This window comes from Leptosomus discolor, chromosome 28, assembly GCF_034619465.1.
Source record: "Leptosomus discolor isolate bLepDis1 chromosome 28, bLepDis1.hap2, whole genome shotgun sequence".
NCBI lineage: Eukaryota > Metazoa > Chordata > Aves > Leptosomiformes > Leptosomidae > Leptosomus > Leptosomus discolor.
Window position 1 is genome coordinate 1 of NC_141418.1, and position 130,000 is coordinate 130,000.

At 63.5% G+C, this 130,000-nt stretch overlaps 11 protein-coding genes across 14 annotated transcripts in view; 5 read left to right on the forward strand and 6 right to left on the reverse strand.

The window, feature by feature from the left end:
* Nucleotides 1-2,417: 2,417 nt before the first annotated feature.
* EVI5L (ecotropic viral integration site 5 like) lies at nt 2,418-19,285 on the reverse strand (the record flags this gene model as incomplete). Its single annotated transcript, XM_086478846.1, has 18 exons — nt 19,137-19,285; nt 17,714-17,903; nt 17,358-17,582; nt 16,862-16,936; nt 16,437-16,562; nt 15,669-15,812; nt 15,462-15,551; nt 14,082-14,179; nt 13,894-13,954; nt 12,824-12,877; nt 11,290-11,322; nt 8,914-9,054; nt 7,531-7,659; nt 6,408-6,548; nt 5,059-5,211; nt 4,240-4,386; nt 2,685-2,780; nt 2,418-2,513 (listed from the first exon to the last, which is right to left on the reverse strand). Coding segments are annotated over exons 1-18 (2,148 nt in total), but the record flags the coding sequence as incomplete, so codon positions are not given.
* Nucleotides 19,286-26,043: 6,758 nt separating this feature from the next.
* On the forward strand, nt 26,044-30,138 carry LOC147413379 (uncharacterized). The gene is made up of 9 exons (XM_086478811.1): nt 26,044-26,143; nt 26,419-26,538; nt 26,706-26,804; nt 26,982-27,032; nt 27,140-27,229; nt 27,609-27,722; nt 27,853-28,004; nt 29,121-29,230; nt 29,991-30,138. Exons 1-9 carry the CDS (start codon nt 26,044-26,046, stop codon nt 30,121-30,123), a joined length of 969 nt encoding a protein of 322 aa, XP_086334937.1. The 3' UTR covers nt 30,124-30,138.
* Nucleotides 30,139-31,232: 1,094 nt separating this feature from the next.
* LOC104352770 (C-type lectin domain family 17, member A) lies at nt 31,233-35,463 on the forward strand. Its single transcript, XM_086478865.1, has 10 exons — nt 31,233-31,308; nt 31,642-31,692; nt 32,285-32,404; nt 32,513-32,563; nt 32,672-32,797; nt 33,253-33,315; nt 33,977-34,066; nt 34,283-34,452; nt 34,900-35,009; nt 35,320-35,463. Exons 1-10 carry the CDS (start codon nt 31,233-31,235, stop codon nt 35,453-35,455), a joined length of 993 nt encoding a protein of 330 aa, XP_086334991.1. The 3' UTR covers nt 35,456-35,463.
* Nucleotides 35,464-51,013: 15,550 nt separating this feature from the next.
* VAV1 (vav guanine nucleotide exchange factor 1) lies at nt 51,014-66,501 on the reverse strand. 3 transcript variants are annotated; one of them, XM_086478873.1, is made up of 27 exons: nt 66,298-66,501; nt 65,086-65,202; nt 64,926-64,984; nt 64,754-64,819; nt 63,724-63,832; nt 63,510-63,596; nt 62,168-62,236; nt 61,675-61,781; nt 60,975-61,071; nt 60,487-60,582; nt 59,809-59,877; nt 59,142-59,228; nt 58,819-58,904; nt 58,191-58,323; nt 57,743-57,852; nt 57,530-57,631; nt 56,839-56,927; nt 55,834-55,856; nt 55,667-55,712; nt 55,412-55,548; nt 54,372-54,437; nt 54,158-54,189; nt 53,318-53,434; nt 53,137-53,224; nt 52,898-53,012; nt 51,793-51,941; nt 51,014-51,165 (listed from the first exon to the last, which is right to left on the reverse strand). In XM_086478873.1, the coding sequence occupies exons 1-27, from the start codon at nt 66,499-66,501 to the stop codon at nt 51,112-51,114; spliced, it is 2,514 nt and encodes an 837-aa protein (XP_086334999.1). In that variant the 3' UTR covers nt 51,014-51,111. The 3 variants fall into 3 exon arrangements, with proteins under 3 accessions (XP_086334999.1, XP_086334997.1, XP_086334998.1); XM_086478871.1 differs by having other exon boundaries at nt 56,830-56,927; nt 63,510-63,599; XM_086478872.1 differs by lacking the exon at nt 55,834-55,856 and having other exon boundaries at nt 55,667-55,728; nt 56,823-56,927.
* Nucleotides 66,502-68,579: 2,078 nt separating this feature from the next.
* Nucleotides 68,580-84,938, forward strand: C3 (complement C3). Of its 2 annotated transcripts, none has more exons than XM_086478867.1 (40): nt 68,580-68,659; nt 69,349-69,541; nt 70,028-70,187; nt 70,447-70,517; nt 70,598-70,692; nt 70,774-70,856; nt 70,942-71,032; nt 71,426-71,528; nt 71,723-71,843; nt 72,095-72,210; nt 72,483-72,629; nt 73,457-73,669; nt 73,768-73,968; nt 74,385-74,546; nt 74,624-74,753; nt 74,987-75,058; nt 75,555-75,755; nt 75,922-76,081; nt 76,380-76,465; nt 76,880-77,019; nt 77,114-77,326; nt 77,630-77,696; nt 78,112-78,198; nt 78,288-78,491; nt 78,798-78,873; nt 78,951-79,110; nt 79,294-79,389; nt 79,508-79,658; nt 79,782-79,945; nt 80,484-80,642; nt 81,130-81,280; nt 81,405-81,456; nt 81,688-81,775; nt 82,190-82,279; nt 82,764-82,869; nt 83,181-83,270; nt 83,500-83,586; nt 83,891-83,974; nt 84,427-84,562; nt 84,797-84,938. In XM_086478867.1, the coding sequence occupies exons 1-40, from the start codon at nt 68,589-68,591 to the stop codon at nt 84,936-84,938; spliced, it is 5,019 nt and encodes a 1,672-aa protein (XP_086334993.1). In that variant the 5' UTR covers nt 68,580-68,588. The 2 variants fall into 2 exon arrangements, with proteins under 2 accessions (XP_086334993.1, XP_086334992.1); XM_086478866.1 differs by having other exon boundaries at nt 68,589-68,659; nt 73,768-73,962.
* Nucleotides 84,939-87,996: 3,058 nt separating this feature from the next.
* Nucleotides 87,997-91,141, reverse strand: LOC147413381 (uncharacterized). The gene is made up of 3 exons (XM_086478896.1): nt 90,947-91,141; nt 89,533-89,566; nt 87,997-88,421 (listed from the first exon to the last, which is right to left on the reverse strand). The coding sequence occupies exons 1-3, from the start codon at nt 91,139-91,141 to the stop codon at nt 87,997-87,999; spliced, it is 654 nt and encodes a 217-aa protein (XP_086335022.1).
* A 4,345-nt stretch (nt 91,142-95,486) lies between these two features.
* HACL2 (2-hydroxyacyl-CoA lyase 2) lies at nt 95,487-102,465 on the forward strand. Its single transcript, XM_086478880.1, is given in 17 exon segments — nt 95,487-95,591; nt 95,716-95,917; nt 96,398-96,423; nt 96,425-96,526; nt 97,518-97,637; nt 97,639-97,657; nt 97,879-97,990; nt 98,092-98,191; nt 98,768-98,865; nt 99,673-99,809; nt 99,894-100,028; nt 100,138-100,252; nt 101,154-101,323; nt 101,425-101,495; nt 101,582-101,653; nt 101,758-101,863; nt 102,287-102,465. Coding segments are annotated over 17 exon segments (1,869 nt in total).
* A 1,335-nt stretch (nt 102,466-103,800) lies between these two features.
* Nucleotides 103,801-112,634, reverse strand: SYDE1 (synapse defective Rho GTPase activating protein 1). The gene is made up of 8 exons (XM_086478870.1): nt 112,547-112,634; nt 109,390-110,064; nt 107,923-108,666; nt 107,634-107,848; nt 107,427-107,553; nt 107,187-107,344; nt 105,707-105,962; nt 103,801-104,228 (listed from the first exon to the last, which is right to left on the reverse strand). Exons 1-8 carry the CDS (start codon nt 112,632-112,634, stop codon nt 103,801-103,803), a joined length of 2,691 nt encoding a protein of 896 aa, XP_086334996.1.
* A 1,647-nt stretch (nt 112,635-114,281) lies between these two features.
* Nucleotides 114,282-119,471, reverse strand: LOC147413384 (macrophage mannose receptor 1-like). The gene is made up of 7 exons (XM_086478890.1): nt 119,416-119,471; nt 118,303-118,611; nt 118,051-118,107; nt 117,550-117,942; nt 115,991-116,136; nt 114,742-114,851; nt 114,282-114,628 (listed from the first exon to the last, which is right to left on the reverse strand). The coding sequence occupies exons 1-7, from the start codon at nt 119,441-119,443 to the stop codon at nt 114,481-114,483; spliced, it is 1,191 nt and encodes a 396-aa protein (XP_086335016.1). The 5' UTR covers nt 119,444-119,471; the 3' UTR covers nt 114,282-114,480.
* Nucleotides 119,472-123,183: 3,712 nt separating this feature from the next.
* LOC147413385 (uncharacterized) lies at nt 123,184-124,743 on the forward strand. Its single transcript, XM_086478812.1, has 2 exons — nt 123,184-124,316; nt 124,404-124,743. The coding sequence occupies exons 1-2, from the start codon at nt 123,184-123,186 to the stop codon at nt 124,741-124,743; spliced, it is 1,473 nt and encodes a 490-aa protein (XP_086334938.1).
* A 623-nt stretch (nt 124,744-125,366) lies between these two features.
* Nucleotides 125,367-130,000, reverse strand: part of PNPLA6 (patatin like domain 6, lysophospholipase) — a 17,374-nt gene continuing 12,740 nt past the window's right edge. Inside the window, exons 30-35 of the mRNA XM_086478813.1 lie at nt 128,710-128,858; nt 128,492-128,644; nt 127,642-127,758; nt 126,580-126,676; nt 126,383-126,486; nt 125,367-125,432 (exon numbers count right to left, since the gene is read on the reverse strand). Of these exons, the coding sequence (XP_086334939.1) occupies nt 125,367-125,432; nt 126,383-126,486; nt 126,580-126,676; nt 127,642-127,758; nt 128,492-128,644; nt 128,710-128,858 (686 nt within the window). The remainder of the gene's footprint in view (nt 125,433-126,382; nt 126,487-126,579; nt 126,677-127,641; nt 127,759-128,491; nt 128,645-128,709; nt 128,859-130,000) is intronic.

Below are 130,000 nucleotides of genomic sequence, written 5' to 3' on the forward strand. Positions count from 1 at the left end.
TGGGGACAGGGGGACACGGCGGGTGGGGGGACAAGGGGGTGGGGGACAAGGGGACAGGGGGCAAGAGGGTAGGGATGGGGACAAGGGGAGAGGGACAGGGAACGGGGGACAAAGGACACAGGAACGTGATGGGACAAGGGGATGGGGGACAAGGGGACAGGAGGGGGACAAGGGGACGGGGACAAGTGGACACAGGACAAGGGGACAAGGAGCAAGAGGGTAGGGATGGGGACAAGGGGACAGGAGGGGGACAAAGGGACGGGGACAAGGGGACATGGGATAAGGTGACAAAGGGTTAGGGATGGGGACAGGGACAAGGGGACAGGGAGCAAGAGGGTAGAGATGGGGACAAGGGGACAGGAAGGGGACAAGGGGATGGGGACAAGGGGACAGGGAGCAAGAGGGTAGGGATGGGGACAAGGGGACAAGAGGGGGACAAGGGGACATGGGATAAGGTGACAAAGGGTTAGGGATGGGGTCAAGGTGACAGGGACAAGGGGACAGCGACAAGGGGAGGGGGACGAGGGGAGGGGGACAAGGGGAGGGGGACAAGGGGACAGGATGGGACAGGAGACAAGGAGATAGGGACAAAGTGACAGGGACAAGGGCACATGGACACAAGGGGATGGGGACAAGGGGAGGGGAGGGGGACAAGGGGACAGGGACAAGGGGAGGGGGATAAGGGGACAAGGGATGGGATAGGAGGCAAGGACATGGGGTCAAGGGGACAGGGACGAGGGGACAGGGACACAAGGGGATGGGGACAAGGGGACAGGGACACAAGGGGATGGGGACAAGGGGACAGGGGACAAGGACACGGGGGGAAGGGGACAGGGAGCAGGGGACATGGATGGGGACAAGGGGATGGGGACAGCGATGAAGACAAGGGGACGGGGACAAGGGGACAAGGGGACAGGGAAGGACAAGACAGGCAGGGGGTGGGGGAGAGCAGGGGACACAGGGACAGGAGAGGGGACAGGAGGGGACAAGGGCCAGCAGAGAAGGGGAGGAGGGAGGAGAGAGACAGTGTCACCAGCTGTCCCGGGGCCGGGCGGCTCCGCGGGGACATCGGCGACGGGGACATCGGCGACGGCACCGAGGGGACGAGGGCACCCGGACTGTCCCCAGCGCGGCCTGGCCTTGGGGACACCGGGGACCCTGCCCGGGGGGGGGGGGGGGGACACGACACCCCCCTTCCCCCGAGGAAGGGGACCCCGCGGCACGGCACGGGGCGGGACGTGGGGGTCCCAGCACCCGCGGGGGCGGGATGTGGGTCCTGGGGCACCCGTGGGTGCCGGGGTACAGGTCCTGGGGCACCCATGGGTGCAGGATATGGGTCCTGGAGCACCCATGGGTGCAGGATACGGGTCCCTGCAGCACCCGTGGGTGCCGGGTGTGGGTGCTGGGGCACCCATGGGTGCAGGGTACAGGTCCCCCAGCACCCATAAGTGCAGGATATGGGTCCTGGAGCACCCATGGGTGCAGGGACAGGTCCCCCAGCACCCATAAGTGCAGGATATGGGTCCTGGAGCACCCATGGGTGCAGGGTACATGTCCCCCAGCACCCATAAGTGCAGGACACGCGTCCTGCAGCACCCATGGGTGCAGGGTACGTGTCCCCCAGCACCCATAAGTGCAGGACACGCGTCCTGCAGCACCCGTGGGCGCCGGGTACGGGTCCCCCAGCACCCATGGGTGCATGATGCAGGTCCTGCAGCACCCATGGGTGCAGGGTACGTGTCCCCCAGCACCCATAAGTGCAGGACACGCGTCCTGCAGCACCCATGGGTGCAGGGTACAGGTCCCCCAGCACCCATAAGTGCAGGACACGCATCCTGCAGCACCCATGGGTGCAGGGTACGTGTCCCCCAGCACCCATAAGTGCAGGACACGCGTCCCCCAGCACCCGTGGGCGCCGGTACGGGTCCCCCAGCACCCATAAGTGCAGGACACGCGTCCTGCAGCACCCATGGGTGCAGGGTACGTGTCCCCCCAGCACCCATAAGTGCAGGACACGCATCCTGCAGCACCCATGGGTGCAGGGTACATGTCCCCCAGCACCTGTGGGTGCAGGTTATGTGTCCCCCAGCACCCATAAGTGCAGGACACGCATCCTGCAGCACCCATGGGTGCAGGGTACGGGTCCCCCAGCACCCATAAGTGCAGGGTACATGTCCTGCAGCACCCGTGAGTGCAGGACACGCGTCCTGCAGCACCCATGGGTGCAGGGTACGTGTCCCCCAGCACCCATAAGTGCAGGACACGCGTCCTGCAGCACCCATGGGTGCAGGGTACGTGTCCCCCAGCACCCATAAGTGCAGGACACGCGTCCTGCAGCACCCGTGGGCGCCAGGTACGGGTCCCCCAGCACCCGCGGGCGCCGTCCGTGGGCGCCGCAGCACCCATGGGTGCCTTACCTCGGCCTTGAGCTCGTCGATGTGGTCCTTGAGCTGGCGGATGTACTGGGCGGCGTCCGAGTGGTTGAGCTGCCCCTGGATCATGCCCTCCTCCCTCTGCGGGGGCGCGCGGGTCAGCGGGTGCCTGTCCCCCCTCCCCCCGCTCCCGGGCACCCCAGGTCACATCCTCCCCCCCCCAACCCCTCCTTGCCCGTGTCGTGTCCCCAGGGGGTTCCCCCCTCACCCCCGCCAGCCCCCCGGGTCCCCCCCCCCCCGTTCCCCGCTCACCTGGATCTCCAGCTCGGCGACGCGCTGCCGCATCTCGGCCAGGGCCGCCATGCTGTCGGCCTCGCGCAGCCGCACCGCCATCACCTCCTCCTTGCTCTGGGGACAGCCCGCTGTCACCCCCCGGGGTCACACCCCACACCCCACACCCCCCCCCCCGCCCCGTGTCACCCGCACGCCCCCCCCCCGGGGAGGCTGCAGCCCCCCCGCTGTCCCCGGGGATAAGGGAAAGGTGGAGGAGGGGAGGCTGGGGGTGATGGGAGGCGGGTGGAGGGGACATGGGGACAACACGGGAGGGGACACTGGGGTCCCAGGAGAAGGGATGAGGGGACTCTGAGGGAGGGGACATGGGAACCCCATGGGAGGGGACATGGGGACCCCAAGGGAGGGGACACTGGGCCCCCATGAGAAGGGACATGGGGACCCTGAGGGAGGGGACATGGGAACCCCATGGGAGGGGACACGGGGACCCCAAGGGAGGGGACATTGGAACCCCATGGGAGGGGACATGGGGACAATACGGGAGGGGACACTGGGACCCCATGAGAAGGGATGTGGGGACCCCATGGGAGGGGACACGGGGACCCCAAGGGAGGGGACACTGGGGTCCCATGAGAAAGGACGTGGGGACCCTGAGGGAGGGGACATGGGAACCCCATGGGAAGGGACACGGGGACCCCAAGGGAGGGGACACTGGGGTCCCATGAGAAGGGACATGGGGACCCTGAAGGTGGGGACATGGGGACAATACAGGAGGGGACACTGAGGTCCCATGAGAAGGGACATGGGGACCCTGAAGGTGGGGACATTGGAGCCCCATGGGAGGGGACATGGGGACAATATGGGAGGGGACACTGGGGTCCCATGAGAAGGGACGAGGGGACCCTGAGGGAGGGGACATTGGGACCCCAAGGGAGGGGACACTGGGGTCCCAGGAGAAGGGACATGGGGACCCCAAAGGTGGGGACATTGGAACCCCATGGGAGGGGACACTGGGGTCCCATGAGAAGGGATGTGGGGACCCTGCTGGAGGGCACATGGGGACACTACAGGAGGGGACACAGAGTCCCCAGGGGAGGGGACACGGGGACCCCATGAGAAGGGACTTGGTGACCCCAAGGGAGGGGACATTGGAACCCCACTGGAGGGGACACAGGGACCCTCTCAGAGGTGACACACTGACCCCTTTTGAGGGGACATGGGGACACCATTGGAGGGGGTGACAGGACACTGTTGGAGGGGACACAGGGACCCCATGAGAGGGGACAAGGGGACCCTCTCAGAGGGGACACACTGACCCCCCCTTGGAAGGGACACGGTGACCCCACGGGAAGGGCCATTGGTGTCCCTGGGGAGGGGACAGAGGTGTCCCCAGGGAGGGTCTGGGGTGTCCCCAGGGAGGGTCTGGGGTGTCCCCGGGGAGGGTTTGGGGGTGTCCCTGGGGGAGGGGACAGCAGTCTCCTGGGGCGGGGGGGAGGGGAGTGGATGGTGACCCCCCCCCCCCCCCCCCGGGTGTCCCCAAGGGGTGTCCCCAAGGGGTGTCCCCGAGTGTCCCCACCTTGCACTGGGCCTCGGCGTGTTTGCGGTGGCTCTCGCTGAGCTGCGCCTGCAGCCCCTTGCTCTGCGCCGCCGCCAGCCGCAGCTGCTCCCGCAGCCCCGCGCACGTCTGCTCCGCCCGGCCCAGCACCGTGCGCTGGATCTGGCCCTGCCACGGGGACACCCCTGTCACCCCCCCGGCCTGTCACCCCCCCGGCCCCAGCACCCCCAGTTCAGCCCCCAGTCAGTATATGCCCAAGCTCTGACCTGCATCTCCAGCCCCAGCACCCCCAGTTCAGCCCCCACGACCCCAGTACCCCCCAGTTCAGCCCCCAGCCCCCAGTCAGGGCTCTGACCTGCGTCTCCAGCCCCAGCACCCCCAGTTCAGCCCCCAGCCCCCAGTCAGAGCTCTGACCTGCGTCTCCAGCTGCAGCACCCCCAGCCCCAGCACCCCCAGCACCCCCAGTTCAGCCCCCCCAGCCCCCAGTACCCCCTAGTTCAGCCCCCAGTATCCCCCAGTCAGTATATGCCCAAGCTCTGACTTGCATCTGCAGCCCCAGCACCCCCAGTTCAGCAGCCACGACCCCAGTACCCCCCAGTTCAGCCCCCAGTACCCCCCAGTTCAGCCCCCAGTCAGGATGTGCCCAAGCTCTGACCTGCATCTCCAGCCCCAGCACCCCCAGTTCAGCCTCCCAGCCCCCAGTACCCCCCAGTTCAGCCCCCAGTCAGTATATGCCCAAGCTCTGACCTGCATCTCCAGCCCCAGCACCCCCAGTTCAGCCCCCACAACCCCAGTACCCCCCCAGTTCAGCCCCCAGTAGCCCCCAGTCAGGGCTCTGACCTGCGTCTCCAGCTGCAGCACCCGCTGCCGCAGCGCCCGCAGCTCGGCCTGGGCCTGGGCCTCCCGCAGCCTGGCGGCCACCACGGCCTCCTGCAGCGCGTTGGCGTTGCTCCGCCGCGGGGACTCCTTCCAGCGCCCGCCGGCCCGCCCCGCCTGGCCCCCGCACCCGTCAGGATGTGGCCCGGCAGCCGAGGGGCACCCGGGTGGCGGGGCGAGGGAGCCAGGCGGGTGGGAGGGGACAGAGGCGTCGGGATGGGGGACCCAGGGGGCAGGGAGGGGACCCAAGGGGCCAAGAGGGGACCCAGGTGTTGGAACGAGGGGCCTGGGTGGCCAGGAGGACACATGGCCGTCAGGACAAGGGACTCAGGTGGCAGGGAGGGGACCCAAGTGGATGGGAGGGGACCTGGTGTCAGGACAAGAGACCCAGGTGGGCAGGAGGGGACACAGCTTAAGAAGGGACCTGGGGGGCCAGGAGGGGACCCAGATGTTGGAACGAGGGACCTGGGGGGCCAGGAGGGGACACAGCTGTCGGGACGAGGGACCTTGAGGGCCAGGATGGGACATGGCCACCAGAACAAGGGACTCGGGTGGCAGGGAGGGGACACAGGTGCCAGGACAAGGGACCCATGTGTCCAGGAGGGGACCCAGATGTTGGAACAAGGGACCTGGGTGGCCAGAAGGACACATGGTCGTCAGGACAAGGGACTCGGGTGGCAGGGAGGGGACCTGGTGTCAGGACGAGAGACCCAGGTGGCCAGGAGAGGACCCAGATGTTGGAACAAGGGACCTGGGTGGCACAGTGAGGGACCCAGGCGGCTGGGAGGGGACAGAGGTGCCAGGATGAGGGACCTGAGTGGCCAGGAGGGGGACATGGCCATCAGGACAAGGGACTCAGGTGGCTGGGAGGGGACACAGCTGTTGGAACGAGGGACCTGGGTGGCCAGGAGGGGGACATGGCCACCAGGACAAGGGACTCAGGTGGCTGGCAGCAGATGAGGTGGCCAGGAGGGGACACAGGTGGCTGGGAGGTGACACAGCTGTTGGAACGAGGGACCTGGGTGGCCAGGAAGGGACCTGGACGTTGGAACGAGGGACCTGGGTGGCCAGGAGGACACATGGCCATCAGGACAAAGGACTCAGGTGGCAGGGAGGGGACCCAGCTGTTGGAACAAGGGACCTGGGTGGCCAGGAGGGGACCTGGACGTTGGAACGAGGGACCTGGGTGGCCAGGAGGGGACTTGAGTGCCAGGCCAAGGGACCGAGGCGGCTGGGAGGTGACCCAGGCCTTGGGAGGAAGGACCCAGGCGTCTGGGGGGGACACCGGGGTGCCCGAGGGGACGCGTCCTCACCTGCCAGCTGTCGCTGAGGTCCTTCACCTGCTGCTGCAGCTCCGTCAGCGACTTGACGGCCTCGGCCTCGCGCAGCGCCAGCGCCTGCAGCTCCTCCTGCAGCCGCACCACGTTGTCCTCGTCCGGCAGGAGGCTGTTCCGCTGCGGGGACACGGCGGGGACACCGCTGGGGACGCCGCCCGGGGCGGCGGCACCCCCGGGGCAGGGGCGCTGGGTATCGGTGGGGACACCCTGGGGCGAGGGACAAGGCAGGGCGGTGGCACCGGGCCGGGGCAGGGGCGCTGGGTGTCGTGGGGACACCTCAGGGTGGTGGCACCGGTCCCTGGAAGGGACACCGCAGAGCGGTGGCACTGGGAGGGCTCGCCCCCCCGCTGCCAGGTGGAGGTGGGGGCGCTCATGGAGCATTCGGGGACACCGGGGACGGAGGATCCCCCAGGGACACGTGGCACCATGGGCCACCCTGGGGACCCTTGCATGGCACCGGGGATCCCCAGGGAGAGGGGACACCAGGTCCATGACACCCCCCCCCGGGCCCCTGGTGTGACACTCCCTGTCCCCAAGGTCACTGCGTGGCACCCTCCATCCCCAGGGCCACTCGTGGGACCGTCCCCAGGGCCACCCACACGACTGTCCCCATCCCCAGGGCCACTCGTGGGACTGTCCCTATCCCCAGGGCCACCCACATGATTGTCCCCATCCCCAGGGCTGCTCGTGGGACCGTCCCCAGGGCCACCCACATGACTGTCCCCATCCCTAGGGCCACCCACATGACTGTCCCCACCCCAGGGCCACCCACACGACTGTCCCCATCCCCAGGGCCACTTGTGGGACTGTCCCTATCCCCAAGGCCACCCACATGATTGTCCCCATCCCCAGGGCTGCTCGTGGGACCGTCCCCAGGGCCACCCACATGACTGTCCCCATCCCTAGGGCCACCCACATGACTGTCCCCATCCCCAGGGCCACTCGTGGGACTGTCCCTATCCCCAGGGCCACCCACATGACTGTCCCCACCCCAGGGCCACCCACATAACTGTCCCCATCCCCAGGGCCACCCATGTAACTGTCCCCACCCCAGGGCCACCCACACGACTGTCCCCAACCCCAGGGCCGCCCCTGTCACCTTCTCCATGTCGAGGACTTTATCCTGCATCTCCTTGAGGGCGCCCAGGGTCTCGCTCTCCCGCAGCCGCGACTGCTCCAGCTCCGTCTCCAGGTGGGTGACAAACTCCTCGCTGAACCGGGGGTTCCCCTGCCACCGTCCCCCCCGTCTGTCACCCACGGGGCACAGCACCCATGTGCGTCCCCCCCCCGGCCTCTGCCTTGCCTGCAGCGGTGGCACCCACCCCCCCCCCACCCCCCCCAAACCCTGATCTGGGGCACAGCAGGGCCTGAACTGGAAGGGGGAAGGTGTGGGGGGCGATGGGGACACTTGGGGACATCAACCTGGGTCGCAGCAGGTCACGAATTGAAAGGGGGAAGGCGTGGGGGGGCGATGGGGACACTTGGGGACAATTTGGGGACACCGACCTAGGTCGCAGCAGGGCAGGAATTGAAAGGGGGAAGGCGTGGGGGGGCGATGGGGACACTTGGGGACACTTGGGGACACCGACCTGGGGCGCAGCAGGGCAGGAATTGGAAGGGGGAAGGCGTGGGGGGCGATGGGGACACTTGGGGACAATTTGGGGACACCGACCTGGGGCACAGCAGGGCAGAAATTGAAAGGGGGAAGGCGTGGGGGGCGATGGGGACACTTGGGGACAATTTGGGGACACCGACCTAGGTCGCAGCAGGGCAGGAATTGAAAGGGGGAAGGCGTGGGGGGGCGATGGGGACACTTGGGGACACTTGGGGACACCGACCTGGGGCGCAGCAGGGCAGGAATTGGAAGGGGGAAGGCGTGGGGGGCGATGGGGACACTTGGGGACAATTTGGGGACACCGACCTGGGGCACAGCAGGGCAGAAATTGAAAGGGGGAAGGCGTGGGGGGCAATGGGGACACTTGGGGACACCGATGTGGGGCGCAGCAGGTCATGAATTGAAAGGAGGAAGGCGTGGGGGGGCGATGGGGACACTTGGGGACAATTTGGGGACACCGACCTGGGGCAGAGCTGGGCAGGAATTGAAAGGGGGAAGGCGTGGGGGGGCGATGGGGACACTTGGGGACATCAACCTGGGTCGCAGCAGGTCATGAACTGAAAGGGGGAAGGTGTGGGGGGACAATGGGGACACTTGGGGACACCAATGTGGGGTGCAGCAGGTCATGAATTGAAAGGGGGAAGGCGTGGGGGGGCGATGGGGACACTTGGGGACACTTGGGGACATCAACCTGGGTCGCAGCAGGTCATGAACTGAAAGGGGGAAGGTGTGGGGGGGCAATGGGGACACTTGGGGACACTTGGGGACATCAACCTGGGTCGCAGCAGGTCATGAACTGAAAGGGGGAAGGCGTGGGGGGGCGATGGGGACCCTTGGGGACCCTTGGGGACCCCCGGGGCCACCGACCTGCTGGTCCTGCAGCTGGCGGATGGTGCTCTGGGCGCGCTGCAGGTTCTCGGTGGCCGAGGTGCAGCGCTGCTTCACCACCGCCAGCTCCCGCTTGATGATGTAGTTCTCCTCCGCCTCCTGCGCCCGTGTCACCTGGCCCTGGGGACACCGGGGACCCGTCACCGCCGTGCCGCTGGGACGGGGGGCGGTGGGGATGCTGGGGGTGACGCTCGGGGACGGGGAACGACGCCGCGGGACAAGGGGGTGGCGCTGGGGACAAGGGGGTGACGCCAGCCCTGCGGCGGGTGACACCGGGGACAAGGCGGGGTGACACTGGGGATGAGGGGGTGATGCCAGGCCCGGAGGGTGACGCCAGCCCCACAGCCAGGGGATGACAGGGGGGAGGGGGGTGACACCAGCCCTGCGGTGGGTGACACCGGGGACAAGGCGGGGTGACACCGGGGATGAGGGGGTGACACCAGCCCCACAGCAGGTCACACTGGGGACAAGGTGGGGTGACACCAGGGATGAGGGGGTGATGCCAGCCCCCCATCAGGTGACAGCACAGAGAAGGGGGGGGGGGTGTGACACCAGCCCTGCGGCAGGTGACACCGGGGACAAGGCGGGGTGACACCGGGGATGAGGGGGTGACGCCAGCCCCCCATCGGGTGACAGCACAGGGAAGGTGGGGGGAGTGTGACACCTGCCATGCGGTGGGTGACACTGGGGACAAGGCAGGGTGACACCGGGGATGAGGGGGTGACACCAGCCCGCCATCAGGTGACAGCACAGAGAAGGGGGGGGGGTGACACCAGCCCTGCGGCGGGTGACACTGGGGACAAGGCGGGGTGACACCGGGGATGAGGGGGTGACACCAGCCCCCCATCAGGTGACAGCACAGAGAAGGGGGGGGGGGTGACACCAGCCCTGTGGCGGGTGACACCGGGGACAAGGCGGGGTGACACCGGGGATGAGGGGGTGACGCCAGCCCCCCCACCGGGTGACAGCACAGAGAAGGGGGGGCGTGTGACACCAGCCCTCCAGCAGGTCACACCGGGGACAAAGCGGGTGACACTGGGGATGAGGGGGTGACGCCAGCCCCCCATCGGGTGACAGCGCAGGGAAGGGGGGGGGGGTGTGACACCAGCCCCCCAGCAGGTCACACTGGGGACAAGGCGGGGTGACACCGGGATGAGGGGGTGACGCCAGCCCCCCCACCGGGTGACAGCGCAGAGAAGGGGGGGGGGGTGACACCAGCCCTGCGGTGGGTGACACCAGGGACAAGGTTCGGTGACACCGGGGATGAGGGGGTGACGCCAGCCCCACAGCAGGTCACACTGAGGACCAGGAGGTGACACCAGCCCTGCGGTGGGTGACACCGGGGACAAGGTTGGGTGACACCGGGGATGAGGGGGTGACGCCAGCCCCCCATCGGGTGACAGCGCAGGGAAGGGGGGGGGGTGTGACACCAGCCCCACAGCAGGTCACACTGGGGACAAGGTGGGGTGACACCGGGGATGAGGGGGTGACACCAGCCCCCCATCAGGTGACAGCACAGAGAAGGGGGGGGGGTGACACCAGCCCTGTGGCGGGTGACACCGGGGACAAGGCGGGGGTGACACCGGGGATGAGGGGGTGACGCCAGCCCCCCCACCGGGTGACAGCGCAGAGAAGGGGGGGGGGGTGACACCAGCCCTGCGGTGGGTGACACCAGGGACAAGGCGGGGTGACACCGGGGATGAGGGGGTGACGCCAGCCCCACAGCAGGTCACACTGAGGACCAGGAGGTGACACCAGCCCTGCGGTGGGTGACACCAGGGACAAGGTTGGGTGACACCGGGGATGAGGGGCTGACGCCAGCCCCCCCACTGGGTGACAGCGCAGGGGAAGGGGGCGGGGGGGGGGGGGTGACACCAGCCCCCCCAGCAGGTCACGCTGAGGACCAGGAGGTGACACCAGCCCTGCGGGGACCTCCAGGGTCGTTCTGTCCCCTTCCACCCGCTCTCACCCCACGACCTCCCACCCGAAAGCCACGCGTTTCGGTCAAACGCAGCAAAACGGCGGCTTTTACCCCATCTGGGCCGCCCCCCGCCCCCAAGTGCCACCACCCCCTCCCCACCCAGCCCCACAAAAGGGCCCCCAACCCCCTCTACCCCCCCCCCATATTTCTCACCAACCCCCCCCCCCTCCCCCAAATCCTCCTTCTTCCCACCAACCCCCCCCCCCCCCCGAAGCGGCGAAGGTGCGCGGGAGCCTCCGGAAAAGGCAGGAAGAAAAAAAGGACAAATCTCCCCGAAGGAGCCAGCTGCAGGGGGGAGAAAGGGGGGGGGGGGGGGGGGGGAAGAAAAGGATTAAAAGCAGAAAAAAGGGGAAAATAGCTATTTTTGACGCTACCTGGATGAGCCTGTCGGCGAGAGCCGCGCTCTCCTGCGGCCGCCGGCGAGAGGAGAGAGAAAAGAGAGGAGAGACGTAACGAGACAAGCGCGGGGGGACGGGGGCAGCGAGAGAAGCCACGAGGCGGAGGCACCCGGCACCGCTTCCCGTTTCGGGGTAATTTCCAAGGATTTTAGCTCTTTCCCCCCCCCCCCACGTCGAGGGGTTAAAAAAAAAACCCCCAAAACCGGCGACGTTTTGCCCTAAACCGGGGCGTTTCCCACCTCCTGGAGGGAGACTTGGGTGTGGAAAAGCCACGAAGCAGCTGCTCGCTGGGCTTCAAAGTCCAATTTTTTCGCACCGAAAGGGTGCCGGGAGGGGAGATTTTGGGGGTGCGGCCCCTAAAAGGGGTGCTGGAGGTGGCGGGGGTGCACCCACGGCTGCCGGGATCTCTTGGGGGGGGGGGGTGGCGTGGGGGCCTCGAGGGAGTTTGGGGACTTTTGTGGGTGCTCCCAGGAGGGTTTTGGGTGCCCCCAGAAGGGTTTGGGTGCTCCCAGGGGGGGTTTGGGTGCCCTCAGGGGGTTTGGGTGCCCCCAGGGGGGATTTGGGTGTCCTCAGGGGGTTTGGGTGCCCCCAGGGGGGTTTTGAGTGCCCCCAGGGGGGATTTGGGTGTCCCCAGAGGGATTTTTGGGTGCTCCCAGAGAGGTTTGGGTGCCCCCAGGTGGGTTTTGAGTGCCCCCAGAGAGGTTTGGGTGCCCCCAGGGGGGTTTTGGGTGCCCCCAGAGGGGATTTGGGTGCCCTCAGAGAGGTTTGGATGCCCCCAGGGGGGTTTTGGGTGCCCCCAGGGGTGTTTGGGTGCGCCCAGAGGGGTTTTGAGTGTCCCCAGAGGGGGGTTGGATGCCCCAAGGGGGGTTTTGGATGCTCCCAGAGGGGTTTGGGTGCCCCCAGAGGGGATTTGGGTGTCCCCAGAGGGGTTTGGGTGCCCCCAGGTGGGTTTTGGGTGCCCTCAGGGGGTTTGGGTGCCCCCAGAGGGGATTTGGGTGCCCTCAGAGAGGTTTGGATGCCCCCAGGGGGGTTTTGGGTGCCCCCAGGGGTGTTTGGGTGCGCCCAGAGGGGTTTTGAGTGTCCCCAGAGGGGGTCTGGGTGCCCCAAGGGGGGTTTTGGGTGCTCCCAGGGGGGTTTGGGTGCTCCTGGAGGGGTTTGGATGCCCCCGGAGGGGTTTTGGGTGCTCCCAGAGAGGTTTGGGTGCCCCCAGGGGGGTTTTGGGTGCACCCAGAGGGGTTTGGGTGCCCCCAGGGAGGGTTTGGATGCGTTCAGAGGGGATTTGGGTGCCCCCAGAGGGGTTTTGGGTGCCCCCAGGGGGGGTTGGGTGCTCCTGGAGGGGTTTGGATGCCCCCACAGGGGTTTTGAGTGCTCCCAGAGAGGTTTGGGTGCCCCCAGGGGGGTTTTGGGTGCCCCCAGAAGGGTTTGGGTGCCCCCAGGGGGGGTTTGGGTGCCCCCAGAGGGGTTTTGGGGTGCCCCCGGGGGGGGTTGGGGTGCCGGCCATGGGGCTCACCTTCTCCAGGGTTTCGATGCGCTGTTTCAGCAGGCGGTTCTCGGTGCGGAGGCGCTGGGGGGGGGGAAATGGGGAGGAATTAGCCCCCAGGGGAGCTTTGATGTCCCCAAGGGGGGGGTCGCTGAGCCTGGGGACAGGGGGATGTGGGGGTAAAGTGGCCCTGGGGAGGGGCTAAGCCCCCCCTGGATGGCTCCAGTGGCCCCAGTGCTGGGTCAAGTGGCCCCGGGGTGGCTCGAATCACCCTGAAGATGGGGAAAAAACGGCCCTGGGGGGGCTTAGATGGCCATGGGGACAGGCTAAATAGCTTAAAAGGTCCTGGGATGGGTCGTGGTGGCCCCAGGATGGATTAGATGGTCCCAGAGATGGCTCAAATGGCCCCAGGGATGGGCTAAGTGTCCCAAAGGATGGGTGAAAGCAGCCCCGGGATGGCTCAAACCACTCTGCAGCAGGCCAAGCGCCCCTGGGATTGCTTAAGCGGCCCTTGGGGACACCTTAAATGGCCCTGGGATGGGTGAAGGTGGTGCCAGGATGGGTCAAAGTGGCCCCAGGGAAGGGCTAAGCTGCCCCAGGAGTCTCAAGTGGCCCCGGGGATGGCTCAAAAGGTGCTGGGGACAGGCAAAATCGTAGCCAGGCTGGGCTGAGTGGCCACGGGGACAGCTTAAATGGCCGTGGGACGGGTCAAAGAGGCCCCACGATGGCTTAGATGGCCTCAGGGGTGGGTAAAGTTGTCCCACGATGGCTCAAGTGACCCTAGGGATGGGTCAGGTGGCCCCAGGAATGGGCTACACGGCCTCGGTATGGCTCAAAGTGACCCCAGGGATGAAGCAAAGTGGCCCTGGGATGGCTTAAGCCTCCCCGAGGATGGGCTAAGCCATCCCAGGATGGCTCAGGCGGCCCTGGGAACGGATGAAATGACCCTGGGATGGGCCAAAGCGGCTGCAGGATGGCTTAGATGGCCCTGGGGATGGGCAATGCCACGCCAGGAGGGCTCAGCCAGCCCCAGGGATGGGCCAAGTGGCCACGAGGATGGCTCAGGCGGCCCCAGGAGGCCAACGCTTGACCTGTTTCACCTTGATCTCGATCTGCTCCTCCATCTCTTTGTTCTTGATGGCGGCATACTCCTTCTCCAGCCTGCTCGGGACACGGGGACAGGCTGGGACACGAGGACAAGGAGCAGACCCGCCCCCCCCCCTGTCCCTGTGCCCCGCGGTGGCCGCAGGGACCCTACCCAAGCACCCAAGACGTCTCCCCATCTCACCTCTTCATCTTCTTGGGGTTGTACTTGACCTGGAAGGCCCTGAGGATGAGCTTGTCGGGACAACTGTCAAACTGGTGCGGGATCACCTTCTGGAAGTACTGGGGGCGCGGAAACCGGCCGTGAAACACGGCCCCAGAACAAAGGCCATCGCGTCAACCAGCCCCAAAGCGGGGCCCGTTGGGTAAAACCAGCCCCAAAATAGGGTCTGTTGGATAAATCTGGCCCCAAACAGCCCCTTCCCGTTGCATAAATCCACCCCAAAACACAACTTAGTGCATAAACCAGCCCCAAAATACGACCCATCACGTAAACTACAAATACAGCCCGTTGCATAAATCCACCCCAAAATACGGCCCGTTGCGTAAACCGGGCCTCAAACCCATCCAGTTGGGAGAAACCTGCCCGAAAATACCAAATGTGGGGCTCAATCTGCCCCAAACTATGGCCCCTCAGACAAATCTGCCCCAAAGCACGTCCCGTTGGGCAAATCTACCCCAAAACACGTCCCGTTGGGCAAATCCACCCCAAAGCATGTCCCGTTGGGCAAATCCAACCCAAAACACGTCCCGTTGGGCAAATCTACGCCAAAACACATCCCGTTGGGCAAATCCGCCCCAAAACACGTCCCGTTGGGCAAATCCGCCCCAAAACACGTCCCGTTGGACAAATCTACCCCAAAGCACGTCCCGTTGGGCAAATCCAACCCAAAACATGTCCAGTTGGGCAAATCCAACCCAAAACATGTCCAGTTGGGCAAATCTACCCCAAAACACGTCCCGTTGGGCAAATCTACCCCAAAACACGTCCCGTTGGGCAAATCCACCCCAAAACACGTCCCGTTGGGCAAATCCACCCCAAAACACGTCCCGTTGCATAAATCCAACCCAAAACACGTCCCGTTGGGCAAATCTACCCCAAAACACGTCCCGTTGGGCAAATCTACCCCAAAGCACGTCCCGTTGGGCAAATCCACCCCAAAACACGTCCCGTTGGGCAAATCCAACCCAAAACACGTCCCGTTGGGCAAATCCAACCCAAAACACGTCCCGTTGGGCAAATCCACCCCAAAAACACGTCCCGTTGGGCAAATCTACCCCAAAACACGTCCCGTTGGACAAATCTACCCCAAAACACGTCCCGTTGGGCAAATCCACCCCAAAACACGTCCAGTTGGGCAAATCCACCCCAAAAACACGTCCCGTTGGGGAAATCCGCCCCAAAACACGTCCCGTTGGGCAAATCTACCCCAAAACACGTTCTGTTGGACAAATTTACCCCAAAGCACGTCCCGTTGGGCACATCCACCCCAAAAGATGTCCTATTGGGCAAATCCACCCCCAAAGCCACCCCGTGGGCTCACCGCCCGCCGGAAGCGCGTACCTGGGACATGCCCTCCATGTCGAGCTGGACGAGCTCAGCCTGGTTGAACTGCAGCAGGGCCATCCCCACGCGGAAGACGATCTCCAGCCCCTGCGGGAAGACTCCACGCTTGACCCCCGCGCCGAGGTTCTGGGGTTTTTCTCCCCCAAACCAGGACCAGTTGGTTTTTCCAAGTGGAGAAGGGGGTTGCGGCCGCGGCGCCGTTACCTCGTACATGAAGATGTCGAAGACGCGCGTGGCCACGGGAAGAGGGAAGGTGGTGAGGAAGAGGGTGAGGAACCAGGACGAGGCGTACATGGAGGTGAGGAAGCTCTGCGAGCGGAAGTGGATGTTCAGCTCCGGCAGCTGCTCCTGGACGTGAGAGACGGGGGGAACGAAGAGAAAGGGGGAAGGGTGGATGTTTTTAGGGGGCCTTCAGGGCTGTTGAGGTTTGAACAGGTCCACGAGGTCTTGGGGAGGTCCCTGAGAGGTCTTGTGGAAGGTCTCTTGGGCAGGGGGTGGCTCGTGGATGGTCCCCAGGGTCTCGTGGATGGTCCCCAGGGTCTCGTGGATGGTCCCCAGGGTCTCAGATGTCCCTCAGGGCATCTTGTAGATGGTCCCTGGGGTGTCTCATGGATGGTCCCTGGGGTGTCTCATGGAGGTGCCCTTTGTGTGTCCCACAGATGGTCCCCAAGGTCTCACGGATGGTCCCTGGGGCATCTCATGGAGGTGCCCTGGGGTCTCATGGATGCCCTGAGGGTATCTCATGGACGTCCTTGGGGTCTCACTGATGTCCCCCTTGAGGGATCACGGATGCCCTCAGAGCAGAGACGCCCCCAGGACCTGTGCTGCTGGACACGACCTCCACCGGAGGAATCCCTTTCTCCCAAGAGCTGCCACCTCACTCCCGTCTCTCCCTGTCCCGTGTCCCCCCCTGGCTCTACCCGCTGGCTCCCACCACCCCGAGGCTCTCGTGGGGCGCGGGGTGGTGCCTACCTGCAGCATGTACTCGAACTGGTAGATGCAGAGCCCCAGCTCGGCCATGCTGGGTTTGAAGAGCTCCCGCAGGCGATACTCCTGCATCAGCCTCACGAACACGCAGAAGGCCTCTTCCTCAGGCATCTGCAGACCCAAAGGGACAGGAATTCCCCCCGCTAAAACCCTGCTGGCAGCTCCGGGTGGGGAAGCTCTTTCCATCAGGTGATGGGATGGGACGTGCCGGGAGCCGCCGCTGGGGGAAGGGGAATGTGAACGGGGGAATTGAAACCCACCAGGAGGGAGTGGGATGGCGGGAACGAGGCCGCTGCGGTCCTGAGGATCAAGAAAAAGGCTCCTATTCCCCCACCCCGTTCTAGCACGTCTCCGGAGGGCGTCAAACCCCCGTCGGGGCGGCTCCTCCTCGCCCCGGCGTCGCCACGAACCTGCATGAGCAGCAGTCCCACGATGAAGGCGCTGCCCTGGCAGTACCCGACCTCCCGGTCCACCAGCGAATAGGCCTGGAAGGAGGAAAACCAAAAAATCGAAAGAAATTTGTGTGTGAGCAGGGGGACGGGCCAGGCCACCGCCCTGCCTGCGGAGGGAGGCCGGCAGCGGAGCGAAGCCTTGACCACGGCATCAAAAATGGCTTTTCTCTTGGCCGACAACACCTCGGAGCACGAAGTCGCTGCGAACTTGAATTTCGACCCCAAAATACTCGTTTTGTAAGTCAGAGTAAAGCTCAACAGGAAGAAGGAGGTCTGGGACGGGCCGGGAACGAGGTCCCCTGGCGAGGAAAGGGCCGTCACGCTGGGAGAAGCGATGGTTCCAGGAGTTTGTGGTGGAAACCAACCCCATGAAAAATTCATACCCGCTTAAAAACAGCTTCCCAAACCCGAAGCGGCGCCTGGGCTGCGGCCAAGAGCTGCGGGAAGGCGTTACCTTCATGACGTTGAAGAGCACCTCCTGGCCCAGGCTGTCCTGGCCCTTGAAGAACTCGTGCTCCGGGTAGGTGCGGGCGATGTCCCGTCGGATGAGCTTCTCGCAGGGAGAGGACATCTTGAGCAGCTCCGAGTACTGGTTTTTGACGGGCATGTCGGTGGCACTGCAGAGCAGCTGCCAGACGATGGCGCGGAAGTGGTGGGGGATGCCTTTGCGGATGAGCTCCTGCGGAAAAACGGGGCAGGAAACCTGAGGAAACGGGTTTCAGGAAGACGAGGAAGCTCCTCGCGGGTGGGGAGACGTCGGGTTTTGCCGCGGGGGTTGAAACACCGTGAGAAACAAAGCAGCGTCCTCACCTTCAGCAGCTTCTCCTTCTTCTTCCGCCACTCGTCCCACTCGTTGACGATGCGGCCCCAGAGGATCCACGTGTCCTCCTCGAGGTGGCTGAGGTTGGAGGAGGCCGAGGAGCTGGAGACCAAGGAGGAGCCGCTGTTCCGGCGCGAGCCGTTCATGGAGCGCATCGACTTGGAGTCGGCCTCCAGTAGCCTGCGAGAGACGGAGGAAACCCTCAAAAAGAGCCCCAAAGGAGGAGAGAGCCCCCAAAACCGCCCGAAAGGAGGAGATATTCCCCCCCAACGGCCCCAAAGGGGGAGAGATTCCCACAAAACCAGCCCAAAAAAGGAGGCGTTCCGCCCAAAACAGCCTCCAAGGAGGAGAGATTCCCCCAAAGGGGTCCCGAAAAAGGAGATGCTCCCCCCAAACCAGCCCCAAAGAAGGAGGGATTTCCCCAAAACTGGGCTAAAAGAGGAGAGATTGCCCCCAAACAGCAGATATTCCCCCAAAATGCCCCAAAGCAGGAGATATTTCCTGAAAACTGCCCCAAAAGAGGAGCGATTCCCCGAAAACTGCCCCAAGGGAGGAGATACTCCCCTAAAACCACTCCAAAAGAAGAGATATTTCCCCCCAAATGCCCCAAAGAACGCAATAATCCCTGAAAACCGCCCCAAAGGTGGAGATATTCCCCCAAAACCACTCCAAAAGAGGAGATATTCCCCCAAAACCACTCCAAAAGAGGAGATATTCCCCCAAAACCACCCCAAAGGAGGAGATATTCTCCCAAACAGCCACAAAGGAGAAGAGAGTCCCCCAAAACGGTCCCAAAAAGGAGAGATTCCCCCCAAAACCGGCAGATATCCCCCCCAAAACCACCCCAAAGGAGCAGATATTCCCCCAAAATGCCCCAAACCAGCACCCGGAGGGGTTAGCTGCCCCAGCCCGCTGCCAACAGCTGCCCAGGGATGGTCTCTTTAAATGAATTTGCTTAAAACCCAGCTTTCCCATGGGGTTTTTTCCCCAATAAATTTGCTTAAAAACAGCTTTGCAAGGAAATTGGCATTTCAGGGCTCGATTTTAACACGGGTTTCACGCCAGGGACGGAGCTTTTCGCCCGGTACTGCGGCGCGGTGAGCCTCGGGGCTCGCTTCCCACCCAGAGCAGCTTTAACCCCCCCGCAAGGGGTTGGTGGTTTTTTTTTCATTATTTCCAAAAATCCCCTTCGCCCGCCCGAACGAGCAAACCTGCTGCTTTCCAAGAGGGGAAAAAAAAAAAAACCCTGGAAAACAACAAACCGGAGCGTTTTCCCCCTGGCTGGAGCAACGCTGGGGGGAAACCGGCTCGTTGTGGTGCAGCGCCTGTGATTTTAAGGGAAATCTTGGGGGGGGAAAAAAGAATAAAGGACAAAAAAGGGGCAGAGCGGGGCGGCCGCGCGCCGGCACTCACCGATTTTGCTCCTCCAGCTTCGCCAGCAGCTCCAGCTCGTCGGGGCTGAGGTTTTCCGAGTCGGAGGTGGGCGAACAGGCCGGGGCCGAGTTGACGGAGGAGAGGGCTTCGTGGGAGGACGAGTCGGGGCTGACGGCCGGCGACGCCATGGCGGCGGGGAGCGGCGCCGCGCCGAGCCCGCGGGGACGCCGGGGTCTCACCTGGGAAGTCGAGCGGGACGTGACCTCCCCCCCCTCATCTTTCCCTCCTCCCCGCATCGCTTCAGATCTCTTGAAAACCCCCCCCGTTTCAGCCAGTCTTCAGCCCGCCGAGGTGGTCACGGAATTCCCCCAAAACCCGAAGTTTAAGCCCAGTTTTCAGGCCAAGCCAGGTCCAAAGCGCGTTTTCCCCTCTTTACCCTAAATCGGTTGGATTAAATCAGCCTCAAACCCGGAATTAAGCCCAACACCCCCTCATTTGGGGCAGGAACGGGCCAAGGTGGGCTGCCCTCGCTGCGGGTTTGCCTTGGGGAGTGCTGTCCGCACGCAGTTTGCCCGTTTCCGTGGTGTTTTAGGGGGAAAAAAAAATATATATAACGCCTCCCTGGGGAGGAACGAGTCCTGGTTTGGGATCTGCAGAAATGGGGTAGAAAACGGCGGGTTGCAAAGCAGCGGGGTTCAAGCGAGGATTTGCTGGCGGATCGGTGGGGACTGGGATCCCTCAAGGAAGCTCCAGCCTTCTTTTGAGCTGAAAAACTCTCCTTTTGGTGAAAAAAAACCCGCTGCAAAACGAACCCTCGGTGGCCAAAGGGGATGAAGAAAGCGGAGGGAAGGAAGAAAAAGCAGCAGCGCCCGAAGGACGCGCTGCGAACGCGTGATTTACCTGATTCGGGCTTAATTTGCAGATCAAGCTAGAAATCGGGGAGCTTTTCACCAAAAAGCCGCAGTTCCGACCCCTTTTTTGAGGGAAAAAAACCATCCAGGGGAGCAAAATAAGGAATGAATGGGCGCTGGGCAAGCGCAGCCATACTGCAAACGGGGACAATCCCTCGCTGTTTGGTTAAATTGCCCAAACCCAGCAAAATTTAACAGAGCGGCGTCGGGGCGAGCGCGGAGAATCGGGTCAATCGTTAACGGGACCACGAGGATTTGCTTATTTCGCAGGAAATTTTATAAAGGGGGGAGGAATAAAAGCCCCGATTATACTTAATTTGGCCCCACGGAGCTCGACAGGGCTCGTCCGGCAGCGCCTCCGTCCCAGAGCTGTTAATTTATTTTTTATAATTAATATTTTCCTGCAGGTCTTTGGCTGATGCCGCCCAAAACGCCGCTTTAACGAAAAATGGCGAGCGCCACGGGGGGGGTTTTGCCGCAAAACGACAAGTTATCGATCAACCCGCGGCCGCGGCGCAACTTGTCAGGGTTCGATGGGCTGCGAGAATGTCCTGAAATGGCTTTTTTAGGAAAAATCTTCATTTCCACCAGGACGGGGCGGGGGAATAAAAGCAACAACCGCAACGTGGTTGAGCATGGGATGGCCGAAAGCCATGATTTCAACCCAAAAATGAGGTAGGCAGGTGGGAATAGTTTATTAGACCATCAAAAAAGAGGTGAAAATGGGAAAAGAGGAGGGGAACGTGGGGGTTTGGGGTGAAATCCTGTTGATTTTCCAGCAGGGGGGGGAAGGAAGCGACGGTCGCCGTCCTTCAGGGGTTCCCGTTGGGCTGTGAACTCATTCTGGGTATTCAAATTTCCTGAAAACGCTTGAATTTGGAGGGAAAAAACCATCCAAGGGGTTCTCAAAAGCGCTGTGAAAATTGGGGGAGGAAACGGTGGAAATGGTCCTGGAAACGCCACCACAGCGCGCAGGCTGTTTTGAGGAAATTGGCCCCCAAAAAGGCCAGATTTCAGCCCGTTTGTGACGGTGGGTTCATAAAAAATAACTTTCCGGGTCGCCGAGGAGTCCTCGAGGTCCCCACGTGGCCCCAAGTGCCCACGCGTCGCCGTCACATCCGCTCGTTTTCCCCCCCAAAATACCAAAACGCTGCAAAAAAAGCCCAATTGCAGCAGGATGTCAAGACGCCGCCCTCGAGCCGGAGCATTTTGGGGGGCAAATGTTAAAATCTCCCCCCTTGTGCTTAAAATATGCCCATTTGTAGCTTTTTTGACCCATTTTTGCTGTTTTTTGGTGGAGTTTCATACCGTTTCTGCGGCGTTTTGTGCCTTTTCTGCCCCCTTCTATGCATTTCCTGCCCCTTTCGTCCCTTTTCTGCCCCTTTTTATGCCTTTTCTGCCCATTTTTGTGGCGTCTCTCAGCGCCGTTCTGCTCTTTTTCCACCCCGTTTTCACAGTATTTTCTACGCCGTTTTTCTCAGCGTCTCTCGGTGCCGTTTTCTGCCTTTTTCGCACCATTTTTGCCGTGTTTCCGAGCTGTTTCCACATTTTTTTCTACGTTGCTTTCGCCGCCGCTTCAAAGTTCATCCAAGCAGGGATTCACCCCCAGTTTCAGCAGCGATTTTTGGAAGCACTGCGTAGCGACGCCGACTTCCCATCAAACACAAACCATCCAAAATCCACCAATTTGCCAGAAACCCCAATTATTAACGTGCAAAACCAGCCAGATAAGGGGAAAAAAAAAATGGATTAAACCACAAATATTTCAGCGGGACGTTCTCGAGCTTCACCAACACCCGCGGTTGGTGGAAAAAGGAGGAAAATGGATAAAACCAGGTTTAAACATCGCGGGTTTTGCCACCGCTGAGGATGAAACAGCTGCAAATTTTAAGCTAAAATCCCCCCTCAATGCCACCAGGTCTAAACCCACCCAAAACCGGGCGAAAATTGAATTCAGCACCAAAACGGAGCGAGGAAACCACCAACACCCCCCCCGCCCCCGGCACCGGCCACCAAACTGCATTTCCAAACGTGGCTTTTTTGGGGGAAAAAACTACCCAAAATGCCGCTCGGGTGGTGATTTTTGTGGTTTTCACAGTCCTAAATTGGTTGAAATGAACCCAAACCAGGGAGGGTTTGGTGGTTTTGAGGATTTTTCACCAAAAGAGGGTGTTTCCCCCCCCCCCCCTTCCTCCATCCAGGCTGCTGGTGGCGGCAGGTATTAAACGCCGCCGGCAAAGCCCCGATTGATGGAAAACCAGCAGAAATAGGGGGGAAAAAATCGAAAAAGGAGGAGGAATTTTGGGGAAAAAAAAACCCTGTAATTTGATGGGAAACCTGAGCGTCCCAGCGCAGCTGAAAATCCCCGGGTTTGAACCCAAAAGCAGACGCACCGGGGACGGCACAAAGCCACGGCGCCGGGGGCTGCGGCCGCGGGTGCTCCATCTTCTGGGTGGCTGGGGGGGGGTGGGGGTGTGTGTGTGTTTTGGGGGGCACCCAGGGACCCCCCCCCCCCCCCCCAACCCCCAACGGATGGGGGGGGGAGGGTACAGGGATGGTGGTGGAGAGGGTGGGTGTGCACTGGGTGGAGGGGGGGGGGGTGATAAAAGCCACCCCCCCCCCCAAATAAATGACATTTGGGGGACCGCGGCTGCGACAGGGGGGGCCCAGCTGCCTGTCGCAGACCCCCCCCCTCCTCTTTTTCTTTTTAACCAAAACCTCATTATTTTAAGGGGAAAAGAGGCGAGGGACAACACCCTCTTTGCACACAGCAGCCCCCGGCAGGCTGCAATGGGGGGGGGGGGCAATAAAGGAGGGGAACAGGGGGAGGCCCCCGCCACCCCTAATGACCCCCTCTATGGGGGGGGCACCCCAATGCCTCCCCATGGCGTAGTGGGGGCACCCCCAATGCCCCCCCCCCCATATAGCCCTGAATTACCCCTCAGAGCATGGGGGGGGTGGGCACCCCAGGGTTTCCTCTGGGGCAGGGGGGGTTCAACCCCCAATTACTCCGCAAAAAGGGGGGGAGGGGAACCCCATTTACCCCCTTAGTCTGGGGGGGGGATCCTCTAGTTACCCTATGGTCCTGGGCGGGGGAGGGGGGTGTTTCCCCCCCCCCCCCAGCCGCCCCCATAGCTAGGGGGAGGATTGTCCCAATGCCCCCCCCCCCATGTGGGGGTACCCCCAGAAGCATGGGGGATACCCCTAATTACCCCTCAGCAAGGAGGGGGTGGTGGCAACCCCAATTACTCCTCCCCACATAGACGGGGGGGGGGAATATTTATATTAATTACCCCCCCCCCCCCCAGGATGACCCCCATAGACACCCCCTCCTCATTGCCTCGAGGGGGGCTTTACCCCCCCTAGTGGGGTCACCCCTAAACACCCTCGCACCGCGGGGAAGGCGGGGTACCCCCAATTCCCCCCCTCCAACATTGGGGGGGTAATTACCCCTCATAGCCCCCACCCCAGGGGGGGGCACCCCCCCATTCCTGAGGGATTGAGCCCCCCCCACCCCCCAACCGAGGGGGCGGGGCGCCCCTCCCGGCCCCTCCTACCTGCGAGGCGCTGCCATGGCGACCGCCGGCTGCCTCCGAGGGGGGGGCCCGCGGCGCCCCCCCGCCGCCACCGCCGCTTGGAGTCGAGCGGGAGCCGCGGCCGCCGCGGGCCCCGCCGCTGCCATGGGGGGGGAACCCGCCGCCGCCGCCGCCGCCGCCGCCCTGACTGACACTGACTGACAGGCGGCTCCGCCCCTCGGCCAATCAGCGCGCCGCCTCCGCGCCTCCGCCCGCCCTCACGCGGCGCCTCCGCCAATCACCGTGGTCCGCTAGGGAATGAGCCGCCTCGGGGGACCCGGCTAGAAACCGCGCCTGCTGTGCGGTGAGCCAATGAGCTGGCGCGCCGGTGATTGATGGTCAAGCAGGCGTTCCAATGAGATTCAAGGAGATGCTTTGCCCCCCCGCCCCCGGGGGGGTGGGCACCGCCTTGCCGAGAGGCGAATGGCAGGCTCAGGCAGTGATGATGGATAGGTAGAGAGACCAATCGGCTGCCACATCTCGCTTGGAGTGGCAGCTGGCTGACAGGAGAGGACAACAAGCCCCGCCTCTTCAGCTGAAGGATTTGGATTTAATTGACAGGAGACTCTACCAATCTCTAGCGCATGAGAAGCTGAGGCAGCCTATGGGGGCGCGGAGCCTAGGCGGCATTCGCCCCTCTGGCACAGGCCTCTGATCCTGCCTTCCTGGGGAGATTTGCGGCTCTTATTGGCTGAAGGGGAACGATAGGCAGACGCCTCCACCTATGGGGCGTCGAGTAGCTGATCGCCGCTCTGGGGTGAGGGGTCCAGGGTGGAGCCGTTACCTCAGGGAGGGCTCCCGGGTGGGGGGACCCGGAATGGGGGTCCCCAGTTCCCCAGGGATGAGGGTGTCGGAGGTCCCTGGTTACCCAAAGATGCGGATATTGGGGTGATGGAGGGTCCCTCCTTCCCACAGGGGCCTGGGTGCGGGGCCACGGGGTCCCCAGTTCCCAGGAATGGGGTGTCCGGGGTCCCACAACCCCCAGGGGTCCAGGGATGGGGAGATCGGCGGTTCATGGGGGGAAACGGGGACCCCAGCTCCCCAGAAAGGGGTGACAGGGGTCCCACACTCCTCACCCATCCAGGTCTGGGCATCCCCAGCGATCCCAGGGGTGCAGGGACACGGGAGGCCCCAGTTCCCCAGGGACAGGGGTTTGGGGGACACTGGGGATGTCCCCAAGGACAACAGTGGGAGGGGAACACCCAGGGATGGGGACACCGAGAGTCCCGCTGTCCCCAGGGACGGGGGTGTGGGACACTGCGGGCATCGAGGTGACACAGGGGAGATCTTTTACAGTGTTGAGAAGTGGCTTTTTTTAAAAAAAAAAAACCTTTTTGGGGGGCTTAAAGGGGTTTTTGACCACTCCGGCTTCAGTATTTAAAAAATAAGACAATAAAAAAAACCTGGAAAAGGTAAAGAGAGAAGGACATGGGAGGTTTAGGGGTGAGACCTGCTGGTTTTGGTCCTCCCTTAACTTTTACCCCGGTTTTCAATTCTTTCAGCTTAAAAAGCGCCATCCTTGATTTATTTGTCAAACCTCTCCCCCACTCCCAGGACAAGCCGCACGCTGGCAGCAGAGGGCGGAGCGGCCGCGAGAGCGCATGGGCCGAATTCGCAGCATTTCGACCTAAAAATTGACTCTATTTCTTCTTGGAAAGTGTTGGAGCCCCAAGAACGTGAGTCGCCGCCCCGGGGAGAAGTTAAGCCTCGAAATCAAAAAAAAAAAGGGGAAATGGGACAAAAGGAGGAAGCTTCTTGCCCCGAAAGTAGGGGAACCGGAGAGAGGGATGTACAACTTTCGGCTGTGTTTGCTTTTCCCAGGGTGCGCCTGTGAAATTCAGCTGAAATTAGTCAAGGGTGAAGTTATTCGTAAGTTCTAACTTCTGTTTTCCACGATAGCCAGCCCGGGGGACGCCTGGCTCGAAGCCCTGAGGGAGTTCAGGCAACGAAAAGAATTTTAGGGGGAAGGGATGAAGGAAACGGTGCCCCCCCCCCAAAAATGAGGATTTTCACAACACTACGTCTCTTGCGTTAAAAACACAAGAAATGATCACAAAAATGCTGTGCAAAACCGCTGCAGGATTCCCACCAAACCAAAAAAAAAAAAAACAAAACCCCAAAGCCAAATTTAGGCGCTCACCTCGGAGAACGCCGGTCGCCGTTTTGGCGTGAAGCCTCCAAAAACCACCTCCTTGGGCAGGCGTCGGCCTTGTTCGAGGAAAGCAGAGTCGGGTTTTGAACCGATTCTTCTAAAAATCAAGAGGGAAGGGGCTGCGGCCCCTGGTGAGGGGCAGCCCGGGCGCGTCAGCGCCTGAGTGAGCAGTTTGGTTTATGGTTTGTTTTTTTTTTTCCTAGGAAATACCATTTCGAAACGCGAGCGTTTCCTCCTCCCTGGGAGGAGATGACGCGTCTCCTCCACCGCATAAATAGGGGCGATACCAGAAGAAAAGGGGATCGGAGATGTCCCGAGGCGAAGGTGCCGTCGGCACCTACGAGAAGTGGGATTTCGACGAGGAGACGAAGATGGAGAAGCAAAAGCCGAGGAAAACACCTAAAGGAGGTATCGGGGCAAGGGAGCGGCTCGGGGGATCCAGAGACGTGAAACTGGAGGGTTTCAGCGCTTTAAACTGGTCTTGCTGCGAAGTTATAGCCAAATTTTGATGCCTGGTTGCTCCGTTGGGTCCCAGTCTAGGACAAAAAAGAGGTTTGAGCGCGGAGAACAGGGTGGTGGAGCCACTCGAGGGGCTGTTTTGGGGGGGTATCTCCTCTCTGTGCTCTTCCTTAAGAAAATATCACTTGAGGGGGATTCTTTGGAGCTGCCCCGCCTCGTTTCAGGCTCGGCAGCGCTGTCGGTCCTCGCCTCGGCTCTGGAGAGACCCGTCATGCTGCTGTACGTGCTGCTGGCCTTCACCTTCCTCCTCTTCACCGTTCTCACCATCATCAGCCTCCAGAGAGGTGAGTCTGCTGCGCCCCCCCCATCCTTGGATGGCCGAGCGGCCAGATTTGGGGGAAAACACCAAGAAAACGCCGCTCTGCGTTAGGACCCAAGGCCCTTTCGCAGCCCGTGGGCTCTCCGGGGCCGGACCTGGCGCGAAGGCCACCGCTGTCTTCCTCTCCCCCAGTATCTGCGGCGTGGGAGGCGTTGGAGCAAGCTCGGACGCGGAGCGAGAACAGCCACACCACGGCCTGGCGCAACCTCTCGGAGGTCCAGAGCACCCTCGGTACGACGTCTCGCCCCAAAATGCCTCCCCGGCACCTCGATATCCGCACGGATTTCCCCCCCCCTGCGCTTCCCGGGGTGCTTCTTCCAGCACAAAAAGACGAACCAAAGCCACTTGCCATCAGGATGGAGATGGGCAGGGCTTGGTTTGAGCTTTCTCCTCTCGTTTTCCCCCCAGATAAGCAGCTCTCTGGCGGGCTCAAGGCGATCAACGGCCGGCTTGCGAACGGTACGCCCAGGAGGAGGCAGTTTTGGGGCAATTCCACCAGAATCCCGAGCCCTGAGCGCAGGCAGCGGCGGGACGGGGTCAAAAAGCAGCGTTTGTCCTCCTTCCAGTGTCACAAGAAGTGGAGAGCGTGCGGTGGAAGGTGACGCAGTGCAAAGCGGAGTGGGAGAGGGAGCTGTCGGAGCGCCTCCGCGTCCTGGGTGAGAGGCTGATTTTGGTGGAAATCCGTTAAGTTCCAGCGTTCTCCTCGATTCCCAAATCACGCGGTGTTGGGTAGGTGCCCCAAAGGTTCCTAAAATGTGCCCCAGGAGCGCACGAAGCCGATCTTAACGAGTTTGGGAGATCACTGAGGAATTATTAACGGAAAGAAGCCGTTCTCAGCCTGTTGAAAAAGGCAACAAAAAGCTCGTTTAACGAAAGGGCTCTGAGGTTTTCCCGCCTGAAGTTTAGCACCCGGCGACTCACGCGCCCAGCGGAAGCCGTGGTGGGAACGGGGACAGAAAGGACCAACAAAACGAGGGTTTTTTTCCCAGGTCTCTGCGGCGGCAGCTGAACCGCCTTTTCCCCCTCTCCCCGCAGAGGAAAGGGAACCGCTGGAGCCGGTGCTGCGGCAGCTGGCGGAGGTGAAGCAGGAGCAGAGCCGGGTCTCGGCGCTCCTCAACACGGCGCTGGAGCAGACGCGCAACCTCTCCGGTGAGCGGCAGCGCCCGCGCCGAGCCCGCCGGCCTCCCCCTGCGCTCGCCCACGCATTCTCCTTTTTTTTTTTCTTTTTCTTTTTTTTTTTTTTTTTTTGGTCGGTTTTGTTCATTTTTTTTCCCCCCAGGAATTCTCTGCACGACGTGTCCCGACGGCTGGCAGCAGTTCGCCAAAACCTGCTACTTCTTCTCCACCACCACCAAACCCTGGCTGGCTGCTAAAGACTTCTGCATCCAGTTCGGCGCCCACCTGGCCATCGTCAACACCAAGCAGGAAAACGTGAGTGGAGAAATCCCGTAAAAAGCAAAAAAAAAAAAAACCCCAGATTTCGTGAGTTTAGAGGAACAGAGTCTCCAGTTCCACAGATGGTGAGCTGGGGGTCAAGCACGGGCGACTCACGGGGACAACGCATCCGGCTGAGGTTCCTGCCGAGTCCTCAAGGGATTTGGCCAAATTGCATGAATCTGTCCTCAAAATGACTGACACGATTTAAAGGGTTTTTTTTTTGCGGGGGGGGGGGGAAGCTGCAGGGGAGCAGCTGCATCTGCGTGACCCCGAGGGGCTCCCGGGGTACGAGAGGTGCTCACCTGAGTTTGGGGGGAGTGCGCTGTGGCTCCGCGGGGATCCCTCCTCGCGATCATCTGGGAATTACAAGATTTATGTAGAAATTACGGGAATAATTCGGAAATTATGGGACTTATTTGGAGATTACAGGGGTTACTGAAAAATTACAGGAATCATTTAGGAATGACAGGAATTATTTAGGAATTATTTAGAAATGACAGGAATTATTTAGAAATGACAGGAATTATTTAGGAATCATTTAGAAATGACAGGAATTATTTAGAAATGACAGGAATTATTTAGGAATCATTTAGAAATGACAGGAATTATTTAGGAATCATTTAGGAATGACAGGAATCATTTAGGAATTATTTAGAAATGACAGGAATCATTTAGGAATTATTTAGGAATGACAGGATTTATTTAGAAATTATTTAGAAATAACAGGAATTATTTAGAAATGACAGGAATTATTTAGAAATGACAGGAATTACAGAATGAATCACAGAAATATAACCCAAACTCTGCACAAATTAGCATTTCTCCCCCAGTTTAGCCAAACCCTGCCTCCCGAGGGGAGCCTTCACCAACCCTTTGAAAAACCACATTAGGTCCCAAAAAACCCTTCTTCCTCCAGATATCGGAGATTTCAACCCTTTTTTTTCCCCATTTCCAGTGGGTTTTTGGTCACGCTCGTGGCCTGTCATGCTTGTCCCCTGCGAGGGACGGGCTCCCCGGTGTCACCGACTGCCGGCGCCGCCGAAGCCCTTCGCTGTCGCTTTCGACTTCCCCTCCTGACGCCTCTTGCTTTGTTTCCCTCCTCATCCGCAGAAATTTCTGGCAAGCCAGATCATGCAGAACGAGGTGGCCTGGCTGGGCCTGACCGACCGGCACCAGGAAGGCAACTGGCAGTGGGTGGACGGCAGCTCCCTCACTCGCGCGTACGTTTTAGCCCCATCGGAGGGTAAATCGCCCCAAAACTCACCTCTTCTCCCTTGGCCCCTTTTTTTCCCCAAAGAAAGCGGTGCTGCGCCCTCACGAGCGCACCCTCCACTCCGATTTAGCCCTTAAAACCCCCCAAAATAAGTTCCGTGCTGCTGCGGCACTTGAGGGCGCCGGGTGGAGGGCAAGCTGAGGGGAGCCGCCCTGCTGCGGGTAGATTTTTGGCTTTTCCCGCCAAAATTCACTTTGGTTTTGAGGCGGGAACACACAAGGCACCGGGTGGAGGGCAAGCTGAGGGGAGCCGCCCTGCTGCGGGTAGATTTTTGGCTTTTCCCGCCAAAATTCACTTTGGTTTTGAGGCGGGAACACTCAAGGCGCCGGGTGGAGGGCAAGCTGAGGGGAGCCGCCCTCCTGTGGGCGAGAGTTTTGGCTTTTCCCGCCAAAATTCACTTTGGTTTTGAGGCGGGAACACACAAGGCGCCGGGTGGAGGGAAAGCTGAGGGGAGCCGCCCTGCTGCGGGCGAGAGTTTTGGCTTTTCCCGCCAAAATTCACTTTGGTTTTGAGGCGGGAACACACAAGGCGCCGCGGCGCCCTCGTGGCTCCCCCGCAGCTCGGTCGGTCCCACCCTCGTTCGCATCGACAGATTATCGCTCCTGGGAGACGAGCGGCTCTCCTCGCTCTTGGGACTGACCCCCAGACCCAACAAACGCCCAAAAGGCAAGTTTTCCACCCAAACCGGTGTGCTCCCCCCCCCGCAGGTTCTGGGGCAATGGCGAGCCCAACAACGTGGGCCAGGACGGCGAGGACTGCGCCACCCTCCACCCCAATGGCTTCTGGAACGACGCGCTCTGCTCCAACGCCGAGACCTGGGTCTGCGAGCGCAGCTGCTGATGGCTCCCCCCACCCCCCCCCCCGCTCGCCGGGGCTTCAAAACGGGGGAAAACCGCTCAAAACCCGGCAAAACCGAGCGCAGGGTGAAAACGCCAGGCTCGGGGGCAAAGGGGTGTCTGAAAACGGGCCCCCCCTCGCACCCAAAAGCAGGGTGCGCTGCCCGAGGTGGGCACAGCGCTGGCACGGGGGGGGGGGGGGGGTTAAAGACTTTGAGGGGGCCATTCCTTGGCGGAGGGGGGGGTTGGAGCTTTTTGGGGGTGTTTGGGGATTTTTGTGGGTGTTTAAGGATTATTGGGGGTGTTTGGTAACATTTTGGGAGCCTGTTGCGCTGAGGCTCGACGCGGCGCTTGCTGGTTAATCAGGGGAAAAAAATAAACAACAACGTCATAACGAATAAACGAACCACTTCTTGGTTACGACGCGAACCAAAACTCACCGAAGTCGAGGCGACGCGGCGCCGGCGCACACCTATTTTCCCAGGGTTGAGGTTAAAAAAAAAACCCCCACCAAAAAAAGAGAAGAGAGAGGGGCGAAGAGGAGGCGTGAGCGTGTTTTCGGGGCGCGTATGCAAATCCCCAGCTCGCGGGTGCTGAAGCGCGACGCCTGTTTTGCCGTAAGGCCGCGTCGCCGGATTCCCCTCCCGGCGCGGGCACAGCGGCTCCGGGGGAAGATTTGGAATTTCACCGGCGCGGCGTTGGAAACCCGGGGATGCCGCCGTGGTGGTTTTATCCATAATCCCTGAAAAAGAAAAAATACCCCAAATCCATGCGGGAGCTGCTGCCTTCAAATTCCCGCTGGCAGCAGAGCTCCGGCGGCGCCACCGTTTCTCTCCCCCCCCCCCCCCCCCAACAAACCCCGCGCCCCCAAATTCGCCGAATCCCACCGAAAAGGTGCGTTTTCCTGTAGCGCAGGGAAAAGCGCCGTCTCGCCCATCTTTCGCCGCCCATTTGCATGTCACCGCCGCCCCGGCGCGGAAAAGGAACCGAAACCTCGGGGCCGAACCGCTGGCCAAAATGGGGGGCTGGAGGCGGCGAGGGGTGTGCCGGGACGCGTGCCGAGGGGTTTAGCTCCCCGGCGAGCGCCTGCGCGGCTGCTCTCCCCGGCAAAGCATGGCCCGGCAGGAGACTTACGGCAACTGGTTGGGTCCCCCGGCTGCGCCCGCCAAGCGGCTGGTGAGGCAAGCAGGTAACGGCGGGGCGACCCCCCTCCCCGTGCCCTCGGCGGGTGGTTTCGGGGCCGGCGGGCGTCCCGGTGAAGCCGAAAACGCCGGCAGGGCTCTGCTGCCGTAGGGAGGGGGGCGAAACGCCTTTGGGAGGGGCCGGGAGTCGCGCCGGTCCCGCTTTGCACTCAACGGCTCCGAAACCTCCAGGTTTGGCCCCAGTTTCTCCGCGCCGGGCCTTCAAAAAGCGTCGCCAACTTCCCCGCCGGCCGGCGGCGCCGGGGTTAGAAGAGGCGCTAGTGGTGGCTTTGAGGATCCGCCCCTTGTCTTCAACACCTCGCCTTTCCTTGTTTTGGCAGGAATTTACTCCGTCGCAGGGAAGATGACGCCCGTGGGTGACTTCAGGCCCGGTAAGTCCTCGTTTTTTCACCTTTTCAGGCTTTTTTGGACGGCGGATGGAAAGCAGAACTCCCCGGGGTGCCTCCCTCAGGCCGAACCGGGCTTTGGTTTCAGCTCGGTTGGTCAAACGTGTTTTGCTTTTCTCTCTGAATTTGGTTCCTTCGGTCAAATGGTCCCAAAACCACCCTCAAAATCCACGCTGGGGGGGGGGATCAGGGGGAATTTCTCGCTCCTTTCCCCCTCTCGGAGCCGACGTTTGCGCCTTCGCAGGCCCAAATTCCCCCCCGCTCCCACCACGGAGAGCTTCAGGCTTCAGCAGAATCGCTTGGATTTGCAGCCAAGGGGGGGACCCAGCTCCGAAAGAGGGGAGTGAGGATATAAAACTCTATAAAAATGATAAAATCAATAGACATTGAGAAAAAGGTATAAAAACCTTGCCGGAGGTGCCGAGGATCTACCGAAGGGGAAGGGAAATGGCATCTTTCACGAATGAGAATTGGATTTCGTGATCCGGTTGAAGGATTGAGCCGATCGTTAACAGCCGGAGTTCCCCGTTGGTGTAAACCCCTGATTTTTCACCCATTTTTTTCCCCCCTCACGTAGCATCCCCGGACAGCTTCGAGGACGATTACGACGACGTGTCCCTGTCGGAGTCGGATCGCGGCCACAAGCTGCCGGCGCCCGATGAAGACCAGCAGAGCCAGAGGAGCAAAGGAGGCACAGGTAGCGCCCGCCTCCTCTCCCCGCATCGCCCGCACCTCCGCGGGGCGGGATTTCGCCCTAAACCGCCCCAAAACCACCCCCCAGCGCCTCTTTCCTTCCTCCCAACAGGGGTTTACATCCTGGCGGGGAAACCGGCGTCTTCAAATCCTTCCCAAAAGGGTGAGACGCTCTCGACCGGCGCCGCCATCCCGCTCCGGTGGCCTCGGCCGGATCCAGACCTGGGAAGTCGGGATTTTTCCCCGATTTCTCCCGCGCTGCTCTCCGCAGGTGACGTGGCACCCGGAGGTGGCCGGGGACGGAGCCGCAGGGTGATGTCGGTCGCCGTCCTCTACGTCCTGGTGGCGCTGAGCTTCGTCGCGTGGGTCCTGCTCTTCGCGCTGGCCGTGGTGAAGCGTGAGTGTCCCCGGAAGGGTCCCAGCCAGGCGGGGAAGCAGCCGGTTTGGGTAAAACACCCCCAAAAAAAGGCATTTTCTCTGTTAAAAGCAACACGCGGCTCGTGCCCGCCGCGCTTTGAGCATCTCTCACCGCGGTTGGGTTTTAGTGCCACCCTGGTGTGTGGATTTTAGGGGTTTCTCACCAAAATGACCTCCGGCGCGCTGCAGCCGGGTGCTGCCTCCTGCTCTGGCACCCCCCCCCCCGTTTGCGACGGGGTGTCGATCCAGAGTAAATCCACGCTGGGATTCTCCGCTCGGCCCCTCAAAAAAAGCCAGAAATCAGGCAAATTTGCAGTCTCTGCTCAGGAATTCCCCACTCGGCCCAAAAAAACCCATGAATTGGGCAAATTTAGGCGCTGCTCGCGATTCCTCGGTGTGATCCCGCCGTGGTTTTTCCTTTCATTTTCCTTCCAGAGATGGAAATCATGGCGGAGATAAAGCTCTTGCGGGCAAACTACTCGGAGAATCAAGCCAACGGTAGGTCCTCGGACTCGCATCCCCGCGGTGAAATTTTAACGGTGGGTGGGAGACGCTGATTTTTTCCGGTGTTTGGCTCTTTTTCCGGCACCGATTTTGCCCTTTTGGTGCCAATTAAGGAAAAAAAATCAAATGTTTTTTTCGAGCAGCTCCTGGTTCTGCTCCGTCTCTTAGTGAGGCAACGCCGGCTTTGCCCGATTTCCACCAGGGATTCCACCGGGGTGACGGTGTAGATCGGACGCCGACTGAGCTCGCGCCCCAATCCCGGGGGAATTAGCCCCAAAAAGGGTGTGAAGGGGAGAAAAATCAGCCCTTGGGATATCGCGGGGTTTATTTTATTAGGGGAGATCCACCCCTTTGCCTCTCTTCAAGGAAGGGAAAGACGTAAATCCTACAGAAAATTCCGCAAAAGTCAAACATAACGAGCCAAATCCTCGAACGCTGCCAAACGAGCGATTAATTAAATTCTATTACGGGCGATATCGGGGCAAAATGTCACCCAAAGAGGGGAAAAATCCCGCAGCAAAGCTGGCGGCCGGTGACGTAAGAGCTTTCGTAGCCCTGATTGAGCTTTCTACGGACAAGTGCCAAATCCCGGGGGAAAAAAGCCTCAAGATTTGGGTAAACTGAAGCGGGGGGGGGGGGGCCGTGCTCTCGGCAGTGCTGCAGGAGCTGTTGGAGACGCGACGGGAGCAGACGCGGATGCGGAGCGGGATGCACAAGTACTACGAGGAACTGCAGGACATCACAGGTAAAACCACCGCCGTCTCCCCGCTGGGCCTCCCCCACCGGGAGAGGAACCTCCGGGTTTAGCCCCAAAAAGAGCACGGAGGTCCCAGGGATGCAAAATTCGGGTGATTTACGCCCGACTTCTAGACGTCGCCCCACCGAGGAAGCCGCGGAGGTTTCCCCAGCAGAAAACCAACCAGGTTTTTGCTGGGATTTGGGGGATTTCTTGTCATTCCAGCGCTGATCTGCAGATCCGTCCTGGACAGCAAGAAGTGCTCGGCCGGGTGGAAGATCTTTGAGAAGAGCTGCTACTCCTTCTCGACGGAGACCTTGAGCTGGCCGGACGCGAAGGAGATCTGCGCCGACCAGGGCGCTCACCTCGTCATCGTCAGCTCGGAGCAGGAGCAGGTCGGTCGGCCTGAAAAACAACCAGTTCCTTGCCTCACGCGGCGCCCAAAATACCCCTTTTCTTGGAAAGTTCCTCCTCTGGCAGATGCAGGAACTCAACCCCCTTTTTTTTTTTGGGGGGGGGGGGGGGCCTCAAATTAACCAACAATCGGCCGTCGGGCTCCGTGATTTGGCGGCGGAGAGAAGCGCCGACGGCCAAGCCGAGCTCCGTTGACTATAACTTCCCGTTTTTAGGGAAAAGTGCTAAAAATTGAACAAAAAAGGTCAACATCTGCTTTCCCGAGCGCTGCGTACGCGCTCGGCTTCGCCGTACCCAAATTATCGACGCCTCACCGCGGCTCGGCTACGGCCGTGACCTCGCCTCGGTGGCCAAAAGCCTCGAGGTGCCCCGCAGTCCGCCGGAATGAGTGGGTTTTGGGGCTGTTTTGACCAATTCTGCTTTTCTAGAAGTTCCTGAAGGACAACATCAGCAGCAACAGGACCTACTGGCTGGGGGTGACGGATCAGCTGGAGGAAGGCACCTGGGTCTGGACTAACGGCGAACGTGCGAGCATCAGGTAAAGATTCCCCCCTGGAATTCCCCCAAACCCAGAAAATAAGTGGAAAAAGGTGAAGCTGACCCGACGAAACTTTGGGTTTTGGTAGTTTTCCGTAAATCAAAGGGTTTAGGTTGGAAAAACGGTATTATCGGGGCGTTCTCTGGTTAAAAAAAAACCCCATAATATGGAGATTTTTGGTAGTTTTCTTCCCTCAAACCACAAGTTTTACCTCGTCCTGAGAGCGCTCCGCTGCCGTGGGGCTTGGTTTTGTTTCGGAATGATTTCACTTTTGTCCCTTTTCTCCTTCTTTTCCTCCTCCTTTCTCCAGCTACTGGAACACGTGGAAGGAGAACAAAGACAAGGACCAGAAGGACTGCGGCAGCATCGGCCCCGGCGGCATCTGGAACGACGACAGGTGCTCCCGCGCCAACCACTGGATTTGCGAAAAGTCTTGGAATTGTTGATTTCTGCATTTTTTTTTCCCCGTTTCCAGACAGTTTTCCAAAAGGAATGTACATTCCAAACTTCCCGCTCGGGAGCTGGATGAACTCCTGCAGCGCCGGGGGGATCGGGAGGCTCCACATTCCCACTTTTTTGCCTGTGAATGACTTGAAAATCCCTGAAATAAAATCCCTAAAATCCCCGTGACCCCCAACCTTCCAAGCCTGCCCTCCAAACCGTGAGAAAAAAGGGATTTTCACTGAAAATTACAACCATAAGGAGGTCAAATCCCCCCTCCCCCGCGCAAAACCAGTCTCATTTACCAGAATCGCTGAATTTCTCCTTTTTCCCCCCGGCTCTGCCGCCAAGGCGTCGTTTCTGCTTAACTCTCAGAACAGACAATTTCAGTAAAATCCAGATTTTTATTTTTTTTCCCCCCATTTTCCAACCTTTTTCCCCTATTTATCCTTCCCCTCCCCCGGGCAGCTCTGCCCAGCCGCGGCCCCGCAGCCAAAACCCCCCAAATTCTGCTCATTTGTACATCTCTTAATTTGCCACATTATCACCCAATAAAACTTACTATTTTTTTTTTCCCTAAGGAACGCAGCACACGCCATTTGGTTGGTTTTTACCCCAAATAAATAAAAACGACCCCGTCAGACCCACCCCAGCGGGTGAAAACCCCTGAAACAGAAGGAATTCTGTTAAAACCGTAGGGTGGCGTTAATGCTTATTTTTTTTAAAAAGGGTTTAAGCTAAAAATCGATATTTTGGGGGAGTTTATACGTTATCGATCAGCGGAAACGCAACGACCCATTACGGGTAACGACGTTCCCTCTCCGGGTTGAAAATTAACCGTGGGGGCTCCCCCTCCCCCCCCCCCCAAAAATTAGGAAATTCGAGCCGGACTTGAGAAATTTACTGTAAAAAGCCACAAAAAAAGGACCCGTGGCAGAAAGCGAAACTGGTTTGGGCTGGTTTTGGCTGGTTTTCAACAGGAAAAAAAATGACCCGTGGTGGAGCTGGCACAAAAAGGCGCTTCTGCCCTCGCTCAAAATTTGTTAATTTAACCAAAATCCCCGTTTCTAGCAGGGAAATGGGCTGGGAGGGGGCAGGTCCCTGCTTATGTGGGGCTCGTCAGGTCTGCAGGCTGTGGTGGTGGGGACTGGGGGTTACTGGGAGCACTGGGGAATGAGGCTGTGGGGGGTGCTGGAAGCATGGACTGGGGGTTACTGGGAGCACTGGGGAATGAGGCTGTGGGGGGTGCTGGAAGCATGGACTGGGGGTTACTGGGAGCACTGGGGAATGAGGCTGTGGGGGGTGCTGGAAGCATGGACTGGGGGTTACTGGGAAGGCACTGGGAGCTCTGGGGCTGAGGAGGGTACTGGGAACGCTGGAAGCACTAGGCTGGGAGGTACTGGGAGAACTGGGCAAACACTGAGAGGGCACTGGGGCAGGGAGACGGCCCAGTCCCAGCACTGGGCGGGTACTGGGAGGGCACTGGGGCAGGGAGACAGCTGGAAATGCTGGAAACTGGTCGTTGCGTGGAAAAACGCTGGAAACGGGTCAAGCGTTGGGGTAAAAATGCTGAAAATTAGTCAGTCCTCGGAGAAAATGCTGGGAATGGGTCAAATCCGCAGGAAAAAGGCTGGAAATGGGGCGTTCCGTGGGAAAAATGATGGAAATTGGTCGTTTCTGGGGAAAAAAGCTTGAAATGGGTCAAAACCACAGGAGAAAGGCTGGAAATAGGATCTTCCACGGAAAAGTGCCTCGGTCTTGGGGGGAGATGCTAGAAATCGGTCGTTTCTTGGAGAAAATGCTGGAAATGGGTGGGATCAACAGGAAGAAGGCTGAAAATGGGTCGTTTCCCAGGAAAACCCAGGAAATCGCTTGATCCTAGAGGGAAGCAGCTCGATATGGATTGATTCCAGGGGAAAACGCTGGAATTTATTCGTTTATTGGGGAAAATTCTGGAAAATGGGTCAGATAGGCGGGAAAACCGCTGCAAATGGGTTGTTCCGCTGGAAACGGGTCAGACCTGTGGGGGGGAAAAAGCTAAACCCAGGTTGTTCTGCAGGAAAAAAAGTGCTGGAAATGGGTCAAATCGGCAGGAAAACTGGGACAACAGGCCGGATCTGCAGGAAATACGCCGGGAATGGGTCGGATCCGCAGGAGATGGGTCGATCCTGGGGGCACCCGCGGTCACTTCTCCCACGTGCAGCCCTCGGTGCTGTGGCTGTGCGGCCTCTCCCCTTCCTGGGCGGGAAAAGGGGCCACACCAGCGTGAAATGGGGCAGAAATGGGGCAGAAACGGGGCAGAAACGGGGGCGAAATGAGGCAGAAATGGGGCAGAAATGGGGCAGGAATGGGGCAGAAATGGGGCAGAAACGGGGCAGAAACGGGGCAGGAATGGGGCAGAAACGGGGCAGAAACGGGGCAGAAACGGGGCAGAAACGGGGCAGAAACGGGGCAGAAACGGGGCAGAAATGGAGGCGAAATGGGGCAGAAATGGGGCAGAAATGGGGCAGAAATGGGGCAGAAATGGGGCAGAAATGGGGCAGAAATGGGGCAGAAATGGGGCAGAAATGGGGCAGAAATGGGGCAGAAATGGGGCAGAAATGGGGCAGAAATGGGGCAGAGGTTCCGGTGGTTTCTTGCCAGACCCCCAAGCCCCCTGAGGGGGGACCCAGGGGTCCAGGCAGCCTCCCACGGTGCCACCCCTGGCCCCCACCTCCTTTCGGTGGCCACCAGAGGGCTCAGGTGTTCGGGTGCCCACCCAGCCCCCCAAGGAAACCCAAATATTTGGGTGCCCACCCAGCCCCCCAAGGAGACCCAGATGTTTGGGTGCCCACCCAGCCCCCCAAGGAGACCCGGGTGCCCACCCAGCCCCCCAAGGAAACCCAAATATTTGGGTGCCCACCCAGCCCCCCAAGGAGACCCAGATGTTTGGGTGCCCACCCAGCCCCCCAAGGAGACCCGGGTGCCCACTCAGCCCCCCAAGGAAACCCAAATATTTGGGTGCCCACCCAGCCCCCCCCAAGGAGACCCAGATGTTTGGGTGCCCACCCAGCCCCCCAAGGAGACCCGGGTGCCCACCCAGCCCCCCAAGGAAACCCAAATATTTGGGTGCCCACCCAGCCCCCCAAGGAGACCCAGATGTTTGGGTGCCCACCCAGCCCCCCGCAGGGACCCGGGCATCGGGCCCTTACCGTGACGTAGGTGACGTGTATCTCGCTGGTGGGCATCTCGGGGGGGTGCGCTTGTCGCCCCAGCACCCTAACCCAGCGCCGGTACTGCTCCGTCACCTGCCGGCGGGACCCACAGCCCCCTCCTGAGCCTCCCCTGAGCCTCCCCCGCACCCCCCCCCCAGGTCCCCTGGCTGTCCCTGTCCGTGTCCGTGTCCCCCCCCCCCGCCCCCCCCCCAGCCCTGTACCTGCCGGTTGAGGACGCAGTGCACGAGGAAGATGAAGGCTCCCTGCAGGCTGTTGACGACGGTGAAGAGGAAGGCCACCGCGAGGTTGTCCCCCTGCGCCTGCAGCAAGCCCAGACCCCACGTGCAGCCCAGGATGCAGATGTGCGCCAGCGCCTTGAACGTCATCGTCCTGACGGAACGCCCCGTTTGCTCCTTTCTCCACCCAAACCCCAGCCCAGATCCTCCTCCTCCTCCTCCTCCTCCTCCTCCTCCTCCTCCTCCTCCTCCTCCTCCTCCTCCTCCTCCTCCCTCCCCGAAAAAAAATCCCAACGCGCTCCGTGCCGACGCGAAAACCCACCGGGTGTTTTTTATGGCCGTGACGTCGGTGTTGAGGGAGGCCAGTTTGTCCCGCAGCGTCCAGAGGGTGGTGAGAAAAAACAGCAAATTAACCTGGGCGGAAAGCGGGGAAAAAAAAAAACCAACAAACCCCATCGTTGTGCAAGACGGGGTCCACGGGGGGTAAATTTGGGGTGGAAAAGGGTCAACGGAGCAAAACCGCGTGCCGCGGCGTGAGCGCCCCCAGCCCGGGGTTGTTCGCTTAACACTGTCCTTAAATGTACATGTGAATTTGCTCTTTTTAGGCAAATCTCTAAAAATCCTCAATTTGGGGTCTACGGGAGCCGTGATTATAAATTTGGGGTGGAAAAGGGGCCAATGGTGCAAAAAACCATCGTCAACGCACCGTGGTGCGACCTCTGCCGAGCGTGCCCGGCCCGTGGGGCGTTTGCTTAATACTGTAAGTCTCAATTTGCTCTTTTTCCTCCCAATTTCCCCCCTCACCCCGCCTCCTTTCAGCAGCCAGACACCCACCAGGATGATGGCGGAGACGGGACCGAGGAAACTCCAGATGAAACCTCCCTCCAAGCTCAGCCAGCAGCTAAAAAAAGAGGCAAAAAAGGGGAAGAACACCCCAAAAATCCTTTGGTGACGTGAAAATACCCACAGCCGGATGATGGGGCAGGTTTTTTCGGGGGGTGGTTTAGGCGAAACGCCCAACGTTCTCCATCGGTGATCCCACCCCGCTTGGTGGACCCCCCGCCCGGGTGCTGGTGGGACTCACTAGTGCTGGGTGCCGTAGCCGCCGGGATGGACGGCAGCAGAGACGGCCACCACGATGGCCGGCACGCCGTAGCCCACGGGGTAGATGTATCTTTTCCTGAAGCGGCTGGCGCTGGTGTAGTTGAGGACGCGCAGGTTCCTGACGGTGAGGAAGAGATGCAAACCCTCCAGGAACATCCAGGCGAAGCAGGCGAGGAAGAGGAAGTGGAGGAAGCCCGCCGTGATGGCGCACACCAGCTGGATGGGGGACACCGAGGCCGTGCTGGGCTCCTCAGTGTCACCACAGTACGGCCCGGTGAGGTGGTGGCATCTCCGGCACTTGGAGATGTTCCGCAGACCCCGACGTGGCCTCAAGGAGCCTCAAGGAGGTGGAGATGCTTCGGGCTGGGGGCAGACTGGAGACGTCCGAACGTCTCTTCCAAGCCGAGCTATCCCGTGATTCAGTTGGCTCCACCCACCCAGAGGAAGAAGGGACCCAAGAGCCTTGAGGAACCTCAACCGGGAGGACCTGCTTTGAGTTGGGGTTGGTCGGGAGACCTCCAGAAATCCTGTTCAGCCTCATTGATCCAGGGGCTTTCACTCACCCAGACAGAGATGGCACCCAACCATCCTGAGGAACCTCAACTTGCTGGACCCACCTTGAGTAGAGATTGGTCTGGAAACCTCCAAACATCCCGTTCCACCTCATCGATCCCGTAATTGAGGTGCCGACACCCACCCAGAGCAACAAGGGAACCAGCAACCTTGAAGAACCTCAACTGGTTGGACCTGCTTTGAGTTGGGGTTGGACCAAACCTTCCAACCTGTTGTCCCGTAATCTGGGTGCTCGCACCCACCCTGCATGAGGTGGGACCCCCGGCAGAAGGTCTGCTGGAGCTGTTGGGGTAGAGGCTACAGCCAAGAGCCGTGACCCTGGGTTCTTTTTCCCACCAGCTCCCCAAGGACCTTGAGGAGGTTCTGGGGAGCTTGAGGAGGTGCCAAAGACCTTGTGGAGACGCAGAGGAGCAAAATAAGATGCTGAGGAGCCCCCAAAGGCCCCCAAATACTCAAGGAGATCCTAAGGAACCTGTGCAGACCCCAAGGAAGCTCAAGGAGGCCCCGAGGAGCCCCTGAAGGTCCCAAGATGCTAAAGGAGACCCTGAGGAGCCCATGGAGACCCCAAGGAAGCTCCAGCAGCCCCTGAAGGTTCCAAGATGCTGAAGGAGACCCTGAGGAGCCTGTGGAGACCCCAGGGAAGTTCAAGGAGCCCCTGAGGAGCCCCTGAAGATTCCAAGATGCTGAAGGAGACCCTGAGGAGCCCTTGGAGAGCCAAGGAAGCTCCGGGAGGCCCTGAAGGTCCCAAGATGCTGAAGGAGACCCTGAAGAGCCCATGGAGACTCCAAGGAAGCTCCAGGAGACCCTGAAGGTCCCAAGATGCTAAAGGAGACCCTGAGGAACCCATGGAGACCCCAAGGAAGCTCCAGGAGTCCCTGAAGGTTCCAAGACGCTGAAGGAGACTCTGAGAAGCCCATGGAGACCCCGAGGAAGCTCCAGGAGTCCCTGAAGGTTCCAAGACGCTGAAGGAGACCCTAAGGAGCCAATGGAGACCCCAAGGAAGCTCCAGGAGTCCCTGAAGGTTCCAAGATGCTGAAGGAGAATCTGAGGAGCCCATGGAGGCTCCAAGGAAGCTCCAGCAGCCCCTGAAGGTTCCAAGATGCTGAAGGAGACCCTGAGGAGCCCATGGAGACCCCAAGGAAGCTCCAGGAGCCCCCGAAGATCCCCAGATGCCGAAGGAGACCCTGAGGAGCCCATGGAGACCCCAGGGAAGTTCAAGGAGCCCCTGAGGAGCCCCTGAAGGTCCCAAGACGCTAAAGGAGACCATGAGGAGCCCTTGGAGACCCCAAGGAAGCTCCAGGAGTCCCTGAAGGTCCCAAGATGCTAAAGGAGACCCTGAGGAGCCCATGGAGACCCCAAGGAAGCTCCAGGAGCCCCTGAAGGTTCCAAGACACTGAAGGAGACTCTGAGGAGCCCATGGAGACCCCAAGGAAGCTCCAGGAGCCCCTGAAGGTTCCAAGACGCTAAAGGAGACCCTGAGGAGCCCATGGAGACCCCAAGGAAGCTCCAGGAGCCCCTGAAGGTTCCAAGACACTGAAGGAGACTCTGAGGAGCCCATGGAGACCCCAAGGAAGCTCCAGGAGTCCCTGAAGGTTCCAAGATGCTGAAGGAGACCCTGAGGAGCCCATGGAGACCCCAAGGAAGCTCCAGGAGCCCCCGAAGATCCCCAGATGCCGAAGGAGACCCTGAGGAGCCCATGGAGACCCCAGGGAAGTTCAAGGAGCCCCTGAGGAGCCCCTGAAGGTCCCAAGACGCTAAAGGAGACCATGAGGAGCCCTTGGAGACCCCAAGGAAGCTCCAGGAGTCCCTGAAGGTCCCAAGATGCTAAAGGAGACCCTGAGGAGCCCATGGAGACCCCAAGGAAGCTCCACGAGCCCCTGAAGGTTCCAAGACACTGAAGGAGACTCTGAGGAGCCCATGGAGACCCCAAGGAAGCTCCAGGAGCCCCTGAAGGTTCCAAGACGCTAAAGGAGACCCTGAGGAGCCCATGGAGACCCCAAGGAAGCTCCAGGAGCCCCTGAAGGTTCCAAGACACTGAAGGAGACTCTGAGGAGCCCATGGAGACCCCAAGGAAGCTCCAGGAGTCCCTGAAGGTTCCAAGATGCTGAAGGAGACCCTGAGGAGCCCATGGAGACCCCAAGGAAGCTCCAGGAGCCCCCGAAGATCCCCAGATGCCGAAGGAGACCCTGAGGAGCCCATGGAGACCCCAGGGAAGTTCAAGGAGCCCCTGAGGAGCCCCTGAAGGTTCCAAGACACTGAAGGAGACTCTGAGGAGCCCATGGAGACCCCAAGGAAGCTCCAGGAGCCCCCGAAGATCCCCAGACGCCGAAGGAGACCCTGAGGAGCCCGTACCTGGTTGGCAGCGCGGTGCACGGCCACGAGGAAGAGGAGGTCGGCGGCGAAGAGGCAGATGCTGAGCTGCAGGTGGAGGCTGACGCTGACGCTCCAGAGCGAGCGGCACAGGAGGAAGGTGCCGATGGCGAGGAGGAGGCACACCAGCGACACCGACATCCCCACGTAGGTCACCACCGTCAGCGCGAAGCTCTCCTGCGGGCGACCGTCACGCGAGGCCTCCTCCGTTTGGGGAAGAGGAAAACGCCCCCAAACGGGGTACCTGACGGGGGCGAGGGGGCTCTCACCCTGAGGGGCCGGGGGGCCATGAGGATGGCGAAGGTGGAGAAGTGGTTGCAGGCGCAGACGGAGCTGAGGGCGTCACCCCCGAGGCGGGCGCAGCCCGAGGGCGTCCAGCGGCCGTCGGCGCCCGCCGTCTGCCAGGACACGCAGCGCGGCTCCTCGGTCGCCTCGAGCGCCTGCCGAGCACAGGCCCGCTGGAGGCACGTCCCGCGGCGGGGGGTGGGGGGGTGGAAGGGGACGGGGGGCGCTGAGCTTGGGATTGCACCGGGATGGGGAGGCAGCGACCCCGAATTTGCGCGGGATCCCGATTTGCACCAGGACAGGGATGCGCTGAATCCGGATTTGCACCAGGACGGGGATGCAGCGACCCCAAGTTTGCAGAGGATCCGGATTTGCACCAGGATGGGGGATGCAGCAACACCCCCACCCCCCAAATTTGCACGGGATCCCGATTTGCAGCAGGATGAGGGGTGCGCTGAATCCAGATTTGCACCGGGGTAAGGACACACCGACCCCGGATTTGCAGGGGATCCGGATTTGCACCAGGATGGGGGACGCACCGAAACCAAATTTGCACCAGGACAGGGGTGCACCAGCCCCAAATTTGCACGGGATCTGAATTTGCACCAGGACGGGGATGCGCTGAATCCGGATTTGCACCAGGACAGGGATGCAGTGACCCCAGGTTTGCAGAGGATCCGGATTTGCACCGGGATGGGGATGCAGCAACCCCCCACCCCCCAAATTTGCACAGGATCCCGATTTGCACCGGGGTAAGGACACACCGCCCCTGGATTTGCAGGGGATCCGGATTTGCACCAGGATGGGGATGCAGCAAACCCCCCCCCCCCCCCCCAAATTTGCACGGGATCCTGATTTGCACCGGGATGGGGATGCAGCAACCCCCCACCCCCCAAATTTGCACGGGATCCCGATTTGCACCAGGGTAAGGACACACCGACCCCGGATTTGCAGGGGATCCGGATTTGCACCAGGATGGGGGACGCACCGAAACCAAATTTGCACCAGGACAGGGGTGCACCAGCCCCAAATTTGCACGGGATCTGAATTTGCACCAGGACGGGGATGCGCTGAATCCGGATTTGCACCAGGACAGGGATGCACCGAAACCAGATCTGCGCAAAGGTGGGGGTGCACCAGCCCCGGATTCACACAGGGTCAAAATTTGCACCGGGATGGGGATGAGCTGAATCTTGCACCAGATTCGAATCGGCACCAGGACGGGGAGGCACCAAAACCAAATTCGCATCGGGGCGGGGATGCATCGAACCCGAATTTGCACAGGATCCAGATTTACCCCGGGAGGGGCATGCACCGAATCCGAATTTGCGTCAAGATGGAGACGCACCAAGTCCGGATTGACCCTGGATCCAGATTTGTGCCGAGACAGGGATGCACCAAAGCCAAACCCGCACCGGAACAGGGACGCACCGGCCCTAAATTTACCCTGGGACGAGGATCCACCGCCGCCACGCTCCCAATTCGCACCGCCGCGGCTCGTTGCCAACCCCGCCACGATTTGGTCCGACACGCCTGACGCTCGTGCCAATCCCCACCCCGAGCGTGCCCCCCACCCCACCACCACCCCCCGAACCCCAGGGCCCCCCCCGGCCCCCACCGTGAGGTGCTGCAGGGTGAGGTTGAAGGTGACGTTGAAGGTGACGCCGGGTTTCCCCACGGTGCCGCTGACCACGCGGGAGTTGATCTTTCCCTGGGGCGTCTCCGTGATGCTGCTCAGCAACTCGTCTGCTGCCTTGTAGACGATGAAGGCCACAACACCCGTGCCTGCCCGGAGAACCGAGTCAAAAACCACCCCAAAAATACCCAATTTAGGGGTTATTTAAATTTTTTCGGGGTTTTTTTTTTTTTTTGGCACTAGCAGCGTGGTGGCCGTACCTGCCTGGGCGTTGCCCACCACCTCGTGGCAGCTGATGGTCAGGTTCTGCTCGCTCACCGTCAGCACCAGCGTGGGCTGGGGACAGTCCTCAGGTACCACCTCCACCGCGGCCTCTGATTTGGGGTGAAAAAAAGGCCTTTTTGGGGTCTTCTGCCTGCCCCGGGCACCACCGTGCTCCGGCAGAGCCCAGGGAAGGGCTGCAGCGATGCCCCCCCCCCCAGCTGGGTCCTGGGGGCGCTGCGAGGCTTTTGGGGGCGCTGCAAGGATCCCGGGGGGCCTTGGGGGGCACCCACGGGTGCCGGCGTACCCATGGTGGAGGTGGTGAAGTTTCGGAGCCCGGAGCCGGGGTCGTTGAGGGCCGTCCGCAGCACGAGGGCTTCGGTGCTCTGCAGCAGCAGCGCGGCGGCTTCGGTGGCGTTGGGGCGGCTGCCCCCGAGCGTCCCCTGCAGCTGGCGCAGCGTGGCCTGGCGGGGGCACACGCGTGGGTCAGGGGTGCGCGGGGACGGGGGGGTGCCCGTGGGATGGGCGCGTGGGCGGGGGGGCACACGGGATGGACGGGTGCAGACAGGACGGACGTATGTGGGGATGGACGTGGGGATACACACGTGTAGGGGTGGGCACGGTGTGAACACGTGTAGGGGTGGACACGGGATGGACCTATATGGGGATGGACATGGGGATACACACGTGTAGGGGTGCACATAGGGTGAACACGTGTAGGGGTGCACACGGGGTGGACATATATGGGGATGCACATGGGGATACACACGTGTAGGGGTGCACACGGGGTGAACATGTGTGGGGTGGACACGGGGTGAACATATATGGGGATGCACGTGGGGATACACACGTGTAGGGGATGGACACGGAAACGGACACGTGTAGGGGATGGACACGTGTAGGGGATGGACACAGAAACGCACACGTGTAGGGGATGGACACGTGTAGGGGATGGACACGTGCAGGGGAAGGACACGTGTAGGGGATGGACACGTGCAGGGGATGGACACAGAAACACACATGTGTAGGGGATGGACACGTGCAGGGGATGGACACAGAAACACACACGTGTAGGGGATGGACACAGAAACACACACGTGCAGGGGATGGACACGTGCAGGGGATGGACACAGAAACACACACGTGTAGGGGATGGACACAGAAACACACACGTGTAGGGGATGGACACAGAAACGCACACGTGTAGGGGATGGACACGTGTAGGGGATGGACACGTGTAGGGGATGGACACAGAAACGCACACGTGTAGGGGATGGACACAGAAATGCACACGTGTAGGGGATGGACACAGAAACACACACGTGCAGGGGATGGACACGTGCAGGGGATGGACACAGAAACACACACGTGTAGGGGATGGACACAGAAATGCACACGTGTAGGGGATGGACACGTGTAGGGGATGGACACAGAAACACACAGATGTAGGGGATGGACACAGAAACACACACGTGTAGGGGATGGACACAGAAACACACATGTAGGGGATGGACACAGAAACACACACGTGTAGGGGACACGTACGGGACAGACACAGGCCATGCACACGTGTAGGGGATGCACGGGAGCACGCACGTGGGATGCACACGTGTCGGGGCCGAACACAGGGCTGCACACGGGAAGGCACACGCATGGAGGCGATGGACACGGCCTGCACGCGTGTAGGGGACGGGCAGGGGGCTGTACGCGGGAACGCGCACACGCAGGGGACGCCCACGGGGACACACAGGGTGCACGTGGACACGCGGACACGCCCGGCCCCGGCACACGCGGACACGCCCGGCCCCGGCACACGCGTGTGCTCCCGTGTCACCTCCAGGTTGCTCTCCGTGGGCCAGGTGCAGGCGTCCTCCAGGAGCCTCCGGGTGTCCGACAGGCGGGCGCAGGCGGCGTCCTTTGGCGGGGTCTGGGGTGGGGGGGTGTCACCATTGACCCGCACCCCGCGGGCGTCTGTCTGTCTGTCTGTCCCGCCCTCCCTGCCTCCCGCCATCCTCCCTCCCTCTGTCCCTCCAAGCCCCCGTCTGTCCCTCCAGGCCTCCCTCCGTCTGGCCCTTTGTCTGTCTGTCCCTCCAACCCTCCCTCAGACCATCTCTCTCTTCCTCTGTCCATCCGTCTGTCCCTCCACCCATCCGTCCATCCGTCTGTCCCTCCACCCATCCGTCCATCCTTCTGTCTGTCCCTCTCTCCATCCCTCCTTCCATCCACTCATTCATCTGTCTGTCCGTCTGTCCATCCCTCCACATCTCCTTCTGTCCATCCCTCCTTCCCTCCCTCCCCATCTCCTCCTGTCCATCCCTCCCTCCATCCACCCATTCATCTGTCCGTCCGTCTGTCCATCCCTCCCCTCCCTCCATCCACCCATTCATCTGTCCGTCCGTCTGTCCATCCCTCCCCTCCCTCCATCCACCCATTCATCTGTCCGTCCGTCTGTCCATCCCTCCCTCCATCCACCCATTCATCTGTCCGTCCGTCTGTCCATCCCTCCCTCCCTCCCTCCCCATCTCCTCCTGTCCACACCTCCATCCCCCCCACTTTTTCTCCCCCCCCCCCCTTGCCCCCCTCAACCCCCACCTTGGGGTCCCTGCACTTCTTCCAGGCCTCCTCCAGGATGGGGACGTTACAGGTGGGCTCCGATTTGGGGTCAAACCCTGTGGATTTGGGTCAGTTTGGGGCTTTTTAGGAAGGTTGGGGGGGGGGGGTGTTGCCTGTGTGGCTTAGGGGGCGCTTCGCACCCCTAGAACGGGGCAAAAAGAGGGGGAAAGGGTTAAAGGGGGGGACGGGGGGATAGTGACAGTGGGGTGTCTGCCCCCTTACCCTGGCAGGAGATGGTGGAGTTGAGGTGGACGAGGACCGTCCCGGGGGGGCACCCGCAGGCCCAGTGTCCCCTCTGGACGCCCCCCGCCCGCTGCCCCAGGCAGCAGCTGGTGGCGGAGCAGAAGTGGGGACCGCAGGAGTCTGGGGGGTGGGGGACACACACACACGGGGGGAGGGGGGCAGGACCCACCTCTGAGCCTGACCCCTCCCCCCCACCCCCGCCCATTGATCTCCCGCTGGGACCCCCAGATTCCCCCCCTAACCCCCCCCCCTCCCCAGACCCCCCCCACTCACCTAATTCGTCACCCTCAGTGGGGGGGAGGTGGCTCAGGAGGTGGCACAGCGCTGGGGGGGGGGAGGGGACACAGGGGGACATCAGCACATCAGGACCCCCTTCCCTCAAGGGGTGACCCCCCCCCCCCCCAGGATCTCCTCCTCCATAGGGCTCAACCCCCACTTCTGGGGGTTAAACCCCAATTTTGGGGGGTATCAAACCTTAATTGGGGGCCTCAGCCGCCCCTTTTGGGGCTCCTTCTTCCCCCAGCAGGGCTCAACCCTCCCCTTTTTGGGGCTAAACACCCCGGTTTTGGGCTCCATGCCCCCATGAAAACCTCCTTTGGTGGGGCCAAATCCCCCCTTTTTGGGTCATCCCCCTCCCCTTTTGGGGTTCCTCCTACCCACATGAGGGCTCAGAACCCCCTTTTTGGGTCTCTCCGTAGCCCCAAAGCTCAAATCCTTCTCTTGGGGGCTCAACACCCCCCTCCCCCCCCCCCCCATGTGTCAAAGCCCCATTTTGGGGCTCACACCCCCCCCCCACCAGGTGTCCAAACCCCATTTTGGGGCTCAAATCCCCCTTTTGGGGGCTCAACCCTCCCCAATCAGGCCTCAAACCCTTCTTTTTGGGGCTCGAGACCTCATTTGGGGAGGTTCAGTCTCCACACCCAAGCTCAACCCCCCCATTTCAGGGCTTGACACCCCCCCCCCCAGCTCCAGAAGCTCCTTTTTTGGGGTGATTTCAAGCCATTTTGGGCTGCTTTGCACAGCAGCTCTGAGAACCCTGACCTACTTCCGTCCCTGCCTCAGTTTCCCTTTTCCCATTTCCCTCCATTTCACCCCAAAATACCCTCTGGGGGGGGGGGGGGGTAGGGGTGGGGGAGGAGGGGACACTACTCACCCCAGAGACAAGCAGCGAGAGGGACCCACCCCATGACAGGAGACAGGGCAGGGGACGCGGTGGCCCCTCGGCGCCGGTGGCAGAGAGGAAGTGGCACCGGACAGCCCCGAAACCACCGAATGGCCCCACAAACCGCTTCCCCCCCCGCATTCCTCCCCCACCCCACCCCACCCCCGGCGTGGGCTGAGGCCTGAGGCTGCTCATGGCACGTAACGGCGGGGATGGGGCTCCCCCGCCCGGACGCCCGGGGCTGTTCTGAGAAGGACCAAGCCCACGGCCTCGTCATCGTCCCCCAGCCCGGACACGGGGTCCCTTCTTGGAGATGGTGGCTCCATGGCCTCACCCCCACCTGGGCGAGCTGGTCCCTTTCTGCTCAAGGTGACCCTGTAACCTTGTCCACGGCCCCTCTCTGGAGAACCAGGTCCCTTCTTGGAGGTATTGACCCCGTGGTCTCATCCCTGCCTGGACATCTGGGTCCCTTCCTGGGGACATCAGCCCCATGGTCTCATCCATTCCTGGTCATCTGGGTCCCTTCCTGGGGACATCAACCCCGTGGTCTCATCCATTCCTGGTCATCTGGGTCCCTTCCTGGGGACATCAACCCCGTGGTCTCATCCATTCCTGGTCATCTGGGTCCCTTCCTGGGGACATCAACCCCGTGGTCTCATCCATTCCTGGTCATCTGGGTCCCTTCCTGGGGACATCAACCCCGTGGTCTCATCCCTGCCTGGACATCTGGGTCCGTTCCTGGGGACATCAACCCCGTGGTCTCATCCCTGCCTGGACACCTGGGTCCCTTCCTGGGGACATCAACCCCGTGGTCTCATCCCCTGCCTGGACATCTGGGTCCCTTCCTGGAGACATCAACCCCGTGGTCTCATCCCCGCCTGGTCATCCAGGTCCTCTCCTGGAGACATCAGCCCCATGGTCTCATCCATTCCTGGTCATCTGGGTCCCTTCCTGGGGACATCAACCCCGTGGTCTCATCCGCTTCTGGTCATCTGGGTCCCTTCCTGGAGACATCAACCCCGTGGTCTCATCCCTGCCTGGACATCTGGGTCCCTTCCTGGGGACATCAACCCCATGGTCTCATCCATTCCTGATCATCTGGGTCCCTTCCTGGAGACATCAACCCCATGGTCTCATCCATTCCTGGACATCCGGGTCCCTTCCTGAAGACATCAGCCCCATGGTCTCATCCCTGCCTGGACATCCAGGTCCTCTCCTGGAGACATCAGCCCCATGGTCTCATCCATTCCTGGTCATCTGGGTCCCTTCCTGGGGACATCAACTCCGTGGTCTCATCCGCTTCTGGTCATCTGGGTCCCTTCCTGGAGACATCAACCCCGTGGTCTCATCCATTCCTGGTCATCTGGGTCCCTTCCTGGAGACATCAACCCCGTGGTCTCATCCCTGCCTGGACATCTGGGTCCCTTCCTGGGGACATCAACCCCATGGTCTCATCCATTCCTGGTCATCTGGGTCCCTTCCTGGAGACATCAACCCCATGGTCTCATCCCCTGCCTGGACATCTGGGTCCCTTCCTGGAGACATCAGCCCCATGGTCTCATCCCCTGCCTGGACATCTGGGCCCCTTCCTGGGGACATCAACCCCATGGTCTCATCCATTCCTGGACATCCAGGTCCTCTCCTGGAGACATCAGCCCCATGGTCTCATCCCTGCCTGGACATCTGAGTCCCTTCCTGGAGACATCAACCCCGTGGTCTCATCCATTCCTGGACATCTGGGGCCATTCCCAGAGGAACCAACTGCACCACCTTGACCTCATCCCCCCACCCCACCGCCTGGGTCCCTTCCCAGACAATCCGACCCTGCAGCTCATCCTCATCCTCATTTATTGTCCCTCCTGGGCAGGAAGAGGCATAAATTAATGGCGAGGGGGAAGGGTGGGGTGGGACGGTGTGGCCTCTGGGAGCAGGGGACACAGGTGGTGGGACACAAGATGGTGGATGGGATGGGGGTCCGCCGCGGTCAGCAATACTCCGAGTAATCCTCCTCCACGTAGTTTGCCGGGAACCATCCAACCTGGGAGAAGGAAGACACGTTGGGAGAAGGAAGACACGTTGGGAGAAGGAAGACACGTTGGGAGAAGGAAGACACGTTGGGAGAAGGAAGACACGTTGGGAGAAGGAAGACACGTTGGGAGAAGGAAGACACGTTGGGAGAAGGAAGACACGTTGGGAGAAGGAAGACACGTTGGGAGAAGGAAGACACGTTGGGAGAAGGAAGACACGTTGGGAGAAGGAAGACACGTTGGGAGAAGGAAGACACGTTGGGAGAAGGAAGACACGTTGGGAGAAGGAAGACACGTTGGGAGAAGGAAGACACGTTGGGAGAAGGAAGACACGTTGGGAGAAGGAAGACACGTTGGGAGAAGGAAGACACGTTGGGAGAAGGAAGACACGTTGGGAGAAGGAAGACACGTTGGGAGAAGGAAGACACGTTGGGAGAAGGAAGACACGTTGGGAGAAGGTAGACACGTTGGGAGAAGGTAGACACGTTGGGAGAAGGTAGACACGTTGGGAGAAGGTAGACACGTTGGGAGAAGGAAGACACGTTGGGAGAAGGTAGACACGTTGGGAGAAGGTAGACACGTTGGGAGAAGGTGTGAGGAGCCTGGGAGGGGACCCCGGGGGTGGGAAGGGGCCGTACCCGCCCGTAGATCTCTCCTTTCCACCAGCCGGGGTGGCCCTTCTTGCTGAGGACACGGATGATGTCGCCCTCCCGCAGCGTCAGCTCCGTCCGGTCCCGGGCGCAGAAGTCATAGCGGGCTTTGGCCGACCCGAAGCTGCGCACGGCTCCTGGGGAGGGCCGGGGGCCGGGGTACACGTGGACAAGTCCCCGTGGCCACCCAAGTCTCCTCCACCTGGTCCTCGTGGCCATTTGTGCCCCCTTGACTGCCCCATGGCCCTGCCCTCCGCCCATCCCTTGGCCGTCTCCATTGACGTGGCCCCCGCACCCGGCCGTCCCTCTTGGCCGCTTGACCCTCCTCGGCTCATCCCATCGCTGGTCCCTCACCCCGTCTCTTGGCCATCATCAACGACTTGACCCCCGTGCCTCAGCCCCCCCCCTCACCCCCATCCCTTCAACTTGTCCCCCTGGGCCGTTTGTCCCCCTCGATCCGTCCCGTGGCTGCTCCTCTCCCTTGGCCTCCACCATTCCCTTGACTCACCCCTCGGCCTGTCCCCGTGACTCAGTTGTCCCCCCTCAGCCCATCCTCTCAACCATCGCTCAAGTAGGAAGACCCCACCACATCCATCTCACCACTGCTGAGTCCACCCCACCACTGCCACCCACAACAAGGACCCCACCTCCTCCGCCCCACGGTCACACCTCCTCCGCCCCACGGTCACACCTCCTCCGCCCCACGGTCACCTCCTCCTCCGCCCCACGGTCACCTCCTCCTCCGCCCCACGGTCACCTCCTCCTCCGCCCCACGGTCACCTCCTCCTCCGCCCCACGGTCACCTCCTCCTCCGCCCCACGGTCACACCTCCTCCGCCCCACGGTCACACCTCCTCCGCCCCACGGTCACACCTCCTCCGCCCCACGGTCACACCTCCTCCGCCCCACGGTCACACCTCCTCCGCCCCACGGTCACACCTCCTCCGCCCCACGGTCACACCTCCTCCGCCCCACGGTCACCTCCTCCATCCCACGGTCACCTCCTCCACCCCACGGTCACCTCCTCCATCCCACCCTCACCCAGTGGCGCATCCCGCCTCCTCCATTCCCACCCCATCCCCCGGAGGTCCTACCAGGTGGCCGGGGACCAGCCCGGCTCTCGGGCTCCTTGAAGGGCACCACAAGCGCCGTGTCAAGGGCCTTGAAGCAATCCTTGAGCGAGCTGCGCTGGTAGAACTCCACCAGCTCCTGGAGATGACGTGGGCGAGCCCTGGGGTCACCGCCAGCCCCCAACCCCAAAATGGGGGACCCAGAGGTGTGGGTTGGGGGGAAGGGGGGGGGGGGGGGCAGAGAAGGGGGCTCCCGTGCTCACCACCAGCCCCTTGAACGCCTTCTTCTCGGTGACGCGGTAGAGCCCCTCCGCCGTCATCACCTTGATGTGCTTCACCTCCCCGCGATACCTGGGCAGGGGAACATGGGGGGGCTGAGCCAGGGACCGCGCCCCCCCACCCCCCACCTTGTTCCCCCACCCTGGAGGCGCCCCCAGGCCCTACTTGATGCTGATGGCGAACTCGCCGGCGTCCTTCACCCGCTGCCTCACCAGGAAGGCGCCGTCGGAGCGGGGCATCAGGAGCTGCTCGGCTTCCCCCCGCTCCATGGGACCAGCGTACCTGGGGATTTTGGGATGGGGGTCCTGAGCCCCCAGACTGCTGTCCCCTGCCCCTCCCTGGGGTAATTTGAGGGGATTTGGGGCAACCCGGATGAGGGATCAGGGGGGAGGGGGCACCAGGAGGGCTGCGTGTCCCTGGGGAAGGATTTGGGGAGGGCCCTGGGAGCTGTGGGGTGATCGCAGGAAGGATAGGGGAGCTCGGAAGATTTTTGGGGACCCTGAGGAAGGATTTGGGGGGGTGGGGGTGGGAAGGATGGAGAGCTCAGCAGAGGATTTGGGGTGATTCCAGGAGGGACAGGGGACCCAGAGAAAGGGTTTGTGGGGCCCTGGGGAAGGATTTGAGGAGACCCAGGAAGGATGAGGGGCTTGGAGAGGATTGGGGGGGGGGGGGGGGCATGGAGGTTATGGGGTGACTCTGAAGGAGGATTTGGGGTGAACCAGGAGTGATCTGGGTACCCCTGGGAGCTATGGGGTGACTTCAGGAAGGGTGAAGGACACCAGGAAGCGATCTGGGAGCTCCTAGAGGCTATAGGGTGACCCCAGGAAGGATGGGGTGACCCTGAGGGGAGATTTGGGGTGACCCTCGGAAAGGATGGGGCCTCAGAGGATGATTCAGGGGGTCCTGGGGGCTACAAGGTGAGCCTGGAGGAGGTGCCCAGGGGCTACGAGAGCCCAGAGGAGGGTTTGGGGTGTCCCAGGGGCAACGGGGGGCTCCAACACTGACCAGGGGTAGACAGAGAGATCCGGCAGTGGCACCTGGGGGAGAGAAGCAGAGTTGGGGATCAAGGGGGGCCAGAAGGTACCTCCTGTAGGACCCCCCCATATCCCACAGACACTCCCCCCCCCTCCCCCTCAAATCCCAGGACACTCCCAACCTCTTGGGGACATCAGGGTGGGTGCAGGGGCTCCTGGGGACTTTTTGGGGTCCCCGTACTCACGCAGATGAAAGGTCTCACGGCGGCACAGGGGAACCAGCCCAGGTCACCGTTGGCCACGTTCCTGCCCTGGGGATGAAGGACCGTGGGGTCAGGAGGACCATGGGGTGAGCCCCCTGCACCCCAGGAGGCTGGAAGGACCACAGGGGTCCAGCCTGGCTGTGGGGGTCTGGCCCAGGCCCATCATGGGGGTCCAGCCCAACCATGGCTCCCCAGCTCATCGTGGGGGTCTAGCTTGGCCTATCGTGGCCGTTGTGGTCTGAGCTCACCATGGGGGTCCAGCATGGACTTGGGGGTCTGCCCCAGCCCATCATGAGGGTCCACCCCAGCACGGCCGTGGTGGTCTGCCCCCATCACGGAGGGCCACCCCAGCGCGGCCGTGGTGGTCTGCCCCCATCACGGAGGGCCACTCCAGTACAACCATGGTGGTCTGCCCCCATCATGGAGGGCCACCCCGGGATGGCCATGGTGGTCTGCCCCCATCACGGAGGTCCAGCCCAGTACAACCATGGTGGTCTGCCCCCATCACGGAGGTCCAGCCCAGTACAACCATGGTGGTCTGCCCCCATCACGGAGGGCCACCCCGGCGCGGCCATGGTGGTCTGCCCCCATCACGGAGGGCCACCCCAGTACAACCATGGTGGTCTGCCCCCATCATGGAGGGCCACCCCAGGGCGGCCATGGTGGTCTGCCCCCATCATGGAGGGCCACCCCAGGGCGGCCATGGTGGTCTGCCCCCATCATGGAGGGCCACCCCAGTACAACCATGGTGGTCTGCCCCCATCATGGAGGGCCACCCCAGCGCGGCCATGGTGGTCTGCCCCCATCATGGAGGGCCACCCCAGTACAACCATGGTGGTCTGCCCCCATCACGGAGGGCCACCCCAGTACAACCATGGTGGTCTGCCCCCATCACGGAGGGCCACCCCAGTACAACCATGGTGGTCTGCCCCCATCATGGAGGGCCACTCCGGGATGGCCATGGTGGTCTGCCCCCATCATGGAGGGCCACCCCATCATGGCCACAAGGGTCCCGTCCCCACCTGCCACCAGAGCTGCTCAGCCTCGGCCATGGTGACCTCCACGACGTCCCCGGGGCTGAGGCGCAGGGCGGGACCCACGGCCCCCGGCGGCGGGGGGATGCCGCTGTAGGGCTGGCTCGCCTCCATCTTGGGCAGCCCTGGGAGAAGGACGCCCGACGGGGGGGCGGGGTGAGCCCAGACATCTGGGGCACGGCCACCCCCTCTGCCCCCCAACCGCGTGGGCCCGGGCGCCCCAGCCCCCCACGCCGTCCTCACCCAGGTCTCCCCGCTTCTTCTCGGGGCCCGGCCGCTGCGATTTGTTCTGCGGAACAACGAGACTCCAGTTAATCCCAGTGGGGTGGGGGCGGACATGACACCCCCCAGGGTCCCCCCACTCCCAAATTCGGGGCATTTCAGCCCGTTTTGACCCATTTTGCTGTTACCTTCCTCGTGCCAGAGCCTGAATCTGTGGGGTGGGAAAGGAGATGCTCGTTAGTTGAGGGTCTTTAAGCCCTGCCCTGATTAACACCGGGTGCTAATTAGGCTCCTACAGGGGTGGGTGGGGCTCGTTAGGGTGTCCCATCATGCCCAGCTCCACCTGGACTATCCCTTAAAACCTCGCTCCGCCTGGGCCACCCCTGCTGCATGGTGGCCATGTTGTATCCCACAATGCCCTGCTCCGCGTCAGCCATCTTGTGCCCCACTCCCCCATCCCACAGTGTCCCAGTGTCCCACTCCCTGCAGTCCCACGATGATCCACTCCCGCGCCATCCCACCGTCCCCCACCCCCGCGCCATCCCACCGTCCCCCACCCCCGCGCCATCCCACCGTCCCCCACCCCCGCGCCATCCCACCGTCCCCCACCCCCGCGCCATCCCATTCCCCACCCCCGCGCCATCCCACCGTCCCCCACCCCCGCGCCATCCCGTTCCCCACGCCCGCGCCATCCCGTTCCCCACCCCCGCGCCATCCCACCGTCCCCCACCCCCGCGCCATCCCGTCCCCCACTCCCGCGCCATCCCACCGTTCCCCACTCCCGCGCCATCCCACCGTTCCCCACCCCCGCGCCATCCCATTCCCCACCCCCGCGCCATCCCACCGTCCCCCACCCCCGCGCCATCCCACCGTCCCCCACTCCCGCGCCATCCCATTCCCCACCCCCGCGCCATCCCACCGTCCCCCACTCCCGCGCCATCCCACCGTTCCCCACTCCCGCGCCATCCCACCGTTCCCCACCCCCGCGCCATCCCATTCCCCACCCCCGCGCCATCCCACCGTCCCCCACCCCCGCGCCATCCCACCGTCCCCCACCCCCGCGCCATCCCACCGTCCCCCACCCCCGCGCCATCCCACCGTCCCCCACTCCCACGCCATCCCACCGTTCCCCACCCCCGCGCCATCCCACCGTCCCCCCCCCACCGTCCCGCGATGCCTCTCACCGGCGCCGCCCCTCCCGCAGGTCCCCAGCCGCCCCAGACACTCCTTGTGCGCGGGGGCCCGGCACCGGCTGCAGCGGTAACCCTGGTAGAACGTGCCCCTGGGGGGACGGCAGGACATGGGGGGGGGACACACACAGGGTCACGGTCAGCACAAGGGGACACCCAACAGCCCACCTGCACCCACCCAGCCCGGCCCACCCAGGGCTGACCCAATCCTAGACCCGCCTGGGCCTTGGGCCAAGCCAGTCCTTGACCCACCAGGTCCTTGGCCCCACCAGGACCAAACCACCTCAGCTTTATCCCACCCTGGTCTTGACCCACCTTGGCCTTGGCCCAACCTTTGACCCACCTTGGTCTCCACCCAACCCTTGACCCACCTTGGCCTTGGGGCCAGTCAGGGCTTGACCTACCAGGTCCTCAACCTTCCCAGGCCTCAACCCACCCAAGACTTGACCCACGTTGGCCTTGGTTTACCCAGGATTCAACCTACCCAATCCATTACCAACTCAGACCTTATCCCACCCAAGGCTTGTCCCACCTTAGCGTCAACTCCACTTGACCCATCAAGACCTCACACCACCTCCAGTCACCTCCCCAGGGCCTCCCCTTCCCCCAGAGTCCCCCAACCCCATCTTCCAGGTCACCCTGTCCCCCGTTGTGCCCCCCCAGGGTAGTGGGGGACATAGTTTTGGGGTCCTACCTTAGCAACATCTGGCAGGCCCTGCAGGACGTGGTGTCCTCAAAGGAGAACATCTGGAAGTCATGCCCATCGGCCAGGGCGTGCTCAGGAAATATGTTGGAGCTGGCAAGACATGGGGGGACCTGGGTCTGGTGGGGGTGAATCAGCCCCCCCATGGCCACCCAGCCCCCAGTGGGGCAGGTCCCCTCACCCCTTGGGTGCAGGGACACCTACAGGGCCATCTCGAACTGCTCCAGCCACTTCTTCTTCAACTCACGGGTCTTGAAGAAGAGCTCGTAGCCCTGCAGCCCGGCTGTGTCGATGAGCAGGAAGGTGTGGGTCCACTGTGGGCATGGGTGGGGCTCAATGGTGGTGGGACACCTGGGTTCACTGGCACCCAGATACCTGGGGCCACTGGGGACCTCATTCCTGGGGCCACCAGGCTTCAGTGTGTCCACTAAGGACACGGCCACTCGTGTCCACCAGGGACCTGGATGCTGGGGACCACCAGACCTGGCCACTCGTGTCCACCAGGGACCTGGATGCTGGGGACCACCAGCCCTGGCCACTCGTGTCCACCAGGGACCTGGATGCTGGGGACCACCAGACCTGGCTGCTTGGGAGCACCAGGGACCTGGACACCTGGGTTCTTTGGGAACTGGATGCCTGGGTCCCAGGGTACCTTCTTGCCATCACGAGGGCCGAGGTCACCATCCCGCAGTTGGTGGCTCTGCAGGTCCACAACGTCTTTGGCCTCGTACGAGTCCCCACGGCGCTTGCAGATGATCAGGGCCTTGTCCAGGAGGAAGCCGTACCTGGGGACAGGGGTGGGGGTGACACTGGGTTCCCAAGGCCACCACATGCCTTGGGGTGTCCCCACCACCGCCCTGGAGTGGCCTCTGCTCTGTCGTTTGCTCTGTGACAAGCACGTCCCCAAGGTGTCCCTGTGTTCCCATCCTTATGTCCCCGTGGGTGTCCCCATGGGGGTCCCTGTTTTCCCACGATCCCATGGTGTCACCACCGTGTCTCCAGCTCCCCAAGGGTGTCCCCGCACCCCTTTGCTTCCCTCATGTCCACACGATGTCCCCATGATGTTCTTGTGGTGTTCCCATGTCCCCATGGGGCTCCCCGTTGCCTCCCCACGGTGTCCCTGTGGTGTCCCCAGGGGGATCCCCGGGTCCTTGTGGTGTTCCCATGTCCCCATGGATGTCCTTGGAGCTTTCCCATGGGTGTCCCCAGGTTCCTGTGGTGTTCCCATGTCCCCACGGTGTCCCCACGGTGTCCCCATGGTGCCCCTCGCCCCGTCCCACCTGTCCACCTTGGAGCGTCGCTCGGTGCTGGAGACCTTCATCTCGCCGTCGATTTTGGGGCGACCGAACTGCGCCAGGGACTGTGGCTGTGCCAGACATCAGCAGGGATGTGGGGGGGGCGGGGGGGGACATGGGGGGGGCAGGGACACGGGAGGAACAGGGGGATATGGGGGACGAGGGGCAGATGGGGGGATATGGGGGTTTGGGGGGACGTGGTGGACATGGGGGACAAGGGGGATATGGGCAACATTGGGGGACATGGCGGCGGGGGGGGGTGTCCCAGGGATGCTGGAGGGGTTTGGGGGGGACGGGGGGGTCCCCACCATGTTGTGGAGGCAGAGCTGGATGCTCGTGAGCTGCTTCAGGGTCTCGTTGTCCCGTTTGACCTCGTTCACGCACTGAGCCAGGTCCTGGGGGGGCACCAGTCAGGAACCCCCGAACCCCCCCGATACCCCTGGGGACCCCCCCAATACCCTCCAGCCTCCCTTGACCCTCAAATACCCCCCTGACTCCATCAGGAACGCCCAAAGCTCCCTCTAGGGCACCCACATTTCCCCCAGCACCCCCCAGACCTCCCAGGGTACCCCAAGACCCACCCAGGACTTCCCAGTACCCACTGGGAGCCCCTCGGAACCCACCAGGACCCCTCCCAGGACCTCCTCAGGAACTCCCCAGGCCCGATAGGATCCCCCCAGGACCCCCTCGGACCCCTCCAAACCCCTCCAAACCCCCACTGGACCCCCTAAGATCCCCCAGAATCCCTCCGACCCCCCCCAGGACCCCTCCAAACACCCCAGGACCCCCTAAAATCCCCCAGGATCCCTCCAGACCCCCCAGGATCCCCCCAAGATCTCCCTAGGACCCCTCCAAGACACCCCAGGAGCCCCTTAGGACCCCCCAATACCCCCCAGGATCCCCAAGACTCCCCCAAACCTCCCCTGCGCCCCTCCAGACCACGTCAGGACCCCCCAGGATCCCCCCGGGACCCACCCTCATGGCATCCAGGGCCGCCCGCAACCTTTCCCTCTCGGCTGGTTCCGGGGTCAGCTTCACCAGCTCCTGGGGGTCAGGGGTGAGGGCTGCCCTCCCCACTGTGGGGACCCAGCCACCCGGGACCCCCAAGGGACCCAGATGTCCCCCAAGGGACCCAGGTGGCCCCCAAGGGACCCAGGCGCACCCCAGGGGCCCCAAGCACCCTTGTCCCTCCCCAAGGGACCCGGGTGTCCCCAAAGGGACCCAGGCGCACCCCAGGGGCCCCAAGCACCCTTGTCCTTCCCCAAGGGACCCGGGTGTCCCCAAAGGGACCCAGGTGTGCCCAGAAGGAACCCAGGTGTCCCCAAAGGGACCCAGGCGCACCCCAGGGGCCCCAAGCACCCTTGTCCTTCCCCAAGGGACCCGGGTGTCCCCAAAGGGACCCAGGTGCACCTCAGAGGCCCCAAGAACCCTTGTCCCTCCCCAGGGGACCCAGATGTCCCCCCAAAGGAGCCAGGCGCACCCCAGGGGCCCCAAGCACCCTTGTCCCTCCCCAAGGGACCCGGGTGTCCCCAAAGGGACCCAGGTGCATCCCAGGGGACCCCAGTACCCTTGTCCTTCCCCAAGGGACCCAGATGTCCCCCAAGGGACCCAGGCGCACCCCAGGGGACCCAGGGGTGCCCCAGGAGAGCAGACCTGGAGCAGGAGGTGGTACTTGAGCACCCGCTGCATCGGCACCATCAGGAGGTCCCGCAGGGAGAAGCGCCCGTTGTTGGCTCGTTGGGAGCACTCCTGGGGGTCACGGGGGTCACAAGGGTCATGGGGGGTCACAAGGGTCATGGGGGGTCATGGGGATGGAGAGGGTCCGGGGGACGTGAGGGTCATGGGGACATGGGGGTCACGGGGACTGGGAGAGTCAGAGGGGTCATGAGGGGACATGGGGTCATGAGGGGACATGGGGGGATATGGGGGTTCTGGGGGAGGCAGCTGGGAGGGTCCCGGGGGGTTCCAGGGGGACTGAGGGGGTTCCAGGCATCCCAAAGGGCGTCACGGGTTCCTACGGAGGGGGCTCAGGCACCTGAGCCCACCTGCACCTTCGTGTGGGGCGGTTGGGGGGGAGCAGGGGGTTCAGGGGGGGTCGGGGGGGGGGGGGTTGGGGAGGGGGCGCAGGCATCCGGGCCCACCTGCAGCTTCATGCGGAGGTCGGTGCTGGTGGCGAGCTGGTCGAGGCGCCGGGCGGCCGCTTCCACCTGGCTGCAGTAGCGGCCGTAGAGCAGGAACCTGCGGGGATGGAAACCGTCCAAACCCGCCCAAACCCACCCAAAACGCAGCCGGACTCCGCCCCAAACGGAGCCAAAACCGGCGTTGGCATCAAAGCCGGGATGGACCCACAGTGGAGCTGAAGTGGGCCCCAAAACGGGCGGGATTGGAGCTGGTATCCGGCCCCAAATGGCCAGAACTGACCCAAAACGCATCTGAAATTGGACCTGAAGTGGACAGATTTGACCCCCAAATGGACCTGAAGTTAGACCAAAACTGGACAGAACTGGACCCAAAATCAGAGCTGAAACTGGACCCAAAATAACTCCAGACTGGACCAAAAATGGATCCAAAATTTGCCCCCAAATGGACCCTGAAATGGGCCTCACGCCTCTGGGCCCCCATTGCCCCCCAGGCCCCTCTAGGCCCCCCCCATTGCCCCCCCTCAGCCCACCCCGGCCCCCCATTACCCCTCAGGCCCCCCCATTGCCCCCCCAGGCCCCTCATCACCCCCAGGACCCTCCCAGCCCCCCGGCCCCCATTGCCCCCTGTGCCCCCCAGCCTCCTCCCCCTGCCCCCCAAGACCCTCCCAGGACCCCCCCCCGGCCCCCCATTGCCCCTCACCTCTCCTTGTAGGCGAGGAAGAGGGGGGGCAGCCCGCGCCCCCCCCCCGCCCCCCCCAGTGCCCCCCGCAGCTCCCCCAGGAAGAGCCGGTGCAGCTGCAGCAGCTCCTGTGGGGCGAGGGGGGGGGTGTCACCCACCAAAAGAGGGGGACACCCCCCCCCCCGACCCTCCCCCAGATCCCACAGACCCTCCCAGCAACCCCTACTGCAGTTACTGAGGGTTACTGGGAGGACTGGGACATTACTGGGCATTTCTGGGAGCAGTGGGAAGGGTTACTGGGAGCACTGGGAGCTCTGGGTGTCTACTGGGAGGAGTGGGATGGGTTACTGGGTGTTACTGGGAGCAGGGGGAGGGGTTACTAGGGGATACTGGGAGCACTGAGAGGGGTTACTGGAAGCTCTGGGAGCCCTGGAGGGCTACTGGGAGGAGTGGGATGGGTTACTGGGCATTACTGGGAGCAGGGGTAGGGGTTACTGGGGGTTACTGGGGTCACCTCGATGTTGATGAAGATGCTCTCGAGGTCTTGGGGCTGCAGGAAGTGCCGCAGCGGCCGCAGGAAGTGCTATGGGCACTGGGGTTACTGGGAGCACTGGGAGGGGGTACTGAGGACACTGGGGGGGGAACCTGTCCCGGTGCCCCATGTCCTCGTGTCCCCGTCCCCTTCATCGCCATCTCCATCCGTGTCCCACATGTCCCCCAGGGCCCCGAGTCCCCCGCATGTCCCATGTCCCCCCCTGTCCCCGGTGTCACCCATCCCCCGTGTCCCTGTCCCCTCATCTCCCTGATGTCCCACACGTCACCCTCTGTCCCCAATGTCCCCTTATTCCCCCAGTGTCCCCCAACGCCCCATATTCTCCCATGTCCCCTTGTCCCCGCATGTCCCCATACTTCCCCAATGTCCCCACACACCTCCTCGCGTCCCCCACATTTCCCCTTGTCCCCAATGTCCCCCAAGTCTTCTTATTTCCCCAATATCCCCCCCACATCCCCCATATGTACCCCATGTCCCACCATGTCCCCGATGTCCCACCACATCCCACCACATCCCCAATGTCCCCCATGTCTGCAATGTCACCCATGTCCCCAAAGTCTTCCATGTCCCTGTGTCCCCAATGTCCCCCCATGTCCCCCCATCTGCCATGTCCCCCACGTCCCACCACATCCCCAATGTCCCCCCGTGTCCCCATGTCTGCAGTGTCCCCCATGTCCCCAATGTCTTCCATATCCCCATGTCTCCCCTTATCCCCCATGTCCCACCATGTCCCTGTGTCCCTAATGTCCCCCCAAGTCCCCCCATCTGTCATGACCCCCATGTCCCACCACATCCCCAATGTCCCCCCATGTCTGCAATGTCCCCTATGTCCCCAAAGTCTTCCATGTCCCTATGTCCCCAATGTCCCCCCATGTCCCCCCATCTGCCATGTCCCCCACGTCCCACCACATCCCCAATGTCCCCCCGTGTCCCCATGTCTGCAATGTCCCCCATGTCCCCAATGTCTTCCATATCCCCATGTCTCCCCTTATCCCCCATGTCCCACCGTGTCCCACCACATCCCCCACGTCCCCATGTCTGCAATGTCACCCATGTCCCCAAAGTCTTCCAGGTCCCTGTGTCCCCAATGTCCCCCCATGTCCCCCCATCTGCCATGTCCCCCATGTCCCACCCCATCCCCCATGTCCCACCACGTCCCCATGTCTGCAATGTCCCCCATGTCCCCAATGTCTTCCACGTCCCCATGTCTCCCTTTATCCTCCGTGTCCCACCATGTCCCTGCATCCCCATGTCCCCGTTGTCCCCCCATGTCCCCAGTGACCTCCCCACGTCCCCAGCCCACCTGGCAGATGGACTCGAGGGTCTCGGTGTACCTCTCCTCCGTCTGTCTCAGCTCCTGGAGGCAGCAGAGCCTCCGGTCCACCTCCACCTTCTGCGGAGACAGCGGGACCCAAGCGTCCGGGAGGGGACCCAGGCGTCTGGCGGGGGGGACACCCCAGCATCTGGGGGACACCCAGGCATCTGGGGGACACCCGGGTGTCCGGGAGGGGACCCACCATGGTCGGGGGGGCCTCCACTCTCATCAGATCCTCGTAGATGTCGTCGCCGTCGTCCCCTTCGGCTTCCACGCAGTCGTAGAGGTCATCGTCCTCCTCCGCCGTGTCGCTGTGTGGGGACGGCTTGGTACCCCCCTGCACCCCAAATCCTCCCCCCCAGATCCTCCCAAATACCCCCTTGGGGTTCCTCTAATGCCACCCCCCCCCGGTTCTCCCCATACTCCTTTAATACCCCCTAATACCTCCTGATGCCCCCCAATACCCCTCTAACACACCCCAACCCCCCTGGTACTCCCCTGATAGCTGAATACCCCCTGGTACCCCTTAAACACCCCCAGTCCCCCTCCAGTACCCCCCCCGGTACCCCCATGTACCCCTCTAATACCCTTGCTACCCCTCTATTGCCCCCCAATAAGCCCCTGGTGTCCCTCTGACCCCCCTAAACCTCTATAATATCCCAAATTCACCCATAACCCCCCCTCAAACACCTCTATTGCCCCCCAATACCCCCAGTACCCCTCTAATAGCCCAATACCCCTGGTACCCCTCTAATAGCCCCAAATGCCCCTTGAAACCCCTTATTAACCCCTTACGCACCCAGGAACTCGTTTAATCTCCCCTAATACCTCTGGTACCCCCCTAAATAACCCCCAATGACCCTTAATACCCCCTAATATCCCCCAGTAGCCTCCGATACTCCCCTAGTGCCCTCCCTAATGACCCTGGCACCCCAATACCCCCCAGTACCTCCTGAGGGCCCCCCTGGCACCGTCTAACCCCACCAGTACCTCACAATACTCCCCTTAATACCCCCTGTACTGATCCTTAACGCCCCCCTAATATCCCCCAATACCCCCCTATTCCCCAATACCCCCCAATACTCCTTACTGCCCCCCCTAATGCCCCCTGGCACCCCCTAACCCTCCCTAGTGCCTCCCAAACCCCTCCTTGAAGCTCCCTGGAACCCCCCTAACCTGCTCCCAGTACCCCCCAGTATCTCCTCAATACCCTCCCTATCTGCCCCACTCACTCGATGAGGTCAGAGAGGCCGCTGTAGATGTCATCGTCCCCAACGCAGTCCTCAGTCGGGAAGGGCCTGGAGGGGGGGGGACACACACAGCCCGGCCGCCTGGGTCCCTCGGAGCCCGGCCGCCTGGGTCCCTCGGGGAGGGGGCCCGGCCGCCCGGGGGCTCTGCACTCACGTGAGGCCTTTGCTCTGGGCGATGGGGGTCCAGGAGAGCGTTGAGAGGGTGTCAATCACCTGGGGACACAGAGGGGACATTGGGGACGGAGGGGTGGGAGCCACGTGCCTGGGTTCCCCCCCCCACACCCCGGGATCCGACCCGGGCGCCTGGGTCCCACCTTGCCAAAGTCTTGAACGTCGAAGAGGTCGAAGGCGCCGAAGAGCCGGTGCTTCGGGAGCCCGAACTTGTCGGCGCAGGCGGTCAGGAAGGTGCGGATGTTCCTCAGGCACAGGAACTGCGGTGGCACCGTGGCACCGTCATCACCACCACCGTCCCCATCAGCACCCCCCCGTTGTCACCCGTGTCGCCGCTGTCGCCGTCGCCATCCTTGTCACCGCCACGGTCATCCCCGTCAGCACCATCAACCCCGTCACCTTCCCCCAGTTGTGACCACCGTCGTCACCGCCATTGGCGCTGGCACGTCCGCCATCTCCATCACCAACACTGTCATCGTCACTGTCACCCCCATCACCACCACTGTCACCCCAATTCACACTGTCACCATCATCATCATCATGATCATCACAGTCACCACCACTGTCACCGTCATCCTCGTTGGCACCAGCACCACCGTCATCACCGTGATTGTCACTGCCACCAACACCATCGTCGTCACTGTCATCCTCGCTGGCACCAACACCATCATTGTCACCATCGTTGTTGTCATGGTCATCGTCACCCCCATGGTTGCTGCCACCATCAACACCACACCCATGGCCACCACCATGGTCACCCCACCACCACCAACTTCATCGTCATCACCATCACTGTCACCCCCAGCGTTGTCACTGTCACTGCCATCGTCACTCCCCTTGTCAACAGCATTGTCCATTGGTGCCATCACCATTGTCCCTATTTTCACCATCCATCATTGTCACCATCAACCCTGTTGTCACCATCATCATCATCACCCCCACTGGCACCAGTATCACCACCATCAGCAGCACTCCCACTGTCACCATCACCACCACCGTCCCCGCCACCACGGCCATCACCCCATTGCCATCACCCTCATTCACACCAGCCCTGTTACTGTCACCGTCAATGTCACTGTCACCATCAACTCCATTGTCACCACCATCATCATCCCCATTGGCACCAGCATCACCACCATCGTCATCGTCACCCCACTGTCACCATCCCCACCATCATCCCCGTCATCGCCCCATTGCCATCACCCTCATTCACACCAGCCCTGTCTTTGTCACCACCACCATCACCCCTGCTGGAACCAGCACGCCTGTACCCCTTCCTGGGGCAATTATCCCCCCTCCCAGTTACCAGTTCCACCCCACCCCCCCCCCCAGTGGGTATTTTCCCACAGTCGCACCTGTGACATCTGGGGACGGGGACAGATGTCGCGGGGGGGCACGGCGCGGGGCAGGAGGGCGTTGAGGAGGTGGCAGAGCAGCACCCCGTCCCGCAGCGCCTGCGCCAGGTCCCACACCTGCCCCCCGGGGCTGCTCGCCCGGTGCCCCGCGGGCAGCACCCGCGCCGCCACCAGCCAGTGGGCGCACTGCCGCCACGCCTCCATGGCGCCGGGGACTGGGGGACACAACAGGGACGGGGGGTCCTGGTGGGATGGTGTCTAGGGAGGAGCCGATGGAGATGGTCCTGGTGGGGTCACTTCCAGATGAGCCGATGGAGATGAGCTCCAGGTGGGACCACTTCTGGGGAGGAGCCGACGGAGAAGAGCTCCAGGTGGGACCACTTCTGGGGAGGAGCCGACGGAGAAGAGCTCCAGGTGGGACCACTTCTGGGGAGGAGCCGATGGAGAAGAGCTCCAGGTGGGACCACTTCTGGGGAGGAGCCGACGGAGAAGAGCTCCAGGTGGGACCACTTCTGGGGAGGAGCCGATGGAGATGAGCTCCAGGTGGGACCACTTCTGGGGAGGAGCAGCAGTAGGTGAGGTCCTGCAGTGCAACCCCTTCTGGGGTGGTTCTGACCTAGAAGTGAGGCCTTGGTGGGACCGCGTCCGGTCCGGTGCGGAGCAGATGGAGGTGAAGCCCTGGTGGGATGACTTCTGGTGAGGAGCTGATGGAGATGAGTCTTCCGCTGCTTCTGGAGAGGCTCCTACAGCAAGGGGAGGTCTTTCTCCACCAAGAACCACCACGTCTGGGGAGGAGCCGGTGGCGATGGGGCCCTGCGGTGCAGCCGGCGGTCGTGAGAAGCAGCCGGCGTCGGCCTCCTTCCCGCCACCGCCACCACGCCCGGAGAAGACCGGCTCCAATGGGCTCCTTTCCCCCCAGCGCACCCACGTCCGGGGAGGGTCTGGTGGCCCCGGGGACCCCCCAGTGTGGGCAGCAGGGGCAGCGGGGCCCAGCTGGGCCTGGGGGTTCGCGGGGGTGCCGGAAGCCGGCGGTGCCGCGCCTGCGCCCCAGGGTGCCGCGGGGCCCAATGGGAGCGTCGACGCGGCACCCGGATGCCGGGGTCCTTCCCGCCCCGGTGCCTGTGGCGGGGGAGGAGCTGCCACCCCTGGGGGCCCCCCTGCGGTCACAGCTTGCAGTGGTGGTGGGGAACGGGGGGCCCATGGGGGGACCCAGGCAGTCGGGACCCATGGCAGGACTCAGGGGCCCAGGACCTGCACCCGCACCCAGGGTCCCATGAGTGTCCCAGGCATCTGGGCATGGTGACCCCATGGGTCCCATGAGGAGCCCAAGCATCTGGGACCTGTTGGGGGTCTTAGGGGGGAATCCAGGTGTCTGAGTCCCACCAAGGGTCCAGGAGACCTCGATATCACAGTCCAGGGGGGCACCCAGGTGTCCAAGTCCTACCAATGGTCCAGGAGGGACCTAGATGTTGTAGTCCAAGGGGGGACCAAGTGTCCAAGTCCCACCAGGGGTCCAGGAGGGACCTCAATATCATAGTCCAGGGGGCACCCAGGTGTCCGAGTCCCACCAAGGGTCCAGGAAGGACCTAGATGTCATGGTCTGGGGGGGGGGCAAGCATCCGAGTCCCACCAAGGGTCCACGAGGAACCTCGATATCGTGGTCCAGGGGGGACCCAGGTGTCCGAGTCCCACCAAGGGCCCAGGAGTGACCTAGATGTCGTGCTCCAGGAGGGGACCCAGGCATCCAGGTCCTGCCCACCCCGACTCCAGGAGCCAGGAGGGTCATGGGTGTCCCCCGGTGTCCCCCCCATTCCCCGTCGCATCCCCCCCTCTGGTGTCCCTCCGCCAACAATGAGGTGTCGCAACTCCCGGTGGCCCCCTGCCAGCTGCCTTCCCCGAAATGAGGAAGGACCCGGGCGTCCGGGCAGTCCCTCCCCCACCTCCACGTGGGTGGACCCAGGCATCCTGTGGTTCCCAGCCCCCACGCAGGTGGACCCAGGGGTCTGGGGACCCCCAAGCAGTGGGTCCCACACTCCTTTGGCATGGGTGGACCCAGGGCGTCCAGGTGGACCCTCCTCAACCCCCACCCAACCGGACCCAGGAGTCTAGGCCTCTCCCAGTGGTTCCCAGCCCCCACCCAAAGGGACCCGGGTGTCCGGGCCCACCCACCCTGATCCCGCCCTCGTATATGGGTGGACCCGGGTGTCCGGGGCACTGGTTACCCATTAACTGGTGGCACCACTATAAAGGGACCCCCTGGACCCCCTGTCCCTGTCCCCCCCTCTACAGCCATGGGGGCTCCAGTGCTGCCCCTCCTCCTCGGCCTCCTGCTGCTGCAGACGGCCCCCACCTATGCCCAAATGTGAGTCACCGGCACCCCTCCCCCACCCATGGGACCCCCTCCTCCCCCAGGATCTCCTATGGGACCCCACCCACCTATTGGACCCCCTCTCCTGGGACCCCCCACCTATGGGATGCCACCCCCAGGATCCCCCATGCACCCATGGGAACGCCCCAACCCCCTGAACCCCCTCTTCTGGGGTACCCCCTCACCCCACCCATGGGAACCCTCAGCAACAAACCCCCCCCCCCCTCCAGTGGGGACCCCCATGGTGGAAACCCCCATGGACAGGACCCCCTCCACACTGAAGGAGACCCCTCCCCATACCCAGGACCCCCAGAACCAAGACCCTTCTCTCTGGGACCCCAACCCCAACTGGGACCCTCCTACCAGGGACCCCCACCCTAGATGGGAGCCGCCTTTGCAGGGCCCCCCAGGGGTGGGTGCTGGAGGGCAATGGGGAGGATATTGGGGTGCAATGGGGGATTTAGGGTTGCTTCAGGCCCATGGGGCAGATTGGGGGGGGTCCCTGGGGTGCCACGGGGTCCCCAGGGTGCTGGGTGCTGCGGGGGACAGATCAGGGGGTCCCTAGGGTGCTGTGGGGACAGACCGGGGGCGGGGGGTGTGTTCTGGGTGCTGCGAGGTCCCCAGGGTGCTGTGGGGGGCTCTGTAACGGCCCCTTCCCCCGCCATGACGGCCGGTGTCCCCAGGGTGACGATGGTGACGCCAGCGGTCCTGCGGCTGGACACGGAGGAGCGGGTGGTGCTGGAGGCGCCGCAGTTGACCACCCCCACCGAGGCCACCGTCCTGGTGCAGGACTTTCCCCTCAAGCGCAAAGTGCTCGACCAGATCCGCGTGCCGCTGAGGCCCGACGAAGGCTCGTTGGCCAACGCCACCATCAAGGTATGTCACCACCCCTGTGTCACCTCCCTGCCGGTCACTGCCCCCTCCTACCCTGGGGACAGTCACCCTTGTGGGGCTTAACCCTGTACGAGATGGTGGAGAATCTCCACGGTGCTGGTGGGACCTAGTGAGGGGGGTGGGTCACCATGGGGTTTTCAGGGGTGGCCACCATGGGGTCTTTGGGGATGGTTGCTCTGAGGTCCTTAGGGACAGTCACCCCAGGCCCGTGGGGACAGTGACCCCAGGGTCCTTGCAGATGGTCGCCCTGTAACTAGAGGATGCTCAGTGGGTCCACGGAGGTGTTCACCTCTGGATCTTTGGGGACAATCACCCCGGGGTCCTTGGAGAGGCTCACCCTATGATTATAGACTGGTCACCCCTGGATCTTTGATGATGGTCACCCTGAAGTCCTCGGGGATTGTCACCCAGCGTCCTCAGCTCCGTTCCCTGGACGTGGGTGCCATCTGGTGTCCTCTGTCACCGCAGGTATTGGCCAAGTCGCTGCCGCAGGCAGCGGGGAAGAGGTTTGTCTCGGTGACGGTGCAGGTGGCCCAGACGACCCTGGAGAAGGTGCTGCTGGTGTCACTCCAGAGCGGCCACATCTTCCTGCAGACCGACAAGCCCATCTACACCCCTGGCTCTGTGGGTGTGTTCTTGGGGTGCTGCCTCTCACCATGGCATGTTGGGGTGCTGGTTGCACCTTGGGGTGTTGGGTCCCTCCCGCAGCACCTTGGGGTGCTGGACCCCAGCACCCGTTTGGGGACCTCCCCGTGATGCCCCCTTTGGGGTCCAGCACCCTTTGGGGACACCCCGCTGGCATCTCCACTGGAACGCAGCACCCAGTTTGGGGTCCAGCACCCATTTCTGGATGTCCTGCTCACCTTGTCCCCCGTGTCCCCTCCCAGTGCTCTGCCGCTTCTTCGCCGTGGGCCACCTCATGGAGCCAATATCCAAGACGGTGATCGTGGAGGTCAAGGTGGGTGCCCACTGGGGACACAGGGACATGGGGGCACAGCCAGCCATGCCACCGTCCCCACCCACTCCGTGTCCCTTCAGACTCCTGACAACGTCATCATCAGACAAGTGCCCGTGTCCTCGCCAATGAAGACCGGCATCTTCTCCCTCAATCACAACCTGCCTGAGGTTGTCAGGTGGGTGCCACCTCCCAGGGTGGCCCGGGGACATCTGTGGCCCCGAGCTTGTCCCCTCACCCTGTCCCCTGCCTCTTCCAGCCTGGGGACATGGACAATAACAGCCAAATTTGAAGACTCACCAGAAAAGGCCTTCAGCACCCAATTCGAAGTCAAGGAGTATGGTAAGGTTGGGGTGGGGGTCCCCAGACCCCTGGGTCCCTTGTGCCTATCCTGGATGCCTGGGTCCATTGGGTGTCCACCCCACAGTGCTGCCAAGCTTTGAGGTGATCCTGGAGCCCGAGGAGAAGTTCCTCTACATCGACCGGAATGAGAATTTCCGAGTGTCCATCACGGCCAGGTGGGATGGAGACCCCAAAACTGCTCATTTTGGGAGTCAGCCCCCCCCCCGGGCGATGATGTGGGGTGACATTCCTGCTCTGCTCCTGCGCAGAGTCCCCAGAGATGAGGGGGGGTGGCATGGGTGACAGGTTTGAGGGTGATGGGGATGTGGGGAAATGGGATGATGGGGACAGGGGGTGAGGAGGACACGGGGTGGTGGTGATGGAGGTGGCAGGGCGTGATGGAATGACAGGGGGACATGGGCATGTGGAGTGACAGCGACAGGGTGATGAGGACATGGGGCAACGGGGCGACAGGGTTGTATGACAAGAGGATGTGGGGACATGGGGTGACAGCGATGTGGTTGTGATGGGGACCGGGGCTGACGGTGACAGTGGTGGCTTGTCCACAGGTACCTGTACGGGAAGCGCGTGCACGGGTCAGCCTTCGTCCTCTTTGGCGTCATGGTGGACGACGAGAAGAAGAGCATCCCCCAGTCCCTGCAGCGCGTCCAGGTGACCCTGTCCTTGTCCCTGTCCCCATCCCTTGTCCCTATTCCGGTCCCCTGCTGAGCTCTGTCCCTTGCTGAGCTCTGTCATCCGCATCCTCATCCCTGTCCCCATCCCTGCCTCAATGCTGAGCTCTGCCATCGCCTGTCCCCCTCCCAGTCCCCATGGCTGTCCCCTGTCCCACTAACTCCACGCCGCAGGTGGCCGACGGGGACGGGGAAGCCGTGCTGTCCATGGCCACGCTGCGGGAGCGATTCGCCAACCCCCAGGAGCTGGTGGGACACTCGCTCTACGTCTCTGTCACCGTACTCACCGAGTCAGGTGTGCAGGTGGATCACAGGGGACTTGGGGGGACAAGGGACAGCAGGGACGTGTGACGCCAGGGGCTGTACGTCTCTGTCACAGTCTTCAACATGTTGGGTGGGTGGGGGGGACGCTTGGGGACATGGGGGGTTGGGGACAGCGAGGATGGGGACATCTGGAACCACCCAAGGTCAGATGGGGCTGTCCTTGGCGGGGACCGGGTGACACCCTGTCACTGGGTGACATGGTCGTTCCCGTGCCTGCTGCAGGCAGCGACATGGTGGAGGCACAACGCAGTGGCATCCGCATCGTGACGTCCCCGTACACCATCCACTTCACCCACACCCCCAAGTACTTCAAGCCGGGGATGCCCTTTGACCTGACGGTAATGGCATCCGGGGACAGGGGTGGGGACAGCGGTGGCATTGGCCCAAGACCCCCACGGTACCTGAGTCCCCATCGTTGGGATGGGGACGGGGCAAGCCTGGAGGTTTGGGGGTGGAGGAGACTTGGGGACAGGGGTCTGTCTCTGTGTCTTATCACTGGGTCACCTGGAGAGGCCCCGGGGACCACAGCCTGTCCGGGGACCACCAGGTGACGTGTCCTTCATGCCATGTCCCCATGTCATGTCCTCATGTCACGCCGCATCCCTTGCAGGTCTACGTCACTAACCCAGATGAGTCCCCAGCTCCGCGCGTCACTGTCAAGGCCGATGGCTTCCAGGGTCTTGTCTCCACCCAGCGTGATGGCACAGCCAAGCTGGTCCTCAACATGCCGGCCAACAAGGACACTGTCCCCATCACTGTGAGTGGGGATAGGTACAGGGGTGGCCTTGGAACTGTGGGTGGCCAAGGTGGCTGGGGACAGGGGTGGTTGAAGTGACCTGGGGGTTGGGGTTGCAGAGACAACCAAAGTGGCTGAGATATCCAGAGTGACCAAGGACCATGGCCAGCATGGTCACCATTGACCAAGGGGCAGGACAGCAGGATCGGGGGACCAGAATGGCCTAGACATCCATGGTGGCCAAGGGTCGGGGCCACCCTGATCACCATTGACCAAGGACCAGGATGGCCAAGGTCATGGGGACCAGCATGACTGTGGTGATCAAGACGTCCAGAGTGACCAAGGGCCAGGGCAGTCCTGGTCACCGCTTACCAAGGAGTGGGACGGCTGGTGTCAGGGCAACCATGGCGGCCAACACAGTTGGGTTGACCAAGACATCTAGGGTGATCAAGGACCAGGATGGCCAGCGTCAGGGAGACTGGCCAAGAAGTCCAGAGTGGCCAAGATGTCCATGGTGGCCTGCAGCCAGGGTCAGCATCGTCCACCAGTGACCAAGAATCAGGGTGGCCAAGGTCAGGGGGATGGGAGTGGCCAAGATGTTCAGGGCAGCCAAGGGCCAGGAGGGCCAATGCCGGGAGGACCAAGGCGGTTGAGTTGACTAGAGTGGCCAAGACATCCAGGGTAGCAAAGATGATCAGGTTGACCAAGGAGATGACCACCATTGACCAAGAACCAGGGCGACAGTGGTCAGGGACAACTCTATGGTGGCCAAGACCTCCACGCTGACACCTTCCCAGGTCCAGGCCTCTCTTCGTTGACAAAATGCCGTTGTGTCCCCTGTGTCGCAGGTGCGGACGGACCAGGCGGGGCTGCCCACCGACCGCCAGGCCTCGCGGCAGATGACCGCCGAAGCTTATCGCAGCCAGGGGAGTTCCGGCAACTTCCTCCACTTGGCCGTGCGGGCCACCGAGCTGCAGCCTGGTGACAACCTCGCTGTGAACTTCCATCTCAAGAGCAGGAGCAACGCCATCTCTGACGCCGTCTCGTACTTCACCTACCTGGTGAGCGCGTTCGGCCTCTGCCAACCAACTGCCCCCACATCTTGGGGACCTCAGTGTCCAGGTGCCCACCAACCTTGTCCTTTCCTTGCCCGCCGCAGATCATGAGCAAGGGACGCATCGTCCGTGTGGGGCGACAGCGGCACGAGGCCGGCCAGAGCCTGGTCACCATGTCGCTGCCGGTGACGGCTGATCTCATCCCCTCCTTCCGCATTGTGGCCTACTACTACGTGATGCCCAGCGAGATTGTCGCCGACTCCATCTGGGTTGATGTCAAGGACACCTGCATGGGCACCGTGAGTGTGTCCCCACAGTCCCAGGGGTCAGGGGAGACCCTTGGGGGAATTGGCTGGGCCTTGGAAGTGGCTTGAGTAATGCTAGAGGTGGCCCTTGAGAGGCTTGGGTGGTCCTTGAGGGGCTTGGGTGGCCCTTGGAAGGGCTTGGGTGGTCCTTGAGGGGCTTGGGTGGCCCGTGATGGGGACTGGGTGTCACTTAGGTGGTTTGGATAGTCCATGAGGGACCCTGGGCATCTCACCTTGGGTGGCCCATTGATGGTCCAGGCGTTCCATGGTGGAGGACACAGCCATCAGCTACCCCTGGAGGACTCCAGCACCCTGTGGGGTTGGGGTGCCCCAGTGGGGCAGCTCCTGGGGGTGCAGTGAAGGGGGTTTTTTGGACATCCCATGGACATGAGCCCCCCACCTCGTGTCCCCGGCAGCTGGTGGTGAAGGGAGCGACAGAGGGTGACAACCGGGTGCAAGAACCGGGGACACCCATGCGGCTGCGCATCGAGGGTGACCACAATGCCCACGTGGGGCTGGTGGCCGTGGACAAGGGCGTCTTTGTCCTCAGCAAGAAGAACAAGCTCACGCAGTCCAAGGTGGGTGCCCGGGTCCCCATCCCCACTGTCCCCGGGTGGTGGCAGGGGCGGTCATGTCTGTCCCCTGTGGGTTGCAGGTTTGGGACATGGTGGAGAAGAGTGACATCGGCTGCACCCCGGGCAGTGGGAGGGACAACGTGGGTGTCTTTGCTGACGCTGGCCTCAGCCTGGTCACCAGCATAAAGGTTGCCACGCCGCAGCGATCGGGTAGGGGACATGCTGGGGACTGGGACAACCTGGGGTGGCACCTTGGGAATGGGGTAGGTGACGCATTGGGGGCGGGGATGTGGCGCTTCAAGGATGGGGGAGTGTGACACCTCAGGGGTAGGGAGTGCATCGTCTGAGCTTTGGGCTGTGACAACTGACGTCAAGGGGAAGTGTCACCTAGGTTTGGGGCTGTGACACTGTGGGGTCCTGACCTGTGTCCTCTCTGTCCCCAGAGGTCCAGTGTCCCCAGGCTGCGAAACGCAAGCGCCGCTCCCTGCAGCTCATCGAGTACAAAGGCACCAAGGGTAGGTGGCACTGGGACTGTCCCATGTCCCCAAGAACACTGGAATGTCCTGTGACCCCAGGGACGCCAGATTGTCACATGTCCATGAAGATGCCAAAGTGCCCAAGGTCTCCGAGGGACACCAGAGCGTCCCGTGTCCCAGTCAATACCAGCATCCCGTGTCCCTGAAGGACACCAGAGTGTCCCATGTCCCTGAGGATACCGAAGTGTCCCAGGTTCCTGAGGGACACCAGAGCATCCCATGTGCCAGTGAATACCAGTGTCCCATGGCCCTGAAGGACACCAGAGTGTCCCATGTCCCTGGTGATACCACAGCATCCCATATCCCAATGAATACCAGCACCCCACGTCCCTGAGGGGCATCAGAGTGTCCCATGTCCCTGGTGGCACCACAGCACCCCATATCCCAGAGGACATCAGAATGTCCCACATCCCTGACGGCCCGCAGGCCAGCGGCTTTGGGACTGGGTGCCAGTTGGGTCCCTCGTTGCTGGCAGCGGCCAAGTACACGGACAAGGCTCTGCGCAAGTGTTGTGAGGACGGCATGAAGGAAAACCCCATGGACCACACCTGCGAGCATCGGACCAACTACATCCAGGACGGAGAAGCTTGCGTCCGGGCCTTCCTCGACTGCTGCAACTACATCAAGGGCATCCGTGACCAGAAGCGGCGCGAGTTCCACCTCAAGCTGGCTCGAAGCAAGTGCTTGGGGTGACGGTGGGGTTGGTGGTTGGGTGAAGCTTGGGCGAAGGTCGGGTGAACCTCAGGCTTGGCTTGGTTGAGCGTTGGGTGATGCCTAGAAGATGCTTGGGCAAAACAAGGGTGGCGTTTGGATGATGCTGGGGTGATACCGGCTCCACCCAGGGGCTGGGCCTCTGAGGCCACGGTCGAGAGGGATCCTGCCACCCCCAGGTGAGGCAGAAGACTTGTTCCTGGCTGAGGAGGGCATCACCTCACGGAGCCTCTTCCCGGAGAGTTGGCTGTGGCAGGTGGAGTCACTGACGGAGCGTCCCAATGAGCTGGGGTGAGCCTTGCGCCCTTGTCCCACCACCCCTCCACTCCAGATCGTTACCTCCTCCCTGTCCAGCTCTGGACACCACCTTGCCCAGACTGGAGTCCAGACAAAGGCCACCTTTGACCTCCTGGTACTGCCTTGGGACCAGCTATGACACCTTGGTCCAACACAGGGGCCATCTACAACCCCCAGTGTGGCTTGGGGACCAGATATGACCCTCCCCTACTCCAGCTTGGTGGCTGGTTACACCTCCCTGGCCTGGCTTGCGGGTGGTTGTGACCCCCTTGGTCATTCCCATCCTCTCCAGAATCTCCGCAAAGACTCTGCCTGTGTACCTGAAGGACTCCATCACCACATGGGAGGTCCTGGCCATCAGCCTCTCACAGACCAAGGGTAGGTGACGGAGTAGGAAAGTGTCCCTGAGGACCAAAGGAATCCCCCACACCTTGGGGTTGGTCCCTGGGACTTGACTCGTCCCCTAAAGCCTGGTAGGTTTCCTTGGGGTTTGAGGGATCTCCAAAATCTTAGACCACTGGAGAGGTGCCCCAGATTTGGGGCAGATCCCCCAAAGCTTGATGGCAGCCCTTGGGACTTGAGGGATCTCCTAAATCTTGGGAGGACTCTGTGGAACTTGAGGGATCTCCTAAGCCTTGGGAGGACTCCATGGGACTTGAGGCATCTCCTAAATCTTGAGCGGACACCATGGGACTTGAAGGATCTCCAAAAGCATTGGGGATGTCCCTGGGACATAAGGGGCCCGGCAAGGCCATAAGCCTGAACGCCGTGTCCCTGGTGGCCACCCCGCAGGGCTGTGCGTGGCTGACCCCTATGAGATCACGGTCAGGAAGGATTTCTTCATCGACCTGCGCCTGCCCTACTCTGTGGTGAGGAACGAGCAGGTGGAGATCCGTGCCATCCTCTACAACTACTGGACGCAAGAAATCAAGGTTGGGCAGGGGACACCCGCCTGGGCTTCTGGGGGGGGGGGTGAGGTGTCTGTGGCCACCTCAACCCCACAGCCAACATTGCTGTGCCCTGCAGGTGCGCGTGGAGCTGATGTACAACCCAGCCCTGTGCAGCGCCTCCACCTCCAAGGCGCGCTACCGGCAGATCCTCAAGTTGAAACCCCAGTCGTCGTGGGCCGTGCCCTTCGTCATCGTGCCCTTGCAGTTGGGGCTGCACGACGTGGAGGTGAAGGCGGCCGTCTGGGACAAGTACGTGGCTGATGGTGTCAAGAAGAAGCTCAAAGTTGTGGTGAGTGGCCGTTGTTGCTCGTGGGGTCTCCACCACGTGGTGCCACCTCCATCCCCGAGATGGCCCCAGCATGGTACCCTTGTGACATCCCTGTCTCCACTTTCATCCTGGTGTCGGTACCCAGGGATGAAGGATCCTCCCCCGAAGGATGCTTGAATGTGGTCTCCTGGGGCTCTGCCAGTTTGTCCCATGTCCCGGGGGGTGCTGGTTTACACTGGGGACACCTTCCCTGGACCCAGAGAAGTTGGGAAGGGGGGACCCAAAACCAGCCCAGCCTTTAGCATTGGACTCTCACCTCCGCAGCCCGAAGGGATGAGGTTGGAGAAGACGGTGAAGATAGTTGAGCTGGACCCGAAGACGAAGGGAGTCAGTGAGTGGCCCTGGCTGGTCTTGGGAATGTCTCAGCCCCACGGGGATGTCCCGCTGAGGGAAGGATCTGGGGTACCTCGGGGAAGTCCCACTGTGAGTCTGGGACATCTTGGGGGAGGAAGGATGTACCACCAAGGGTAGGACTGGGGCACCTTGGGCGATAAGGGAGAGCCCGCTGTGGAGCTGGGGCATCTTGGGGAATGGGGGATGTCCTGCTGTGGGTCTGGGGCATCCTACTATGGAGCTGGGGCATCTCAAGGGCTCTGGGACATCCTGGTAGGGCTCTGGAACATCTTGAGGGTCCAGGGACATCCTGCTGCAGATGTGGGGCAGGGCTGGGCCACCTCAGGGTGTGGAGGGGAGGCCCTGAAGGATTTGGGGTCACCCATCTCCATCCTGGCCTCCCTGCCCCGCAGATGGTGTACAGGAAGAGAGGGTGAAGGCAACGAACCTCTCTGACATTGTCCCCAACACGGAGTCGGAGACCAGAGTCAGCATTCAAGGTGAGAGCAGGGGAAGGGACACACGTGGGGAGGAGCTGGGAGGGGCTGGGACACTCCTGGCTTGACGTTTCCCCTTCTTCTGGGTCCAGGCAACCCTGTGTCCATCATGGTGGAGAAAGCCATCGACGCGCAGAAGCTGAAGCACCTCATCGTGACGCCATCGGGCTGCGGGGAGCAGAACATGATCGGGATGACACCCACTGTCATTGCCACCCACTACCTGGACAGCACGTTGCAGTGGGAGACCTTCGGCGTTGATCGCCGCACTGAGGCCATCAACTTGATCAGAAAAGGTAGGAGCGACCTCCAAAGGGTGGGAGCGTCCCCTGGTTTCCTCTCTCGGGGTGCAAAACGTTACCATCACCCAAGGCGCTGGAGAAACCCACACCTTTGAAGAAGCCATGGGTTGGGTGCTACCAGTTTGGGGATTTCTAGAGCTACTGGTTTACACTGGAATGTGCTCCGGAGTGGGTCGGTGGCCTGAAGCTACCTCAGCTTGGCTGGGTGCTCCTTGTGTTGGACGATGACCGGAGGGCATTGGTGGCCTGCAGACACCCCGAGGTGCTTCTTGTGTTGGTCAACCACCGTCTCCTCACCAGGTTACACCCAACAACTTGTTTTCCGGAAACCTGACAGCTCCTACGCCGCCTTCAAGAACCGTGCGTCAAGCACCTGGTGAGCGCCGTGTTGCCACCACCGCGCAGGTCCAGGTGACAGCATCGGACATGACGCTCAGGTCCTCCTGTCCCCAGGTTGACAGCCTACGTCGCCAAAGTCTTTGCCATGGCCATCAAGCTGGTAGACATTGAGCCCGAGGTGGTTTGCGGTGCCGTGAAATGGCTCATCCTGGAGAAGCAGAGGCCAGATGGGATGTTCCAAGAAGATGCTCCTGTCATCCATAAGGAGATGGTGGTATGGGGGAGCCCCAAACCCTGTCCCTGCTGGTGGCCAAAGCCGCCTTGGCTCGAGGATGGGCTTTTGGAATGAGTTGTGGGGAAAGGACTGCGCTGGGTGACAGGGGCGAGAGTTGGGTGGACGGAGCTTGCTGTGAAAACCACGACCCTGAGGGTTTTCCCCCTCCACTTTGTCACGCAGGGAGGCTACCAGGGTGCCGAGCCCGAGGTGTCGCTGACGGCCTTTGTACTCATCGCGCTGCAGGAGGCCCGGGAGGTCTGCAAGGACCTTGTCAACGTGAGTGGCCCAGTCCTCAGCCCCACATGGGGGACAACAGGCACATAGAGGGGCGGTGCTTCAAGACGAGGTGCCCAACCCACCTGAGAATCCAAATCTTACCATCCTTTCTGCCCAGAACTTGGACACGAGCATCAACAAAGCCACCGAATACCTTGGCCGGAGGTACCAGGCACTGGCCCGACCCTACACGGTGGCCTTGGCCTCCTATGCCTTGGCTCTGGCAGGGAAACTCAAAACCGAGAAAGTTCTCATGAAGTTTTCCAAAGGTGACGTCCTACCACGGGGGACAAAACTGGGGGTGGGGGTGGGGGGGGAGATGTAATTATGGGTTACCTGGTGGTGGGGGAAATCGCCCCTAGAGGGTGCTGAGGGACCGGTGTCCCCCCCAGGGGGCCAAAGCTGGGAGGAACGCAACGCCCATACCTACAACATCGAGGGGACGTCCTACGCCTTGCTGGCCTTGCTGGAAATGGAGAAGCCGGAGCTGACGGGGCCGGTGGCCCGCTGGCTTGCCCAGCAGAACTACTATGGTGGTGGCTACGGATCCACTCAGGTGGGCTACAGACCCCCCCTGGCACCCGTGGGTGCCGTCCTGGCACCTGCTGCCATGGGGAAGGGGGACAGGAAGATAGGGGTTGAGGGCTTCGTTGGGGGTTGAGGGGTCACCTTGTAGCCCTGGGGACTTCAGGGACATGGCATGTCTCTCGGGGGGACACCTCTGATCCCATGGGACCCCGAAGGCATTGGGGGACCCCTCAGGGTTTGTGGGTGGCCTCAGGGCCCTTGGGACCCCCAGGGACACGGCATGGACTTGGGGAACATCCCCGGTCCCACAGGATTGCAAGGGCTTTGGAAAATCCAAAAGATCAGTCCCTTGGGGACACCCTGGTTCCTGGGGACACCTCCAGACCCTGGGGACCCTCGGGGACACGTCCTGTCCCTGGGGGACACCTCTGCTCCATAAGACCCCCAAGGGTATATTCCAGGTGATATCGGGTGGCCCCAGGACTTGGGGACACCCTGGCCTCGGGGTGCTTCGGGGATGGTCCAGACGGTGTCCCCGAGCCCTGGTGACACAAGCGTCCCTGCAGGCCACCATCCTGGTGTTCCAAGCGCTGGCCCAGTACCAGGTGTCACTTCCGCGGCAGCTCGAGCTCAACCTCGACGTGTCGGTGCTGCTGCCGCGCCGCGCCAGTGCCATCACCTACCGCATCGAGAACCGCAACGCCCTGGTGGCACGCTCCGCCGAGGTACCGGCTCCCTCGTCACCATTGTCACTGTCACCATCAGGACCATGGGGGTGCAGCGCTGCTCGCCCTGCTGTTGCTGTTCGTGGGGTGTCCCTGCCCCACCATGGCCCAGGACAATCTTGTCCCCTCGCTGTGGCCTCAAGTGTCCCTGTCCCTTCCATGTCACCTCGTTGTCCTGTCCCTTCTGTGTCCTTCCAAGGCTTGGGATGTCCCTGCCGTGTCCCTGCCATGTCCCAGCCTGATCTCGTCCCCTCCTTTGCTGTGACCTGTAATGTCCCTGCACCCTTCATGTCCCTCCATGTCCTCTGACTTCCTTGTCCCCTCCATGTCCTTCAATGTCCATGTCCCCTCTGTGTCTTGCAACGCTGTCATCCCTTCCGTGTCCTGAGATGTCCCTGTCCCTTCTACACCCCCTCCATGGCCCCAGATGTCCCATCCTCCCCCAGGGGACGTCCCTGTCCCTCCCCAACGTCCCCTTTCCCTGCAGACCAGGTTGAACGAGGACTTCACGGTGAAAGCTGAGGGCACGGGCAAGGGGACGATGACGGTGGTGACCATCTACAACGCCAAGGTCCCCGAGAAGGACAATAAGTGTGACAGTTTTGACCTGCAGGTGCAGGTGGAGGACGTGAAGGCAGGTGAGTGCCCCACATGTCCCCCCCACGCCCTCTCTATGTCCCCCTGTATCCCTCCCCATGTCCTCTCTGCGCACCCTCCATGGCACCCCATGTGTCCCCTCACTGTCCCCACGTCCTCCCACAGGCAAGGAAGAGGAGGGTGTCTTCCGCTCCGTCAAGATCACCATCTGCACCAGGTAGGACAGGCTGGGGACGTCGGGGACATCAGGGACACTGGAGATAGGGAGGGGAATGGGGATTCTGGGGACAGGGACATCAGGGAAAAGGATGGGGACGCTGGGGACAAACAGGGCTCAGCCCCACCTTGTCCCACGGGGATCCTTGGGAACAGGGACAGCAGGGGTGGGGATGCTGGGGACAATAGGGCAGTTGGGGGCAGGCGGGTGGCCTCAACCCGTTCCCCACAGGCACCGGGACAGCGTGGATGCCACCATGTCCATCCTTGACGTCTCCATGCTCACGGGCTTCACGCCTGACATGCAGGACCTGAAGAGGGTGAGCGTGGGGACACGGGGACACATGGAGGGACCCGGGGGAGACACAGGACCTTGCATCTTTGTGCCATCGTGTCCCACCGTGTCCCCGCACCTCCCTAACCCCTGCATGTCCCCCTCCCCGTGTCCTCGTGTCACCACATCCCCATGTTCCCCTGTGCCACTCCATCCCCGTGACCCTGCCTTTCCCTCCATGGCCATGTGTCACCTGGTGTCACTGTCCCTGCATCCCCATGTCCCCCCGCGTTCCCACATCTCTGCAAGCCCCCTGCATGCCGCCACGGCCACGTGTCCCATGTGGCCACCATCACCATGTCCCTATGCGCCCCTGTGCCCCTACGTCCCTGTATCCTGATGCGGTTGCGTGTCCCCACGTGTCCCGGCGTGTCCGGTGTCACCGTGTCCCTGTCCCCAGCTCACAGAGGGGGTGGACAGGTACATCTCCAAGTTTGAGATCGACCAAGCCCTGTCGGACCGCAGCAACCTCGTCATCTACCTCGACAAGGTGGGGATGTGTGGGGACACGAGGGGCATGGGGACGGGGACGTGATGGGACAGGGGTGGGGATGGGGACAGGATGGGACAGGGATGGGGACATGATAGGACAGGGATAGGGACAGGATGGGGACAGAGACCAGGATGGGTGTAGGGTGGAGATGGGGACAGGGATGAGGATGAAGCTGGGGACACGGGTGGGGACACGACTGGGACAGGGATGGGATGGGGACTCAGGTGGGGTTGGGGACATGCAGAGGGACTGGAACAGGGGCAGAGGTGGGAATGAAGTTGGGGACAGGGATGGGGACAGAGGTGGGGACAGGAAAAGGGTCTCAGAGGTGGGGACAAGCACAGGGGTGGGTCCAGGTCATGGGTAGGGACAGCACGGGGACATGGCTGGGGACAGGGCCAGGCTGGGATTTGGGGTGCTGACTCCCAGCCTGGCTGACTGCCATCCCCGTGTCCCTGTGTCCCCGTGTCCCTGTCCCCAGATCTCGCACAAGGCCGAGGAGTGCTTCTCCTTCAAGGCCCACCAGCGATTCCAGGTGGGCTTGATCCAGCCAGCGGCCGTCACCGTCTACAGCTACTACAAGATCGGTGCGCATGTCCCCATGTCCCCCTGTGTCCCCCTCAGGTCCCTTCTGCCCCCACACTCTCCTCTGTGCCCTCTGCTTCCACGAGGTCCCTCCTGTGTCCTCCCTCTGTGTCCCCTCCTGTCCCTTTGTCCCACCGTGTCGCCGCTGATCTTCTCCCCATGCCTGTGCCCCCACGTCCCCCCGTGTCCCCTTGCATCACTGCTGACCCTCTCCCTCTGTGTCACCGCTCTGTCCCCTTCTCTCCCGCTGGCCTTGTCCCGTTGTGTCCCTCACCACCGCCTCGAGTCCCCTCACGTCCCCGTGTCCCCGCAGATGATCGCTGCACCCGTTTCTACCACCCGGACAAGGACGGCGGGAAACTGAGCAAGATCTGCCACGGGGACGTGTGCCGCTGTGCTGAAGGTGACGTGGGGACAGAGGGACATGGGGACAGGCTGGGTCAACACCCCTACCACGATGGGACACATCATGGCCGTGACGGGACACGCCATGGCTGTGATGGGACACGTCATGGACAAGACGACGTGTGATGGAGTCGTGTCCCTGCTATGGTGGGACATGTCCCTGCCGCGATGGGACGTGTCGCTGCCACAACAGGCCTTGTCACGGCCGTGTCCCCATGTCCCCACAGAGAGCTGCTTCATGCGGCACAATCAAGACGTCCCGATCACCATCAACCAACGCATCGAGCGCGCCTGCGAGCCGGGAGTTGACTACGGTGGGACACGGGGGACGTGGGGACATGGAAGGATAACGAGGGGTGTGGGGTCATGGCGGGGGGGGGAGTTGGGGCACATAGAGGGGACACGAAAGGTATGGATGGGGACACGAAGGGCCACAGAAGAACATGAGAGACAGGAGGGGACAGGGGGACATGGAAGGACAAGAAGGACAGGCGGGGATGTTGGGGGACATGGGGGGGAACGTTTGGGGACAGAGGGTCCCCCACATGATGAGGGGCCACCCTGGAGCAAAGGTGCTGTCTAGAGGTGGGGGTGACACGGTGACATCCCCCTCCCCAGTGTACAAGGCGAAGCTGGTGGCAAAGGAGGAGACGCCGTCCCACGACAACTACATCATGACCATCCTCTCCGTCATCAAGATGGGTATGAGCACCCCAGGGTGGGGGGATGAGGCCACCCTGAGGGACGTGGTGGGGGTCACCTAGGGCTGGGGACAGCCAGGGGCAGGGACACCCTGGTGGGCTGGTGTCACTGGGGTGGCTTGGGGGCCCCCAGGTGGGTTGACATCACCCAACGCTGCTGGGGACGCCCATTGGGAAGGGACACCCGGGTGGGTTGGTGTCACCCAAGGGTTCTGGGGACACCCATGAGGGCTGGTGTCACCCAGGTGGGGTGGGGACACCCAAGGGTGCTGGGCAAAGCTGGAGGGAACTGGTGTCAGCCATGGCTGGTGACATCAGTGGGGTGGTGCCACTAAGGATGCCCGTGGCTCCTTGGGGACTGAGAGCCCCCCTTGCGGGACACGGCAAAGCGAGTGTCCCCACCGTGTTTGGGGTGGAGGTGGCATGTCACCTGGGTGTCCTCCCCTGGGACAGGCACCGATGAGGACCCAGGAGGAAGCAACCGGACCTTCGTGAGCCACAAGCAGTGCCGAGACGCTTTGAGGCTGCAGGTCGGCCAGGACTACCTGCTCTGGGGGCTGGCCACCGACCTGTGGGTCACCGGCAACCGGTAGGGGCATGGGGACAGGTGTGGGGACACGGCGACACAGGAACACGAGACACTGGGGACACGGGTAGATGGGACGTGGGGACACAAAGACACGTGGGGACGCTGACACCCAAGTACACGATCCTCCAGCGTCTCGTACGGGGTTGTGCACCCCCATTGTCCATCCCCGTGTCCCCTTCCTGGGGTCCCGCCCCCTTCTGACCCGTGTCCCCTCTGTCCCCTTGCTGTCCCCAGCTTCTCCTACCTCATCAGCAAGGACACGTGGCTGGAGGCATGGCCCTCGGAGGCGGCGTGCCAGGAGCCCGACCTGCAAGGCCTCTGCCAGCAGCTGTTCGAGTTTTCCGAGTCCATGATGTTGTTCGGGTGTCCCACCTGAGCGGGTGCCCCCCACCCAGGGGTGCCCCCTGCTCTGCTGCCCCCTGCTGCTCCCTTTTTTTTGGGGGGAGGGGGGCCGAAGGGGGGTTTAAAAAAGTCTTTTCTGAGAGCCTGGCTCTGGATCTGCCTGGTGGGGGGGTCAGGAGGATGTGGGGACGCTGTGGGGGACACCCTCGGGGACAACAGGGGGGTGAGGCCTTCATAGTTGTCATGGGAGCTTTGTAGGGGGCAAGGGGGCGGCGGGGACGTCATGGGGGGTGATGGGGTCATGGGGACACCATGGGGGCCGTGGGGACTTTGTAGGGGACAACGGAGTTGTGGGGACGCCATGGGGGGTGATGGGGTCGTGGGGACACCATGGGGGCTGTGGGGACTTTGTAGGGGACAACGGAGTTGTGGGGACTCCACGGGGGGTGATGGGGTCATGGGGACTCCATGGGGGATGACAGACCTATGGGGACCCTGTAAGGGATCATGGGATCATGGGGACCCTGTAGGGGACAACAGGGTCATGGAGACTCCATAGAGGACGATGGCGTTGTGGGGACTCTGTAGGGGTCATGGGGACTCTGTAGGTGACAACAGAGTCACAAGGAGCCCATAGGGGACATGTGGACTCCATAGGGGATGATGGTGTCATGGAGACTCTCTGCGGACGTCAGGACCCTGTAGGAGAGGAGGGGTCATGGGGACACCATAGGGGACAATGGGGTCTTGGAGGTATCACAGGGGACATGAGGACACCACAGGTGGGGCTGGGGCATCCCCGTAAGGGATGATGGGGACTCCGTAGGGGACAGCGAGGTGGTGGGGACCCTGTAGGGGACAACAGGGCTGCGAAGACTCCGCAGGGAACCACGGGACGGTGGGGGAACTCGTGGGGAGCGACGGGGCTGTGGGGACTCCATGGGTGACCACGCGTTGTCGTGAACTTCATAGGGGACCACAGGGTGACGGGACCCTTACGGGCACCTCTGGGGCTGGATGAGGCCCTCGGGGTGCTTGGGGCGCGGTGCTGCGCGCCCTCGGTGCACGGTGCCGCCTGGCATTCGGTGCACGGCGCTGGACGGCACGCGGCGCAGGGTGCTGCAGGGTCCCCGGCCTTGGGCGCCCAGCGCTCAGCACCCAGCGCCCAGCGCTCAGCACCCAGCGCCCAGCGCTCAGCACCCAGCACTCGGCACCCAGCGCCCAGCACCCAGTGCTCAGCACCCAGCGCTCAGCACCCAGCACCCAGTGCTCAGCACCCAGCGCTCAGCACCCAGCCCAGCACCCAGCGCTCAGCACCCAGCGCTCAGCACCCAGCGCTCAGCACCCAGCCCAGCACCCAGCCCAGCACCCAGCGCTCAGCACCCAGCCCAGCACCCAGCGCCCAGCGCCCAGCACCCAGTGCTCAGCACCCAGCTCAGCACCCAGCCCAGCACCCAGCGCCCAGCACCCAGCGCAGCACCCAGCGCTCGGCACCCAGCGCTCAGCACCCAGCCCAGCACCCAGTGCCCAGCACCCAGCCCAGCACCCAGCCCAGCACCCAGCACTCAGCACCCAGCGCTCAGCACCCGGCACCCAGCACTCGGCACCCAGCGCTCAGCACCCAGCACCCAGTGCTCAGCACCCAGCCCAGCACCCAGCCCAGCACCCAGCGCCCAGCACCCAGCGCAGCACCCAGCGCTCGGCACCCAGCGCTCGGCACCCAGCACTCAGCACCCAGCCCAGCGCTCAGCACCCAGCGCCCAGCACCCAGCCCAGCACCCAGCCCAGCACCCAGCCCAGCACCCAGCGCTCAGCACCCAGCGCCCAGCACCCAGCGCTCAGCACCCAGCCCAGCACCCAGCCCAGCACCCGGCGGTTTCCTGCCTTCCCAGCAAGGCCTCGGGCGGGCGGCGCTTTCCGGTGGTTTATCTGGGTCCTGGGCACAGCCGTGCACACGCGGGGGGGGGGGGGGGGGCCACACGTGGGTGCACACGTGGGTGCAAACCTGGGGGGGGTTGCGCCCGCGTGGGTACGTGCACGAGCGCGTGGCACGGGGGGGTGCGAGCGTTTGCACGAGGGTGTTGGCACGCACGCACGCGTTCCCGTGCATTTGCGTGGGCACCCGCGTGTGCGTTCACGAGCATTCTTCCTTTTGCACGCGCCCGGGCGCGCGCGCACGCGTGTGGGTGCTTGCACACCCGCTTATCCCTGTGCACGCGCCTGTGCATCTGCACGTGCACACACGCACACACACACGCGTGCGCACGCATCAGCGCACGCCTGTGCGTGTGCACGTGTGTGCATGTATTTGCACACGCACGCAAACCTGTGGTGAACCGCGGGGGGGGGGGGGGGTGTTTGCCCTTTTCTGGGGACAATTAAGGCCATTTGGGGGCACTGGGAATCATAAATAAATTTATTAAAGAATAAATAACGCAGCGCCGGGCGCCAGGTAATAATTTAGAGGGGGAGGGGCCCCCCCAGGCCGGCTGGGGGGGGGAGGGGCTGGGACCAGCAGGGCCCCCCCAATGTCTCTGGGCATGGAGGTCCCCGCAGTCCCCAATGTCCTCAAAATGGGGCTCTAGGAGGTCCCTTGCTGTCCCCAAGTGTCCGGCATTGGGGTCCCCAAATTTCCAGCACGGGGGGTGTCCAAGGTCCCTTGATGTCCCCAACCTCCAAGCGGGGTGGGGGGGTGTCTCTGGTCCCCACGTCTCCAGTCACGGGGGTCCGCAAGGTCCCTTAATGTCCCCACATCTCCGAGCACGGGGTCTCCAGCCCCAAATACTCAAGCGCAGGGGGCTGCAGTGTCCCTTAATGTCCCAGATCTTCAAGCACGGAGGTCTCCAAGGTCTCTTGATGTCCCCAAACTCCAAGCAGCCGGGTCACCAGCCCCAAATCTCTAGGCATGGAGGTCAGCAACGTCCCCAGATGTCCCTTGAGGTCCCCAAATCTCTGGGCGTGGGGGTTTTGGGACCCAGATCTCCAGGCATGGAGGTCAGCAATGTCCCCAGATGTCCCCAACCTCCAACCAAGAGGGTGACCAGCCTCCAACCCCACCGGTCACCCCCTTGCTACCCGCCCCCCGCCAAGGGTCACCCCCCGGCGATCCGCAGCAACCCCACGAAGTTGCCCTCCCGTTCGTCCTGTGCCAGCTGCCACCCGTCCTTGGTGACGTCCCCAGCCACGTCCCCGGCCAGCGCCAGGCTGAGGATGTCCCCGGGCTGGAGCTGCCCCACGGCTTGGGCCAAACCAGACCGCGCCGGGTCGGATCCTGCGCCGTTGGACAACGCCAGCGGGACGGTGAGCAGCGGGCGCGGTGAGCTGGTGCGCCGGAGCTGGAGGGTGACGTTGCCGGTGGGGCAGGTGGGTGCCGTGCAGGTGAGGGCGAACTGGCCGTAGAGGAGGTAGAGGCCACCCGCTGTCACCTGCAGCTTCCCGGCTGTCATCTGCACGTCCCCGCTGAGGAAGACGCCGTTGATGCCTTCCTCGTAGCGCCAGCTGGGCACCGCCAGCGAGCCTGGGGTGGGGGAGAAGAGGGGAGAGGGGTGGTGGGTGATCCTGGTCGGTGATGGGTGCTCCCGGTGGGAGGTGGAGGTCTCTGATGGGAGACGGGTGCCCTGATGGGAGATGGAGGTCACAGGGATGGAGGATGCTCTGTGACACCCTGGGGTCTGCAGGGATGGAGGATGCTGTGACACCCCGGGCATCACAAGAACAGAGGATGCTCCATGACACCCTGGGTACCACAAGGACAGAGGATGCTCCGTGACACCCCAGGGACCACAAGGACAGAGGATGCTCCGTGACACCCTGGGTACCACAAGGACGGAGGATGCTCCGTGACACCCTGGGTACCGCAGGGATGGAGGATGCTCCGTGACACCCCAGGGACCACAAGGACAGAGGATGCTCCGTGACACCCTGGGTACCACAAGGACAGAGGATGCTCCGTGACACTCTGGGTACCACAAAGATGGAGGATGCTGTGACACCCTGGGCATCACAAGGACAGAGGATGCTCCGTGACACCCCAGGGACCACAAGGATGGAGGATGCTCCGTGACACCCTGGGTACCACAAGGACGGAGGATGCTCTGTGACACCCCAGAGACCACAAGGGCAGAGGATGCTCCGTGACACCCTGGGGACCGCAGGGATGGAGGATGCTCTGTGACACCCCAGAGACCACAAGGGCAGAGGATGCTCCGTGACACCCTGGGGACCGCAGGGATGGAGGATGCTCCGTGACACCCTGGGGACCACAAGGACGGAGGATGCTCCATGACATCCTGGGTACCACAAGGATGGAGGATGCTCCGTGACACCCTGGGGACCACAAGGACGGAGGATGCTCCGTGACATCCTGGGTACCACAAGGACGGAGGATGCTCCGTGACACCCTGGGGACACTCCGTGACGCCCTGGGCACTGTGGCCGCCCTGTGACACCCCCAGACGCTCCGGGCCCGGGATGATGTTTCCTCTCCGAGGGCGGAAGGAGGAACCCGCACGACGTTTTCGAGATGACTGGGCCAGCCGCCTGAGGAAGGACCTAGCCCCCACCCCCCACCCCCCTCCCCAGCCCCTTCCCCGGGTCCCTCACCGTGGCCTCAGGCCCGGGGGACTTACCAGCGCTCAGCAGCACGTGGGCGGCCGTGGCAGCCTGCGAGGAAGAGGAAGGGAGCGTCAGCGGGCGGGAAGGATCCCAGCGTCCCTGTTCCTGTGTGTGTGTGCCGTGTCCCGTCCCCCATCCCCCCCCCCCCCCGGTGAAGGGGAAGTTGGGTGTCGCGTCGGGATTTGGGGACTTTCCAGCACCCCCTTGGGTATTTTGGGGGGTCCCCAGGGGAGGGGGTGACCCCTGGATTTGGGAGCCAGGGAGGTTTTGGTGCTGTTGGGGAGGGGAAACTGAGGCATGGGGTGGGGGGTTGGAGGCCTGATGCATCCTCCATCCCCCCCCCCCCCGGCCCCCCCGTAACCAGGTGGGAGGACACCCCGTGTGTTCCTGGGGACAGACGGACACCACCGGGATGTGCAACCTGGGTGGATGCACGGACACACAGAGGGACGGACACCCAAGATGGGGGCAGGGGGGAGCCTGGGTGGACGGACAACCGGATGAACAACCAGAGGGACGGACAGACACCTGGATGGACACCCAGATGGATGGACACCTGTGGACTGACACCCAGGTGCACACCCTGACAGACAGATGGACAACCGGGCACCCAGGGTGGGTGGCCAGATGGGCACCCGGACGGATGGGCAACTGGACTGATAACGGGACACCCGGACAGGCAGACACCAGGACGGACAGACACCTGGATGGAGGAACACTCAGACGGATGGACACCTGGACAGACAGACAGACAACTGGACACCCAGATGGATGGACACCCAGGCTGATGGACAGGCAGACAAGTGGGCAGACAGAAGGGTGGACAACTGGACAGATGGACAAAGGCCACCCAGACTGATGGACACCTGGACAGACAGACAAGTGAGCAGACAGGAAAGCGGACAACTGGATGGACCCCCTAGATGAAGGTCTCCCCGGATGGATGGAGCCCTAGATGAATGAACACCAGGACAGACGGACACCCGGACACCTGGACAACCAGACAGAGGGACACCAGGACAGACAGACACCTGGACAACTAGACAGATGTGCAACTGGACACCTGGAGAGGTGGACAGGCGGATGGACACCAGGACAGCTGGACAGATGGATGGATGGACACTTGGACAACCAGACAGATGGACACCTGGATACCTGGACAGATGGACACCAGGACAGACGGACACCAGGACAGACAGACAGCAGGACAGAAGGACACCTGGACAACCAGACAGATGGACGACAGGATACCTGGACAACCAGATACCCGGACACCCGGATGCTTGGACACCAGGACAGACACGGGGACACCCGGGCAGCTGGACACCAGGACAGCTGGACAGACGGACACCAGGACAGATGGACAGATGGACAACCGGACACCGGGACACCCGGCCAGCCGGAGCCCCAGCCCCCCCCGGTGCCTACCTGCGGCGGGGTCCCCCCCCGGAGCATCCCCAGGAGCGCGGCGGCGGCGGCGGCGGCTCCGAGAGCGGCGGCTCCGAGAGCGGCGAGAACCGGGAGGAGGCGGCAGCGGCGGCGGCCCCGGGAGCGGCACCGGCACCGGGCGAGGCAGCGGCAGGGAGGCGGCGGGGGGCTCTCGGGGTCGGCGAGCGGCGGCATCGCGGCGGGGGCCGAGCGGCGGAGCCGCCTTATAGAGGGACCGGGCGGGGCGGGGGGACCGGGCGGGGTCCAGGGAGGGGACGGGGACACCGGGGAGGGACCGGGGAGGGGATGGGGACAGCGGGGAGGGACCGGGGAGGGACCGTGGGGGACCGGGCGGGGCTGGGGAGGGGACGGGGACACCAGGGAGGGACCGGGGAAGGACCTTGGGGGACCGGGCGGGGCTGGGGAGGGACCGGGGGGGACCGAGAATGGGGGCCCATGGTGGCACCGGGGGGAGCCAGATTGACACCGGAGGGGGACACCGGAGGGGGACACCACGGTGGGATTCGGGACCGGGCGGCACCGGGGAGGGACCGGGGGTGGGCACAGACAGCGAAGGAACCGGCGGCACCGGGGGCGGGGGGAGCCCGGGGGACACAGGGGGGGGACAGGACGCGGGGGGGGGGGGGGCTGGGTGCCTCCCGATGGTGACGTCACCGCGGAGGGGAAGCGTCGTGTCCCCCCACCCCGGGGGATTTCGTCTCCCCCGGCCGTGACGGAGCCCCGGAGTTTCCTGTCACGGAGCCGGGACGGAATTTCTGCTCCCCCCCCCCACCCCCCCCCCCCGGGACAGGGCGGGATAACGGGATGGGACCGGGAAGGGGTTGGGATGGGGGGGGGGGATGCCCCCCAGCACCGCCTGGGGGTGGGGCAGCTTCCCGGACGCCTGGGCCCCCCGGTGCAGGGCGAGATGAGACACCCCCCCCCATGGGAGACACCCCCCCCCATGGGAGACACCCCCCCCCCCCATGGGAGATATCCCCCCCCAAATACTCATGGGAGACCACCCCCTTTGTTAGAACCCCCATTGGACACCCTGAGGGAGACCCCCCCCACGTGAAACCTCCCAAGTGGGACCCCCATGGGAGACCCCCCCCCAAATGAGTCCCCCCCATATGAAACCCCCAGAAATGGGAGACCTCCCGCAAACGAAATCCCCCCCCCCAACGCAAAACTCCCCAAGTGAGACACCACCCCCCCCCGATAAGCCCCCCCGAAATGGGGCCACATGGCAGACCCCCCCGATGGGAGAGCCCCGTGGGAGACAACCCCCCCCCCCATGGGACACCCATCATGGGAGACACCCTCCCAAATGAGCCCCCCCCATACCAACCCCCCAGAAATTGGACCCCCCATGGAGACCCCCCCCAAACGAGCCCCCCCCATGTGAAACCCCCCGAAATGAGGCCCCCATGGGAGACACGCCCCCATGGGAGACCCCTGAGCCCCCCGCCATGTAAACGCCCCCCCCCCCCCCAAGTGTGACACCCCCCCCCCAATGAGACGTCTACGTAACACCACCCCCCCCCCCCCCGGGGAACCCCCATAGAGGACTCTCCCGCCAAGCCCCGCCTTCCGCCCCGCCCCCCTGCTCCCGCCCCTTTCCCTGGCCACGCCCCTCGCCCCCTCGCCCGCTCTAGTCCCGCCTCCCCCCTCCCAACAAGGAAGAAAGAGGCCCCGCCCCTCCCCGCGAGCCACCAATTAGCGCGCCCCGCTGGGGGGCGGCGCGCGGACGAGTGACGCTACAGCGCCCGGCGGGAGGAGGGGGCGGTGCCGGAAGGCCGCGTCACGTGACTCAGGCGGCGGCGTGGGGGGACGCTCGGGGGCTGCGCCCCCCCCCCCCCCCCCAATACAGCCGGTACGAGGGGGCGTGGTCACGGGCGGGGCTGTGGGCGGGGCTTAGCTATATGGGCGGGGTTGCCAGGTATGGGCGTGGCCGCGAGGCGCGGTGCTTCCGGGAAGGGCAGGTGGCTGCCGGGGGGGGGGGGGGGGGGTCTACACGTGGGACAGGGGGTCCCTGGGCGGGGGAGGGGGTCCCCCGGGCCCGGGGGGGGTTATAAAGTGGGGGGAGGGGGGCGGGGCCTGGGGGGGGCACAGTCATGGGGCAGGGAAGGGGTTTGGGGGGTCCTTGGGGTGTCACAGGCACGGGGGGGGGGGGCTGTGCACCGGGGACAGGTGACAATAAGGACAAAGGGTGGCCGAGGGGGTGGGACAGGACAGGGTGGCCATGGGTGGGGGGCAGAGCTGGGCCAGGGGTGGCCTTGGGGGGTGGGACACACAGCCGGGCCCCAGGGACAAGGAGGACCCCAAGAATGGGGGGGACAATGGGGACAGGGGTGGCCACAGGGACACGGAGGACCCCAAGAATGGGGGGGACAATGGGGACAGGGGTGGTCACAGGGACAAGGAGGACCCCAAGAATGGGGGGGACAATGGGGACGGGGTGGCCACAGGGACACGGAGGACCCCAAGAATGGGGGGGACAATGGGGACAGGGGTGGCCACAGGGACAAGGAGGACCCCAAGAATGGGGGGGACAATGGGGACGGGGTGGCCACAGGGACAAGGAGGACCCCAAGAATGGGGGGGACAATGGGGACGGGGTGGCCACAGGGACACGGAGGACCCCAAGAATGGGGGGGACAATGGGGACAGGGGTGGCCACAGGGACACGGAGGACCCCAAGAATGGGGGGGACAATGGGGACAGGGGTGGCCACAGGGACAAGGAGGACCCCAAGAATGGGGGGGACAATGGGGACGGGGTGGCCACAGGGACAAGGAGGACCCCAAGAATGGGGGAGACAATGGGGACAGGGGTGGCCACAGGGACAAGGAGGACCCCAAGGATGGGGGGGACAATGGGGACAGGGGTGGCCACAGGGACACGGAGGACCCCAAGGATGGGGGGGACAATGGGGACAGGGGTGGCCACAGGGACAAGGAGGACCCCAAGAATGGGGGGGACAATGGGGACAGGGGTGGCCACAGGGACAAGGAGGACCCCAAGAATGGGGTTGCCCACTGGGACGAGGGTGGCCGCAGGGACGGTTGGGTGGCCGTGGGGACAGAGGGGACGAGGAGCCAGCGGAGCAGCCAAAACGGGGCAGAAAACCAGGACTGAGCTTGTCCCCTTTGTCACAGGGACCCGTCGTCCCCTCGGTCACCTCGCCGTCACCCAGCAGGTACCACCATCCCGCGAGCTGCCACGCCCACCCGCCTTTTTTTATAAGCCCAAAAAAGGGGGAAATTGGGGTTTAAGGACAAAATCCGGCATCTGGATCCGCTCTGGGCGCGGAACGCGGTTAAAATTGTGCGTATTTTGGGGGAAATTAGGCCGGGTTTGGGATCGTCCGCCTCGGGTCTTTACACTCACAGCAGAGTGACGCCAGGCACCGCCACCGCCTTCGTTAGGTGGTAATTATGCAAATGAGCAGGGCTCGGGCTGCCGCTGGGGTTGAGTTGGAGAGGTGGTACTGGGCTCAGTTAAACTGGGCTCAGTTAAACTGGGTTTGATTCACCGGATTCAGTTCATTGGGTTCGATTAAACTGGGTCCGATTAAGCTGGGTTCAGTTAAACCAGGTTTGATCAAACCAGGTTCAATGAGTTTGGTTCAGTTAAACCGGATTGGATTAAACCGGGTTCATTTAAACGGGGTTCAGTTCACTGGGTTCAATTAAACCATGTTTGATTAAACTGGGTTCAATTAAACTGGGTTTGATTAAACTGGGTTGAGTTCACCAGCTTCAATTAAACTGGGTTCAGTGAAACCAGGTTCAGTTCATTGGGTTTGATTAAATTGGGTTCAAATCCTCCGGTTCAATCAAACCAGGTTCGATTAAACGATGTTCAATTAAACTGCGTTTGATTAAACCGGCTTCAATTCATTGCGTTCAGTTAAACTGGGTTCAGTTAAACTGGGTTCAGTTAAACTGGGTTCAGATCCCTGGGGTCGATTAAACTGGGCTCAATTAAACCAGGTCCAATTCATTGCATTCAGTTAAACTGGGTTCAGTTAAACTGGATTCAGTTAAACTGGGTTCAAATCCCTGAGTTCAGTTAAACTGGGTTTGATTAAACTGGGTTCAGATCCCTGGGGTCGATTAAACTGGGCTCAATTAAACCAGGTCCAATTCATTGTGTTCAGTTAAACTGGGTTCAGTTAAACTGGGTTCAATTAAACTGGGTTCAGTTAAACTGGGTTCAAATCCCTGAGTTCAGTTAAACTGGGTTTGATTAAACTGGGTTCAGATCCCTGGGGTCGATTAAACTGGGCTCAATTAAACCAGGTCCAATTCATTGTGTTCAGTTAAACTGGGTCCGGTTAATCCAGGTTCGGTTAATCCAGGTTCGGTTAATCCAGATTCGATTAATCCAGGTTCGGTTAATCCGGGTTCTTTCACCGCCGCCGTCCCGGGGTGTGGGGCGGGTGGCGCTGCGCCGTGCCGCCGCCGCGGTGGTTTCGGCCCGTCCCCGTCTCACGGGCTGTCGGGGTTTCCCGGCAGCGTTCCCCGGCGTCCCCATGGATCTCCTCGCCGGCATCGCCTGCGCCTGCGCCGGGCTCCTGGCAGCGGCACTGCTGGGGGCGGCGTATCGCTTGGGGCTCCTCTACCGGCTCTGCCATAAGGTAGGGTGAAACGGGCGAGAACGCCGCCGTTTTGCCCCCGAAAAACCAGCTGTTTGATGAAGCCGGCCCCGCCGGCGGCTCGGCGCGGGGACGCTGACCCCGCGCGCACCTCCTCGCCGTACAGGTGGACCCCCGAAGCCCCCGGCACGGCGGCGAGTTGGTGGCGGAGGTGCTGAAGGCGCACGGCGTCCGCTTCCTCTTCGCCCTGGCTGGGGGCCACATCTCGCCCGTCTTGGTGGCCAGCGAGAAGGTGGGCATCCGCGTGGTGGACACCCGGCACGAGGCCACCGCCGTCTTCGCCGCCGATGCCGTCTCCAGGCTCTCGGGTGCGGATGGGGACGAGGCGGGGAGCTCGTGGCCGGCACCTTCAGCTGCCCCGGGGGGGTGGAGGGTTTTGGGGTGTCCCAGCTTGGTGGGGTCCCGGTTGAGTGGAGAAAGGTCCAGCGACCTCGTGGGTGTCCACGGTCCCTCCGCGGTGGCTTTTGTCCCCACCCTGAGAGAATTTGGCAGCTCTGGTGAGGAGAAGGTGACCCCATGGCCGGCACCTTCTGCTGCCCCGGGGGGTGGAGGGTTTTGGGGTGTCCCAGCTTGGTGGGCTCCCAATTGAGTGGAGAAAGGTCCAACGACCTTGTGGGTGTCCACGGTCCCTCCGCGGTGGCTTTTGTCCCCGTTATCCCCCGCCCCGGCGCCACTTCAGCCACTTGGGTGCCAACGAGAGGAGACCCGAGCGTGCCCTGAACCCCCAGCCAAAAACTGGGGTGCAGAGGGACCCCCTTCCACCCCACCCCCCTCCTTTTCCCCCACAGGTCGCATCGGCGTCGCCGCCGTCACCCGCCGGTCCCGGCGTCACCAACGCGGTGACGGCCGTCAAGAACGCCCAGATGGCCGAGTCACCGGTGCTGCTCCTCGGGGGAGCAGCCGCTTCGCTGCAGAAGGTGGGACGACCAAAACCAAATCCCTTCTCAGCCCCCTTTTTGGGGCGTTTCCCCCCTTTTTGGGGCGTTTCCTCCCCCCGTTTTGGTGGGGTTTCCCCCGTTTTGGGGGAGGTTTCCCCCATTTTGGAGAGTTTTCCCCCATTCTGGGGGCATTTTCCCCCCCATTTTGGTGGAGTTTCCCCGTTTTGGGGGAGGTTTCCCCTATTCTGGGGATATTTTCCCCATTTTGGGATGTTTTCCCAATTCTGGGGACATTTTCCCCTATTTGTGGAGTTTCCCCTTGGTTTTTTGGGGAGGTTTCCCTTCGTTTTTTGGGGAGGTTTCCCTTCGTTTTTTTGGGGAGGTTTCCCTTCGTTTTTTTGGGGAGGTTTCCCTTCGTTTTTTGGGGAGGTTTCCCTTCGTTTTTGGAGGAGTTTTCCCTCGTTTTTTAGGGAGGTTTTCCGTCTTTTGGGGGGGGAGTTTCCCCTCGTTTTTGGGGGGAGTTTCCCCTCGTTTTTGGGGGGAATTTCCCCTCGTTTTTTGGGGGGAGGTTTCCCTTCGTTTTTTGGGGGGAGGTTTCCCCTCGTTTTTTGGGGGGAGGTTTCCCCTCGTTTTTTGGGAGGTTTCCCCTCGTTTTTTGGAGGAGTTTTCCCTCGTTTTTTAGGGAGGTTTTCCGTCTTTTTGGGGGGGGGAGTTTCCCCTCGTTTTTGGGGGGAGTTTCCCCTCGTTTTTGGGGGGAGGTTTCCCCTCGTTTTTTGGGGGGAGATTTCCCTCATTTTTTGGAGGAGTTTTCCCCTCGTTTTTTGGGGGGAGGTTTTCCGTCATTTTGGGGGGAGGTTTTCCATCATTTTGGGGGGAGGTTCCCCCCGTTTTTTGGGGAGTTTTCCGTTGCTTTGGGGGGTTTTCCCTCAGTTTTGGGGGTTTTCCCTCATTTTGGGGAGGTTCCCCCCCTTTTTGGGGGGCGTTTTCTCCCCTTTTGGGGGTTCAGGGGCCGTCTTGGCTCTCGCCGCAGGGTCGGGGAGCGCTGCAGGACATCGACCAGCTCTCGCTCTTCAAGACGCTCTGCAAATCCTGCGTCTCGGTGCGCGCCGTCCGGGACATCGTCCCCACCCTCCGCAAAGCCATCGCCACCCGCGCAGTCAGGGACCCCCGGTAAAAAATTGGGGTGGGGGGAGACACCCCCCCCCCTTCCCCCAAAATCACCCCTTAGGGCGCTTGGGTGGTGGGTATCCCCCCCGCCACTGCGGTGGGGTTTGCAGGGGTGTTTTGGGGCGTTGCTGTTTGAATTGGGGGGGGGGGAGGTTAGACCCCCAAAATGGTTTTGGGGTGACGTGGGGGGGGTCCTTTCTCCTCCCTGCACCCCAATCCTGTAGGACCCGTCTTCGTGGAGCTCCCCATCGACCTGCTCTACCCCTTCCACGTGGTGGAGAAGGAGATCGGTGGCACCAAGAGCCCCCGGGGGCTGCGGGGAAAGGTGGTGCAGTGGTGAGTCGTGGCCCCCCCCACCCCACCCCAGCGCCCTGGGGTGCTACTGGCACCCCAAGGGGTCCCAGCACCCCGATACCCACCCCCCCCCACCCCGGTAGGTACCTCCAGAACTACATCCATAACCTCTTCGCGGGGGCCTGGGAGCCCCGGGACGTGTCCCCGTTGCCCGTGCAGGTGCCACTGGCCACCAAGGATGAGGTGGGTTTGGGGGGGGGGACACGACACAACACCCCCTCCCCCACCGTGGATTGGGGTTTTTGGGGTGGTTGGGGGGGGGGAGGTTGGGATGGGGTGAGGGAGGTTTTGGGGTAGCTGGGAGGGGGGGTTGGGGCTGGTTGAGGCAGGTTTGGGGTTAAATCAGCTGGTTTGGGGGCTCAGCTGAGCCAGTTTTGGGGTTAATCTGAGCCAGTTTTGGGGCTCAGCTGAGCCAGTTTTTGGGGCTGACTTGAGCCGGTTTTGGGGCTCAGCAGAGCTGATTTTTGAGGATAACTGAGCCAGTTTTGAAGCTCAGCTGAGCTGGTTTTGGGGCTCAGCAGAGCTGATTTTTGGGGATAACTGAGCCAGTTTTGGGGCCCAACCGAGCTGGTTTAGGGACCCAACAGAGCTGGTTTCAGGGCTCAGCTAAGCCAGTTTTGGGGTTCAACAGGGCTGGGTTTTGGGGCCAACCTTGCCAGGTTTGGTCCCTGACTGAGCCAGTTTTGGGGCTGAGTGAGCTGGTTTTTGGCACCCGACCGAGGTGGTTTTGGGGCTGATCGAGGTGGTTTTGGGTCGCAGGTGCAGCGCTGCGCGGAGCTGGTGAGCCGGGCCACGAAGCCGCTGGTGCTGGTGGGCAGCCAGGCCATGCTGCCGCCCACGCCGGCCGAGGAGCTGCGGTGAGACGCCTCGGGGACAGATGATGAACTGGTTTGGGGACGGATGAACTGGTTTGGGGATGTCAGAGCCCATTTAGGGGCTGCTGAACTGGTTTGGGGACGGTTGAGTTGCTGCGGGGACAGCCAAACCGGTTTGGGGATGGATGAACCGGTTTGGGGACAGTTGAGGTGGGTTTGGGGACAGATCAGCCCGTTTGGAGTCTGGCGAGATGGTTTGGGGACAGATGAGCGGGTTCGGAGGTGGCTGAGCTGCTTTGGGGATGGATCAGCCACTTTGGGGACAGAAGAGCCAGATTTGGGCCTGACTGAGCGAGTTTTTGGGCTCGGCTGAGACAAGTTATGGGGCCAAACCAAGCCAGTCTTGGGCCAAACTGAGCCAGTTTTGGGGCCCTGACAGAGCCAGCCTTTGGGGCCAAACCGATCCAGTTTGGGGTCCCAACTGAGCTGGTTTTGGGGCCAAACTGAGCCAGTTTGGGTCTCTGAGCCAGTTTGGGGCCCTGACCAAGCTCGTTTTAGGGCCAAACTGAGTTAGTTTGGGGCCCTGACAGAGAGAGCTTTTGGGGCCAAACCAAGCCATTTTGGGGTCCCAACTGAACTGGTTTGGGGACCAAACTGAACCAGTTTGGGGACCTGACTGAGCTGGTTTTAGGGCCAAACTGAACCAGTTTGGGGCCTTGACTGAGCCAGCTTTCAGGGACAAACTAAGCCAGTTTGGGCCCCCAACCAAGCTGGTTTTGGGGCCAAACCGAGCCGTTTTGGAGCCCAACGGAGCCGTTTTCGGCACATGCTGACGCCCGCCCCCCCCAGCGCGGCGCTGGAGGCCCTGGGCATCCCCTGCTACCTGGGGGGGGCGGCGCGGGGGCTTCTGCCCCCCGGCAGCCCCCTCCTCCTGCGCCAGAACCGCCGCGACGCCCTCCGCGATGCCGACCTGGTGCTGCTGGCAGGTACCGGGATGGCTTGGGGTGGGGCGGGGGGACACCGGCCGCGTCCCCGTCCCTGTCCTGACCCCCTACCTGTGTGTCCCCAAGGTGCCGTCTGTGATTTTCGCCTCTCCTACGGCCGCCTTTTTGGTCGCCGCGCCGCCGTCGTGGCCGTTAACCGGGACCGGGCGCAGCTCCTCCGCAATTCCGACGTCTTCTGGAAACCTCGGCTCGCCGTGCAAGGTGAGGACACCCCCCACACGCACCCCCCCACCCCGTCCCTTCCCCGCCTCTGGCTCCCCAGGGGTGAAATGGGTCGCGTGGGGTGCGATGAGTTGGGCGTTCTCGGCAGGCGACGCCGCCTCCTTCGTGGTGCGGTTGGCGCGGAGCCTGCGGGGCTACACCTGCCCCGGCGACTGGGTGGAGGGGCTGCGCGAGGCCGATCGGAAAAAGGAGCAGGCGAACCGGTGAGCAGGGGGACGGGGACGGGGCTGGGGACAGGGATGGGGACGGGGATGGAGATGGGGACAGGCTCAGGGACAGGGATGGGGATGGGGATGGGGACAGGGATGGGGATGGGGACAGGGATGGGGCTGGGGATGGGGACTGGGATGGAGTGGGGATGGGGACTGGGATGGAGTGGGGATGGAGTGGGGATGGGGATGGGGACAGGCTCAGGGACAGGGATGGGGACTGGGATGGAGTGGGGCTGGGGACAGGGATGGGGATGGGGACGGAGATGGGGACAGGCTTAGAGACAGGGATGGGGATGAGGACTGGGATGGGGACAAGAACAGGGATGGGGATGAGGACAGGTGTGGGGACAGGGACAGGCATGGGGACAGGGAAAGACTCGGGGGCTGGGATGGGCACAGGCACAGGAGTGGGGTCAGGGACAGGGATGGGGACAGGCTTGGGGACGGGGATGGAGATGGGGACGGGCTCAGGGACAGGCGTGGGGACGGGGACAGGGATGGAGTGGGGACAGGGCTGGGCATGGGGATAGGAGGCTTGGGGACAGGCGTGGGGATGGAGACAAGCAGGGGGACAGGCACAGAGATGGGGACAGGGATGAGCATGGAGACAGGCTCAGGGATGGGGATGGGGATGGAGTGGGGACAGCCGTGGGGCCAGGGATGGGGATGGGGACAGGGATGGGGACAGGGAAGGACATGGATCTTGGCCTGTTCGGGGCGGGGGGGGGATCCTGTCCCCTTTCTGGGTTGGAGGGCTCCCCATTCCCAGTCCTTGACGCTTCCCAACCCGTTTCCAACTGGGCAGGGGAGCCCCCATCCCCATTCTTTGGGGGTCCTTTTCCTCACCTGAGGCGGGGGGGTGTGTGTGTGGGGGGGGGGGTGTCCCCAACAGGGAGAAGGCAGCGACCCCCACCCCGCAACACCTGAACCCCCTGGACCTGCTGCACCGCCTGGATGCGCTTCTGCCCCCCGAGAGCCTCCTCGTGGCCGACGGGGGGGACTTCGTGGGCACCGCCGCCTACATCGTCCGTCCCCGATGTCCCCTGGCTTGGCTGGACCCCGGTAAGGACCCCCCCACCCCCCCCTCCGGGACACGCTGTCACCGCAGCGGGGACACACGGACACACACACACGGGTGACACCGCCGGCTGTTGTCTCCGCAGGAGCTTTCGGCACGTTGGGAGTCGGCGGAGGGTTCGCGCTCGGTGCCAAGCTCTGCCGCCCCGACGCGGAGGTACGGGGGCCGCGGTGGCCCGGGGGGACGGCGGCCACCGTGCCACTCGCGTGGCCTCATGGTGTTTGTCCCCTCGCCGGCGCCAGGTTTGGGTCCTCTACGGCGACGGCTCGCTGGGCTACAGCCTGATGGAGTTCGACACCTTCGTGCGGCACAAGGTGGGGCCGCGCCGAAAACGGGGCGAGGTGGGGAGGAAATGGGGTCTCGTCCCCGCCCCAGGGTGTCACCGGGGTGCGGTGGCCCCGTGCTTTGTCCCCTGCAGACGCCTGTCATCGCGCTGGTGGGCAACGACGCTTGCTGGAGCCAGATTGCCCGGGAGCAAGTGGCTTTGCTGGGTAGCAACGTGGCGTGTGGCCTCGAGTACCTGGGTGAGCACTGTCCCCCCCCTCTTTGTCCCCAGATTTGGGGACAGCCACGTGGCCCCGTGTCATCCCAGGGTGGATTGAGCCGTGCCTGGTGGCACCACGGCACCTTGGGGTGGACGGAGCCATGCCCGGTGGCACCGTGGCACCTTGGATCGAGCCATGCCCGGTGGCACCGTGGCACCCTGGGGTAGATTGAGCTGTGCCGCGTGTCACCGTGTCACTCTGGGGAGGACCAGGCCATGCTTGGTGGCCTCACATCGCTTTGGGGACCATCCCGTGGCCACGTCCCCTCCCAGGATGACCGGGCTGTGCCTGGTGGCGCCGTGGCACCCCGGATCAGGCCCTATCTGGTGGCACCGCGTCACCCCCCTATCAAGCCGCTCCTGTGGAGGTGACGGGGCCACCACCGCTGTCCCCTCCCTCCAGACTACCACGCGGTGGCCGAAGCTCTGGGCGGCAAAGGCTTCGTGGTGGGAGGCCCGGACCGGGAGCGGCTGGACGCCGTCCTCCGCGCCGCGCAGGAGGCGTGCCGCCACGGCCGCCCCGTCCTCGTCAACGCCCTCATCGGCAAGACCGACTTCCGCGACGGTTCCATCTCCGTCTAGGGACGGGGTCCCCAAAATGTCCCGGCTGTGTCCCCAGCACGGGGAGGGAGGAGAGGAAGGGGGTGAGTTGGGGGGGACACACACACACCGGTGCTGCACACCCCACCCAGGTGCCACCCCGCTCTGTCCCCACCCCACCCCACCCCCCGGCAATAAAACAGCACCGCGTGCCCACACCCCCCACCCCGTGCCGTCGTGCCGACGCCCCCGCGACGCCCTCGGTGACATCTTGGGGACCCTGTCGTGTGTGCGTGTGTCCCCCCCCTTTGTTGGGACGCCAACAGACGCACAAAGCCCGGCGGCGAGTGCAGCTTGTGTCATTTATTGCTGGTGACGGTGACAAGGCGGTGGCAGGGCAAAAGGGGGAGGTCAGGCCACCTCGGGGGGGCAGGGGGGACACACAGGGGACAGCTTTGTCACCCCCCCGGCCCACCTGCACCCCCTGCCCGGGCGCTGTAACACTGGTGGGTGGTTTCACATTCAGCTGGTTCCTTTAAGGCTAATACTGAGCGAGGCTGAGTTTGGGGAGGGGGGGGGTGGTATTTTGGGGAGCCCCCCCCCCCCCCCGCTGTAACACTGGCAGTGGGTTTATTTTGGGGTTAAAAAGAGGCGTTTTGGTGCAGGCTGCGTCCGCCCTCCAGCCACGCGTAGCTCGAGTAATAAATAAAGCTCAGCGCTCCCGTACCGGCAGCCCCCACCTTGAGGGGGGGGGACACGACTAGAAAACGGGGGGGGTCCCTGCTGCCACCCAGGCTGGGTGGCGGGGGGGGTGCCCCATCACCCTCCCTGGGGTGCACAGGCAGCGGCGGGGGGGGAAGGGAGTTTGGGGGGACACCCCCTCCCCCTACAGCCTGAGTGATGGAGGTCATGGACCCTTGTCAATATTTCTTAATATTGGGGGGCTTTTTTTGGGGGGGGGGGGCAACCAGGGAAGGGAGGAGGCGGCGAAGAGGCACTTGAGGGCAAAATTTGGCCGTAGAAAAATAAAAAAAAGAAAAGCCGAGCAGGAGGCAACGGGCCCCGCGGCGTGGTGTGTGTGTGTGTCCCCCCCCCAAAAAACCACTAAGGGGGGGGGTCGGAAAGCGGAGCTGGGGATTTTTTTGGGGGGGGGGGTATCCCACCTCACAGAAGGCGGCTTCCCCCTCGCCAGTGGCTCCCTCCTGCTGGGCGCTGTGCAAATCCAAGGCAACAAGAGGCAAGTGCTGCTTTTTTTTTGGTCGCTCTGGCGCGCCGGCGGCGGTGTCGGCCCCGGTATCGGCCCCGGTATCGGCCCCGGTATCGGCCCCGGTGTCGGCCCTGGTATCGGCTCCGGTATCGGCCCCGGCGGCGCCGGTTTCACAGGCAGACGTTGATCTGCTTGGCGAGCTCCCGCTCGAGGTCGAGGATGAGCGCGTCGAAGTCCTTGAGGTTGAGGCGGGGGCCGAAGGCCGGGTCGGGCTGGTCGCCCAGGGCGAAATCGGCCACAAAGAGGGTCCGCCGGTGCGGGGATCGCCGCGCCGGTACCCCGGTCTCGCCGTCACCGCTTGCCGCCTCGTCGTAATCGGTGTCGCCGGTTGGGCCGGGCACCAGGAGGAGTTGGTGGTCGCAGATGCTCCAGTCGCCGGCGTAGCGGTTGCTGGGGGGGCTCTCGGGTCCTCGGGGACGGTGACGGGCCACCACCGCGCTCTCCAGCAGGTCCAGGCGCAGCGGTGGCCCCCGCTGGGGCCGCGGGCATGTGGGCTGAGCCCCCTCCCAAAGTGGGGGGGCCGGGGCTGAGCGGGGGGCTGGGGAGAGAGTGGTAAAGGGAGGGGGGGGAGGGGAGTCAGTGTGAGGTTTGTTGGGATTGGGGAGTGGGGAAAATGGGGGGGGGAGCATGGAGTTTTGCTGGGAATGGGGGGGGACCAGCAAGAAATAGGGGGACCCCCAAAAGAGCTGTTGGATGGGGGGAGGGGGTGGACAAGCTGCTGGAAAAATGGGGGGAACCCCAGACCTTTTGCTGGAGATGGGGGGGGGGCACAGTCCAGCCACTGGGAATGGGGGGGGGACGGGACACGGCAGCCCCAGGGGGTCACAGACCCCTGGAGCAGCTGCTGGGGACAGTGGCACGTGGGGGGGGGGGGTCACAGAGCCCTTTTGGGGCCAGGGGGTCCCCCCAAGAGCAGCCCCAGGGGGGTCACAGACCTCTGGAGCAGCTGCTGGGGACGGTGGCACGTGGCGGCGGGGGTGTCAGACCCCTTTTGGGGCCAGGGGGTCCCCCAAGAGCAGCCCCAGGGGGGTCACAGACCCCTGGAGCAGCTGCTGGGGACAGTGGCACATGGCGGGGGGGGGGTGTCACAGACCCCTTTTGGGGCTGGGGGATCCCCCAAGAGCAGCCCTGGGGGGTTCACAGACCCCTTTCAGGGCCGGGGGGGTCCCCCCAAGAGCAGCCCCGGGGGGGGGGGTGGTCACAGAGCCCTGGAGCAGCTGCTGGGGACAGTGGCACATGGCGGGGGGGGTCACAGAGCCCTTTTGGGGCTGGGGGATCCCCAAGAGCAGCCCTGGGGGGTTCACAGACCCCTTTCAGGGCCGGGGGGGTCCCCCCAAGAGCAGCCTCGGGGGGTGGGGGTCACAGACCCCTGGAGCCGCTGCTGGGGACAGTGGCACATGGCGGGGGGGGGGGGTCACAGACCCCTTTTGGGGCTGGGGGATCCCCCAAGAGCAGCCCTGGGGGGTTCACAGACCCCTTTCAGGGCCGGCGGGTCCCCCCAAGAGCAGCCCCTGGGGGGGGGGTCACAGAGCCCTGGAGCAGCTGCTGGGGACAGTGGCACATGGCGGGGGGGGGGTCACAGAGCCCTTTTGGGGCTGGGGGATCCCCCAAGAGCAGCCCTGGGGGGTTCACAGACCCCTTTCAGGGCTGGGGGGTCCCCCCAAGAGCAGCCCCTGGGGGGGGGTCACAGAGCCCTGGAGCAGCTGCTGGGGACAGTGGCACATGGCGGGGGGGGGGGGGTCACAGACCCCTTTTGGGGCTGGGGGATCCCCCAAGAGCAGCCCTGGGGGGTTCACAGACCCCTTTCAGGGCCGGGGGGGTCCCCCCAAGAGCAGCCCCGGGGGGGGGGGTCACAGAGCCCTGGAGCAGCTGCTGGGGACAGTGGCACATGGCGGGGGGGGGGGGGGTCACAGATCCCCTGAGCAGCTGCCACTGGTGGTAGCCACGCCAAAAGCCCCCCCAAAGTCGGGTGGGGGGTGTGCAGGTGTGTGTGTCCCCCCCCCAAGCCCCACTCACCCGGCCAGGCCCGCAGCAGGTAATGCAGCACCTCGATGTGCCTCTTGAAGTCAACGGCGCTGGCGATGTCCTCGCTGTGGGCATAGCTACGGTTGCCGGTGGCGGTGGCGGTGGCGGTGGCGGCACACCGGGGCTCCTGGTTCTGGTTGAGCAGGACGGGCCCGAAGCAGACGGCGATGTTCTGCGAGTTCATGCGGTTGAAATCGTGGAAGGAGGCCACCAGGCTGAGGTGGTCCAGGAGCCGCGTCAGCGTGGCCTGCGGGGCGAGGTGGCCTCAGTGGGGACGTCCCCCCGAGGCCACCTCGGGGTGTGTCTGTGTGTGTGTGTGTGTGTCCCCGCCAGGTCTGTCCGCAGCGGTGAGTTGGGGTGGGGGGGACACCCTGGGGCTGAGCGGCAACGGGATCTCCCCAATCCCTCACCGCAGCTGGGCACCCCCTTTTTTTGGCGCTGGGCACTCGCCATTTTGGCCCTGGGCACCCCCTTTTTTTTTGGTGCTGGGCACCCCCAATTTTGGCCCAGGACACCCCTTTTTTTGGCCTGGGGGACCCCTTTTTTTGGCACTGGGCACACCCCATTTTGGCCCAGGACACCCCCTTTTTTTGGCCCTGAGCACCCCCCTTTTTTGATGCTGGGCACCCACCATTTTGCCCTTCATCACCCCCTTTTTTTGGCCCTGGGCACCCCCTTTTTTTTTGGTGCTGGGCACCCCCAATTTTGGCCCAGGACACCCCCTTTTTTTTGGCCAAGGACACCCCTTTTTTTGGCCTGGGGGACCCCTTTTTTTGGCACTGGGCACACCCCATTTTGGCCCAGGACACCCCCTTTTTTTGGCCCTGAGCACCCCCCTTTTTTAGCACTGGGCACCCCCCATTTTGGCCCTGGGCAACCACCATTTTTGCTCTGGGCACCTCCTTTTTTTGGCCCTGGGCACCCCCTTTTTTTGATGCTGGGCACCCACCATTTTGCCCTTCATCACCCCCTTTTTTTGGCTCTGGGCACCCCCTTTTTTTGGTGCTGGGCACCCACCATTTTGCCCTTCATCACCCCCTTTTTTTGGCTCTGGGCACCCCCTTTTTTTGGTGCTGGGCACCCACCATTTTGCCCTTCATCACCCCCTTTTTTTGGCTCTGGGCACCCCCTTTTTTTGGTGCTGGGCACCCACCATTTTGCCCTTCATCACCCCCTTTTTTTGGCTCTCGGCACCCCCTTTTTTTGGTGCTGGGCACCCACCATTTTGCCCTTCATCACCCCCTTTTTTTGGCCCTGGGCACCCCCTTTTTTTGATGCTGGGCACCCACCATTTTGCCCTTCATCACCCCCTGTTTTTGGCCCTGGGCACCCCCCATTTTGGCCCTGGGCACCCCCTTTGTTTTGGTGCTGGGCACTCACCATTCTGGCCCAGGACACCCCCCTTTTTTTGGCCCAGGGCACCCCCCATTTTGGCCCTGGGCACCCCCTTTTTTTGGCGCCGGGCCCCCACCTTCTCGACGTCGGGCAGGCAGTCGAGGAGGGCGACGGCGTCCCGCTCGCCGGGGGGGCTCCGGGGGGCGCGTTTGCCCATGGCCTCCAGCACCACGTGGTAGAGCGTCGGCGTGATGAGCGGCGTGGGCAGCTCCCGCAGATAATCCTTGAGGATCCCTGCGGGCGAGGGGACGCGGCGGCGGGGTGTGACACCAGCGTGGGGACCTGCGGGGACCCCTCCCCAGGGCCGGACACGCACCCGTGACGACGTTGATGTCGGGGTAGAGCTGCTCCGAGAGCGTCACGGCCGCGCTGTCCCTCTCGAAGGCGTCGCGAAGCTCCTTCTTGACGGCGGCCGAGCCGCAGAGCCGGTACAGCCCCACCACCTGCGAGCCGGCCAGGCCCCGTCACCGCGGGCTGGGGGACGGCCCGCACCCACCGCCCCCATCCCCGTCCCCCCGCTCACCTTCAGCCCCCGCTTCTCTATCTCGGCCACGCATTTCTGGATGAGCAGCGGCACCTTGGCGGCCGCCTTCTCCCTCTCCACCAGCTGGCCCAGCTCCACGCCGAAGACCCGGGGCTCCCGCTCGCCGGGACCGTCCCACTGCTCCACCAAGGTGAATTTGGAGTAGAGGACGCCGCGGGGTTGCAGCCGCACCGCCAGCTGCTGGGCCCGGCAACCTGCGGAGCCGAGCGGTGCCGTGAGCGGCGGCCGAGTCGCCCGAGCCCAAACCGACGCCGGCACCCGGCCGTACCTCTGAAGATGTGGGGCAGGACCACGGTGCCGTGGCAGCAGAGACGGTTGCGGCAGGAGGTGGGATCCCAGGAGAAGACAATGACCTTGAGGTGCCGGGCCCCCTCCAGCTCCAGGTTGAAGGTGTGGTTGAGGCCGAGGAACGCCGTCTTGCAGGGCAGCAAGGCCGTGCGCGCCCGGTTGGCCGCGTCCACCTGCAAGACGCAGAAAACCTCCCGGGCTTCGGCCCGCGGCGGCTTCAGGTCCCGCACGCCGTGGAGGTGGACGCTCACCAGCCCGGAGATGTGCTGCCCGCACCGCGGCGGCGTCTCCCCGCAGCTGTAAGGGCGAAAAGCGCCCACGTCCAACCCGTTTTCGCCGCCCTCCGGTTCGCTACGCGCCCCAGCTTTCGCCGGCAGCTCCGGGGAGTCGCCGTCGCTCAAGTAGCCGCCTTTACCGGCCGCTTTGGCTCGCGGCAGCCCCGGCCGTGAAGCCACGCTGCTGTCGAGGTGGTAGCGGCTGATGACGTTGCTGGATTCCTTGCGGGTTTCGGAGGGCGAGGTGCCGCCCTCCTGGCCGCGGGGCCGGGGGCTGCGCAGGCTCAGCTTCCTCCGCAGCTCCGGCAGCTTCTTCATCTTCATGGAAAGGCGCCGCACGGTACCTGGGGACTTCACCTTGTGGAGCGACCGGCCCTTCTTGGGGCTGGCGGGGGGCGAGGGGGTGGTCAGCCCCGTCCCCGAGCTCACGCAGGGGATCGGCACCTTCCCTGCAGCGCGGGGAAAAAGGGGGGAGTGGGTCCTGGGAGGAGAGAGGTGGGGGGCACTGGGAAGACTGGGTGGGATGGGGCGGCTCGCTGGAAACGGCTGGCGGGGGTGGGGGAAGGAGGGGCCCCGGGAGATGGGGTGGAGGTGGCGGGGGCCGGGGGACAATTCCTGGGGGATGGGGAAGAGTGTGGGGGCCTGGGGACATCGTCCTGGGGGATGGAGAGGGGATGGGGACTGGAGGGTCTGGGGGACACTCCGCCGGGGTGGGGACAGGGACTGGGGGGTCCTGGGGACACTCTCCTGGGGGGGGGGGTGGGGACTGTGGGGTCCAGGAGACATCCTTGGGGACAGGGAGTGCGAGGTTCGAAGGGACAGGAACCGCTGGCCCGGCGACAGGGAAGGGATGGGGACCATGGGATGGGGACGACGCCGTCCTAGGGGACAGGGACCATGGGGACCAGGGGACACCGGGGACAGGGACCATTGGATCTGGGGACCATGGGGTCCAGGGGACACTGGGGACCATCAGGTTTGAGGACCACAGGGCCCAGGAAACCTCTCAGGGGACACAGAAAGGACAAAGAGCGCAGGGTGCTGCAGGACCGTGGGGTCCAGGGGACACTCTCCTGGGGGGGGGTGTGTGCCAGGAGGACAAGGGCTGTGGGGGACTGGGGGACACCACTGTCCCACCTCTCCCCGACCCGTAGCCACGTGCCACCCCTCACCGCAAGCCTGGGTCCTGCCGGCTCCTGGCTCCTCTCCTCGGCCAGCCGCGGGCAGCGCCGGGGCCGTGCCGCCGCGGGGTCCGGAGGTCTCCGCCGTCCCCCAACCCCCTCGGGGGGGGTCTTCCCTACCCGTCTTCGGGGGCGACTCCCCACCACGGCCCCTCTCGGCGTCGTGGCTCCCTCCGCTCCACGTCTTCCAAGAGCTCCCAGGCTGGGGGTCCTCATCTTCGGGGATGGGGTTGTACCAGATCTCGCCCTCGCTGCCGGCAGCGCCGGCATCCGCCTCGGCTCCACCGCCCGGCTCATCCAGCCCTGGTCCCTTCACCGATGACAGCACCCAGTGCCGGCTGCTCCGCTCCAAGCTCTGCAGGTAGGCGCCGTGGCCTGGGCTCCTCCCGGCACCACCCAGCTCCCCGGAGCCGTTCACCGCCTCGGCTTCCTCCGCTGGCTCCACGTCTTCCTCACCAGGCTGCTCGATGCCGGGCCGGGGGCTGACGGCAGCAGGGTCCGGCTCGCCGGCGTCCGCCGGATCCGGGGAGGCTTTGGGAGGCAGCGGCCGCCTCTCGTCGCGGCCGCCGCAGGAGAACCGGGCCCAGTTCTGCTTGCGGGATGCCGCCGGCTCCACCGATGCCGCCTCGGGGTCCACCGGAGAATCGGGGCTCGGCGGGGGATGCTCTGCGGGAGGAAGGAAAAGAGCCAGGCTGAGGGCTGGCGGGGGGTGGGGGGGTGGGTGTCCCCCCAAAATCACCAACCAGGGGAACCCACCAGGACACGAGGACCTCTCTCCTGCCACCCCGAGCATCCCGCCATGCCACCCACCGTCCTCAACCCCAATTTGTCGCCGTCCCGGATGGGACGCCCCGGTTCCCCGTGGCTGTGCCGGGACGGCGGGCGGGCGCGGGCAGCTGCACGCAGCCCCTTGCCAAGCGGGATTTCCGGTTGTTTACCGCTGGCCGGACCCGTGGCCGCGCTCCCGCCACCCCGGCGTGGGCAGGGGGAGCCCCAGAAAGGAGGAGGGGGACACGGCTGGACCCCTCTGCGCCCCCAATGGGGGGCACGGCTGCACCCCAACAGGGACGGGGGTGGCTCTGCCCGTGTCCCCTGGCTCTGTGCCACAAGGCAGGGTCCTGTCCCCCTGCACCCCCCCCGGCTCGCACACACACGGGGGTCCCCCTAGTAGTGCACCCCGACTCCCTGCACACACACCACACCCCCCCCCCCCAGTTAATTTGTGTCCCCCCCGGGTTGTCTTCATCCCTCCAGTTTGGGCACCCCAATCTCCCCTGCACCCCTCTACTTTGTGCACCCCAAACTCCCCTGCACCCACAGCAGGGTCTGCCCCCCACCGTGCCACCCCATGGACCCCCAGGATCCCCCCCCCCAGCCTCCTGACACCACGGCCATGGCTCGGTGTGGGGCTCCCCCAGCTCCACCGGAGCTTGACACCCCCGGGGTTTGGGGGGGGGGGGGGTAGGAGGGACCCAGAGTGGGGGGACCCCTCGATTCTTGTAGGGCACAGAAGGAGCTGGGGTGATGGGTGCCCCTGCCTTGGGGGGCAGGGGGGGAAGTGGAGGGGGGGGGTTTGCTGGGATGACAGAACCCTGGGGTGATGGGGGACCCTTCCAGGAGTGGGTCCCTTCCTTGGGGGGGGGGGGGGGGGGGGGGGCAGGAGGGGCCCTGGGGAGAAGGGGGTGTCCCTTCCTGGGGGGCAGGAGTGACCCCAGGGTAATGGGGGTCCCTTCCCTGAGGGCCAGAAAAGACCCTGGGGTGGCGGCTTTCAGGGGTGGGGGGGTGGGGGGGTGTCCCTTTCTGGGGGTGGGGGGGATAGGAGCGATCCCAGAGGAAAGACCCTGGGGAGGTTCAGAGGGGGGACACCCCCCCCACCCCCCCCAGCTCCTTAGAGGGTACAGAGGAACCTGGGGTGATGGGGGGGGGGGAAATCCCTTCCTTGGGGGGTGCAGAACCCCGGGATGATGGAGTTCCCTTCCTTGGGGTGCAGGAGGGACCCCAGGGTGATGGGGGGGCCCTCCCTCGAGGGGGGTCCCTTCTTGGGGGAGGGGGCAGAGGGACCCCAGGGTGATGGGGGGACCTTCTTCGAGGGGGGGGTCCCTTCTCGGGGTGGGCCAGAGGGACCCGAGGGTGACAGGGGACCTTCTTCGAGGGGGGTCCCTTCTCGGGGTGGGCCAGAGGGACCCCAGGGTGATGGGGGGACCTTCTTCGAGAGGGTCCCTTCTTGGGGGAGGGGGCAGAGGGACCCCAGGGTGATGGGGAACCTTCTTTGAGGGGCTCCCTTCTGGGGGTGGGCCAGAGGGACCCCAGGGTGATGGGGAGACCTTCTTCGAGGGGGGTCCCTTCTCGGGGTGGGCCAGAGGGACCCCAGGGTGATGGGGGGACCTTCTTCGAGGGGGTCCCTTCTCGGGGTGGGCCAGAGGGGCCCCAGGGTGATGGGGGGACCTTCTTCGAGGGGGGGTCCCTTCTCGGGGTGGACCAGAGGGACCCCAGGGTGACGGGGGACCTTCTTTGAGGGGCTCCCTTCTCGGGGTGGGCCAGAGGGACCCCAGGGTGATGAGGGGACCTTCTTCGAGAGGGTCCCTTCTTGGGGGAGGGGGCAGAGGGACCCCAGGGTGATGGGGGGACCTTCTTCGAGGGGGGGTCCCTTCTCGGGGTGGACCAGAGGGACCCCAGGGGTGACGGGGGACCTTCTTTGAGGGGCTCCCTTCTCGGGGTGGGCCAGAGGGACCCCAGGGTGATGAGGGGACCTTCTTCGAGAGGGTCCCTTCTTGGGGGAGGGGGCAGAGGGACCCCAGGGTGATGGGGGGACCTTCTTCGAGGGGGGGTCCCTTCTCGGGGTGGGCCAGAGGGACCCCAGGGTGATGGGGGGACCTTCTTTGAGGGGGTCCCATCTCAGGGTGGGCCAGAGGGACCCCAGGGTGATGAGGGGGACCTTCTTTGAGGGGGGTCCCATCTCAGGGTGGGCCAGAGGGACCCCAGGGTGATGAGGGGACCTTCTTCGAGAGGGTCCCTTCTTGGGGGAGGGGGCAGAGGGACCCCAGGGTGATGGGGGTCCCTTGCTCGAGGGGGACCCTTCTGGCAGGAGGGACCCCGGGGTGATGGGGGGGGGGATTCCTTCCTCGGGGGGGGGGGGGGGTGTCCGTACCTCTGTCCTTGGCGTCCGCCTTCTTCCCGCGCGGGCGGTCGCGGCCCCTCAGGCGGGAGAAAGTTCGCCGCAGCAGCGGCTCCGCCATCGCCCCGCTCCCCCTCAGCGACGGCGGGGGACGGGGGGGGCTCCCCTCACCCCCGCCCTGGGCACCCCCACCTCCTCCCTCGGTGCGTGTCCCCCCCCCCCCCTCTCGGTCTGTTCACGACCCCTTTAGCCCGCTCCGGTGTCACCCCACCCCCCTCCCCAACTTCGGCTCCCCGGCACACACCCCCCCCCCCACCCCCCCCCTCCCCTCAGGCCGTTCCCGTCCCCTCAGCGCGGCGGGGCCTGGAGCGGCGGCGCCGCCATCCGCGGCGCGAATTCCTGGGATGCCGCCGGCAGCAGCTGCCGGGAGCTGTAGTCCGGAACCACCGGGAACATCCCCCTCCCACCGGCACCGACACCCCCCTGCATCAGGGAGGACACCCCCCCCCCTCCCCTTGGACCCTCCCAGCCCCGGAGCGGGGACACCCCCCCCCCCCCCCCGGCCCGGGCCTGCGGCCGTAGGGTGAGGGGCTGTGGGGAGCCTGGGGGGGGGGGGGGTATTTGGGGGTCTGGGGGGTGGATTTAAGGGGTCTGGGGGATGTTGGGGGGGCTGAGGGGGGTTTGGTGTATCCTAGAGGGTATTTGGGGTCTGGAGAGTTGGGGGGGGGGGGAGTTGTCTGGGGGGTATTTGGGGGTCTGGGGGTGGATTTAAGAGGGGTCTGGGGGATGTTGGGGGGGCTGAGGGGGGGTTTGGTGTATCCTAGAGGGTATTTGGGGTCTGGAGAGTATTGGGGGGGGGGGGGGGTTGTCTGGGGGGTATTTGGGGGGTCTGGGGGGTGGATTTAAGGGGGTCTGGGGGATGTTGGGGGGGCTGAGGGGGGGTTTGGTGTATCCTAGAGGGTATTTGGGGTCTGGAGAGTATTGGGGGGGGGGGGGAGTTGTCTGGGGGGTATTTGGGGGTCTGGGGGGTGGATTTAAGGGGGTCTGGGGGATGTTGGGGGGGCTGAGGGGGGTTTGGTGTATCCTAGAGGGTATTTGGGGTCTGGAGAGTGTTGGGGGGGGGAGTGTGTCTGGGGGGTATTTGGGGGTCTGGGGGTGGATTTAAGGGGGTCTGGGGGATGTTGGGGGGGCTGAGGGGGTTTGGTGTACCCTAGAGGGTATTTGGGGTCTGGAGAGTTGGGGGGGGGGAGTTGTCTGGGGGGTATTTGGGGGTCTGGGGGTGGATTTCAGGGGGTCTGGGGCAAGTTTGGGGGGGATGTCTGGGGAGTATTGGTGTGGCTGGGGGTTATTTGGAGAGTGCTATGGGGTATTTGGGGTCTGGGGAGTATTGGGGGGGGTGTCTGGGGGTATTTGGGCAACTGAAAGGGGATTTCAGGGGATCTGGAGGGCATTTGGGAGAGCCCTGGTGGGTATTTGGTGGGGTCTGGGGGGTAATTTGGGTTCTGGGGGTAATTTGGGGTCTGGGGGGTATTTGGGGTGCCTGAAGGGTAATTGAAGTGATCACAGGGGATTGTGGGAGGGTCTGAGACCCCCCTGCCCCCCATCCCCCCCCAAAAACCACCGCTGCTCCTCCGAGGGACCCCCAAACCCAGACCCGGGAGCCACCCCGCACCCCTCCACCCCACGCGGCCCCCCCCGCCACATCACCGGAGCGGGACCTCACTCTGCACGTGTGTTTATTACCCCGCAGGGACCCCCCCACTCCACCCTGTACCCCGAATTTTTCCCGGAGATCCGTCCATGGACCCCTCCCCCCTAAAACGGGTACGCCGGAGGTCGGGGCTGCATCCCGGAGTGCTGCAGGTCAGATGTGGCAAGTGGAGAAGGGTCTGGGGGGAGCCCCTCGAGAGCGCGGCGGGTGCTGGGGCGGGGGGGGTGGGGAGTGTCTTGGGGTGTCCCTCGCACGCTCAGGGGTGTCCCTCGCACGCCCAGGGGTGTCCCTCGCACACCCAGGGGAGCTGACTCGTGCAGGGGTAGTCGTACCACTCGCCGTCCTTCCGCACCACCGCGCAGTTCTCCTGGGGCCCCCCGTTGGGCTCGTACCTGTGCCACGAGCTGCGACGAAACGCGGGGCGGGGGGGGGGGGGGGGAATCGGGATGGCTTAGGGGTGTCCCCTCGTGTCCCCAAGCCCCCCGTCCCCTTGTCCCCAGTCCCCGCTGGGCTGTACCTGCTTTCCCGGGTTAGGATAGTCCCGTTTGCTCGCTTCCAGGTACCCTCGACCTCTTCATCCCTGATGCCGAGCCAGGAGGAGCTTTGCAGCATGGTCCGGACGTGATCCTGGGGGCAAAGGTGGCGTCACCCCATGGCTGAGCCCCCCCACGCCCCCCCTGCCCACCCCTGGGGACAACGAGGGACAGCAGGTCCCGGTGACAGGTAGGCCCTGATGCCATGTCCCCCCTCCCCGCTGCTGACACAACCTCTGCTCTGGAGTAGGGGGAGGCGGGGGGAATTTTGGGTTTGGTTTTTTTTTTTTGGTGCCCAGGGGACGTTCAGAGGAGGTTTGGGGTCGGGGGGTGGCAGCGTGGGGGCCCGTGGGGCACTAGGGCTGGGGTTAAGGTCAGTTATCCGTGGGTTTGGGGTCACGGTGATGAAAAATGAGGGTTAAAGTCAGAGTCTCGTTGGGGTCTGGACTGTCTTAGGGCTAGTTTAAGTCCTGCATATTTAGGGTTGAGGCTGGGCTAGAGCCTCACTGAGGTCTGGAGGGTTTTAGGATTATTTTAAGTCCTATATACTTAGGGTTAAAGCCGGGTTAGAGCCTCGTTGGGGTCTGGAGGATTTTAGGATTAACTTAAATCCTATGTATTTAGGGCTAAGGCTGGGCTAGAGCCTCACTGGGGTCTGGAGAGTCCTAGGGTTAGTTTAAGTCCTATGTGCTTAGGGTTAGGCCTGGACTAGGGCCCTGTTGGGGTTTGGGCTAGCTTAGGGTTAGGTCAGGCCCTAGAAATATAGGTAGAGTTAGGTTTAGGAGAGGGATAGGATTATGGTTATGGATTAGGGTTATGGTTAGGGACAGGGTTAAGGTCAGGGTTACCCTTAGGGATAGGGTTAGGATCAGGGTTAGGGTTATGGTGAGGGTTAGGGTTAGGGTTAGGATTAGGGAGAGGGTTGTGGTGAGGGTTAGGGTTAGGGTTAGGATTAGGGAGAGGGTTAGGGGTAGAGTTAGGGACCAGTTTCAGCTGGATTTGGTTCAGCATTAGGGTTACAAGTCTATTAGGAACGGGGTTGGGGTTAGCTGTTGACATATTAGGCACTGCAGTGTAAATTCAGGGTTAAAAGGGCAGAATCCGGGTTCACATGAGCCTTCCAGCCTCTCCCCATCCCCCAGATCATCCCCCTCCCCACAAAGCCCACCTCAGGCACCGCGGTGTCCCCCCGTCCCCCTTCCCAGGTGCCTGGATCCGTCTCCCCCCTCTCACCTTCTCCTCGGGGCCGTCGACCTCCAGGAGCTGCGCGCCCAGGAGCGAGCAGAAGCTCTTGGCGCTCTCCCAGGAGCTCGCCGTCTTGGAGTAGAAGTAGCAAGAGTTCCCAAAGTAGGTCCAGCCTTTGGAGCAAGGGGGGCAGCCTAGGGAGGGACACACACACACACAGAAAAGGGGGGGGTGTCACCACTCAGCTGGGGCTGTGAGACCCCATAAACCGGGGTTTGGGGCGGGAGACGTGATCCGGGCTGCGGGAGCTGCCGAGCGTCCCCACCAGGCTGGCGTTACGGCTGGGTGAGGGTTAAACCCTGCTGGGGTCTGGGTTAAATCCGGTGTGTTTAGGGTTGGGACTGGATTAGGGTGCTGTTGGGATTTAGGCTGGGTCAGGGTTAGGTTAAATCCCCTCTATCTGGGGTTATAACTGGGTTAGGGTCCCCCTGGGGTTTGGGTGTAGCTTGAGTCCTACACAGTCAGGGTTACAACTGGGTTGGGCTTAGGGCCGTGCTGAATTTTGGACTAAATTTGGGTTATCTTAAATCCTATACATTTGGGGTTATGGCTGGGTTAGGACCCCTCTGGGATTAGGGCTAGGTTAGGGTTAGTTTAACTCCTGTATATTTAGGAGTAGGGCTAGGTTAGGATTGGTTTTGTTTGGGCTAGATTAGGCTTAGTTTAAATCCTGTATATTTAGGCCTATGAGCAGTTTATGCTTAAGGCCCTGCTGGGGTTTGGGCTGGTTTAGGGTCAGGTAAAGTCACAGATATTTAGGGCTTGAGCTGGATTAAGACCTCGTTGAGGTTTGACCTTGCTTAGGGTTAGGTTAAATCATGTATATTTAAGGTTAATTCTGCATCAGAGTTAGGACCCCATTAAGATTTGGGCTCACTTAGGATTAGGTTAAGTCCCTTAAGTCACCCTAAATTTAGGGTTTGAGCTGGGTTAAGACTCCATTGAGGTTTGACGTCATGTAGGCTTAGGTTAAGTCACATACCTTTAGTATCTGAGCTGGGGTAAGGGTTAAGACCCCACTGAGGTTTAACCTCACGTAGGGTTAGGTCAGGCCAGGTATATTTAGGGTTAATTCTGCGCCAGGGTTAGGACCCTGTTAAGGTTTGGGCACGTTAGGTTAAGTCCCTTAAGTCACCCTAAATGTAGGATTAAATCAGGCTGAGCACCCCGTTGAGGTTTGGGCTCACGTAGGGTTAGGCCAAGTCACCCAAGTCACCCTAAATTTAGGGTTTGAGCTGGGTTAAGACCCCGTTGAGGTTGGGCCTCACTTAGGCTTAGGTCAGGTATATTTAAGGTTAAGTCTGCATCGGGGTCAGGCCCCCGTTGAGTTTGGGCTCAGGTAGGGTTAGGTCAAGTCACCCAAGTCACCCTAAATGTAGGATTAAATCAGTCTGAGGACCCCGTTGAGTTTGGGCTCACGTAGGGTTAGGCCAAGTCGCCCAAATCACCCTAAATTTAGGATTAAACCAGGCCAGGCCTGAACTTCAGCCAGCGCAGGGTGAGGCAAAACCTCCAGTATCATCTGGGACAGAGGTGCCGGGACTGACAGGCGCGGGAGCAGACGTCCTCCCTGGTCCCGTGGACCACCCAGCGGCTCCACTCGCGGTCCCCGATGTAGAGCATCACCGTGTTCTTCACGTTGTTGCCGTAGTTGAAGTAGAGGTTGTAGCCGGCGAGCGCCAAGAGCCCGCCGCCGCGGCACTCCCAGCGCTGCAGCGTGCCGCCGGCCCGGCACGGCTCCAGCCTCACGGCGGACAGGTTCTGCCCGTGAAGCGCCGTGACGCAGCGCCGGCTCCCCCAGCCCCGCAGCCGGCCCCCGGGGAGCCACTGGAACCGCTGGGCCGCCGCCTCGGCCTGGCACGTCGTCACCGTCAGCTCCTGCCCTTTGGCCACCACGCACTTGCCGTGGTGCTCGTTGTACATCAGGAAGGAGCGGGAGGCTGCGGAGAGGGGTCCCGGTGAAACCGGCACGAGGGGCGGGGGGACACACGTCCGTGGGTGTCACCGCGGAAAGGGAGGGGAAAGGGGGGACACACACACACACGCACCCACGTTCGACACCTCCTTCGCCTTCTCTGCCTCCAGCGCCTCTGTCAGGGCTGCAACTGGGCGGGGGGGGACACACACACACACGTCACCGCGAGGCACAGGGTGTCGCCGCGGCAGGGGTGGGTGTTGAGGGGTGCTGAGCACTCAGACACCCCCCCCCGCCAACACCCCAATAACCTTAACTCTGCCCCCCCCCCCGCCACCGGCAGCCCCGGCGTGGCAGGGAGCTCCCCCAGACCCCGGCTACTCACTGTGCCGCGAGCCGACGGCGAGGAAGACCACGTTCATCAACACCGAGACCCCCAAGGCCACGGTTCCCACCAGCGCCAGCTTCTTCCCGGGGCAGCAGCCGGCCGCTGGGCTGGGCTGGTAAGTGACAACCGGTCCCCGGACGTCACCGGCTTTCACCGCGGCGTGGTCGTGTCTTGCCGATGGCGGTCGTGGCGTCGCCCACGCCGTACCGGGGGGGTCGGGCACGTCCTTCTGGCTCGGCGCGGCGGTGGTGGGGTCCAAGGGCTCGTAGAGGTTCTCCTCGGCGGGGCAGGGGTCGCTGCAGGCTGGAGGGGAGGGGGCAGCGGGGACGGCGCTTGGGGGGGAATCTCCCGCTGCTGGGGGCCACCGTGACCCCTGGGGACTCCCCTCGAGCGTGAGGCGGGGGGGGTTCCCCCCAGTGCCACTTCCCTGCGGACCCCTCACCGGGCACCAGAGGTGGGGGATCCCCCTCTACAAGGTGTCTCCAAATCCCCCCCCCCTTGGGCACCGAGGATGGAAATGGGGGTCCCCTTCGGTGCCACCATCCGCCCTGGGGACACCCTCTGCTTGGACACGGGGGGTGGGAGAGTCTCCCCTGGGGGTCACCAACCGCCCCAGGGACCCCCCTCAGACACCGGGCACAGAGACGGGAATCCCCCTCAGTGCCACTGCCCACCCTGGGGACACCCCTGAGGGACCAGGGATGGAAATGGGGGTCCCCTTCGGTGCCACCACTCACCCCGGGGACCCCTCTTGGGCACTGGGGTTGGGGGACCCCCTTCTGAGTGCCACCACTTGCCCCAGGGACCCCCCTTGGGCACCAGGGATGGGGATGGGGATCCCTCCCCGGTGCCACCGTCCATCCTGGGGACCCTCCCTCAGTCACTGGGGATGGGGGAACCCCTCTGGGTGCCACCACCCACCCTGGGATCCTCCCTCGGACACTGGGGACAGAGCCCCCGGGTGCTTTGAGATCCCAAAAAGGACAAGGGGGGAGGTACGTGTTAGGGACAGCAGGACTGCTGGGCTCGCCCCCCCCCCATCCAGCACCCATGGGGGCTCCCTACCTTTGCTGCCGCCGGGCCCCAGCCCCCACATCTGCCCCGGCCCGTCCTGGCTGGCCTCGATGTTGCCGTACATCGTCCCCGCGGCGCCGAAGAGCTGTCCCCAACGGGTGTCCCCGCTGATAAAGCCTGCGGGAAGCGGGTGACGGGGGGGGGGGGGGGGGGTGCCGGATGCACCCCCCCACCCTGGAGATGGGCCTCGAAGGGGGCCCCCAGCACCCAGCGGCTCCATCCCTGCACCCCAAAGCTTGGCTGGAGGTGGCACCGCTGGGGACAGTCCCCAGTGGGTGCTGGCAAAAGCCCCCGGTGTCCCTGGGGGGGCAGGGGGGGTGTCTCGGCGCAGGAAGGTCCTGTGGGGAGGGCCCAAGGGTGCTGCCTGGTTGGGGGAGTCGGTGTCCCCATGCCAGGGGTGTCCCCATGGCAATGTCCGGAGTGTCCCCATACCCAGGATGTCCCAATGGCAGTGTCTGGGGTGTCCCTGTGCCCAGGGTGTCCCCATGCCCGGAGTGTCCCCATGCCCGGAGTGTCCCCATGCCCAGAGTGTCCCCATACCCAGGGTGTCCCAATGGCAGTGTCTGGGGTGTCCCTGTGCCCAGGGTGTCCCCATGCCCGGAGTGTCCCCATGCCCGGAGTGTCCCCATGCCCAGAGTGTCCCCATACCCAGGGTGTCCCAATGGCAGTGTCTGGGGTGTCCCTGTGCCCAGGGTGTCCCCATGCCCGGAGTGTCCCCATGCCCGGAGTGTCCCCATGCCCAGAGTGTCCCCATGGCAGTGTCTGGGGTGTCCCCATTCCCAGAGTGTCCCCGTACCTAGAGTGTCCCCATACCCAGGGTGTCCCCATGGCAGTGTCCGGGGTGTCCCCATTCCCGGGGTGTCCCCATTCCCAGAGTGTCCCCATACCCAGGGTGTCCCCATGGCAGTGTCTGGGATGTCCCCATGCCCAGGGTGTCCCCATACCCAGGGTGTCCCCATGGCAGTGTCTGGGGTGTCCCCATGCCCAGGGTGTCCCCATACCCAGAGTGTCCCCATGGCAATGCCCAGGGTGTCCCCATGCCCAGGGTGTCCCCGTACCCAAAGTGCCCCCCATACCCACGCTCAGCAGACACCGGTGTCCCAGCTGTCCCCACGGCAGTGCCCACGGTGTCCCTGTCACCGGGGTGTCCCCACGCCCAGCACGTCCCCGGCACCTGCCCGCACCAGGGTGCACCCACGCCCATCCCAGCACCCACGGCACTGCCGGGTGGCCCCGAGGCGGTGCCTGGCCCCCCGCCGGCTCCGGCCGCGCAGGAAAGCCGGGCGCTATCAGCACCCACCAGCCCGGCCACAGCTCCGGCTGCTCGCCGGCACCCGCCTTATCGTGCCGGGGGAGCGGGCGCCCAACGCCGGGGGAGCGGGCGCCCAACACCGAGGGAGTGGGCACCCAACGCCGGGGGAGCGGGCACCCAACACCGGGGGAGTGGGCACCCAACACCGGGGGAGCCGGCACCCAACACCGGGGGAGTGGGCACCCAACACCGGTGGAGCGGGCACCTAACACCGGGGGAGTGGGCACCCAACGCCAGGGGAGCAAGCACCCAACAGCGGGGGAGCCGGCACCCAACACCGGGGGAGTGGGCACCCAACGCCGGGGGAGCCGGCACCCAACACCGGGGGAGTGGGCACCCAACGCCAGGGGAGCAAGCACCCAACAGCGGGGGAGCCGGCACCCAACACCGGGGGAGTGGGCACCCAACGCCGGGGGAGCCGGCACCCAACGCCGGGGGAGCCGGCACCCAACGCCAGGGGAGCCGGCACCCAACGCCGGGGGAGTGGGCACCCAACACCGGGGGAGCGGGCACCCAACACCGGGGGAGCCGGCACCCAACACTGGGGGAGCCGGCACCCAACGCCGGGGGAGGGGGCACCCAACACCGGGGGAGGGGGCACCCAGCACCAGGGGAGGGGGCACCCAACACCAGGGGAGCAAGCACCCAACACTGGGGGAGTGGGCACCCAACACCGGGGGAGCCGGCACCCAATGCCGGGGGAGTGGGCACCCAACGCCGGGGGAGCCGGCACCCAAGGCCATGGGGCGGGCACAGGGCTGTGGGGGGCCCCTGGGGCCGTGGTGGGGCCAGCTGGGCCGTGGTGGTGCCGGGTGTCCTGTGGTTGTTCCAGTTGTCCCGTGGTCATACTGGGTGTCCCATGGTGGTGCCAGATGTCCTGTGGTGGTGCTGGGTGTCCTGTGGTTGTTCCGGGTGTCCTGTGGTGCCGGGTGTCCTGTGGTTGTTCCAGGTGTCCCGTGGTCATACTGGGTGTCCCGTGGTCATACTAGGTGTCCCATGGTGGTGCCAGATGTCCTGTGGTTGTTCCGGGTGTCCTGTGGTTTTTCCAGGTGTCCCGTGGTCATACTGGGTGTCCCGTGATGGTGCCGGGTGTCCCATGGTGGTGCCGGGTGTCCCATGGTGGTGCCGGGTGTCCCGTGGTGGTGCCGGGGGTCCCGTGCCTGTAGTGAGCGCCCCGTGGCTGTGCCAGCTGTGCCACAGCTGTGCCCTGGCTGTGCCGAGCGCACCGTCACGGTGACAGTTGTGCCGGGGGTCCCGTGGCGCTGCCATCTGTCCCGTCACGGTGACGGTTGTGCCGTGGCGGTACCGGCTGTCCCGTGGCGGTGACAGTTGTGTCCCCACGGATCCCCCCCATCCCCGTCCCCCCACTCCCCCCTTCCCCTCCCCGTCCCCGCGGGGGTCCCCACGCGTGTCCCGGGGGTCTCCGCGGTGCAACGCGGGACGCGGCCGCCAGGTGGCGCCGTCCCGACGGGAGCGGAGCCGCCGAGGGGCGGGACCGGGGGGGGGGGGCGGGGACCGGGGAGCAGGTACCGGGGGGTACCGGGACTGTGGGGGGTCGGATTAGGGAGCAGATACCGGGGGACACCGGGATCCGGGCGGGGGGGGCCAGGACCGGGAGATACCGGGACCGGGACGGGCAGGGGAGCGGGTACTGGGAACGGGGAGGGTGTGGGACTGGCGCTCAGGTACCGGGGGATACCGGGAACGGGGGGGAGGGGGGGGGGGGTGTCTGGGACCGAGGAGCAGGGACCGGGGGTTACCGGGACCGGGGGGAGTCGGATCGAGGAGCGGGTACCGGGGGATACCGGGAACGGGGGGGAGGGGGGGGGGTGTCTGGGACCGAGGAGCAGGGACCGGGGGTTACCGGGACCGGGGGGAGTCGGATCGAGGAGCGGGTAGCGGGGGGATAGCGGGAACGGGGGGGGGTCTGGGACCCGGGAGCGGGTACTGGGAGATACCGGGAACGGGGAAGGGGGGCGGTACCAGGGGATACCGGGAATGGGGGGCTGGGATTGAGGAGCAGGTACCGAGGGATACCGGGAACGGGGGCTACTGGCAGCAGGGAGCAGGGGCTGGGGGATACCGGGAACAGGAGGGGGCTGGGACCGGGGGTCGGTACCGGGGGAGCCCGTCCCGGGGGGGGGGGGGGAGGGGGCTGTACCGAGCTGCGGGGCCTGATTACCGGCAGGGGAAGGGGGTGCCGGGCTGGTATCGGGCAGCTGGGAAGCCAGTACTGGGGGACCAGGCCCGGACTGGGAAAGGCACTGGGGGGGGGGTGGGACCCATTGGTACCGGGGCACCGGGCTGCCCACGGGGATCTGTCCCCATCACCGGTGTGCCGGCATCGTGGGGGTGTCACCGGCACCGGGAGGGACACCCACCGCCCCAGTGTGACCCCCTCAGGCGCTGCCTCCTCACCCCCCCTCTCTCCTGGCGCCACAGACGGGACCCGGGAGGACACTGGCAGCGCCGAAACCGCGCCAGGGTGCCGGATGGACGCCGGCAGTGCCGATTTGGGCCTACAGTGCCAGGCTGAGGCAGATGCCGGCAGCACCGAATCGATGCCAGCGTGCCAGGGCGGCGAGGACACCGGCAGTGCCGATTTGAGGCCACCGTGCCAACACCTGGCAGATGCCACCAGTGCCAAACTGGCACCAGGCAGCCAGGACAGGGCAGGCACCGGCAGTGCCAAAACGATGCCGTGGTATCCGGCTGATGCTGTCGGTGCCGATTCGGCGCCACAACGCCAGGATGAAGAGGGTGCCGATCGTGCCAAAGCGACACCGGCGTGCCAGGACCAGGCAGACGCCGGCAGTGCCGATTTGGGGACGCAAAACCAGACCCAGGCAGCTGCCGGCAGCTCCAAACCGACGCCGGCGCGCCAGGCTGAGGCAGCCGCCAGCAGCGCCGATTCGGGGACACGATGCCAGGACACGGCGGGTGCCGGCAGCGCCACGTCAGCCCCTCAGCACCAGCACGAGGAGGACGCTCCCGAGCCAAGCCGGCGCAACGGCGAGGCCGCGGCAGCCGGTGCCCGTCCCTTTCGGTGCGGGGCGTGCGGTAAGCGGTTCGGGGCGAGCGCCACGCTGACGCGGCACCAGGCGCTGCACGGGGCCGAGCGCCCCTTCTCCTGCGCCGAGTGCGGCCGCGGCTTCTGCGACCGGGCGGCGCTGGCCACGCACCGGCGAGGGCACACGGGCGAGCGGCCCTTCGCCTGCGGCGAGTGTGGCAAAGCTTTCGCCGGCACCGCGGGGCTGCTGGTGCACCAGCGGGCGCACACGGGCGAGCGGCCCTTCGCCTGCGGTGAGTGCGGGCAACGCTTCCGGCAGAGCGCCCACCTCGCCCAGCACCGCCAAGGCGCCCACGGCGCGGGGCGCCCGCACCCCTGCCCGCAGTGCGGCAAAGCCTTCGCCCTCCGCTCCACGCTGGCCCGGCACGCGCAGACCCACACCGGCGAGCGACCCCACGCCTGCGGCGACTGCGGGCGCCGCTTCCGCCAGCGGGCTCACCTGGCCCGGCACCGCCTGGCGCACACGGGCGAGCGCCCTTTCCCCTGCGGCGAGTGCGGCAAAGCCTTCGCCCTCAGCGCCACGCTGCTGCGGCACCGGCTGGTGCACACCGGCGAGCGCCCGCACCGCTGCCCCGACTGCCCCCGGGCCTACACCCAAAGCGCCTACCTGGCCCGGCACCGCCGCCGCGCCCACGCCGCCCCACGGCCCCACGCCTGCCCCGACTGCCCGCGGGCCTTCGCCGACCGCGCCAACCTCCTGCGGCACCGCCGCGGCCACGCCGGCTCCCGGCCCCACGCCTGCGGGCAGTGCGGGCGGCGCTTCGCCCAGCGCGCCAGCCTGGTGGAGCACGGCCGACGGCACACGGGCGAGCGGCCCCACCGGTGTCCCCAGTGTCCCCGCGGATTCCGGCACCGCTCGGCGCTGCTGCGGCACCGACGGGCGCACGCCGGCGAGCGCCCCTTCCCCTGCGCCCACTGCGGCCGCCGCTACAGCCGCAGCTCCAACCTCCTCCGGCACCAGCGCGTCCACGCGCCCGAGTAGCACCCACGGGGTGGCCGTGCAGCGTCACGGGGTGCCCGCGGGCGGCGCGCCCGGGACTTTTGCCGTGCCGAGGGGGGGGGGGGGGGCGACGGTGACGGTGTGCCACCCCCAGGCACAGCGGGGCCCGTGCCAGCCCTCGGCCTCGAAGCCTTCGGCCCGCCAGGACGAGCGCCGCTGGGGCGGTTTCAAAGGGCAGCGATAAAAAGGATCAGAAAAGCGAAGCGCCAGGTTGGCTTTAAATAATAATAATAATAATAATAATAATAATTAAAAAAAAAAAAATAAGGAAAAATGAACATATACAGCAGCCCCTTCCCCGCCTCCCCAGCGGGGCACGGCCGGGCCTCGGAGGGGGGATTTGGGCCAGTGCAACAGTGCAGGAAGAGGGGAAAAATGGGGGTCCCTGGAGCCCCCCCCCCGCGTCACCCCAGCTTGGGGACGAGCCAGGCCGAATGGGAAGGTGCTGGGGGGGGGGGGGGGGGGGACACGATGAGCCTCGGCCGGGGAAGCAGCCGCAAAAAAGGGGGCGGGGGGGAGTCGGGGGGGGGACACACACACACACAGGGGACACCCCCGGGGTGCGGAGGTAGTGCCGGCTGTCGGGCTCCTGCGGCAGGTTGGGGTCAGGGGTGGGGTGCGGAGGGGGCCGGGGCCGGGCTCGGGCGGTGCCGCAGGGTCTTCTCCTCCTCCTGGGGAGAGGGGGGACATGTGGGGGACACCGGGAGGGGGACAGGGGGCAGCACCCGCGGGGCCCAGGCTGTCCCCGAGCCCATTTAGGAGGGTCTCCATGGTCAGGAGCAGGATCTGTCCCAGGGACACCCCATGCACAGGGTCATAGCACCCTTGGGACACCCCCCCCCCCCCCAAACCCAGGGACACCCTGTTTTGGAGGCTCTCCATGGTCACACCCCCCCATGCACGGGGTCAGGGCACCCTTGGGAGCCCCCCAAACCCAGGGACACCCCATTTTGGAGGCTCTCCATGGCCACACCCCCCCATACACAGGGTCAGGGCACCCTTGGGAGCCCCCCAAACCCAGGAACACCCCACGCATGGGGTCAGGGCACCCTTGAGACCCCCCCAAACCCAGGGACACCCCACACAGAGGGTCAGGGCACACTTGAGACCCCCCCAAACCCAGGGACACCCCGTTTTGGAGGCTCTCCATGGCCACACCCCCCCATACACGGGGTCAGGGCACCCTTGGGAGCCCCCCAAACCCAGGGACACCCCACACAGAGGGTCAGGGCACCCTTGGGAGCCCCCAAACCCAGGGACACCCCATTTTGGAGGCTCTCCATGGCCACACCCCCCCATACACGGGGTCAGGGCACCCTTGGGAGCCCCCCAAACCCAGGGACACCCCACACAGAGGGTCAGGGCACCCTTGGGAGCCCCCAAACCCAGGGACACCCCACACAGAGGGTCAGGGCACACTTGAGACCCCCCCAAACCCAGGGACACCCCATTTTGGAGGCTCTCCATGGCCACACCCCCCCATACACGGGGTCAGGGCACCCTTGGGAGCCCCCTAAACCCAGGGACACCCCACACACAGGGTCAGAGCACCCTTGGGACCCCCCCCCAAAACCCAGGGACACCCCGTTTTGGAGGCTCTCCACGACCAGGGGACACTCACAGCCTCCAAGGCACCGGCCCACTCGGCGGGGGCAAACGCGTCGTCCTCGCCCCGCGCCGGCTCCAGCCCCTCGTCCTCATACTCGGTGAGGTAGTCGGACTCCTCTGGGGGGGTGGCAGGGGGGCGAGATGGGGTGCAGGGTCAGGCCCCGAACACGGATCTGGCCCCGTCCCGTGGACACCCCCACCCCATCTCACCGTCGGCGTAGCCGTCGGACAGGTAGGGCTTGGCGGGCTCGATGCGGGACACGATCTCCGCCAGGTCGGTGAAACCGGCGCTGGGACACGTGAGCACCTACGGGGGGCGGGGGGAAAAGGAGGGGGGGGGGGGTGTTCCCTGAGCAGCTCCCCCCCCCCCCGCCCCCCCGCCGTGTGCAAGAGGGGTGGGGGGGGAGCAGGAGGAGGGATGTGAGGTGGGTAAGGGGGGTGGAAGGGCAGCAGGGGACACGGCCAGAGGGACAAAAGGGGCCCAAGGGGACAGGAGATGGACCAAGGGGACAGGAGATGGACCAAGGGGACAGGAGATGGACCAGGGAGGAGACAAGGATGGGGGGGGGAGGGAATAGGAGATGGACCAAGGGGATGGGATGGATCAAGGGGGGGGGACAGGAGAGGGAGCAAGGAGGGGACAAGGATGGGTGGTGGATGACACACAGGAGATGGACCAGGGAGGGGACGGACCAAGGAGGGGGGACAGGAGATGGACCAGGGAGGGGACAAGGATGGGGGGGGAGGGAACAGGAGATGGGCCAAGGGGACGGGATGGATCAAGGGGGGGGGACAGGAGATGGACCAGGGAGGGGACAAGTATGGGGGGAGGAAACAGGAGATGGACCAAGGGGATGGGATGGATCAAGGGGGGGGGACAGGAGAGGGACCAAGGAGGGGACAAGGATGGTGGAGGGGGGAACATGAGGATGGCCCAAGGGGACAGGAGGATGAAGGGGACAGGAGGATGAAGGGGACAGGAGGATGAAGCAGGGTGGGGAGGGACAAGAAGATGCCGGTGAGGGACAGGAGAACACCAAGGGGGCCAAGTTGCAGCAGGAGGGCTAGAAGGACACGGGGGGAGACAGAGGGGACGAGGGACAAGGCAATGTGCTGCTCCCTGAAGACGGCTCCAGGGCCACGGGGAAAAAAAACCAACCCAACCCTTAAAATCAGGGTGCCATGGGCAGGGTGGCCTGTCCCAGGACACCCCAGGGGACGTCCCCAGGCAGCCAGCCCCACCCACGGGTCCCAGTGCCACCCCCTGCTCACGTCCATGCGCTTGCTCTCGTAGAAGTCGGCCGAGCGCCGGTCCTTCACCATCTTCTCAATGATGTCACCGCGGCTCCAGCCGTCAAAGACCACCTTGCCGTGCTGGTACCCCACGTCCTGCGGGGAGAGCGGCCGCAGCCCATCGGTGGCCCGGGCACCCCGAACAAGGACCCGGGGCACCCCAAATGACAGCCTGGGCACTCAACTGATGGGTAGGACATCCCAACTGACGGCCTAGGACACCCTGTTGGTGGCTGACACCCAAGCAATGGCTTGGGCACGCCAATCAATGGGCCAGGCAGCCCAACTGATGCTCAGGGAGCCCCAAATGATGACTTGGGTACCCGGAACAATGGCCCAGGCACCCCAAACAGTGGCCAGGACATAACAACTGATGGCCCAAGCACCCCGATGGCTTGGGCACCCGCTGATGACGGTTGGGTCACTCTGTTGATGGCTGGGGCACCTGAATGATGGCTTGAGCACCCAACTGCTGGCTGAGGCATGCCCACCAATGGCCGGGACACCCCAACTGATGGACCAGAGGACCCCCAAACGGTGGCTGGGGCCCCCAACCAATGGCTGGTTGACCCTACCTGATAGCCAGGAGACCCTCTTAACGGCCTGGATGCCCAACTCATGGCAAGGGCACCCCAATCTATACCTGGGGCACCCCATTAGTGGCTGGAGAACCCCATTAGCGGCCAGGACACCCTGTTAATGGCCAGGATATCCCAACTGATGGCTGGAGAACCTCAACCCATGGGCTTGGGGCACCCCATTGATGGCCTGAGGGACCCTAAACGATGGTCCAGGCCACCCCACCGGCCTCCTCGTCCCCCCAACTCACGTAGATCTCGTCGAACTTGCCGAAATCCATGGTCTTGAAGCGGTCGATGGGGGGGCGGATGTACTCGCAGTACGAGCTGGACTTCACCACCTCCAGCTGCCGCACGCACGACACGTAGGCCAGGCGGGACTGGATCTCCGCCATGTCGGGCACCTGCGAGGAGGAGGTGCTCAGCACCCTGCCCGCACCATCTCACCAGCATCCCCGCCGGACCTCACCTTGACTTTTTCAGCCCAGGGGTTGAGACGTTTCCAGAGGAGCCACCAGCCGGACAGGCTGTCCCCGTAGTTGCACAGGTCCGTCTCGTCCTGGCTGCCCACGTCGATGGCGATCACCGTCTTGGCACCCATGTTGCGGGCGATGTCGGCTACGGGGCGGGAAAGGAAGAAGCTGGGTTGGCAGCGTCACGGCTCCCCCCGGCCCGAGCCCATGGCGAGAGGTGGTGGCACAAGCAGAGCAGGGAAACGGCGTTGAGAGATTGTCCCCGAGCCCAGGCTGGATGGCAAAGCCATGCTGGGGCTCGTGGTGGGACGAGGAGCGTCCCACGGGTGCCAGAGCCCGGGACAGGAGCCCAGCGGCAGGACGTGCCGGTGGGGAGCGGAGCAGTGATGCGACCTGGTGCATGTGCTGGGGCAAAAGGAGGGCACAGGCAAATCGCAGCATCTGCAGTGGGACGCAAAGGAGCGTGGAGATGCCCCGGGAGGACATCCAGTGGTGAGGACACCAGGAGATGACGCGAGGTGGATGGAGATGGCTTTGCACAAGGAGGCTGGAGATGCTCCAGGAGGGCACCTGGGGCTGAGGCCATCAAGAGATAATGATGCAACACGGACGGAGGAAGGTGGTTTGCACGTGAAGGAGGATGGAGATGCGCTGAGGACGCCAAGAGACGATGATGCAGGAGAGAGGAAGGTGGCTGGGAAATGAAGGAGCACAAGGATACCACAGGGGGCCACCCAACACCGAAGACACTGAAAGATGGCGCAGGGCGGAGGAAGGTCGCTTGCACGCGAAGGAGGAACGAGATGTTCTGGGAGGGGACCTGGCACCAAGGACACCAAGAGATGGTTGGAGATGGAGGGAGCTGCCATGCACGTGAAGGACCGTGGAGGGCACCCGGTGTCGAAGACACCAAGAGCTGGTACGAGGCAGATGGAGAGGTCTTGTAGGTGAAGAAGGATGGAGAGGCCCAAGGAGGGCACCTGGAGCCAAGAACATCAAGTGAGGATGATGTAAGATGGATGAAGGTGGCTTGCACGTGATGAAGCATGAAGGTGTCCCAGGAGGACACCCAATGCTGGGGACATCAACAGATGGTGCAGGACGGAGGGAGGTGGCCTGTACCTGCAGGAGCACCGAGATGCCCTGGGAGAACACCCAAAGCCAAGGACACCAGGAGAGGACGATGCAGGGTGGAGGAAGGTGGTTGGCACCTGAGGAGCATGGAGATGCTCTAGGAGGGTGCTAAGGACACCCAGAGATGATGCAAGATGGAGGGACATGGTTTTG

Coding starts and splice junctions, on each gene's coding strand:
- LOC147413379 (XM_086478811.1), top strand. CDS start 26,044: ATGTCCCGAGGCGAAGGTGCCGTCGGCACCTACGAGAAGTGGGATTTC. Junction 28,005..29,120: donor TCAACACCAAGCAGGAAAAC/GTGAGTGGAGAA, acceptor CCTCATCCGCAG/AAATTTCTGGCAAGCCAGAT. Junction 29,231..29,990: donor GGCAGCTCCCTCACTCGCGC/GTACGTTTTAGC, acceptor CCCCCCCCGCAG/GTTCTGGGGCAATGGCGAGC.
- LOC147413384 (XM_086478890.1), bottom strand. CDS start 119,443: ATGTACGGCAACATCGAGGCCAGCCAGG. Junction 117,943..118,050: donor GAAGGAGGTGTCGAACGTGG/GTGCGTGTGTGT, acceptor CCCTCTCCGCAG/CCTCCCGCTCCTTCCTGATG. Junction 114,852..115,990: donor TCGACGGCCCCGAGGAGAAG/GTGAGAGGGGGG, acceptor CTTTGCCCCCAG/GATCACGTCCGGACCATGCT.
- SYDE1 (XM_086478870.1), bottom strand. CDS start 112,634: ATGGCGGAGCCGCTGCTGCGGCGAACTTTCTCCCGCCTGAGGGGCCGC. Junction 107,554..107,633: donor TAGAGAAGCGGGGGCTGAAG/GTGAGCGGGGGG, acceptor GCCGGCTCGCAG/GTGGTGGGGCTGTACCGGCT. Junction 105,963..107,186: donor GCCTGCCCGACGTCGAGAAG/GTGGGGGCCCGG, acceptor CTCGCCCCGCAG/GCCACGCTGACGCGGCTCCT.
- VAV1 (XM_086478871.1), bottom strand. CDS start 66,501: ATGGAGGCGTGGCGGCAGTGCGCCCACTGGCTGGTGGCGGCGCGGGTG. Junction 65,203..66,297: donor CCCGTCCCCAGATGTCACAG/GTGCGACTGTGG, acceptor GTGCCACCGCAG/TTCCTGTGCCTGAGGAACAT. Junction 53,013..53,136: donor AGGCGTTCAAGGGGCTGGTG/GTGAGCACGGGA, acceptor CGTCATCTCCAG/GAGCTGGTGGAGTTCTACCA.
- LOC147413385 (XM_086478812.1), top strand. CDS start 123,184: ATGGACGCCGGCAGTGCCGATTTGGGCCTACAGTGCCAGGCTGAGGCA. Junction 124,317..124,403: donor CGGCTGGTGCACACCGGCGA/GCGCCCGCACCG, acceptor CCACGCCGCCCC/ACGGCCCCACGCCTGCCCCG.
- LOC104352770 (XM_086478865.1), top strand. CDS start 31,233: ATGGCCCGGCAGGAGACTTACGGCAACTGGTTGGGTCCCCCGGCTGCG. Junction 31,693..32,284: donor CGTGGGTGACTTCAGGCCCG/GTAAGTCCTCGT, acceptor CCCCTCACGTAG/CATCCCCGGACAGCTTCGAG. Junction 33,316..33,976: donor CTCGGAGAATCAAGCCAACG/GTAGGTCCTCGG, acceptor TGCTCTCGGCAG/TGCTGCAGGAGCTGTTGGAG.
- LOC147413381 (XM_086478896.1), bottom strand. CDS start 91,141: ATGCCGCCGCTCGCCGACCCCGAGAGCCCCCCGCCGCCTCCCTGCCGC. Junction 89,567..90,946: donor GGGGGGGGACCCCGCCGCAG/GTAGGCACCGGG, acceptor TCTTCCTCGCAG/GCTGCCACGGCCGCCCACGT. Junction 88,422..89,532: donor CCACGTGCTGCTGAGCGCTG/GTAAGTCCCCCG, acceptor CCCCCACCCCAG/GCTCGCTGGCGGTGCCCAGC.
- C3 (XM_086478867.1), top strand. CDS start 68,589: ATGGGGGCTCCAGTGCTGCCCCTCCTCCTCGGCCTCCTGCTGCTGCAG. Junction 77,020..77,113: donor ACTGGACGCAAGAAATCAAG/GTTGGGCAGGGG, acceptor TGTGCCCTGCAG/GTGCGCGTGGAGCTGATGTA. Junction 77,697..78,111: donor CCCGAAGACGAAGGGAGTCA/GTGAGTGGCCCT, acceptor CCTGCCCCGCAG/ATGGTGTACAGGAAGAGAGG.